Source organism: Lepeophtheirus salmonis, chromosome 8 (assembly GCF_016086655.4).
Source record: "Lepeophtheirus salmonis chromosome 8, UVic_Lsal_1.4, whole genome shotgun sequence".
Classification (NCBI taxonomy): Eukaryota; Metazoa; Arthropoda; class Copepoda; order Siphonostomatoida; family Caligidae; genus Lepeophtheirus; species Lepeophtheirus salmonis.
In genome coordinates, this window is record NC_052138.2 from 12,468,014 (window position 1) to 12,612,192 (window position 144,179).

Consider the following 144,179-nt stretch of genomic DNA (forward strand, 5'->3'; position numbering starts at 1 on the left):
TATGTAAATGAAAAGCATCGTTACATTTATTATATAATGCAACCTTTCCTCCAAAAAGAAACGAAATTGGCCCGAAGTCATCTGGTAGTTATGCAAATAAATCAAATATACCAACGACTATTTTTTACTTAAGTACTACGAGACTATTATTTTCATATTATTTCTTCACATTTTCTTAACATTCATTCAAGATGACACGTATATATATATATACATAATATTAAAATCACCCCCCCCCCTTCAATGCCCCACTTTGAATACCATTGTCTTAAGCAACCTTTGTTTCCGGAGACCATTCTAGAACTAGGGCACTATGCACTCTGCGTCAAAGGTAGTTTGTATCTAATATTATTTATTGGTGCCAAATTTTCTAGCGAGACACTTTATTTAAGTGCATGTTTCCAAACTGAGGCTGTATAAAAAGAAACGAGATCAAAGACCGGAACCAAGACCGAGACAGAAAACCTTTGAAATGAAAGACCTGGACCGATAGAACCGCTGAACTTGAAGGGGTACAACTTTGATTAATATCGTCGAAGAACGCAAATGTCATTTACACTCAACTTTGAGAAAAATCATTCTAGATTGTTTTTTTGTTGACAGGCTAAATATATACTATGTACTTACTTTTTGTTTTAGATCCGATCAAATACCTCCTCCTCTTCCAGATGAATGAATTAACAATTACACACACTCTGAGTTCTCATCAGTTTATCGATCTATCAAACATGTGTATTCGGGTAATAAGTATACATATACTCTAAGGCAGTGTTGGGTAGTAACTCGTAGTTAGTAATATTTATATTATATGCATTACTGTAATAACTAGATGTAAGAAAAATATGTTAAATTTTATGGAAAAATGTGTTAAATTTTATGGAAAAATATGTTAAATTTTATAGAAAAATATGTTAAATTTTATGGAAAAATATGTTTTTAAAAATGCAGAAATATGAAATAGTTGTTTTTTTTTACTGTATTTCACAAATCAAATTTTAAATGTATATATTATGTTGTACAAGTTGCAATGTCTGTACAAGTTACAGCTTGAATAATAAAATTGTACAAGTTGTACGTACAGGATGGCAATAGTGGTTGTTCTAATTACTAACTATTAATTCATACTATGATTAATATAACTGTGGATATTTGAACTGTCACTAGGTACTTTTGCCTTAGGACATTTGGCCTTATAGTCATTTTGCTTCGAGGATATTTGCCTAAATATAACAAATAAATTATATTTATAGACTGTTATTGTTTATCTTAGATTAAAATTTATGTTTCCTTTGAACTTTTTATCAAAATATGTAATGTGTATGAATATAAAACGCATTACCGGGTGTAGGATAAGTAATGAGACCTTCTGAAAATACAGTTTCGAATTGGTGTTGTTGATTAAATCTTAAAGTACCGATTATTTTTGTATAGCTTAGATTCTACGCCATTCATTGATGTACATGTTGTAAACAACAGTTCTGTATATATCGCGATGGAGGCAAGAAGAACCATCATAGGCAATTTAATCCGCGCTGGGAGGACCACCTTAGATATCAGGAAGGTCTTAACCGTCAGCAAGGCAACAGTCTGTCGGGTCAAAATTGTTTGGCTGATGGGGAAAACCTTATGGACAAACTTTACAGTAGAAGACCCACCAATGTTAGCCTGAAGACATTATGGAGGCCTTTAAAGTCAACCAAACGATGAATATGTCAGAGTACGCCGAAAAGAAGAAGTTGCAATGTTCTACTATAGGCAAGGCCTTCCCAAAGGCTGGAGGTAGGTGGCTTAGAAAAATTGAGAGGCCACTCCAGCACCAACATCAACTTGAACTTGGTCTTCAGCGATGTCAATAACTCTTCAATGATCTGAAGCACAACAGCAATCAGGTAATTTTTTTCCCTGATAAAAATACCTTTACCGTTCACCCCGTCTAGAACAAGCAAAATGATGCTTTGGCAGGACTGACAACAGCATCAGGACAGTCACTAAGGCCAAACATCAGCCCTATGTGTCGGATGTTTGGGGGATGTGACTACTTGATGGAGTTGAATGAAAATGTGGTCCCATAGATCACCAAAATCATGAAGAAGTTCAAAAAGGCCACGTACGTATTTCAGAAGGTATATATTGTACAATAGTGGATGGGGTTCAACATGAACTTCTGGTCCAAGAACCTTTGACCCCCTCAGAGCCCAGATCTGAATCCACTGGATTACTCCCTCTGTTGGCAAATTGTGATGAATGCCTGCAAAGTTCGTCACTCGAATGTTGATGCCCTGAAGACCTCTGTTGACCAGCAGTGGAGGATTATAAAAAAAGACTACGTTGCCAATGTGTGCAAGGAGTTCCAGAGGCAGGTTGGAGGCTTTCATTAAGGCTGATGTGGCCAGATTCATAATTAATACGTATTTTTATAGTAATAAAATAAAATATTCTATGTATAACATCATCTTGATCAATTATGAGTATTTTAATGACTACTTAGAGGCAGGTTACAGTACTTCATCTACGCCAGTTAAATGGTTGTTTTCTCTATGAAAAATAATGGAATTATGCCCCAAAATTTCAATGCATATACCAACCAAATCTAACTATGTAATGAATTCGAACCAGAAACAAAATTAGAATAATAAGAATAAACACGGCAATGATTCGAATAGAAAAAGTGATAATCAATTCTTTATCCGTTATCAATTACCACTAGACATGATGGATCATTTATACTAGAATGTGTTAATGCATATTTTAGGAATAAACATCAGATGTTTTGATCTAAAAATTCAAAGGGAACATCCATTTCAACCAAAAAATAAAATTTACAATAACGCGTATAAACCTCATTTATTTATAAATTTGGGAAAATATCCTTGAGGCAATATGTCCTAAGGCAAAAGTACCATTGGAACTATATCATGTGAAACAGAATAATTATATTTTAGAAATCTGTATCCAAATAGCCAAAATTACTACATTAATATATCGATCATCCATGGAATATTTAATTATTGGATGGTCCTCATCTCAAGTTTTGTAAATCCTTCATTTAAAGCTATTAATCTCATAAAAAAAATGTTATTTTCCTAAAAGAATTGACAAAAATAAAAAAATATGCAAATGGCAGAAGTGGTTACTTATTTTTGCACCCTTAGACTTTTATAATTACTTTCCTAATAACTAATAAATATGACGATTATTACTTTGCTGAAGAAGTGATAAGTCTTACTTACGAAGTTCAACAACATAACTTCCCTTCTCCAAAAAGCTATAAACAAGTTTCATAAATATACTTTTAAATTTTTGTTTCATAATGATAAAACACATTTAAAGTTTTGTTTTACATAGTTTTGAAACTCAAATCAGATAGGTAATGTTCGAACTTTAACGTTTTAATAAACGAGGATTTTATTGCTTCTCATTAAATGAATTTTCATTGAAAGGTTTTACAGTGATAGTTATTTTTATAAAAGGTAAAAATCAATTGTACATTTATCTTATATCCAAGTTGAAGATTATTAGTTGATTAAATTATAAATTTTTGGCAAGGTTGCAAATATATTAAAAAGTTTAGTTTTCCGGAATAAATCAAATTTTAATTACTGGATTTGAACAAACCGATTCGCTATGGAATTTTTACATAACAGTGGATTTAAAAGCATCCATTTTATTTCTCTAAAATCATTGTGTGTTGAGTTACTTGCGTTCAAATCATTTTACAAATTTGAAATTATGAAAAAAACAACGTTTTTTGTGTATTAGAAATAGAAGCAATTAACTGATTAAATTCAGCAACAAATTTAATTTTAAAAAGTATTCTGTCAAGCGTTTCTTTGGCATTATTTATTTTCAACTGACTGTTTTGGTGCTCTGAAACTCAACGTGAAGAAAGCAGAATTAATCAATAAAAGCTAGTCAATTCTATCTAGCATCTCTTGACAGTTAATTACTTAAGTTTCAGCCATTTTGAACGCGTATTTGTTATGTAACAGTCGTTTAAGTTAGTGTTTTTATTAAAATCAATCTGTCATTATTTAATTTACTTTTGGTAGTATAACCTTTAAATAGACTTTCTGTGCTATAATTTGATTCGTTTAAGTCAATTCAAGTCGGAGTAATTTACCCAAAACAAAAAGTGTCTCGTGAACACTTCTTTTGCAGATAAACACCAAGTACTATTTGGAGGAGTTACATAGATGAAAGCATGGCTGAGAGAAGTGTGGAGAGTTACGAGGAGACTGTCCACAAAAATAAATATCAGAAAAAATATCTTGTATCTTTGTTAGGTCGGAAACTTTTCAGACCAACCTCGTATTATTCCCTTGGTCAAAAATAAATCGTTATTTTCTCATTTCTAATTCAATTCTCAAATATATTTTTTTATTGTGTTGTTACACTTGTTTACAACGTATGCTGACAATATCAGTCATTTTTACTATGAGCTCTTTTTTGACATATAGAAATGTTAAACGTCTTTTAGTATTCTATACAATTTTATACAATTAAAAAAATTGGAAGAACAAATCAATTTATGGGGAAACCTACAAAAGATTGTTTATTCATCAAAAAGAAATAAAAAATGCTCAATTTTGAAGAATAAAAGCCAGTTTTTGATTGAAATACAATCTCACTTTCTTCATCTCTCTCCTCCTCTTTTTAATACTCCCAATTCACTTATTCCTCTGTATCTTTCTACATCCCTCTCTCTGTTTCTTTTCTTCTACCTTCATTTTTTGTTTCCATTCCCTTCTAATTAGCCCTGCAACGCAGGCACCCTCTGCTAGTACATTTATAAAATAAATCTATTTTTATACTTAATCAAATAAAGGTGTTGATAATTTTTGGGCCTAATCCCCCTTACATTATGAAACAGAGGAGTTTGCAGGGGATGGGATGGAAGGGCTGTAACTTTCCCCAAATTAAGGATTTTTTCTTTTTACTTGAAAATTTAATTTTTGATTTTTTTCCATTTTTTTATGAATAGCTGTAGAGTTTTTTTCGAAAATATTTCATATTTGAATTTTAATATATCAAATTAAAAAAAAAAATAATTTTGTGTGAATATTTGAAATTTTTTTGCGGAAATTTAATATTTGAATTTTTTTAAAAACAATTTAGTATTTGAAATTTTTTTAAAAACAATTTAATATTTGAAATTTATTTTTTCTAATTGTTTTTTCTTTAAATTTATTTTTAGGGAATTTCTGTAGATTTTAAATTTGTCTTTCCAAAAATTTAATACAAGAAATTTAAATTTTGAAATTTTTCAAAAACAATTTTAATTTTTCAAATTTTTTAATCTACAGATATTTTGGTGATTATTTGATTATGTATTAATTACTTCCAAACCGGCATAAATTTAAAAGACTGAATGAATCCTCCTGTAAATAAAATTAAGCTCAGATGATCATTCAAGCAAACAGAAATGTGATCATTCAGAAAAAGTCAAATCAAGTTTAATTTTTTCCCCTTTTTGGATTATAACATATCCACAATTAAAAATCCTTGTCACTTATATATATTTATTTCTCAATGGTGACTAAAACTAATGGTTTCGTCATCTTTTTGCAATGGGATTACATTTAATCTTTATAAAAGATTAAATGTAATACATAGGTCTAAACAATCACTCAAAGTATCTATTTTTAATGAAAAATGTTTTCATATTAAATTTAAAAAGTATGATAATTTGGTGGAGATACATCACGGTGTTCCCAGACTTGCACAAATATATACAGTAGAGTGTTAGCTATTTTTTAGATTTGACCAAATTCGAAATTATCATGGATCGTGAGATGTGTTTAAGTGTTGGTAATTACCTCCTATTATTTTTTTCTGTGCCATTAAAAACCGTCACCCTCCATCCGGTCAAAGTTCCAGCGTTGAGGAAGTACTTCAAATGAGGTTAAAAAAATCATATTATAATTAAGGCATAAGAAAGAAAAACTTATTTTATAACTTTTTTGAACATGTAAATAACTTTTTGACTTTATTATGTAGTCTGTTTTGTCAGTAAAAACTCATGGAGTAACTATTGACGGCATACAAATATAAATAAATAATTATGGATTTGATATTTAGGTATATTATTAAATTTTTTCATGAACACGATACAATTGTCTATAAACTTATATAGTTTTTAAATCTTTAAATAATCCGTAAATTAATTCATGAAATCAGACTTTTGAAAGTTTTTATTCAATTTTGATCTTGAGTGATGTGTAAAAATTAAATTTTTGTCTCTTTTCTCTTTATCATATGTTTTTTGGGATTTGTTTGTTTTTGATGTTGTTTATTTGTTTACTTCACATGAATCAACTGACTTTCAAAAACTATTTGAATACTATGAAACGAAAACAAAAGGGAAATTTTATATATCATATAAGAATCTATCATTTTTTTCATTCTTTAAAAAATGCTGTGTATCTCACCATTCTGATCAGGCAGTTATAGCTCATGCCACAACAGATATAAATCTATAAAACTTATTGGCATTTGATGAAATCTCAACATCCAATAATATACAATCGGAACGGATGTTGTATAAACATTCAAAAAGAGTATTATTATTATTTCACCTTAATTTATATCATAATAAATTTGGTTAAGTTAAGAAAACTACAAAGTGTGTAATTTATTATTGAATATATATATAGAGTTAATCCATGGATGACTTAACATAAAAGGAAATATATTATGTAATCCATGGTTAGATGGACATTGTATGTAGGTTTTGTAATCTTTATACATCAAAAGCCTGAAAATACACATAATAAATAACGGAACTTTTATGAAATATATTTCACGCAACTTATTTTTGCTAGTGCGTACCTTGTAATAAAAAGACACAGCATAGTAGTCATAAGATTATGTATTAATATTATTACTAGTACTAGTAGTATCTTCGCACTTTGAAAAAGAAATGGAAAAAAAAAGCGTGCGCGTATCATCACAATTCTCTCTTATTATTGTATTAATAAAAATTCTATAATAATAAGGTAGTTCATCTAGTAGTTCTTGATATTCCATGCAGCGCTCGTGCTTAGATATTTACATATTAAGTTTTATTTTTATACTGATAATTTTGACAAATTCCATACAAAAATATTCGGTTTGAATGCTTCGATTGGAGTATACATCAATTTCAACATATCAGTAATACTATTAGTATTGTAGAAGAATAATTTACTCAGACCGTCATATCCGCTACTTATCATCTCACTCTGAGACATGTTTTCTTCCTTCGACTGGCTCATGGTATTAAACTTAAATCATCAAAGTAAGATTTTTCCTCATTATTATATAGTATTAAGTAAAATGATTGTTAATCTATTTGTCGTCTTGCTTCGTCACCTTCGTCTAGCGCTGTGTGCGTCGACTACTATTATTTATAATATAAATGTATGTCATGATTCTAATGTATTTTGCTGTACTAAATCAAAATTCTTTAATTAAATATAAATCATGTCATTATTCCTTCTGTTCCCTAGCTGTCAACATTCAAAGTAGTGAATTTTTTTAAAATTTATTAGAGTGTTCTTACTTTATATTCTTCTTTAAGACTCCCTACATACTTTTAGCCGGTAAATACATAGGTTAATGTAGATCAGGGGTATGCAAACTACGGCCCGCAGGCCTCATGTTCCCTGCAAAAAAGCTTAACTAATAAACGTTATTCATATTAAGTGTCTATATTTAAATAGTTTTACATACAGTTCAATAAAACACGCTGTTATATCACTAACACATAAATATAGTCGTGTTTTTTGTTGTGAGCTGTGGATTTGTCTGCTTCTTTTCTGCTTATTAGCATAGTTGAAAATAATGTAATCTGCTGCTATGCTAAAATATAGAATCCGAAAATTAATTTGGTCACCCTTACAATTTTGAGAATGTTTGAGAAAAGAGGACCTTAGCTGTCATGACGTTTCTTTAAAATAGTTGCAAGATGCTATGAGAAGACAGAAATAAACACACAACACCATTCCGTATCTACCAAAGATATAAAAGGAATTACTCCGAGGTCTATCCTCGATTTTACTCTGAGTAGAATTTATACTTATATCTCTGCAACAAATCATCAATTTTTATCTTCGTCTTTCATGCACTAGTCATCTCTATATATTTATTGTCATTGTTGAAAATCATATGATCAGTATAAAAATAACGTCCCGGTAAATAAATGTGGTCAACTTTGTTATCATGCTGTTACATTAAATTAAATGAAAGCTGTTATGATATGAAAGATATAAACGTAAACCCACACTCTATATCTAGCAATGATGTCGATTCGCAATTCTACTCCGAGTTCAACAAGGACTTACACTAATAAATCCGCTATAAATCTTCAGTATTACTCGTCTTCGTATGGAGTAGTGATTGCTTTATGCTTATATGGTTTCTCTACAAGAGTAAAATAATAATGATAATCGCTTTAGCAAATAAAAAAACACATTTTCTGTTAGGAACTAAAAAAATACTAATATTAACATAAAATTATCAATATAAAAATAACAAAAATATTTGAATAGATCGATTTTTGATGGAGCGACGGGCAAAGTAGAACTATGTCCTATGGACCCTTCCCTATTTGCCCGACACCACTAAAAAAGACTCAACAGACAACGATACAAGCAATACTAAAGGGTCCATGGGACAATGAGGCATAGTTTTACTTTGCCCGTTACTCTACCGAAATTCGACCAATTAAGAATTTGTTATTTATAATCTATCCAAATTTTATAGGAATACATTCACGTTGAAATATATATATTTGTTGTGTACAAGTTGGGATGTCTGTAATAGTTCCAACTTGTATAAGTACATTGTACAAGTTGCAATTTATTTGTCTTAAAATGTATTATTTAATTACGCCATTGGTCATTCAAATAATCAACTATTAATTAATATTATCATTTCAATTTGATGTATTAAAATAATATTGTCATTATGCATATATAAGTAATTTAATTGTGGGCTATATAGATAAGCAATATAATCCATTATCATATTTTTTTCATCACTGCTTAATATCAGTGTTCTGAATAACGTTGATTGTTTGAATTTGAAATAGCTATTGGGAACAATTTCCAGTTATGATCGAATAGTAATATTATATAAATGAATTAGCTAGCTACTAGTAGCTGATCTTGGGCCTTTGTTTCTGTTGATTTTTGGGGGAAAAGTAAAGTTTGGACATACATTAAATGTGTCCAATAAATGTTATATCCTTTCACCTTTCCTCCAATAGGAAGACCTTCAGTCTCCCTACATATTAGTAGCGCACAAATCAATAAGTTCATGCAGATTCACACCTATTCTCTTCATCCTCCCATTTCTGAAAAAAAAAAAAAAAAAGGTGACAACGTACTCAATTTTCATTTAAATTTACTTGGACGAAAAATACTTTATCTATCAAGACGTATCCGTTTTGAGATACAATTACTGCTAATGATGGATCTTAATAATTTGACGTACGCAGTTTATTATTAGCTTTGGACGTTGCGTAGTTAATTATAGAGTAATTCACTACATAAAAAAAGTATTCCAGAAACCGTCAAAGTTCGAAAATAAATCGATCACAAGGTAAATTTTTTTTACAAGAATAAAAAATAGGTAAAAAATAAAGGGCTTTAAAACACCGTTTCAAGATTTTTTCGAAAATCTTTAAAAAAATTCTCTTCCGGTATTCAATAATGAACTGAAAGCATTAACAAGGTTTATTTTCCTTTCACTAATCAACGTTGGAAGGTTTAATATGTTTTAGGCCTTCTTGTTAAGCTATGAACGGTTACCAAAAATCATTGAACATACATTCTATAGTTGGGAAGAAGTACTAACTGATTTCGGGTCATTTGCTCCCTGTACCTTTTTGATGTGAGGTTGTGATAGACAATGTCATGTTATTATTATACTGGGTCTAACGAAATAATTGCAACACTTTTGTTAGCGCTTAAAGGGGTAGATTTCGTGATCGTCAAATTTAAAATTGAGACATCAGCAGAAAGCTTAAACATTATTTACAACCAAAACAAAGATTGTCTCATTAAAATTGATATTGATAGAGTCAATTGTGTAAAAGAAATCCCTTTAACCGACTTAAGATTGAAATGATCAGCAATTGCCATGTATATTTGGATTGCAAGGTCGACGGACTACAAGATCAAACAGTGTGTTGATTCTGGTGACAGCCTTGATGGAAAAGCTGGAGGCGGTTGCAAGCCGTAGGTAGACTCCAAGGACATCAAAAAGGAGAGTGAGGGGGATCTAAAGTAATTCATGCAATGACATTCTGAAGACTTTGGCATCTAACACATGGCGGCTTCCAAAGGCCTTCAAGAAGGAGGGAAGGATGAGCCTAGGGATGAAGGAGAAGCCATTGTTCACCTTTTGAATAAAGCAGGAACATCTCCATCGTTGCAAGGCCCTCTTTAACAGCTTGAAGTTGGCGTCTACTGCTTGCGTCATCATCTTCAGCGATGAAAAAACTTGGAATATGGATCCAGTCTTTTATTACAAGGATGATCGCTAAATTTCGTTTTGAAACCACTAATAAGGGGCTCACATCATAACAACGACCAAAAACTCAGTTATGTATCTTGGCTTTTGGCCCTCTCTAGAATTACTATCTCGTCTGGTTCCCGGTTGGGTACTGTCTCACGGCAGCCGACTACTTGACTAAGATCAAGTCTTCATTCCTTGGATCGATGGGAACTTAGCTGTGGGGAATGTATTGCTCCAGCAGAATGGAGCATTTTCTCATACTGCCAATATAATGCAAAACTTCCTTCAGGAAACTCTCCCTTTTGTCCCCCTCCCCATACAGCCCTGATCTTAACCCCATAGACTTCACTTTGTGACTGTACGTCGACTCTAAGGCCTGTTGTATTTGCCACAAAATTATCGCTTCCTTGAAGGTCTCTGTCGAGGAGCAATGTGCCGCAATGACTGAAGAAATGATCATCAACGGCTGTAGGGCCTTTAGGAAACGCATGGAGACCGACATTGAGGTTGAAGGAGGCCACACCAATGATTAAGATAGATTTGTGTGAATGAAGTTACACAAATGAGCCGAAATATAGTTGAATCAAATTAAATATCCTTGCAATTATTTTGTTAGAAGCTGGTATATTAGTTATCTAATTCATCCCTACAGTTGGGTTAATATTCATTTAACATTTGGAACCTGTTCACTTCAGCTAATTCAATTTAAAAAAATCAATGTTATAGAAGTTTATATTAGGAAGGGGTACGGGCAATATTCGTATCTGGAATACAATGCATAAAATACCCGTATACTACCCGCAAAAACGGGTTACCCTGATATTTTTAACCGAATATTCGTCATATTATATATATCACTATAACTTTGAGTATTTCCCTTTCTGCCTGACTAATTATATACAAGTATTACTGATGGCTAAGTAGACGACAAAGTAGTATTCATAATTTTTGTGACGTCATCAATTTTCTTGTTTATTCAGCAAGAAGGGGAATTCTTTGTTGCCTAAGCTTTCACTCATTACCAAGAATGCCGGAACCCATTCATAAGTGGAGTGAGGATTTTCATAAAAATGAGATCCTTTCTTAATGATAACATTATCACGCAACTTTTCACCATTATTGTCTCTGAAAGATAGAGGGGTAATGGCTCTTTGACTTTCTTGTTTCAGTGTCTATGCTCATCACTTATCAGTAAACTACAAATTACTCTGGAGTATTAAAAGTTCATTTATGTTTTTTGATTAGAAAATACAAATATCCGAAATCATCCATTACTTCTATGGGCTATTATAAATGGAATTCATGTATAGTTTTTTCCGAGTAGTAGACTAAAATATACATATATTTATAAAATTATGGATTATTAGTCACGTCGCTAGGCCCTTTTTTTTGTGGGGGGAGCTTAAGTCCCCCTAAAAGTTTTTAAAGCCCTTCATTTTTTTTATCATACGTTTTATATATTAATAAGTATGCTTTTGGTTTTTGCCAACACCCCTGTGGATTACGTAGGAGATAATATTTTTCTACGTGCTATACATTAGTAGGAAAAATATTCCCTTTTTTTTTCAGTAACTAAATACTTACTACTAGTGTAAGACTGCACGTGAAGTCCAGTTCAGCCTCTATCCAGTTTAGTCCTGTATATCAAGCTTATAAAGTACGGTACTTGATGACGTCACTGTAATTTTTTTTCTTTTTTTTAATAATCAATTCTAGTATTGAAAGTCCGAAGGACCGAAAGTCTTATCGCCCGGTCCTAAGGACTGATAGATGCAAACGAAATAAATAAAGACTGAGCTAACACTACTTTCTACCTTTGATATCAACTGAATAAGTATGTTAATAGTTTATTTTTAAGAGCTGTTTCACTCTTATCATTTAGTCAACTTTATAATCTAATTTATGTCAGCAATCCAGATCGTTGTAGAATGTTTATTTACCAAAATAGAGTGTGGATTACATTTTTATTCTTCCACGAAAGATCATCAATTCCCATCAACAAGTTATTATTATTAACTTTTTAAATGTAATACTGTTAAAGTAGCCAAAATTGATAGTCACAAAAAAAAGAAAAAAAAGAAGAGAAACTCAGAGATTTTATTTGAAGATTTTCAAGTTTCAGTATGAGTCTCTTAAATCAAATAAAGGCTTTAAACAATAGCTAAAATTAATGGGCAATAATATTATTAACTAATCCCACAAATTTGAACTATAATTGACTCAAAATATGTCAATGAACTATTGAAGTAAAAAAAATAATTGGAAATTTCTCATTTTCTTGATTTTTGTTCAAGATTGTTTTTATCTTAGCGCACAACATTTATATCAAATTTTGATATTTTACAAAAATTAAATCATTCAAAAATTATATTGTAACATTATATTTTAACAACTCTGTTTGGTATTTATCAAGTAGACGTAGAAAATAATTATGCATGTTCCATAGATTTGATTTTTTTTTTGGCCTCCGAGGTCATTATGAACCTGTTTTGACATAAATAAAACTTCATTTCCTTCTTCTCTTCTCCCGCTGTATCTTTCTTCATCCCTCTCTCTGTTTATTTTCTACTGGTTCTGGTTTTTCACTTGTAATTTACATTCCTTGGATAGATGGAGTAGACTCATGCAACAATTACACCTTCCACCAACACAATGCACCGGCCCATATGGCTAAAAAGTGCAGGATGTCTTGACCACAAAATTTTCTCACTTTTGGATTCTTGATTTTTGGCCTTTAAACAGACCGTGCCATACGATTTTTATCTGTGAGAAAGGGTCAACCATCTGTGCCATGTATCATTCGTCTGTGAAGACCCTGAAGAAGTCCATTACCTCTACCATGGCAAACATGGATCTGCACAAGGTTGCCCAGGCATGCCAAAGCTTCTGGCGCCGCGTGGCCGAGGTTATTAAGAGAGTTGGATCTCGTTAAAAATGATTGAATGTAGTTTTCAAAAAGAAAAATATATATTTGTTTTACCCCATCTAGTTCGTTCATTATAGCCTTTAAAGATATTCCCAATTTACCTAGACCACCCTGTACATACATCCCTATATTTCATTGTCATATTTTGAGTCAATTATAGTCTTTATATTCAAATTCATTGGATGAGTTAAAATACCTAATACTTTATTAAAAGTTCCATTTAAATAAATATAAACTTCATCTCAGTCTAGTCAACCCAAAAAAAATATCCTAGTTGTGGCTCTGATCCCTCCTTGGATAAGGGTCTGGTTTAAAATTAGTTGTTGATTATTATTTAATTGGTACCATTGTGATCACTCAATGGAGCATGAGAGTTGTTTACATAATAGTATTTGGAAACAAAATATGTAGGATAATTTTTTTAAAACTTATTTTACAGTAGAGTTACGTCATCTTTTGGACAAAGTTTTTAAAAAGTTTTATCATATTCCATTGTGTTTATATATATACACACATATTCTATTTTGTCTTTTTTACTATTTAAATCTTTATTAATAAAAAAAATTGCACTCCTGGGTATTTAAAATAACATCAACTCTTACTTCCTTCAATCTAAAAGCTTACAATAATGTTCCATTGAGGGAACCAGTGTATTTCATTATGTGACTATGATATACAATTTGAGTATTCAGTGAGTGCATATGTACAATTTTACGGAATTGAGTGAAACATCTGGTTATTTTGTTTTTTTTTACAAAAAATCTTGGAAGTTCTAATGAAAACCTCTTTTAAAAGTAACATTGATTAAACTTAAGAGCAATCTAGCGAGTAAAAAATAATTTATGGAAGCGGGTAAATAGTGCTCCTTGATGTATGCCATAAACATATTTTGATCTATGAAACAACAATTTAGTCGTATTAATGAAATATTATAGGCGTGTGCATGTATGTAGCATCGTACGTGCTGCTGAATGAAACTAATAAAGTAACTTGTAGTCCAACTTAGTTACGAAAACTCTAAATTCTTTCATTCTTGAAGAAATAACACATGAATTGATATAAGTATTTAGTATTGACGTAGGCTCATGAAAAACGAGAGTAAAACTGAGGACTTCGATATTATTAAAGCGAAAATTGTCTGTTAGTCGATGCCTAATTACTCAGGGCAATACGAGGTACAATCTCTAGTATTTTAATCAATATATGTTTTGAAAAAGGTTTGCCCTTCCCACATCCTGATGTATGTCTATCAGAATACTAAAAAGAGTCGTGGCGGACTGTTTACAAAGCAATAAACCAAGTGGCGAAAGGAACCCTTTGTGATCAATATTTGTTAATATAGTTGGCTACTTATTAAATTTTTTGTCGCCTATGGGTAGTACTGTATAAAATATGACCTTGAAAGTGCGAGATACAATTGTAGTTGCAGCCTGAACATGATTTTTATTTTCTAAAGCTGTTATCATTATTATTTAACTGTTGCAAAAGGAATATCTAAGTATATAGTAGGAACTATAGATACTTAAAAGGAAAGAGGAGAAAAGATGGTTGAAATAAAAAGTTAAGAAATCTGTGTTTATGAATTATGTTCAGGATCCACGTAACCTCGATACAAAATATTGAATATAAATAACCTTCGTAGATGGTTAGGGCTATGTATTTTTGTTACAATTTTTTAGAGCATAATTATGATTACATAAACATAACCCTAACCCTTTCCGAAACGTTGACTTCTATTAAATTACAATAGATGAATCTTTGTTAAAAGACGTGAAAACAATGAACTTTACAATAGAAGTTCATTGTGCATATACAAAATGTTAGATGTATCGGAATTAGAGATGTGAAAAAACATTCTGGATTGATATACAAGATATTTTTTTCCCCTTATATACTCTTTTGTAGTTACTAGTGCGTTTGCTTATGAAAGAAGGAAAGTAACAATTAGGCTTTGATCGGGAGTTATAAGTGTAAGTTCTTGTTGTACTCGAATTATATTGAAGATTGATATTGGAGTAATTCCAGTCTATATGTCGTTCCTATATAAGGGATGGGATTTTCATATATTTCCTTCATATCAAAGCTGCTCCTTGCTAATCAAATGAAACGTCTTGACAGCTAAGCTGCTCTCCTCTCAAACATTTTTCAAATTGACAGGATTACACCGTTAATTTTCGGTACATAGCGTCAGGGCGTCGAGTATATTGTAATATTATTCTATAACTAATCATATAAGCTCCATGAATTCACCATTTTAGTTGAATTATAAAAGAATTAAACGGGAAGGGATGAAAAAGTTGCAAACGTCATTTGGGAAAATGATGTCACCTGTGGTGCTATAAAAAACGATATATTTGGTAGGAAAAAGATACTAATACAAAAATAATCTACTCAAGCTAAGAGACACGTACCACCTCTTTATTTTATAGATTTACCTTTCCAGACTCAGATACTTGACTCTTCCTGCATGGATCATCGAATGCAAACATTTGTGCTTCACAAGTGTTTAGCATATTATATCTCTATTATTATTAGGTATATCAATTAATAATCATCCTTTAAAAAGGATATTAATTATGATGTAAATTATATGTTGAACATAGACGTAAAACTTCTCTTTTAATATTATTTTAATATATTTGTTGCCTTTTTTTTATGCATTCAATTTCCAAATTAAATACATACATCATACACTTCAAATGATTTCTTCCAAAGTAGGAAAAAGTTTTTTTTTTATTTATGTTATTTAAACTAATAGATTGATTTACATTGTTCATTCTTCATGTGTGATTTTTCATCCATTCATATCTCCCCATTTAGATGAGAAATGGAAGGAAAAAATCAAACATCTATGTAAAAGAACAGTAGTGAACTTCTAGACCCCATAATTATGTGTTGAAAAGCTTGTTTAGCACTATTGAGTATTCAGTTTTCTATTTGAACTTTTTTTCCTCGGAAGGTCTGATCTATTTCTCAATACCATTTCCAATCTTCTATGAGGGTCGTTCTTCATAATGTTGGCTTATTCTCCATTTCTTTCATCTTCCAGAAACTGATTGTTCATATTAAGCTTAGTTGTAGATTTGTGGTGCTCCAGTAGGATGGTGCGCCTGCACACACATCCCAAAAGGCCGATAAGTATTTGGAGGACAACTTGCATTTCTCGCCAAATAAAATGTGCCCCCCTCCCTTCATCACAAGGTGCCAACCCATTGTACTTCACTTTTTGGGTGCATGTTGAGTCCATGGCATGCACCGTCCTCCATCCAAATATCAACAATCTCAAGGACACCGTCAACCAACACTAGGATGTCATGCTGAAGGACTACATCTACAATGGGTGCAAAGCCATCCGTGGCCGCCTGGAAGCCATCATTGTTGCCAAGGGGCTACATCATATTAGTTATTTTTATTTTATTGACATTGATTTAGTTCTAGATTGAAAGTGTTAAGATTTTTTCACTGCACTCGGATTCTTAACTAAGTGTATCTCTTCGTCCACGGCTAATAAGTCCGGGCAATGCTGGGTAATCCCCTAATTAAAATAAAAATAATTTCAAGGGGTACTTTGTGTGTTGCTTACTTACTTTGATATTTAAAATTGCAACAATTTTTATTAGTATTTGATAATGAGCTAATACGTGTTAGTCATTATGAGATCGTGCAATTCATTTCAAGGCTGTAGTATACATATGTCTTGTCTGTGTCCTTAGACATGAAAAGAACTTCATCACTTATTTACATTTGATAAGGTAAAGTACCACTCTTAAATAATTTAATCTTATGTTGAAATAAATTATATTCTTGAAGGGAACTAATTCCTTATTTACGTAGGGATTTTTTATATTTAATCTTTTTCTAATAGGAAAATTATTTTCTCTAAAATTATCTAAACAAATAGGAATATAAATCGCAACGAAACCAACAAGACTAAAAATACTCAAAAAGCCTCAATTTTTCAGAATTTAATACAATTTATTACATCCAAAAGCTGAAAAAATTAGTTATTGATAATTTAGGGATCCTTTACAAATTGGTCAGAGAAAGGTGATCAAAAATGTATGTATAATCCTGAATATTTCATGGTGTTATAAAGATATATATTTCCCGTACTTCATACTATTATTATAATCCATGTACACATTTATCATTTTCTTAATTGTTAAAATTAAACTATCTAACAATAGAGTAGTTTTTGTTCTTCTAAAATTAAATTAAATACTTTGGAATGGGGTTATGATAAACTTAGTTATCTTTATAAATGTAACAGAACCTCTTCAATCTAAAAAATAAATAAATATGTTTCATATATATGACTTGGTTCAAATGATCCGATATTTTGCCTATCTCGTTACAATAATATAAAATATGATTTGTGGTCTCTAGTTCTAGAAAAAGCAGATCTTCTCCTAATAAGTCTTGCCATATATACTTCCAAAAGAAAGAACGCTGGTAATGACCCTATACATGAACGAGTATTAAGATAAATCCATCCAACCAAACCCAAATATCCTTAATGATGGTGAAACAGTGATCTTTATCTTATAATCTTTCCGTCTATCTGGCCCAAAAACTAGACTTTTCCACCAAAAACCGTCTCAAGCATCTATTTTCCATTCCTCTGATAAAACCAAAGTAATAGTTTCTAGGACCATATTCTCTTTATCTTTTATATTTTCCTCTGCCAAAACTCTCTCCTTTTCTAGTCTTTCGCTTAGATTAAAATTTGATATGTCATTAAAGACTTCTCCCAGAAAATCTATTTTGTTCTTGATCGATGTTTTAGCTTAGCACGTGAGCCTTCCATGATCTTCTACCGGTTCTTGCCATTGCATTATTGTTACGTCTTCATAGCCAACTCCCAGTTTACCTCAGACTTATTCGTCCTAAAGTGACTTATTTCTCTCGATATGTCAATTCTTTGGGTTCGGACATTTACCTTCCATCCCTTGAATTGCACGGCGTATTATGTTGTTCAATTTTTCTTCAAAAATCCTATACCACACAGAGTCGTTTTCTATTAATCTCTTGAACCAATTAATATGCAGTTAGTATGGATCCTGTTGTAAAACCGATAGCTCATCGTCGTTGAGATTCATTTTATTTCTTACCGATAGTTTGCTATATTTTGAAACATCTGGGACGTTTGTTGCACCCTTTCTACCTACAGATGTTTTTTTTCAGACGATGCACTTTTAAATTAGCCGTTAAAAATGATGTAACATTATAATTGGCTCTTGTGAGCCAATCAGTGAATCTAGACAATATTTATAGCACAAAGTGATTAAGCATTTCATACTGATTATCATCATGGCTAAGATAAATCTGACTACTCTGATGGAGCGCATGGAAGCTATTTTAGCCTTTCTCACCGAGGCAATACATCGACAGAAATCAATATTAAATAACAATTCCTTTTTCAAATTATTACCTTTTATCCAGCCTAAAACGGAGTGTCTCTTCTTACACGAACACACTTGTTATACACCAAATAGAATTTGTTCCTCCATAGTCTCATATATTTAAATACTAGGAATAAAAAAAATATTTTTTTGTATCTGTTTATTTGATATTATGACATGTAATAGGACAAAGAACCAAAAGTGTTACTCATATATATATATTTTTTTTTTGTCGCTGTCATCAACATTTCATTGACTCTGTGTTCTAGGTAAATATCAATATACATTTAAATGAAATTAGGTACACATGGGCAGATCTCAAAATATTCTTGTTCCGATCCAATATAATTAAAAAAATATTTTCGATCCAATTTTCCAATGCGATATTTAACAAGTGAAAAAATGTATTCATATCCTTTGAAAGCAATTGTTTTGTTTTGTCATAGTTGGTACATTTAGTTTACCAACAGATGTATATCCTAAGACTAGGATATAATAAACAGGGATTACACACTCTCAAAAAAGAGAGAAAAAAATTATACTACTCGCGTTTTTATAAAATGAAAGAATTTAACTATAATACTGACAATGTTAAGTAAAGCGTTAAAGGTATGTTAACTACTTCTACTGCGACTTATGAGTTGTGATATAAATTATGTAGGATTGAGGCCAATGATATTTATCCATTTCAGTAGATCAATCATGTTTTAACTTTTTTTTTAAATACCTAATTGTTTGTTAGTAATTATTAAAAAAAAATATACTGATATATTTGTAAATGTTTTGGAAATGAAGCCATAAAGTATTCTTTTGAATAAATAATATTATTACCAATATTGTATTTTGTAATATAATTTGATATCATCAGCATCTTCCAGAATGATCATTTTATCCGAAAGTTTGCGACAGAGTACACATGAATTAGATTTATTAATCGAGTCACATACATATCTAGCAACATAAAATAATCTATTTGCTTTGAAAACATCTATAGTAAACTCCTTCTGTAAGGTAGATATATTAATGAAATTGCAGAAGTTCACTACATCTTCTTCAATAGAGGAAGACTCTTAATGCTTGAAAATTTCTTGGATTTTGCTAATGGCAATGCCACTATTTTTCAATAGTGCTTTGTTCCGTTTTTATTGACGGGTTTTCTTTCCGCCCTACGTTCTCTGAACCCATAATTTGCGCACTCAACAGGCACAATACTCCAAAATTTATTTATGATTTCCATAAATTCAGATATTTCTAGCCATACTGGAGAATCTTGCTTCTTGTAGTGTTGCAATCCATTTATGGTTGTTAGACTGAAGAATTTTTCAGAAAAATTCACTTTTACGCGTTCAATGGAGTGAGGTACGATGATTTTATTAAGTTCAAAAGGATTTTTGAAAGGCAAACCTTGTTCTCTTGAAAAAAGTTCTTGATCATGAAAAGTACCATCACTATAAATCCTAGAAACCTCAGGACGAAACGCAGGGTAAAAAAAATCTTCTTATTCAAAAAATAATTATAAAAGTTTTGAAATAAATGGACACTATTCAAAAAGATAAGTATTTTGTGCCCGATTGCACCTGGATTTTCTATGCAAGGTTTCAAAGAACTGTCACATAGATCATCGATATAACCGCGACGATTTGCGGAGTGGGCATCACATATCAATGTAACTACATCAAAGCCACTGTTCGATACAAGCTCAAGTGCCTTCATTGTAAATTTTCAATAATCTCCGAGTTGTTTTTTGACAAAGGGATCATTGCAATAATATCTTTGTATTTGGAAGATATACTTCTTATCATAAAACAAAGCACGGTATTACTTATTTCACCATGTGATTGTAATCTCAAAAATTTGCCTCCACTAAATTCCACCCTTTTGGAGGAGTACACCTCATCAAATATCAAGGAAAATTTTGGTTCTTCATGGAACAAACACTCAATTCTAGACTATAAATATTTAATTGTAGCTGGAGGAAATCCAGACTCTAAATTGAGAACCCTTGTCAAACGGTTAAGATGGATGACCCATGGAAGATAGAGAAGACGTTCTGTATAGTGTTCGACTTGTATTTTTTTCTTGTATTGTATTATTATTAAATTTTCCTGCTCTTCTGAAACATCGAATGTATCAAGAATTTCTATGTAGTGTTCAATTTTTGATGGTCCCTTTTTAATTTGCTAGTAAGACTTAGGGAAAGCAAGTAAGTTGAGTCACATCCTCTCTACTGGAACATAAATGGACAACTTCCTTTTGCTTCAATTCTTTATCTTAAACATAAATTTGGTATGCCAATGAATCATTGATATTGAAATAGATTGTTTACTGGGAAGAAGAAGATTCCATTTGGAGAAAGAATATTCTATTTTCTATTGATACTTGAAGAATCCTATGTGGAAGTTGATGTAACTTCATTTTAAATGACAAATCGTCGAGAGATCCAACACGTTCATCTTCAAAAAGATGGAAATCCTTTTTTCTTGGTGTTTAGATTGATTCAAAAGACTGACAAATTGAAATGATGATATTAAGGTTTTGTGGATTAAAGAAATAATATGTGATTATATGAATACTCAGAACTCCCCCATTGAAATAAACTTACCTTGACGAAGAAGTTGTTGTTTCTGTTGGCTTAGGTGCAAGAGCGTTTGATAATAGGCTTCTAGGTACATCTGGGAATAATAAGGGAACATCATTTGGATTTGAATGACGTCAAGAAGAGTGGAGTCTTTTTTTCGGTACGAATTGCTGTTGTTTTTGAAGTCTCGTAATCCTCATGAAGTAAATTCTTGCTACAAATTCTTGAATGCTCTGTTGGCTTCTAGCTCTTTCTGTAATGGTGTGTATATGGAGAGAGTCTAAAGAATTTGAATTAATTCTTAAATACATAGGAATGACCGTTTTCCATTTTTTCATGAGTTTTCCATTTTTAAGAGGAAACCTATGAAACCCTATTCTTTCGTCTTTGTCCTTTTTTGCTGTTTGAATAAAGTCCCACTAGAGCACTTTGGTACGGAGCACTGAGTAACCATCTCTAAGTTTAGCGCGCCACCAACTATTGACGCCACTTGACTATAAATTAATAATAATGATTATGAGTTGCTGAGAAGGACTTAACTAAGAAACTGAAACTCTCGCTCTCTTTTTTTCTAAAATACCAGCTGTAGAACAAAAAAATAGAGCTGCATTATCCGTTTGTATTATATCCCAACCTAAGGATACGATATTTGTAAAAAAATCATAACTAAATATTTATTTGTTGTTTTTCAGTAATAAGACTATTAGTAGTCTCTAGAATATGTTAGATCATTTAGAAGTTGTAATAAATAAGGACATGTTAGTCATCCTTCTTGTTTAGCCCTTATTGTTTAATGCTTTATAATGCGAAAAGTTTGAATCGTATGATATTTATTTATTTATACAAGACATCTTTTATTTATAAATTTCATAATTAGATACGGGTATAGTTATGTTAGCAAGATCACCGTTTCAATATAAGAACGATTTTAATGGAGGATAAACTTGACAAGCCTTGGTAATGAATAAATCTTATCTTGGATGTTTTTATCTAAAGTCAAATTTTGTGTCTCACTCTTTTTAAGAAGTACATAACTCATAACATATGTATTTATTCATCTAAGTGTTAGTACACTGTTTCTTAAGCATTCCCTGGCTAAATAAATTGAGCTGCAATTATTTTCCATTCCTTCCTTTTAGATTGCATCATACCCAGAGGTCCATTAAAATCTGAATACTTTGAATTTTAAACTTCAACAAGATATAATTTATTAATTAACAATATAATTTCAAGAAAATTAATAATATAAATAGATGTATGTTTGAGTTATCGTAATCATTAATGTAGCCATCCTTGGGGCAACAAGGGCTTCCAGGCTGCGGCGAAAGGCCTGGCACCCACTGCAGATATAGTCCTCTGGCATTGCGTTCCAGTGCTGGCTGACAGTGGCTTTTTAGGGCCCCGATGTTTGGATAACGGACACTGCAGGACCAAAAGGTGTAGTGATGCTGTGTCAAAAAGGGTTCAAAAGACCTGAAAAGAGTCGTGCAACGAAGGAAATGGGTTTCTTGTTGTGTTTTGACTGGGTGTATTAGACACAAAATATTTAATAACAGGAATTCCGGACGACCGTGAGAAAGAGGAGTAACGTGAAAGAATAAGACGAAGGTAGATTTAAAAGGAATATATGTATATTATATTCAGGTACATAATATAGACTACTCTGACATCTACAATACTGACAGGGTATTGATACTAAGAATTATAAAGTATGTACCTGACATAAATACGTATAACACATATCAAATAATTACAAGAAAAGAAGAAGAAGAAGAGGGGAAGAAGGAAGGAAAGAAGATCGTTTTCATTGTGGAGTCAAAAGTGGCCTTTTCTCCCTCAGAATGCTCTTTCCACCCACCTTTTTGATAGCTCTCTGGACAGTCTGGTGTAAAATACAGAGATATCTCGCATGGGCTATATATCGGTCCAAAATATCAGCCTCTGCCTAATCCATATCCAGTATCAAATAAAAGTTTAGACGTTTTGGACAAAGTTGGGGTATCAGCTTCACCCTAAGTTATATACTATAAAATAAATATGTGAATTATATAACTATAATTTCCTTCTTTTTTCTTTATTTACTAGCCAATATATTTTGGAATGTTTCCAAAAAGGGAAAAGATTCATACCTACAATATACAAATGTCTGAAAAAAACAAAACAACTTAAATTGTTTCCTTCCGTGAAAAGTAAGATTTTTCTCACTTTCTCTTCTCATACTTCCAGGATAATGGGTTACATTTGGTATGAACATCTCATATTTGATGATTTGCATCATTAAATATTGATATAGGGCATTATAATGCCGCATGAACCTTATTTACTTAGGCTAGTTTGTTTACATAACAATCGAGAGTGGATCTGTCTTCTGACAAAATAATACAAATCCCTGAGTGATAATATTGTTTAATACCGTCTTGGATTGTCCGAACTTATTAAGTGTCGACGAACATACAAACTTTGTTTCATCCCTAAAAATCCTCAATTACTCATGGGCACACTCTCACGTACGTGCTCAACAGTTACAGCCATGGGCATAAGTATTGGCACTCCACATTTATACTTAGATTCTCTAAAAATATAAAAACTACATATAAAAAAACCCACGATATGATAAAATGTTAATAATAGGAAGTGTTCATTTATAATAATTAATGATCTAAACTTTGCTTACTTTGATAAGCAGAAAAATATATTTAATTTTAGAGGCGATAATTTAAAAAAATACGCGGCAAAAGTATTGGCACCCATTAATAGTCAATTGTGTAACCTTTATTTATAATAATTTCAACTAATCTTTTATTATAATTTACAATTAAGTTCAGACAAGTTGCAGAAGGAACAATATTTTGACACTCTTTAATACTAAATTACTTTTCTGGAGTGAACCCGTTTTTTTTAACTCGCCCCAAAGATTTCAATAGGATTGAGGTATGGATTGAACGAAAGCCAGTACAAAACCTTAATTTTACTCCTTTGAAGCCACTAATATGAAAATGTGCTGGAATGGTTAGGGTCCTTGTCCTGTTGGATTAACATCCTATGACCAATGTCTAATTTTTTTGTGGATGATTTCAAATTTTCGTCTAAAATGTTGACATAATCCTTTTTTTTCATTCACTTTCATAAGCCTTCCAGTAACTTTGGAGAAAAGCAGCCCCCAAGCCTGATTGATCCGCCACCATGCTTTATTGTAGGAATCGTGTTACAAGGAGAGAAGGCCTCTCCAGATTTCCATGAACTGGGTAGAGTTGTGACCAAAAAGCTCAATTTTTGTTTCCTCTGAACACAATATTGTTGACCAGATGGTAATATCCTTCTCCAATTGTTATTTGGCAAACTTTAATCTTAATCTTAGGTGGCGAGGTTTGAGTAATGGTGTCTTTATTGGGCATCTCCCATGATATCCTTCTTTGTAAAAGATTCTAGATATCGTTCTTCGTGAAACAACAATCCCATTCTACACTAAATCATCTAAAAATACCTTGGTATTTGTTTTGAGATTAATTTTGACTTCCCTGACCACTTTTCTTTGCAAGTGAGGAGATAGTTTTGATGTCAGACCAGTTATTTAATTACTACAAACTTCTCCGTATCTTTTGATAATTGACAATTGATTAAGGAACATCCAATTTCTTGGAAATCGATCTCTATCCACTGCTTTGCATAAAAAATTTAATAATAATCTCTCTGACTTGAACACAATGTGGTTTGGTCTTGGCCATACTAGACAATACTGAGGTAGTTCATTTCTAGTGTTCGGTCGGTCAGGACTGAATGAACCGGACCAACTATCCATCGGTCTAAACTGAGCTAGTCGATGGACCGCGGTCTGCACCAATAAGAATTAGAAAAACAAAACATGTGACGTTACACACCTTTTTAAAAATAATATCTATGATTTATGATAATTGATTTCGTTGATATTTCCAAATATGGCATTCGTATGTATCCACAGGCTGTTTATATAATTTTTAAAGCTTTTTTTGTGGTCTATGTCTACAGTCCTCAGACCGATGCATGACCGAGTCATGTGACTAGGCTTTTATTTTTGTTTCATTTGTTTTTTGGACCGACCCACCACTATTCATCCCATCTAAAAAGATTCTCTAACGAGGATTAAAAGTGATATTCTAGACTCGGATGAACAAAATACAGCAAATATCAAGAACTGGCCATAAAATTAGCCCAAACTTTTGAGAGTGCCAATACTTATGCACATACTAGTATCTCCATAACCTAATCAATCTTGATGAAAAACTATGTAAAAAGACATCATTTTTAATAAGCATTTATATTGAGTAATAAATATTTCGCTCCAATATATAACTTGAAACATTAAAATATCAAAGGAAAAACAAAGGAATATATGGGGTGCCAATATATATGGGCTTGATTGTATATGTTCTCTCCTCATATACAAAGGACTAATGATAACCATTTCATAAAATAAAAACATTGTTCACGTTGATCAGAATAACGAAACTCGAACACTAAAAAATGCTAAAGTGTTACAATCCTAAATATATTTAATCATTTTTTTCTTTTATAATATGACGTACTAGCCTTAGCTACACACCCTCATCTAAAGTCACATACATTTTTATATAATTATCTCCTCCAGCTTTGTTTTGGCCCCTTTTTGTTAGTTGTTTTTTTTTGGTTAGTCACCAGTATTAAGCAAATGCTACAGATCCGTTTTGATTAAGATTGGTACATGCATAAATGACATATGGTCACAGTCAAAGTTCATTAAATTTTGAGAAGTAAAATATGTACAGATTAGTGTACGATAAATGACGCTGTTTAGAAACGAAATTATTAGCAGTTATATTTCTAGGTATTGTAAGATTCAATAAATACACTTGATACTTGAATAGCGGTAGATTTTATGCATTATCACGATGAACTTCAAATAAAAGTATTTTTTTAGATAAGTAATACGAAAAAAAATTATTTGTTTGCAAAAAATACGAATCTATTCTGATCCAACTTGGGTGAGAAGATTATATATAATCACAGTATGAATCCAATAAATTTTGAGAGGTCAAGGTTGCACATAAAGAACAATAACTTTAAAAAAATATATTTTAACAAATTTTTTTTATTATGCGGAAGTTTTGCGCGATTGCCAATTCTAGTTCATAAATGTACTCCTTTTTTTTAATATCCCGAGATGACTAACACTCGTTCTTGGATTGTTATTTTTTAGATGAAGTATTAACACCCATCAATGATACGCTTTTGAAACATCCAAACAGAAAAATAAACTTTGCTTTATTTATATAGAACTAAAAGATATTATTAATGTATTTTTATATGTAAATTTAAATTCTAAATTGTATTGGGCGACGAAGAAAAATAAATTATAAAGGAGTTCTTTTTATATTTTTATAGTTCTTTGATACTATTTTTTTTTTTTTTTGCTTGCTCTTGTACAAAGGACTGTGTACAAAATAAATGTATTAAATAGTATTGGATCCAAGTCTACTATCTGTTATTTCCCTGGGGTTTTATCCCCCCATAGCCTCCACTTTTTTTTATTTTATTTTTTTTTGTATATTAAATTTTTGTCCTATTGGGACATTCACATACCTCATGGCCACTTAGGAAGTAGGCCCTCAAAACACATGGACTCCAATAATATTCCGCAGAGTATAAGGACAAAAATTAAAAGAAAAAGAATAAAGCTCAACTTTTTTCCATCTAGAAAATGTCCTTTTTTTTTTTAAATAGAAAGAAATATTTGTTCCTTCAAAAAATATCATTAGATGAATGAAGTTCTTTCAAAAGGACTTTATAAAATACTATTGCGAAAATACTTTTTATGCCATCCATAAAAAAATGCATTTAGATTATGAATTCACTGGTATAAGATATGTTGGTAAAGAAAGTATTTAATTTGTGCTCCGATCCTTATAGTTAATGTTGTAGAAGAGTGTTCTGAAAAGTTTCTGACTTAAACGTGAAGATGGCAACACTCGTAAATAAAAGCTGGCCACATCTATTTAGCCTCTTTGGGCAGTTACTCAGCCCTTTTAGACGTGTAGTTGTTGCAATACAGTCATTTGAGTGAGTTGATGGGAGTGTTTTTGTGGAAATGGACAAAATTGAGTATCGAGCTATCGTGAAAGATATATATATATTTTTAAAGTTTAACCTTTTAATAGATTCAAACAATAGCAAACATATAAAGGATTGTTGTGTTAAAATTTGCCGTGTCTCAGTCATCCAACTCGAATTAATTGAGGCAAAAATAAAAGGTGTCTCGTGAACAATTATTTTGCAGAGAAAGACGCCGAGTTCTATTGGGACAGGCTACAAAGATGGGATTCTCCCTTGGAGAAGTGTGTAGAAATAGAAGGTGACTATGTTGAGAATTATAAATTTGGAGAAATGTCTTGTATCTTATTATTGGATGGGAAATTTTTCAGACCAACATTGTAAATCGTCCGGATTTTCTACATGTAAATTCCCTCCCCCACCACCATAAAAAATAAATTATAATTATTATTTAAAAAAAGTGCATAAAATGAATGTGGGTGACAGAGGCGTTGAAAATCTTTGTGTTAAAGTTGAACAAATAACTCTGAGCTCTGCCAAGTACTCCTTTTAGTATATGATATTGCATGAAATTAACATATTTTTGAAAGGTGTCTGTCTGGTGCACATTTTAATAACAGTAAAATTTCTTTTTTCTTTTAAGTAATAAACAAAAAAAACAAAAAAATGGTTTATAATTTCATGATGATAGGTTGTGGATGTTAAAATGCTTAATTGTTTCTTTTTTCTTTGTCTTTTGTGCAATATATATATATAATAATAATTATACTAAAAGTAGTTATTCAAGCCATTACAAAGCAGATAATCAAAAAAGAGTTGTTTGCCAATACTTGAAAAGGATCTATAATTATAATAAATTATTTATACTAGAATAAGCGCAACAAGATGCAAGGACCAACTATTTTTGGCCCTGCGGGGAAATCTGGCAAAAGGGAATTTGGTCCATATTAAAGAACCGGTTCGTACCCCTATCCGTCGTTGCAACACGAACCGACTTCGAAACGCCGATTAGAGCTCTAGGAAGAGTTATCTTTTTGGAATGAGTCACTGAGCCCCTGGAATCCTCTGGTTGAGAGAATGGAGTTTGCCTTTTATAAATTGGCGTCTATTGGAATCTTTAACCTAGCCAAAAATACGTTATTACAATTTCTTGCTACATATGTGGGCCGTCAACATAAAATGAAACTAGAATGATTTGATCAAATTAAAGTTAGATTATATTTGTAGTCTTCTACAAATTAAACTCAATTTCTACAACTGTATTATTCTAATTGACCCCTTGGATGTACCATAAATTGCATGAAAAGTTGTCCAAATTGATTGTCACAATAAAAGAATGAAAAGTTGACGGATTTTATTCTGAAGGGTCATATCGGGCCCAATATAAGTCTTTTAAATCAATCAAAGGCTCTAACTATATTTAAATTAATTGAGTATCTTAACCCATACCACAAATTAGAATACATAGTCTAAAATTGACTCAAATCTATATTGAAAATGCAAGGTTTATCTGTATGTATGAATATATTAATCTTTTAACTGAAGGATGGTATTTTTGATGTAAGTTATAAAAATATAATCAAAGTAAATATAGCAGTTGTAGAATATGTTGCATCCAACTGGTATACAGGGTGCATTGGGTATTGTGCTCCCTGATGTATATTATATACTAATACAGTATAATGAAAAAAAGGGTAAATATAAAATGAATGAAATCTTGCAAGGGTTTAATTCAATTCATTTGAAAAAAAGATAAATGGAAGTACTTTATATATATATATAAAATGAATGTGATATTAGATAAGGTTTAAAACGAGCTGAAGTACTCCCTGGAACATCAAATCATAGGACTTTTTTTAAATTCTTTTGGAGAGAACATTTAACTAATGATTAAATCGCTACGTGTGAGTGAGCTCATGATAAACGGATACAAAGGATTTTTAGGGTAGTTATTTTCTTTATTATTTAAGCAAAATTTGTATGTTCGTCCACCCCTAATAACTCTGTGAAATGCCAGGTTCTACCCCTAGTACGTCTATTAAATATTGGGCTTTTTCTATATATGAAGTAAAAATTATTTAATTGTGATTTTCTCCTTTACTTAATTTTTATCCAAAATTGTTTTTATGTTGACACACCACTTATACTTATCGAACACATATTAGTTTAATGTATTTCATTAAAATTTAGAACTTCATGTACAACATTACCCATAAACTTTTTCATCCATAAATAAATTACCTTCTACGAGTAAATGCTTTTTTTTTTAGTGTGATGCAACATTTTTAATCCCTAGCATTATTTACATAACACAATGTTACATAAATGGCAGAACCCGCCATCCTCAATCGTTACGTTCAATATTAGTTTAAAAAAAAGTTTATCACATTAGAGTAACCTTTCTTAGAAGCGACGAAAAGGATGGATTTGGTTTATTTTCTAGTATATTGTGTTAGACTTGAGGTCCCTGAAATAAAGATACTTGCTTCTTTTGTAAGAAATAAGCATAAAAAATCTGTGTTGGTGTTGGGTTTCTGTCGGAGAATGTTAGGATTTTGATTCCCGTTGTATTGCTTTGGTTCAAACTCTTGGGAGAACACATAAGTGTTGTTATTCCTGTTTCTATGTTTATAAATGATCATAGGTCTTGGCAATTGTCACATTAAAAAAATATATAAATTTCAAATTGTTATTTACAGGTACACAAAAAGTTCTGTTAAACGTTTATTAAAGTACTAATGATATAACTAATTACAAAAGTAAGATATTATTATAGACATAGGTCGATACAAGTTTCAAAAACATGTGGGATAACTTTCATTTGAAATGACCGCCCTTAGCCTTGACTACAGCCATAGTCTCTCTGAAAAGGACTTGCATACTACATGCACCATGCCCACGGGGATGGAGTCCCAGGCAGCCACCAGTTTGGCCTTCAGGTAGTCCAAATTCTTGCAGAGGGTCACACAGGCTCTGCTATCAAGAATGGACCCCATGGAGTAATCCATGACGCATAGGTCGGGGCTGGAGGGGGCCAGACTGTCTTGTCTATGAAGCCACTCAAATTGGCATCACACCACCGCTGTCTCTCTCTGAATGTGTGGGAGAGGGCAACATACTGTGCTGTTGTTGTGCTGTGATGTGATGTTGGGCCCAGGGAACAAATCCTTCCCCCAGGATGGTACTGATGTACTAATTGGCTTTGATCTTCACCCCAGCCGGTACAAACGGTACAAACACGAAGGTAGAATTCCCTGTCTCAGCCACAAGCCCCCAAACCATCACATACTCTGACTTCTGCACTCTGTTGACTCCATGGTCACCCAGCTCACCTTTTTTCCCCAGAATCCGATCGTTTTGGGGATTAAAAGTTTGTTACACAGCGAAAATTTTCTCATTACTGAACCCAATGCTGGGAGCCGTGCCAATCCTCAGCTTCTGAAGAATGGCATTTCTTTTCTTAAGTTTTTTAGCCTTGACCTTTCTCGACAGGAGCTGTTGCCTTTTCAATTTGTAGGGATACATCCCAAAGTAATCTCAGATAATGTCTTTCATTGTTGTTGTACACATATTGAGGTTCCTCCCGGGAATTCTTGCAGTTCTTGTCTTCACGACTCGGGGCATCCTGGGCGTCCTTTTTGGACATTGGTCTCCCTAATTTGGGGCTGTCCTTGATAGATTGAGTCACCTCATTCTTCTCAACATTTTCCATGATGAGTATGTGGTTGCCCTCCAGGCTCTTCAGGTTCCTCAATATGGCTGGTCGAGATTTGTCCTTCAGGTAATCCTAGATTATTACTTCTTTCTTGGCTTCCATTGTGTTTAAAAAAACACAATATTTTATTCAAAACTATGTGTTTTGATCTAGTTTCGATGCAACTATAGTTTAGACATAATATATTGCAACTTTACATAAAATTATATAATATATAGTTAATTTAACTGTACTTTTTGTGGACCCTGTATATTAATTTTATGGTCATAATTTCAGATCGTAATAAATGGATGGATAGATTTTGAATTGATCTGAATGTTATACATACATATATGTATAGTATTTGTCCTATCATATGGTGTATTATTTAGATTTTCCAGATTATCTATTTATTCATAATAATTAAAGATTTTCAATCTTTTCTACTCAAGATTGTTTTTATGTTGACGCAACACACATGCATACCTCTTAGAAAATAAATAGTCAATTGCTCAGTTCCCGACTTATGCTAGTCAAAAAGAATACACGTTGGATAGGTTTGGTTAGCTTGGATAGCTTTAGGCGTTGATCAATTTGATATTGAAAATAATAATATTATATAATTATGTGTCTACTAGAACACAAACATTTTTTTTTGTAGCAAAGAGCCTCAAGGAGAATAAATATTTAGTGTGCGAATTAGAGAATTACGTTTTCATAGGTACATTTTTTTTACAGCTCATACATTCATTATGTAATAATTATAATTAAAAGTTTATTTGGATTTGTTCTTTGTTGATTAATTAGCCAGGATCTTTTATGTTCATTCGAATCTATAAAAAACTTCATCAAATATCTTTTATATACATTTTTTTTTTACATACTACCTTGTTCCTCTGCCTTAGCTATATTCTATCTCCCAACCTTTCATTTAAAAAAAAATCATTTGTTGACTATGGAATTACTATTCAACTACTTTTTCTAATTGTATTCAGCTTAACAAGAGCTTATTTAATTAATAAACGTTCAGAACATATTTCAGGGAAGAAGAAGTAGAAATTGACAGTTGAGAAATAAAAAAAGTCAATATTTTTGTGTTAGGATTCTGCGCTCAAAGATAAATTCCTTTTTTGGCTTGAATTCATTTCTACAAAACGAGTCTTCCCCTGTGTAATTATAGACGTACTGAAAGTCCCTGTGGAATATTTATATTTGTACAATTAGTTTTACTGTGGATTATAAAAGTAAGATAATTGGAGGAAAATATATGATCCTTGATAATGCCATAGTTCATTTATTGGCTCTACTAATGTAAATAAGAATGTATAGTTATCTAATAACATATCCGTTGATATGATACGGAGAAATACTAGGCTACTCCATGATGTTAATGTGATCTTGGGGCACTGTTTTGCTTCCTATGTCGTGTGTTGTGGGTAATTGTACCGGGTGGTCCATTAAAATCTAAACATTAACTAATTCAATAATTAATGAAGGTTGAGTGATTCAAATTCATTCATATTCCGATAGATTAAAGCATAATTAATTAGTTACAAAACAAAAAACAAAAAAAAAAAACTTGAGCTCTCTAGCTTACGTACAAGTCGAGAAAATGAGACTTGAACGGGATTGAAAATTTTCCATTGGCGAACTCCAAGCAGTTAAATGTCTTCGGGAACACTGTCTACGCTGTCAAGTCCGAAACATTGGAGAGGAAGAATGCTCTGTCATATGGCCCAAGCGGATCCAGAGGACTTAAAGACAACAGCCCACGCCCATCTCCTCAAGTCCATGATGGCTCTTGCATGAGATCTCTGGGTTTCACAGCAGACCGTTCAGAATGGTACCAAAAATGTAGGTGCCTTGTGAGGGTAGAGAGGCCACTTGTGACACTAGCAATAAACAAGCCCTATCTACTCCGTTCCAAGACTCTTTTGAGTTCTTTTAAACTCTTTTTTTACACTTTTGGACCCCATACAGCCTTGATGCCGATCCTTTTGGGTGTATGTCGAGGTGAAGGCCTTCAGTGTCTGTCATCTAAATACCAAGGCCCTCAAAGCCACTGTCAGCCAGCACTGCTACGCCATGACAAAGGACCATATCTACAGCAGGTGTCAGGCCTTTCACTGCCGCCTGGAAGTATCATTTTCGCTTATGGCGGCTACTTTAATGATTCAGAGAGCTCAGACAGACATTTATTTATAGTATTAATATTGTAAATTAATAAATTAAATTTTTTTGAAGTTTAATATTCAAAGTGTTCAGATTTTAATGGGCCACTCAGTATTTCTGAAAACACCATTACATTACCCATTTTTAGTGCCTTGTCCTTAGTTAAGGAGGTTGTGTCCCAAGATTTTCTGAAGGATGGACCTCTTGGGGCCCTTTGATGCAATGATGTCGCTCTTTACTTTTAGTTCATAATCACCCCCAAAACATAATGTTTCCATCCCCATGCTAGATTGGGTTTTTTGGGTTATAATCAGCATTTTTCTTCCTTCAAACACTTTTTTGGTTGTTCATTTAATAAACCTAACATTAAAAATATAGACCTTTCTTATTTACCTGCTTACAACAACTTTATTGTATCAATAATATAATTATTGAAATCCGAATGTGTTTCATATTTAGAGCCGATTATTGGGCGAAATTTATTAAAAATATCTTCTAGATAGTAGAAACTAATTTGTCTTGGAACGGAGTAAATAGGGCTTGTTTATTGCTAGTGTCACAAGTGGCCTCTCTACCCTCACAAGGCACCTACATTTTTGGTACCATTCTGAACGGTCTGCTGTGAAGCCCAGAGATCTCATGCAAGAGCCATCATGGACTTGAGGAGATGGGCGTGGGCTGTTGTCTTTAAGTCCTCTGGATCCGCTTGGGCCATATGACAGAGCATTCTTCCTCTCCAACGTTTCGGACTTGACAGCGTGGACAGTGTTCCCGAAGACATTTAACTGCTTGGAGTTTGCCAATGGAAAATTTTCGATCCCGTTCAAGTCTCATTTTCTCGACTTGTACGTAATAATAGTAGAAACTCTATTGATATTTCCTTTAAAAGAGTATTTTTTTAGCTGTTTAGCAATATTTAGTTTTTCACAATGGCATGCCTATATGATGAATATTTAGAAGTTCTATTCAATCCTCATTAATCTAAATCTGCCTTTATCAGGATTTTAGTAACTTTATGATCTGACCAAGATGCAAGGAGCTCACATATGTACCCCTGAGAGTTATACATATCTGAGAAAGGCCCTGAATGTCACAAAGGATCCTCAAAGAGTGATCAATAGAACTCTAATGATATGGTTGGGAAAGAGATATGTCTGCCTAATAGTCCAGATCTTAATTCGAGGGGCTATTTTTTGTGTGAGGCTTTTATGAATCCTATATCAACTAATACTTCATACCACTAAGATCTTTATGGTCAACTCCACCATAAAAGAAGATATTGCCTAAATGGACAGGAGTCTCTTGAATAATGTCCGTGCTTTCTATCTCGAGTAAGTTTGTGGAAAATACTAAGGTTTAAGGAAATTATTTTGTTTGAATGGATGTAAGGCATCCTCAGGTCGTCCATCGTTGCTATTTAAGAGTAAAAATCTTAAATAACAACGATATTATTTCATTTTTTGTGAGAAGGTTTTTTCGCATCAATTTTGTCGTCAGACTCATTATAAGGCTTTTTGAAGAATCCTTCTCATACACAAAAAATCAATAAACATATGGATAATATTATAAGTGCTGTATGTAAATACATATAGAGCTATGTGTAGATAAAGAGAAGAAATTATCGGATTATCTTTCTCCTAGTTGTTGGTTCTATATGAAAGAGGAAGAAAAGCAGGAATTACTTGAAAAGGATGTGAGATTTAGAAATTCTTGGGTATGATTTATAGTGATTATTCTAGTGCGTACTTTTCAAAAAGAAAAAGGGAAGGGTAAAAAGATATACATCCAGGCGAGAGTAAATTTCAACCAAAAATATTTTTGTAACTTGCAATATATCTCTCATTGATTATTCCTCCCTCCCAGTCAGCAAATATGTAGTCTATGATTCACAATAAATTATGTCACTTTGGGTATATTAAAAAACAAACAAAAATCAGTATGTTAGTCCCCTAAAAATTGGAAGAATCTTTTTGAAGAAGAATAGCTTAGTTGTCATGACGTTGTATTAGAAAAGCTGTAAGGGATGGGAGAGGAAGGAAATAAACACAAATCCTAATATGTATCTAGCATGGACATACCGGGGTGTACATTAAAATCTGAACACATACTTACTCAATAGTTAATGAAGGTTGCGTGATTGAAATCAATTCATATTCTGGTATATTACAAAACAAACCAAACTTTAGATCTCTAAGTTACGTACAAGTCGAGAAAATGTCACTGTAATGTGCTTGATGAATTTCGATTCAAGCACTACAATCAGTTGGGCGTCTCCAGGACAACTGTCTACGCCCTCAGCAAGTCTCAAATGTTGGAGAGGAAGAACGCTCTGTCAAATAGGGCAAACTGGATCCGTAGGAGGTCAATAAAACATCCCAGGCCAATTCCTCAATTCCATGAGGGGTCATGCGAGAAACCTTGGGGTTTCAAACCAGATAGTCCAGAGAACATCAAAGAGGGGGTAATAGAACGGAGATGTCACTTTAAATAGCAGCAACGAAAGAAACCCATATCTAAAGAGTTGTAAGACTATTTTGAATGAGTCTTTTGAACTCTTTTTAGACACTTTTGCCCCCTGCAGCCCTGATGCCGACACCCTCGACGAAACCTATTGGGTGCATGTCGAGGGGAAGACCTACAGTGTCCGTCATCCAAACACCAATGCCCTAAAGCAACTTTCAACCAGCACTTGGACGCTATCAAAGAGGGTGCCCAGGCCTTCAACCACCCCCTGGAAGCCGTAATTGCCTCCAAGGACACTAATGATTAAGAGAACTGAGACATGCATCTATTTATAGTATTAATTTTGTTAAAAATTCTATTGTTAATTAATAAATTATATCTTGTTGAAGTTTAAAATTAAAGGTGTTCAGATTTAAAGGACGACTCGGTAGGGTACAATGACTCCGATCTCATTCTTTAATTATACATTGACTCTCAAGAGGACTTACACTTATAACTAGAGTTGTATAAAATATGATCTACGAAAATTAATGTGGTAACTCTAAGAATATTTTAGAGGAGATCAGCTTAGCTGTCACGACATTTTATTAGATTAGCTACAAGTAGTAGCCATGAAAGGAACGTATATACCACTCTGTATCTAAATAGCTATGGCATATAAAGAAACACTCTCATGTACTAACTTAATACTTAAATGTTCTCTTTCCAATAATTAAAAAAAAATGATAACAGCTTTAGAAAATGATATACACTACTTAGATTACCAACTACAAATGAAATCAAATCCATATTTTCATATTTCTACTCACTTACCTTTATGTGTGGATGGTTTTTACTTTCAACTCCATTTCTTTTTTTATCCATATATCTAAATATTACATAGTTTCAAGGACTATTGATCCATTTATATTGATGGAACGCATATTTGACGTTGTTAGACATATTTCCATCAATGTTCAATGTATCAGAGGGATCATCAATGCATCTTGCAACATTTCCTTCGAAAAAAAATAAAAAACGAAATGCCTCAAAATCAATTGATAGTTTGCCAATTTCATTATTTTAGTGAATCATTTTACTTTTAAAAGAAATTAAATGGGAGGAGTTTCAACAGAATATAAAAATTATTTAGTCAAATTATACGAAAGGAAAAATGTCCGATTTATCATATAAAGGTACGTACTGTCCAATATTTCAGAGGCAATTTTCGTCAATTATAGGCTGCGTATAAAAATTTATGGGGCGATTTGAGATGCCCAAGAATGTAAACTAAAATTTAAAATCTTCACTTAATTTGCCTGCTATATAGTCTTCTAAAAACATCTGTCAATTTTTATTAGTCACCATGATACCGGCAAAAGTTATCGATCTATTTTGATCAACTTGGTACAAAGATTATATATGGTCACAGTAAGAGGCAATTACATTTTGAGACCTTAATTTTGGAACAAATTGAGAGACATAAATGAATTTGATTTTAGGCGAAGGTTTTTCCTTCTACCGAGTACCCATTTTAGTTGCTAATTTAAATGCAATTTGAGACGACTCCAAGAGATTAATCAGAATAATTTTTGAAAGAAATTGACGATAACCCATGTAAGAATATAAAAGTAATCCATACTCAATTTTGAGAAAAAAATACTTGTTTGACAATTCAAGAAATACAAAGATGTATTTTGTGACGTAGTTATGTATATTAGTGTATCTAAGACCGTTCAAATTTTTGTTAGACGACATAATTAATTTAATTCTTAAAAGAAGCTTATAAAGGATCAGTCCATAGATAAGTTCGGTTATCATCTGTCCCACAAAAAAAACCAATTGGTCAATACATTTTTTTAAATCTTACGTCCGACAAAAAAAAAAAAATCTTTTCTGGACGAAATAACGACGAGAATAAATGTGACAAAATTAACTCTGTGAACAATATAGGGGAGAAAATCGGTTCATAGTATGTGCCTAATAAATATCAAGTAATCATTTTGAAAACTAATAGATTGCAGCCTACGGTCTAAGACCGCTGTTTCCATCGAAATATCCATAGTTGAAAATAATATTATTTGTGATGCGAGTCAATTGCATTTTTATAGCTCGCCCGTTTTTTTTTTTTTTTTTTGTTGAGAACATGAAGAGTGAATTTTCTTTTTCGAAGCTGCTATCATTATTATTGAATTCCTGATGAGTGAAGTTCCTTTTCTACTACATACAAGCTGTCATTGACATATACGAAACTGGATTGAATATTTGTCTGTTTTCGTACAAGACGGAGAATAACCCTCTGGATTTGTTGTGGAGTTATATTCTTATGTCTTTGTTGGAGCAGAGTAGAATTGAAGAATGACATCGTAGTAATCCTTGTCTATGTCCTTGTGCAATATCCATCTCCCCCATCCTTCCTTATACAGATGATTGTAGCTGATCTAATGAACCGTCATAAGAGATAAGATCCTCACAAACAGTCTTCCAACTGTCAGGGTTATTATGTTGATTTTCTATTGCATATTTTAACATTCCCAAAATACTACCGATTAGCATCACTGTCGGTATGCTAAAAAACCGAAAATTAATAATGTCGTCATAGAAATTTAAAAAATGTTTGAGAGAAGACAGCTTATGTGTAATAACGTTGGGAGTGACAACATATCATTATTTAGAACTCCCTGAGATGTTCGTTTGTAAGATAATGATGGACTTTGAGGCCTCTAAAGGTGTTCCTATCCTGCGTCATGGTGTTTGGGGTGGTTATCTTTGAAGGCCACGTCATGCCTACTCATGCATTCCTCTAAGGCCTCAGAGTCAACTCTGAGGCCTACTTGGAGTACTAGTGATCAAGGCGAATCTTTGGTTGCCAATAGGAGGCCTTACATGTGGCAGTAGGACTTGGCTCCCTGCCACACCTAAAAAAAGTCTCAAATGGCTCCAAAATAATTTTGACAGCTTCATCTACCCGGATTTAAATCCAATGAGTTTTTCTTGTGTAGTATCAGATCGAACAAAAAATCCAACCAAAATCCCCCGTAAAAACTAAAAACAAACTTATCAGTCGGATCAAGAAGGAATTCCAGGATTTACCAAGGGACCAAGTGGTGAAGGGCTGCTCGCGCTTTCAGCCTCATACTGAGACTGTAATTGAGGCTGGAGGTGATTTTATTGAATAAAATAAATCAGAGTCCATAAAGTTTTCATAATCTTGTTTCTTTTTTTATTATTTGATAATTGATTGGGAGGAAATAGCATTCGAAAAACAATCCTTTTCGTGGCACAGATAACTTGCACACCCTGTATATATCTATATACGTCAAAAATATCATTCTATGGTTATAACATAAATAAAGTTGTAGAAATAGTTCAACTAATATATATTTGAATAGATTAAAAGCAGAAAAAGGAGAGGAAAATAATGAAAGAAAGTAAAAGCCCTTATGACGTCAAAGAAAAAACTCATGAAAGAATATAAGTACGTAAATCCATTTATTTTCTTAGATTATTTTATTTTGTTCTGTTTTATGTGCACCAGTGTGGTTTTCTTCCTTATGACGTAAAGAAAGGGGCTTATGCTATGATGCAAAAAAGTAAAGAAAAAGGGATGGGGAAATGGTTTGTACATGTTTAGTTCTATTTTTAGACTTATTTATATATTTACATATATTTGCGCCCCCTCCCAGTCCATATCTAAGAGCCTCTCCTCTGCTTTTTTAGGCTTTCTTTTAAGATATAAATATTTAAGTACGTACATAAATGAAGGCAAGAAAAAAAAGAATCTTGGGCTGTTGTATGTCTATCTTTACAAATGTAGTTGTTACTTATTAAGAGCATGGCTAAAAATGGCATGATCATGGAAAAGGTAGCCTGTTTTTAGTCGTTTCTACCTGTGTAAATGTTTTTCATTTTCATAATTTTTGAAGAGAGAACCCACCTGGGTGGTCTGAAAAGTTTCCAACCTTAACATGAAGTTAGGAGCACTTCTAAATAATAGCTAGTTCCTTCTATCTAGCATCTGTTGACAGTGACTCACCAAGGTTTCAGCCATTTTGGAAGCACTGTTGTCATGTAACAGTCGGTTGAGTGAGTTGATGTGAGTGATTTTGTGAGAATGGACAAGTTCGAGTTAAGTCAAGGCTCTCATTAAATATTTGTTTTTGAAAGTGTAATCTTTCAATAGATTCAAATAATATCAGACATATAAAGGCTTATTGTTTTAAAATTTGACGCGTCTAAGTCAGTCCAACTCGGAGTAATTGAACCAAAAACAAAAAGTAACTCGTGAACAATTATTTTTGGCGAGAAAAACGGTGAGTGCTATTTGGACAGATTACAGGCATCGGTGGGGGAAGTGTGTGGAGTTACAGCATACAAGGAGACTTTTTTGAAGAATGAAAATTCAGAAAAAAATTATATTATCTTTGTTAGATTGGAAACTTTTCAGACTACCCTTCCATATCTTTAGAGTAATCAAGCGTGAAAGACGACGAGTCACGCTGATAATTTACTGATAAATTATAAGAGTAAGTCCTTGTTGGACTTGGAGTAGAATTGAGGATTGGAGTAATTCCTATCTATGCCCTTTCTAGATACGGAGTAGGGGCAGTGTTTAATTCTTTCATCTTATACATAGAAATGTGATTTGTATAAGAGTGCAAGGAGAAGAATGGGGAATATCAGCTGCCTGTTATATGGTGGGGTAAAATGAATTAACGTTATCCAGAAGATAACCTTTCTCATTTAAAATAGGATTAGTGTAGGGACAATATTAAAATTATATTTTGAGCAAAGATAGGCCAGAATTCTTCTTTGAGGGAGATGTTAACAACCCCACGATTGATTAAATAATGAGAAGAAAATGCAGACACATCCGATGGAGTAAGACAGTGGATTCAGATCTGGGCTCTGAGAGAGCCCAAGTTTCTTGGTCTAGAAGATCATGTTGCTACCAATCCACTCTTATGTCATATAAGCAGTATGGGCCGGAGCACCGTCCTGCTGAAATACGTACGTGGCTGTGTTGGACTCCTTTACGGTCTTACTGATAAATGGGACCACATTTTCCTTCAACACCATCAAGGAGTCGGTAACGGGTAACCATTATCCTACAGGAAGCCAAATTAGAGGCATTTTTTCTCCAGTTGATGCTACAATCTCAACTCATCCAAGAAATTTAAATACAATGTCTATAATTGACCCAAAAATATCGATGAAATATTAGGCTGTATACATTGTTTATTCTAAAAAAAATTAATTTGACATTTCTCCTTTTCTTGATAAGAGCTCAAAATTGTTTTTGTGTTTACTCACAAAATATGCCAGTTTGTTTTAATAACTTTTACTGGATTACTTAAAAATGACATATTTTTTATTATATTTTCTAATATAAATAAATAAATTGTGCAATCAAACTCTATGAATCGGTCAGGAAAGGAAACCACAAAAGTGACCAATTATTATGAGACAATTATCTTAAGAGAACCATCGAAAATAATCATTATTTTTGCTATACTCGATGATTCCATTACAACTTCATGATGTGGTAAATGACATGCATGTCTAACACTAAAACGATGGTAGTATAGCATTTCCCTTTGCGGACTGTTGTTATCAATAATGAATATTATAACCTATTATAAAGTAATGCAAATTATTTAACTTCCGTACCAAATTATTTCCAAATTTAAAAAAAAGAAAGATTAAATCCTAATTTTAAATTTATTGTCTTCAAATAATAGTAAACACATACTAGAACAATAGTTGTATATCACCTTCCTTTGCAGACTCCTGACATTAAAAATGATCCCCCTAAAGTTTCAAAACAATGCCGGCTTACAAAAAAAGGATGTTAGCTGCTTTCACTAATATAGTAACTATACTAGTATTAACTTGCTTCTAAACATCAAAAGAATGAATTCTTACATAGTGTTGAGTCGTTCCAGTTCAATTCAGTAATAGATTAAACAAAGAATAAATAACATAGAGTTTAGTCATCAAGGACGGAACTTTAATTGTTTTTAGGATTGATATGCAGGACTGAACTGCACCGGTCTGAGACTGAACTGGGAGGGACTGCAGTCTTCTGTTTTACTTAAGGAGGAACACAATACTGTTCTTACATTTCAAATTACATGTACGAAAAAGTAAAAATGGATGGGTACAAAAATTATTTCAGCTTCATACATATGTAATTAAAAGTACATATATTGCTCCATAACTTCATTTTGACGTAGTGTTCACAAACTTTCAAAATATATATTTTTTTTACGCCTAGGGTTTGAATAATAAATAATATTTGGGTACATTGTATAAGTTTGCTCGCATGTCATACTTTCTCTGTCTATCTTGAAATTGGAGACAGCGACAGTGAATATTTAAAATTTAATTATCGCTCAAATAAGTTTCCAATTGGTATAAGATAGTCATTGGAATGTGTACTGTAGATCTGTATTTATCTATGTTTATAGTAATTTTCTGTTTCAGGAGTTTGGATTTTACAATATATCAGTTATCTCCATGATATCTATTAGGTGCATCCTATAATTATATTATATTGTAATGCTTAATAATAGAAGATACTAGAAGAAGTCGTAGATATGTGCTTAATGAGATGTGATCTCCGGTTTCATCCTCAGTCCACGGATCTACTTCGAGTCCCCCCCCACACCAGTACTACTACTTTATAAGAGACAAACTCACTCACCTCGGTAAAAAATACCATTTGGACAATTTTTATATTCTTGATGTATGTTCCAGATTGCTTATTTGCTGACACATCACATATATAATTTTTTTTTTACTTACTTTTATTACTGAAAAAGCAATAATGTTTTATGAGATTTCAAAGATGACATTATTTTTAACTAACTTTTTCTATTGGATTCTCTAATAGATACATTTATAGGTACATATGTATATTGTATACCCCAATATTAGTTTCTTGTTAAAGTTACGGAGAATGGATCTGATAATTTTTTTCAAGGTTTGTTTTTGGCTTCTATTATTTATCATACATAGCTTTGCAAGTAAGATAAGTCAGTGGTGATATCTTTCATACTTAGTTATACTCATTGAGTCATCAAGGAATCAACAAAAGTGTATATATCTATATTTTTATATAAATACATATACAGTTTTATCTAGAAATTATATACTTCAACACGACTTTATTTATCAAAGTAAGTCCTTTAATCTTTTTCCCAAGAAGTTTATTAAATGTTTTTGCTGCTTTTATCTTGAATGAGTACGTGTGGAGTACGTATCGATATAGTATACAACTTTATATGACGACGTATGACTGTATAATAGAGTGTTCGCTATTTTTTAAAGTTGACCAAATTCAAAATTGTCATTAATCATTAGATATATTTATGTGTTGGTAATTACCTCCTATTTTTTTTTTTTTTTTTTTGTGCAATCAAAAACTGTTAACATCTATCTGATCAAAGTTCTAGCGGTCCTGAAGTACTTCAAAATGAGATCAAATTACAAAAAGAAAAAAAATCTTATTACTATTAAGGCATAAGAAATGGAAAACTTATTTTATAATTTTTGAATTTGTTAGTAATTTTTTTGATTTTATTATGTAGTCGGTTTTGTAGGTTAATACTCATCAAGTCACTTTTGACGGCATACAAATAAATAAATATAGATTTTCTTTTTATTCAGCTATTTATGTAATTAAATTTTTTCAAGAACAAGATACAAAGAGGCAGAAACATACATAGTTTTTAAATCTTTGAATAATCCATAAATTAATTCATGAAATCAGACTTTTGAAAGTTTTTATTCCATTTTGATCTTGAGTGATGGGTAACAATTAATTTTTTGTGTCTTTTCTCTAGATCATTTATTTTCTAATATTCCTTTGTTGTTGATGCTAAATATGTTTCTACGTTTTGAGAATCACAAGGAATATCTGGTAGAGGTAAATCTTCACCTTGTGCACATTTTATCAATTAATTTTTTGTTGTATCAAATATTAGAGGAGGTTAAGTTTAGTAATTTTTAGGATTTCTATTCAAATTAATTAAGTCTAGGTAACTAGTTTGACGTAAATTTAGAAATTCTTTCGTAGGAAAATATGACTTGGCTCATTCGTCTTCTTTTACTACCTTCTAAGATGATGTCAACTGGTTTGAATCGAACAAGGCACTATAATGACATTTCCTCGATATGCAAAGCAGGTTTTTGTCTTTAAAAAACCGATTTTTTCATTTCTTTCTTCAGAGTTGAGATGCGAGTTTGCTTGATTTATGGAAAATAAAATCGATCCGTGCTTGCTTGATGTGAGAGAATCTTTTATATGCAGGGAAGTAGGACCATAAACATTTAAAATCATTTTAAAAAGTATTTTAAGCTCCACTGATTGATTTTTTGAATGTATAATCTTAAAAGAGTAGAAGCAGTAATAACCCATCTTGCACTTAATAGAAAATCCATATTTATTTATATACATATAGTTGTATGCCGTCAATAGTTACTTCATGAGTTTGAACTTAAAAACCTACTACATAATAAAGTCAAAAAAATTACTAACAAATTCAAAAAAATAATTAAAATTTTTTTAATTGTAATAAGATTTTTTTTTATTTGACCTCATTTTGAATTATTTGGTCAACGCTGGAACTTTGACCAGATGGAGCGTAAGAGTTTTTGATGGCACAAAAAAAAAATTAGAATGTCATTACCAAACACCTAAAAACATTTTGTGATTCATGATAATTTTGAATTTCGTCAACTTTAAAAAATAGCGAACACTCTACTTTATAAACATATTAAATATTGGAATACCGGGTGTACCTAGAAAAAGTACTGAGAATTGATCAGGATGATGATGTACATGGAAAATTTTATTTTCTAATATTTTTTTTATTATAATAATGCACATTAACTATGAATCTGGCAGTATCAGTCATTGTGCAGATGTCATTTAACGTCCAAATCTGTTACTTAATCATACATTGATTCAAATACACATCCGTCCCTCTATATCTTGTATGGAATCGTTGTATACTTCTATAATACCTGAGGATATGTTTAATCAAGAGGAGTAATACTGGAATGAAATGTACAATGAGGAAAAATACACTTATCATCCTTCACTGCATTTCTTCCATTGAAACTCCTTCCAAAATCTACTCTATTTCGTCTCCTAATATTCTTAGAAAACTCTTTCATTGATTTAAATCCTTAGATTTCATTGATGTACATGATAACAAACAAACAACTCATATCTTTGATACTGAGTCCATCTATAAGGCTGTATTATTTATGTAATTCTAGATACTTAATCTTCGGTTCGTATTCCATCTTGTTGTTGGAAAAAGTAGAAAACGATCCTGAAGCATGAATTTTATGTGGTCCTCTTTTCTAGATATCTTTATTAGTAAATCTGCAAAACATATTTAACTCTCATTTTACCTACATACATACATAAATAGTTCATTGGAGCTCTTACGTCATAAATTATTGGTGATCTTATAACTTTAGTAGAGTTATGTTGAAATATATGTATTTCATTTAGCATATTTTATGTGTTAGTGAGTCGGAAGTATTTTTCTGAATTATTAAATCAATTGTTATTATATTTAAATATCACACAATCGTCAGGATTTAGCATCTCCACATCAATATTCAATAAATAAATTACGGATTACACTAAATGCTAATGATGTAACAAAACTGTATGTAACAACGATTATTTTGGTATTCATTAACACTAAATAATAAATTATGTTCCTTGACAATTGTAAAGCATATTAATTTGACATTAACAATTAAATTGATTTTCTTATTTATCCATAGTAAATAATGGTGAAATGTAAATATGTATTTATTGATTTAAGTTTAGATTTTTATTTTGTTTAAATTGTTTAGTATTATAGTAAAATATTTGATAAATTTATTAATTTACTATGATCTATACTGATAACAACTATATACTTCTAAATATCTGGGTAGGTAATAAAAACGTAAGATTTTTTTGACTATTCTCATTGGTCTAAGTTTATTAATAAGTGCATTTACTTCGTTCTAGAATGCCGTAGTACTTACAAGGCATCGAAGTCTAAAAAAGTTCAAAATAGTGCTTACTTTTCTTAGTGTCTACTTTTTTTTATTCAATATTTTCATAAATTCTATTTTCAACAAAAAAATTCCGAAAGAATATTTTCACTGATTATAATATTTTAAAACTAATAAGGGAAAATCTATATATGCTAGAAAATTTTGACGTTGAATGTGATGAAGAGCATTATTTTGATCGTTTGATATTTAGGTCAAATTTTCAAGTGCATGACAAAACAACTAGTTTTTGAAGTAAATGATAATATTCAAAAATATATAAAAATAAAAACTAAGGATTAAAAGTTGAATAGGGAGGAATATAATGATGATGTATTCTATTAGGAATATTGATAATGTTCTTCAGTCTTTATAAAAAATTTGCTTGTCTAATTCTATCGTAAAATATTATTATTAATAAATTCACAACAATCTACTCTTATTTACAATAATATACCTATCAATGAAATATAGAAATGAGGTTATCCCATACCATATCTCCTCTGGCACGCTTTTTCTTCCTTTCAGATAAGTATTCATTGATGTATATATTTCATTTTATTTTTTAATATGATATGATGAGCCAGGGAGTACTTTAGTCTCTAGAGCACTCACTTACTATGCTTTATATACACACACTCGTAGCTAAAGCTTATTAAAAGTCACATTCATTATTTTTTATTTACATCTTTTTTAAATGAGCTTGTTGTTAAAAATGAATCCACATCCGAAACACACATATAAAAAAACATCATATACATACTTTTTAAAATGACCCGTACGCTCAATTGGATTGTTATTTCTTATATCAAGTGTTTAGACATACACATATTTACAAATAGACCTTTACTATTAATATATATGTACCTATACTTGCATCATGGTGTTACCTTTATTTTATCGCACAACCTTTCCTTAAAAAAAAAAAAAAAGTTTTACAATCTGTTTGAACCTATGCTTTTTAACGTTATATTAACTGTATTTCTATGGTTCGATATCTTTGATTATATGGATTTGCACTAATTTTGTTGCTGGAACCAGCAGTGTAAATACAATTATTATTTTGTCGACGCAAACTATTATTGACTGGGTTCGACTATACTCAAATTTTGCATTGATTTTCATATACGAAAAAAACTTGAGTCGATTTCATATTTTTATTGATTCTCATTACTAAACCTGATGACATGGTTTGAGATTCTCGGCGCTGTTCATCAATGATTTTATTATTCATCTCAGTTTAACCCATTTATAGGCCCAAATTAGATTTCTATGATTTTTCTCAAGGAGTTATTGTAAGATATTTTCTAGCAATAAATGCAGTGGTAGCTATTCGAAGATGTTGGTAAAATTTTTAAGTCAATATTGTTCCCTCTCTCGTCTAGTATACCCCATGCATCATATTTTAGTTTACTCTGAAGATTGTTTTTCAATCTGTATTAATAAAGTCTAGTCCGTGAAGACAGTGTGAACAAAATTAAATTTATTTCCAGTCAACTATAATAGAAATCAACATTTGTTTTATTCAATATAACCCCCTACACCACAATGACTACATCCACCCTCTTCCCGTAGGCCGCACAAACCTTACAGATGTCGTTTTTTGGCTGGTCAGCCCGTGAAGCCTTGATCGCTGACTCTAAAGATTTCACAGACCCGTGAGGCTTGTTGCAGGCAGCTCACCCAACCTTTGCCGAGATGAAATAATCGAAATAATTAAGGTTGGAGAAGCAGGGAGGCCACATGTTCTTGTACATACTCAAAAGATGGCTCTAGACTGCCTCTTCTCTTTTGTAGCCGTCGTAATGAAATGTTTATTTCTCCTTGTTCCTGATTTTTCTCTCAAGTCATTTGAAAACTTTGGATAAATATTTTTTTTTTTTTTGGGGGGGGAAGGGAAGATTACGCCCCTACGGACGCCCCTGAACTAATTTTATTCATTTTATGATCCCTTCCCTTCTATAGCCTTTAGAAATCAATTTCTGGAAAGTTCTTTCTAAAGTAAGGTCTTTTCATTCTGAAAAACTAAAACCATATTGAATGACAAAAATATTCAATAAAAAGGGTCGTGCACTACAATTGAAACAAACTTTGACCTTATTCAGATCCTTTTATGAGTGAATTACGTCCAAATCTTTCCTGCTCATACAAAAGTTTGGGTGACTAATAAAATAAATTTCTGTTTGTTTTAATTTTGAGTCAGTTGTCGAGATAGAGAAACATGATCACTCATCTAGTAGTGTTTTACCACTTATGAAAATTTCCAAAAATTTTTGAACGCAAATAACTCAAGAATTATTATGCTTGAGTACTAATATTGGTGTTATCTCATTTTCTGTTATTAAAGAATACCAAATTGGTATCGTTTGTCCCAATCGGGTATTTTGAACCAACTCCGGGACCGTTTATGAAAGATTTTAAAAAAATCACGATGTTTAATGGTTACGATCGTCTTTACTTCATAAATTCATATACACAATTATGGACATGTTCAAGTGGAAATAGGATAAAATATCCGTAGTATCAACGGTTTTAAATGGTACCACACGGCCAGATTTGAAATTTTTTAACTAAGGCAGTATTCCTTCAAAAAGTTTTACACATAGAAAAATGAAAGGCTAGTCCAGATAATGATTATTTTTTATACATTCAACAAGCGCATATTGCAAAGATCTACGAATCTTAAAACCATAATTTGACTGTTAAATCAATATTACTAACGATAGGAACGGTTATGCATTTGTTCTTTATGAAGTAAAATTGTTACTCCGTGTTAGAATTGAGGAAATGATTCAGGCCTATTCAGATTAAAACTGGTACGTTATGCTAAACCCTCGGTTTGGTACGCGGTTCGGTACGGTATTTTGTAAATTTTTTTATATAACTAATGAAGCTTTTTGACAAATTTTTTTCTGTACAAATAAACATAACTTCTCTATAAATGAAGACTTGATATAAAATATACACAGGTTATATAAAACTATTGTTCATGAATTTAATTTTTAAAAGGTATGAGCTTGTCTAAATATTCTGGTAACAAAAAATACTGATTAGTAGTCACAACATCGCCAGCTAACAAAAAAATATTTAGCTTGATACTGGCTAACTGTTGTTGCGAGGTATTAACGGACTAACTTTTACACATTGGAAAATTTATCGAAACTATCCCTCCACCAAACCACTGGAATTTTGTTAGCTGGGATGGGAATTTCTAAGTAGTTATCTCTTTTTGTATAAACAAATTAATTAATTGTTTATCATAGGATGACTATGGATTAAAATGTTACCTTGCTATCTCAATCTAACAATTTAAAAAAAATAACCAAAATTTTATTACATCAAAATATTTAATTTATGACTATATACAGTACGTACCGTCGTATAGCACCGAATTGTTAAGGTTCTACTGAACCGAACCGAACCACGATACAGTCCCGTAACGTACCAGCTCCAATGGAGATCATATTGAAAAATAATATAACATATAAATTATCTTGCTTATGCATAAAGTATAATATCAATTTATAGGTTTATATATCTTTCCATTTTATGGCAATATTAATCATTTATCATATATATGTAAATACTCATATATATAGAAATGAGTGCTTCTTTCATCTAGTTAAATTAGATCACTTATTCATTCCCATGGAACAATTTTGCTATTTTGTGGAAGGAAGATTGAAGAATAACTCTTCAACTCTGACAAAGAATTACAAATAATTTCTTTAACTGCTAAGGGGAAAAAAATCATTCGTCAGATTACCAATTCTAAAAAAATGGACCAGTTAAAAAAACACACGATTTACATTTCTATTTATAGGCCTAAATGTCTGGTTGTGTGATCAACAGAGAGCAACATTTTTTAACCTATCAATAAGCCTTGATTTTGAATAAACAAAAATATCTGTTTAAGCAACAAATTTTAAATAATTTTTTAAAGATTTGCTTGTTTTATTATGAAGTTGCATGTTTTCAATTTATGAAAAACTATTATTTTTAGCATTGTGATCTAAAATGAGGAACTTATTAGAATTTGAGAGAAGAGTTAATTTTTCGTAATTTTACTAAACCTACAACGTATTTTTTGCAATTCAAAAAAAGATACAGAAACAATTATATTATTTGTGGAATTTGAAAAACCTACCTACAAAATATATCTAATATTTTTTTAATTTATTTAGATTTTTCAAGGCAAAAAAGAACAATAAATCATGTGAATGTTAGAAAAAATATTCTTAAAAACATTGACATTTTTAGTTATAAAGGTCACTTTCACATCTATCATGGTAAAAGCAATGAGGAACCGACCATTACAATCAAATAGCAAAAAAGTTAAACAAAAATTGGAAACAAGTGTAATCTCGAAAAGGATCATCAGTTAAACTAAGAACGCCTTATTTGTAGATAAGAGTGGGGCTAGTTTTGGCATATTACTCAGCTGGTAGAAGTGTTATTAAGATTTGAGTATTTTAGTTGTTAAGTTAGAAACAATCTGCAACTTTTCGGACAAATTTCATAACATAGAAAAGAGTGCTTTAATATCGATTCTAATTTTGGCAATATTTTAGTCAATCGATGAGGCAAGTTGGCTTAATCGAACACTTGAGTTTCAAAAAAGAAGAATCAGAAAATATGTCAGAGCTTAGCATTGGGTGCACTCAACAGTAGAGTTGTATAAAATATAACCTTCCACAATGTAAAAATAAAAGACCCCCCCAAAAAAAAAAAAAAAAAAAAACAGACATGGTAACCATGATAATTTGAAGAATTTTGGGGAGAAGTGCACGCTTTGCACGACGTTTCATGAAATTAGCTGCAATCAGCTAGGAGGAGAAGGAAATAAACACAAATCCCACTCAGTTTCTAGTAAGGAAATAGGCAAAAATACTCTGTTGTCTATCTATAAATCCCTAACCAATCAGTGTTACTCCCTCTCATTTATATGCGCACGCACTATTGATTACTTTATATTTGAATGTTCCCCTCTCACAGTGAACGAATAACAATAACAGCTATGGAAAAAAAAAACACATCAGATTTCCAACTAGAAAAAAGGAATATCACACGCGTTAAAGTAATATTTTTTACAACTCTTCTTATCATTCTCAAATAAAGGATCTAATGTAACACTAAAGGTGATTATTCCAAAGTAATGATGTCAGTGTAACTCATAGAAACTTGCAATACATCGAAGAAATCCAACTTTTTCCCACTCTCCCCACCCTAATTCTTTCTAACTTCCAAGGTATTGAAGTATAAAATTATTTTATTTGCCGTCATTGTTTTTCCATGGTTTATGTAAATGTACTTATACTTACGTCTTACATATCTTTGGCTTCTTTTTTCTCGTTTGTTCTTGCTTGAAGGCAGTTTTATCTACGCATATACTTAATTTTAGCATAGTATATATTTACATATATATACTATGTAAGTGTCACGTTTTCAGCCACTTGAACAATAAATTACATACCTGGTCAACCGTTATTATTTACTCATCTCTATTCTGCAAGGTTAAGAGTCATTTAAAAAAAAATATCCCATAATAATCAATGTTGTAGAACACATATTTAGCTGTCGATTGCTAAGAAAAACATTGTGCTAGTTGCCTCCATGATCACACATAAGAGAAGAGGATTGAGATAACAATACTCTTCCGCGCAGGATTGTCCCAGAAGGGCATCGGGGATCAGACAGGACCTCAAGAAAGATGATTTACAATATATCTGCATGGATAATGTGCTTGGAGTAAAATAATCTACTGTACACAGTGAGTTCGAATCCCGGTCGCTCCTTTAGAAAGAAATATACATTTGTTGTATTTATGGACTTCCATATATTTTTATATCGAATGGCTTAATTGTGGTACTATAATGTCAGAATATACCTAATTGGTGCAATAAGGGAGAAAAAAGAACATGGAGGACTGCCGTCAAAGGTTTTGGATACATTGGATTGAGAGAAAAAAAACCATGAAAATTCCTTTTAGGCATACACGATATGGGAATAAAGCAAAGACCAGGAAGAACTTGCTCTGCATTTAAAAAAAAGCTTATAGTCGTAAGTAAGAACAATGTGCAAATGAACGGTATAGGAAAGGTGGTGTAATACAGTATATCCATGTATCCCATACCCAATAAATTGAGGAAAAGAAAGTAATGAAGATTACTTGATAATAAGTTCCTGAGAGAGTCCTTGGAATGTGGATTAGGAATAAGACATTTTTTTGAATAAGTCTCAGATCGTCCCTCTGAGGAAGAGAAATATTTCAAATCCATTTGTTTGATTTTTTTATAATGTTATGATCTATATTTTATAAATTGAAGACTACGTGAATTAAATTTGTAACAAAGGAGAAAAAAATAAGCTTGGAAAAAAGTTCGAATTACGTAAACTTAAATATTCATCATGACCACCGCTGCTTCAATGAACATATTTTATTTCGCCTTCACTAATAGATTTTTCAAGATGTATTTAGTTTGTTTATCTAATATATTCTACAATGTACATTTACAGACAATTTTTGCAAAATATTCTTCTAGTTCTTTTTTAAAATTACTTGACCTTATTTTAACTGCGCATGTACTTATTTAAAGATGTAAAAATTATTTGAATCCCTGGGAGCGTATATTCAAAAAGAGTGTATGAAGAAAACTAGGATTAGGCAAATAATACTAGAAACCTGTAATCAAATCCCTGCTACAAATGGGGTAAAAAAATGATCAATTATTACAATGACATAACATAATTCATAAGGCCATTTGTCAACTTTTTATCATACTTTTATGAAAAAAAAACCCCTATATTAGACTTAAATAGTCAAATGCATGCCTAAACCTAAAAAAAGAGGCCTGTGATAAGCTTAATATTGGAATTAAATCATTTTATGCAAACTGTGAGCTGTCCTAATTTCACTGGTCTGATTTTTTTTTTAAATATAGCCATATGTTTGACTATTCCAGTCTAATAAATCCTTTTTCCCATAGAAATATGACAAATGACCTTTTAAACTTATGTTATGTCATTGTAGTAATTTCTTAGTTTTCTACCCCATTTGTCTCCCATTAATAATTCTTCCATGTTAAAAGATTCAAATTTCTTCAGTAGATGAGGAGAACTATAGTCATTTTCACATACTGGTATAATAATAAAAAAGATTGACACCGAAAATTAACGTGTTCACCCTGACAATTTGAAGAATGTTTTGGAGGAGAGAAGCTTAGCTGTCATGTTGTTTCATTAAATTAGCTACAAGCAGCAATGAAATGAAGTAAATAAACACAAACCCTCACTCCGTATCTAGCAATGATTCAATCCTCAATTTTACTCCGTCAAACAAAGACTTACACATATATTTCATCAACGTTTCTATTCGTCATTTATGAGCAAACACAATTGTGGTTGCACAATGTAGTTTATATGTATGTTATATACTCAAGAATAAAATAATAATTTTAAAAACTTGAGAAAAGAAGAAAAAAAAACACAACATATATTCACTAGCAACCCAAAAAAATTGGGCCCTCTTACATTATAATATTATTTTCATCCATGGTAATTACACTACGCAGAAAAGTCGACTCTCAGAGTTACCAAATTAATTTTTTATGTCAGTCCGATATTCTGGTAATTTTTTCATCTCTATTGACATCCCTTAGAAGTTTATAATTCATTTTGTTGTCTGACTTTATCCTTCTTATTCTTAAACGAGAGCTTCTAGTCCTAATGCTATGTATTTTTGTTTGTTATGTAACGTTGTGTCCATTGTAATGTGCATTTTTTGGACGTAGTGCAATTGTACTTTAGTACAATGAGTGTAGCCTAGTGCAAAATTACATGGACCATTCTAAATGTAATATAATCAATAAACATTAAATAAATATAAAACCATGAGCCAAATTGGATCATCAATAAATTTAAAATCATTATTATCCCCCCCCAAAAAAAAACCAATAATAATAATAATGGTGAATTGCCACTATTATAAGTAGGAGCTCGTTCCGTTTGGGTCGAAGTTCTATCTTGGCTTGGCTCGAATAACTGAATGCTATAAAATAAATCTAGCATTCAAATTAAAGGCTGTCATCCATTGTATATATTTATTTACGAAAATTTCCATAATTAATTATTCTATTTTTATTTACAGATGGTGTGAGAGGCATATGATTGTTTCATAATTGAATGGTTGCTTCTAAACTTCGTTCAAATGCATTGATGATTGCTCTGGAATGGATGAATTCGTCTTGGTCAAGACGAAGCAGCAGGGGATGGATCATTCAAATAAACTTCTTGATTTCTGCTTCGCTCTAAATGAAAATCCTACCTGTAACTCATTTGACATTCAGAAGTTAATTAATAAATTCGTGAGTATCTATCTATGATTATTTATATAATTGAAATAAGGAGGGAAATTAATATTTGCTTCGGTTTATTATTATTTGATTGGTAAATAGCTTTGAGCTTTGTTTAGATAGTTGTAGTTACTTACCAATAAATACTCATAAACATACCGGGTGACGCTTTGAAACTAAACTCTTTTCCATTTTTTAAAGCAAAAGTTAATAAAATGTGTGTATTTAATAGTGTAAACGCAGAACAAACTGGGAATGTTGAAATAAATAAAAACCCTCTCAACATGAAAAGAGTATCCTGAAGCCCATCATTATCAATATCTACAGATAATATCCTTCCTACAAGAGTAAGATTAGGATCAAATCCAAAGAGGCCGTTATCAAATGTTCTCTCATCACCAAAATCCACACCCCAAAACCGCTAACAAATAGCTATGACTGTGTCTATTTTTTCATTAAATGTCAATTCTCTACAAAACATTAACCGAAAGTATGATTTTTTTAGACTTTAATGTACCTAGCCTTACCTGATATAGTAATAGTAAGTCACAGAAGATGTTGCCTTGATGGTCATTTCTCGATTCCCAAGTGTTACGAATCATACACGTTATATAATTCGTCTAATTTATACCCAAAGAGAGGCGTTTCTTTATTTATTAACTCTAGCCTGAATCCAATAGTTATTTCTTGATGTAAGGACGGAAACATCATCAAAGCGAGTTGCAGATTATACTGTCCTAATAAAGACGACCCCGATTTTTATGGGGTCAAGCAAATGTCAATAATTTCAAAGAGATTGGAGGTGATTTTAATATTAAGCTGCAGATAAGTAGAGATTTTCAACCCTCCTCTCTAAATGATCATCTTCGTGGTACTAAGGTACTGAAGTAAATGTTGTATTCTTATGGTTTTTACAATGACGGGAGCTTGAAGAACGATTATAGATATACTTTCTTTTACAAAGGACTTATTTTTAATCAAGGGATTCTTGGGGGAATCAATAGTCTATGCTATCTGACCAAATTCAAATTAACCCATGTGCAAAGGAACTGAGGATTAAAGGTATTTGGAAACTTAACTCAACACTTTTAAATGTCCTTGAGATAAACGACGAAATAATTGATATTATTGAAAGAACAAGATATTCCCTAACTCCAAATGTACAAATATTCTCCTTAGACGAAATCATGTTTTTAAAAATAAAATGTCTATTACGAAGAAAGGGAGCTCTGAAGGCTGAAAAATCCAACACGATCTAGCTAAGCTTGAGAACATCGCAACGAATGAATAAAGTCCAATGGAAAAAAGGTATAAGACCCACCAACTGTTTAGGGATGCAGATTTTCTTTATAGGATCAAACTGAAGATTAATTCCATTCAAGACTTATCCAATGTTCGTCTTCGATGTATAGAGGTGGGAAAAAAGAAGAACAACAGAAAAAAACTTTTCACTCCAAGCGGCGAAATTTCTGATGATCCATAATATATTTGCCAAGCAATCGAGAAATATTAATCTCAACTTTATAGCTGTTTTGACTGCACTGACACAAAAACGTGTGCAAAATACAGTAAAAGTAAAAATTAATTCTGTGACGAATGGAGATGCACAGCAGAGGGTTCTCCGGCACTATCAGAAAAAGAAAGCATCTTGTGTGAACAACTTCTTACAGAAGATGAGATAAACACAGCTATAATCAAAAATGATAAAGGCAATCAGGCCCAATGCCCCTCTGGTTTCACCTTTTAATTTTATTATAAGGTATGCTAATCTTTAGTTCCTATTTTACTCCAATTTTATTAAAGAGTTCTCTCCCTTGGTTACTTTCCGGAATTTGCATCGAACAGTCGTCTTGTTCTTATCCCGAAGCAAAATAAGGATCCAAGATACTCAGATAATTTACGACCCCGGACAATGCAAAACTGTATATACAAAAATAAAAAAAAACTCATACGTTTTAGCCAACCGACTCAACAAAGTTTTAAAGTCAATAATACATCTGAAGCAATACGGTGTTATGAAGGAAAAATTAATAGACAACATTCATTTTACTTTAGAAACATTTTTAGAATCTACGAAAAATGTTTCCTTAATGACAGTAGATTTTACCAAGGCTTTCGAAATACTGTACCATAAATTTATAGTTCAAACTCTATATCAGAAGGATTTTGTTGACTATATCATCAAAATGGTTGGCACTCTCGTAGCCAAATCACAAACCATAGTTCATTATGGAAATGAAAGGGCAAGTATTCATAACAAAAAATGAGCAAGACAAGGAGATCCCTCCTCTGCTTGATTTTTTATTCAATGCTTAGACCCCTTAATCCATGAGATTCATAAGGAGTGTGACATTGTTGATTTTTCCTCAATTGCATTTGGTCCGAAGTGGCTTTTATATGCAGACGACCGGACAATGATTTTTTGTGGCAGTCCCTTGCAAACAAATAAATCAATAAGAAAGACTCTGAGTCTTCTAGATAACTTTTCAAAATATTCTGGACTACAAATGAATGTCGAAGAAACAGAAGTTATCAGTGAATACAGCAACCTAATCGAAATATTTTGGCCAACCTTCCACACTACAATGAGCACAAAATTGCTAGATTCCTGGGTTGGAGATGATTGCATGGAAAAAACCTACACGAAGTTAGTTATGACATTGGGTGGACTTGTGCTTTTTTTTTCATCTTTGAAGCTCAATACATGGGACAGAGTTCGAGCTTGGAACACCTATATAGTCTTCAAGGTAATACATTTATTACGGGTACCACAATAGGAGAAAAATGTAGCAGCGCAGGTTTCCATGTTTGAAAAGTCTTCTCTTGGGTTAAACAAGAAAAAATATATATCGTCGAGGAGGATCCATAACTCTCTAAAATATGGGGACATATCTGTCATATTTTTTGATGACTTGTGGAAATCCCTTAACACCTACTGGATTGGCCAACTCTGGAGAGAAGATCAATTTTGGAACAGTCATTTATCTAACTTTTTTGAGAGAAGTTACTCGGATGAGCCCCACTCTGGACTTAAAAAAGTCTTCCAAAGAATGTCAGAGTACTTTGAAAGGATGGAAAGGCTATCTTAAGGTGCTGTAGATATCGTTTAATCTTTCGAGAGATCTCTTAGATGGGAATCCCCCACCAGGAGCTCCATCTTTGACATGGGGGTTAGAACCAGGGGGTCGACCACACAGAGAAAACAACTTGTTCGCACGAGCTAATAAATTAAAGTGTGTTTGAACGGTACAAATCTGCTTTTGGAAACTTTTTATCAGTTCCAAGACCGGTAGTACCAGTACGCCTTCGGTTATCTTTTTTACCCTATCTACTCTTAGAAAATTAAATTTACACTCCTTATAGTAAATATTTAGCAAGAAGAAAAATAGACTACCCCATCAGGAAGTGCTTTGGTGTTATTGATAATTATTTGCTTATGTTATGGGGAGAAGTGGCTAAATTATCGTATACTCTCCGGTAATCTCGAAGTGAGAGCAAAGTATTTCACTGGCAATCACCGTATATGTCATTTTTGCCAGATCGAGTATGAAACAAGCGAACATTTTTCCTTTGACTGCGCAACACTTAGCCATTGTATATAAAGATTGGAAGCCTTTTAACGAAAATTTATACTTTTATCTCCCAAAGCGAGACGATTACATAGGATTTTACACAGGAATTCAATTCTACGTAGAGTCCAAGTCCAACAAGGACTTAACCGGGGCGTCCACAGGGGTGGGATGGAGGGGATTTAGCCCCCGCCCCCCGAAAAAAATGAAGGAACTTTTGCTGCTTACTATTAAATTTATTATTTGAAATTTAATTCAATACCTATGGATTTTTGAAATTTTTTTCCAAGAAAAGTAATATTTTTGTTTTATTTTTAGTTAATAAGAGTTTTTAAATTTTTTTCGAAAAAATTTATACTTGAAATTTTTTTATTAAAAAAATTAATGTTTTGTAAACAGCTGTTGATTTTTGAAATTTAACTTTGTCAGAACAGCTATGAATTTTGGAAAAAATTTCCAAAAAATTTAATATTTTTAACGAATAGCTGAATTTCGAAAAAATTCAATAAAACACTGTTTAGGTTCCAATTACAAAAAGTCTACCGCTCTTCCCACGTCATATTTTTTATAACTAGGTTCATAATTATTATAGAGGATTTAAAAATAATACATCACAAAGGTGAAATTTAATACTGTCAGCCTGTACAAATATCATTTTGTAATAAAATAGGATATTTTTAATCTATTAAATGTAATAGAGTGTTTTCTTTCTAGCTTGAAGAAGAAACGGCCTCAAGTCTTTCTTTCCTTCTTCCTGTCCCCCAATCTACGGAAAGTAAAAATGACGTCAACTTAGTAGGCACTAAAAAAAATGAAGAATTCTATTCGCTCAACGTTGTGGGTCAATCAGAGCCTAATCCCAGTATTCAATTTGAAGTAAGCTGTACTTGAATCATAAATATAAATTTCAAGATTTAATCCTTCATTTCAGGCCTCATCAGCGTTTACAAGTCTGAGACATCCTTTGACTCTAAAAGACTTAACCTCTTCACAAATCCATTGCCTTAAGTCACATTTGGGATTAGGGACTATTTTATCTTTTATTGCCATTCCAATATATTCGGAAAAAGAAAATAAGAGGAGTTTAGTTAATGGACCCTCATTCGAAGAGAACACGAATAAGCCACTTTGGATTGCTTGCTTAATTAATAAGAGTGGCAAGTATAATGAGCGGGACAGGGAAATCGTTCATGATTGTTTCAAGTAAGTTGAAGTTCAATTTCATTACATTGTAGATAATATCTTGCGAAATGATCTTTTAAATTTTTCTATGAAGTAGAAAATTTATAAAATTGACATTCAAAAACCACTTAGGTCTAACTTTTTTCACCATAATAGTATGTAAAAGAGCTTATTTGTCATGTTTTTGGACAATTATATCCCTGAATTTTTCTCCTGATCATTTTTAAATTGTGGATTCACTGTTGCATGGAGTGTTTGTTTAATTTATTAATGGCTGTTGTGGCTAAACCTGGGGTTTTTATAAACGCAAGTACTAACTAATTTATTGGCTACACTATATATTTTTGGTGATACAAGGTAAATACAATTTTACAAGTTTTAACAAGAATTTCCTCAAAATGGACTTTTTCTTCATTTTTTCAATAGTTGAGCTACACAAAAACTACTAACTAGCTTAGAAACATAAGCTGTACGACATCACTACATATCCCTTTTCAAAAGGGAAATGAAATGTCTGGAGATGAATTTTTTAGCATATGAATTTACTAAGAATGTATTTGTCACACCAAAAGACCCTTTTTATCTGTCAAAAACAGACTAAAAATGCAAACGTTGTGAATATTTGTACTAATATAATAAAAAAATATATTTGAAAATATAATAAGAATTCAAATAGGAATTAAAAAAATGATTTTTCTTTTGATCAACGTACTATAATAAGGGTCTATTATTCCTGTTATGACATCCAAATACACGAGAACTAGAGGTGGATCGGTCTAAATAGACTGCATTTACCCATTAATGCATATTTTGATAATATGAACACGTCTATTCCCTATTAGTTTCTTTATAAGTTGTTGTTTTTAGTGCCATAAAACTAATTTAAAAATATTAAGGACTACCATATTCCATATTCTTCAAAGTGTATCAGTGACAAATTTCAATGGCTTATTATAATATGTTCCGTAGCTATTATAAATGGTTTCCTTGTCAATCTTCTTCTTCTTTTTTTTTTCAAGGTTCTAAAAAAATTAACTTGAATGCATTTTAAAAACTCTTCTATTGTGAGACTTTATTTTTTATTATTATTATTTTTTTTTTTTTGTCTGGACGGTTTATGATTTCATATTTAGAAATTTAAGATAATATAGGGACGATATGTTGAAAAAATTTTCAGTTCTGCCTAGTGAGATCATATTACCAAAACCTTTTTTCTGCCAAAACAAGTTTATTTTTGCACCAAACCTCTTTCTTGTTTACATCGATTAAAAAATTTAATTCAAAAATCTTTAAAAAATATTTCACGCTGACACATTCATCTAGATTCTATATGAAAGCTTCTTTTACATACATTATGTACAGTGTCATTCCTATAGGCTGGTCTTGGGGGTATGGTCCTATGCCCTGTACCTTAAAGTAAAAAAATAGGAACTCCGCTCAAAATATTTTTTATTCATCTTATACTGTAAAAGAAAAAAAAAGGGAAGTACTCTTTTTAAAAGCTAAAAAAATGACTGACTATAGATGATTTTAAGCAACACGCTTATGTACTTCCTGGCTCATCAAATCATATTAAAAGAAATTATAAAACTGTTTTTTTAGTCATTCATGAGAAAAAAATGTTTAAGTGTTGAGTAACAACGTGTGAGTGTGCTCATAAATAACAGAGAGTAACACAGATGATTTATAGGGAAGTTATCTTCAATATTATTATTAAAGCAAAATCTGTTTGTTATTTGATGCCAAAAACACAGATTAATGCCGGTTGTTACAGATAGTTGAATAATAATTCCATAGTTGAGTTGAATTGTGTAAATACGAACTGATTTTGTGCTTTTTTTCTTATTCTTTTTGGAGGACAGGTTGCGAGATACAATGAAGATAAGGACGTGTTGTATAACCATGTAAACGATAGATGGAAAATAATTTATCTGTCCTTATTGATTCATAAATAAATTATTCGGTTGGTTGGTTGGTACAATATGTAAAGGTATTAGTAGCATATTGCTTGATCTTCTACTTTCAGTTGAGTAAGCGGATTACTTCAAAATATGTATCTCTATCTCTTCTTCATTATATTTAATTGATTAGTCATCCTTTTATGATGTGATCCATATAAAGTGCTTTCACTCAAGTCACAGATTACATCATCCACCTAAAGCGTCGACTGATATATTTACTAAGCAAAATAGACAAATTCCCAAAGAAGTATCTATGAAAATTCATCCAATGGCTAGAAGAATATATATATATTACTTAATATCTGCATTGAATGCTATTTGATACCAATGGTAAAGTGTGATGTTTTAATTATGTCATGCATCTAGGTGGGCAGGGATGGGAACCCGTTTTGGCTGAGAGAGCCATGAACATCACACATTTTAAAATATACTTCTGTGAGAGCCATACACTATTTTTAACAGTAAATGTGCTCATTTTATGTTAGGCCAACAGTTTTTAAGTACAATAAGTCTCGGAATTCTTATTAATAAAGTGCATAACATGCATGCCGCATTCACTGTTAAATCCCAAATAGGAAATCAGAGCTATGACCTGGAACGTCCGCAGATTTATATGATATATATATATTAATTCTTTTGCTCTGCTACATAATTTGTCCGAATGAGCTTTTTTTTAGAACAATATAGTTCTTAAAAAAATTATTCCTGTTTTTGCGTAAATTTCTTTTCTTTCTATCAATTTTTAAAAAATATAATCTAGCCCCTTGATAACCATGTGCCACATTGAACATAGCAGCCATCAGCGGTCTTGTTACACTATTTTTTTCGTTAACATTTTTTATTATTAAAGATTTGTTTGCAAGCTAGATTCAGTGATCAAAAGAGCCACATTTTGCTCGCAAGCAATGGATTTCCGACCCCTGATCTAGGTACTAAAAATTCCTATGAAATGGTTAAATGATTGCAATTAGCGAAAAGATAGAATAATTTCAGAAAAATATAATTTTCTTTCTAATATAATAGTTAATTTATTGTTTACATACATTATGAAAAAAACGATTGTATAACAATATAATTATTTACATTAATATCTATTAGGGTCTTATATATAAAAAAGATAGGCTGTAAAAGATAGACTTGTGATAGACGGCAATGTCTTTTTATTTGTTTGCTCCATTTTGACATCCGAATACATGCAAGTAGATCATAATTATCTTAATAGAAAAAAAAGTTTTTATTGTTATAATACTTGATTGTTTAGGCCCCCGAAATGGCCAAAATCAACTAAGTTTGCGTCATGTAAAAATGCTCCGCAGAGTTTTCAAATCACCTTTCGATTTAGAGTAACTCAAAATATTCTATGACTTTCTCTTTTTAATTTGATTTCTTTTAATTTTTATTAAATAAATATAATTTTTTTTAGGAAAATAAAATGCCTTTTTGAGGGAAGATGTAAATTATATTTTCTACAGCATTTTTTTTATAATAATGATATGCACAGTGATGAATAAAATATATACTACTATTAGACATTAATGACGTCACGAGGGATCGATTTACCTTTTTGAAGGACCAAAAGTTGGGATTGTACTGGGCATCTGTCGATTCCACTGATACCTTATCATGATTCCATCATTTTTGCAATAGAAAACAATGATTGATGATGTTTTATAGTCATACACATTACATATTTTGATTAAAAAATTCCAATTAAACATCAATTTTAACCTAAAATGACCAATAAATATCATTTATTTATATATTAAAGGTTTAAGGCTAAATTACCTCGAGCCCTGTGTGACATCACAGAATTATGCACGTTAGCATCCTGACAATGTCAGCCAATGACAAGTATTGGCTCTAATAAATAAAAAAGTTAATAAGTGCTATTATTATGGATTGATCAATCTTAGGGCTTATCTAAGCTCCTGCTGTTCATGTGAACGGTTTTGCACAAGCTTTACAGTTCTTACTGAGATTAATATGGCCTACAGCCGTCCACCGTCTTCATTCCGAATTGAAAGAAGGTCGGAATTTCAAAGTGTTGAAGTTCTTGGAGCTATGATAAATATATATTTCAATAAAAAACTAATGTATGTATTGAGGAGGTTTTGAGATTTTCTATAAATGTTCGCGAAATTTAAATCGTACTCCTAGAAGCAAATTTAAATTTTGACACTCAAACATTTTGCGACCCCCATACAATGTATGTTTCTTTGTGGCCTTGAAGTTGTCACTTTCTTTCATGGGGGTACCCCTCTCTCTACATATGACAACGATGATATAATATTTTGATGTTGATCTGACAACCTTCTACCCTTCAGAAAGATAAACAAACGGTGTTTTTAGAGCAGTTGACTGACTTCGTTGTCCTTTTAAGCATATAGAGGTATATTATTCATTAATTAAGAGGGGTATTTCTTCTAAGATTTGTTGAATTGAATTCGATACAAGTTGATAGCAATCATTTTAAATAGCTAAAGAGTAATTATTGATTTTTCTTTACCTTTTCTATTCAAGTAACTGAACAAAGTTATGATAACTGAACGGAATGTTAATCACATACACAAATAAATTATTTTAATACTATGTTGGATTCTTAATTATAATAAAATCACGGATTACTCCAAGGTTCGAAGGATGCCACATGTTTAACTGATGTTAAAACGAAATTGTTTCAAAATTTATCAGCTTTCATACTCTGTATTATTGGTTGCACTACGTCAACAAACTTCGAGAATGGAGAGAAGAAGGGGAAAAAATTTAGATCTTCGATGTTCTCCGTTACAATCACTCTCTAAAGGAGGTAAGGGGCATTTGAAATGCTCTGTTAAGGTCATGATACGTATTAATAGCAGCAAAAGCCTCTCCAGAAAGACTCCTTGACTTCAAGGAGCTCAGAGTTGGACCAAGGAGTACCAGGAGGGGATGAGAGAGGTTGTTAAGCCCTGGTTGGATCCTAACTACCTCAAAGGGGATTACTGTTGGCAACAGTGTTAAGGTCATAACAAGTCAACTTTGGTGTGAGGAAAAACTCAAGGATTTGTGGCCTCCAAACTTGTTGGTCCCCTGGATAACCGGACTGTTTGCTAATGACTATGGAATATCGGGATTCGTGGAGAACAAGGATTTCAAAGTCCCCCACCACAATGTTGATTACTTGAAGGCCTCCATTAAGGGGGAGTGAGCTCATATGTCCAAGGACTACGTCATCAGGTTTTTAAGGCCCTCAGCCCCAGATTTGAGGCCATGGTGATTGCAGAGAAGGAGGACATTTTGATAAATGAATGCTGATAGTAATATTATAAAACAAAAATACTACATATACTATTTACAATGTACTTGATGAAGTTGATTTAAATCTTACTAAATAAAACGGTACGATTTACTTATGCATACTATACTATTATCAGGCAAGAATCTGTTCACACTTTTTCAGTTCATTTGTAAAAAATACGTTTAGACGCTTATTTCTTTGAGTTCATCCGTTCATTTTTTATAAAAACAAAACGATGAACACGTAATCAATTTTTGTCCCCTTTTAGTTGCCTAAGATCAGAAAAATTATCATACAAAATGTTCATTTGAAGCTACCACAGATGACAACTTCACTAAATCATTTGCGTGTGACATTTTTTCTTCCCTTTACATTTATGGAGGTCACATAAGTTAGGTATTGAGTAACTCATTATACCCTTAGTATCTATACAAAAATAAGTATCTCGCGGGCAAATAAATTATACTTGGGTTGTTTGTCATAGGGATACTATAATGGTAGCTGGGTACTAATGATTTCAAATTAATATTGGAACCGATACTTGCAATAACGTAACGCAGATACAAAATTGTCTAACTTATGATGTAATCTCTCAAAATTTCCGAACTAGAATTTTTTTCTTTATAAAATAAAGGAAGAATGGAAATGACCTTTTACCGGTCCGTGCAAATGAATTGAGACTCAAATGTAATGACTTATAACTCGGAGTTGGTTGATTGTAGAAAAATAATTCTGACGGGTTCCAGAAAGCTAACACTGTCAAGATTAATTTTTGATAAAAATATGTTTTGAATCAAGAACTGATTAAAAAAAGAAAAAATATGCTGACTAACGTCATCAAGGACCGAATTTTATAATTTTTAGTACTGATATGCAAGACTGAATTACCTATATTCAATTTTGTTCCAGTCCAGTGAAAAAAATATTGTTATCATGATGCTAATAATTTGTACCATAAATAGTCACGTGGTTGTCGTTTCACTTCTTGGTTCGAGCTTTAGTTCTTGTTTAAAATATGTCTTTGGAGAACAATAAACAAGAATCAAAAAATTCAGCATGCGGCCGTTATTTTTTTAAATTTTTTTGGTGCCTAGACATAAATTTTGCCGTCAGTTAAAATTAATGTCATCCTTGAACAAATTATTTATTCCACAATCGTAGAACCAAACGAGACAATTTTAAGATTGCAAACTTGTTAAACTGGAAAAAGGTCCTTATCTGGAGAGTAAGGACGGAACTGAAAGAGTCTTGGATGCGACAGCAAGACTGATCTATGAACTGCAAAGAAAACGTTGACTTGATTTTTTTGTTGATCTTTGCCATTTTTATTAACTGACACCAAACGCTTCTGGCAGGCCCCAAAACAGCCAAAATGCCCTACCTACAGATGTGCAGGTGTTGCAAGCGCTCAAAGTTTGTTATTAAAGAACGGCGGCACGCTGTATGAAAGGAAGTGAGAACTATATATTCTATTCAAACACAAAAACATTAGTTTTTAGAACTAAAAATGTTGTATTTTCGATATTTTAATTATTTTCTTTAAAAATATGACTGGAAAGGATGAATAGAAGTTTCTTTAATTAACAATTAATTAAAAAATAAATCAATATATCATTTTAATCAATAATCGTGTTGCCTACAGACTGTAAAACTATTATATAAACACCTTAGCACTCACTAACACATACACCGTTAACGGGAAAACATATTCTTGATATGTATTTTTTATTTATGTACATTATGTCCAAAAATTATCATGAAATAACCTAAACAAGGGATTTTTTTGGCGAAAAACTTTATTTACTTCCAAATATGACGACTATCTTTAAGTTTAATATATTTTTTTATGCGTTTTGGTATTCCATCATACAGATGATTCAAAGTATCTGGATAAATTTTTTCCCAAGCTTTTGCCAGTTTTTTTAATTCATCCTTTGAAGTTGCTGGCGCATTTTCATTGAGTTTCCTCTCGACCAAGGCTCCCAAATTTTCAATGAGAAACAAATCAGGATTGTTGGCAGGAATCCAAGTTGTCTGAACCCCACCTTTGTGCCTTTTTAAAGTGATGAGTAGGGGCACCATCCTGTGAAAAATGGCACAACCTTTTCCTCTTCAAAAGAGGTGTAGTTTCTTCAGTACAAGACAAAGCTGATATCCGAGACTTGCTGAGGATCTCCGCTACGTAGTACTCGGCCGTCACAGTTCGTGGAATCTGGTGAAGATCTGACACTGCCTGGTGGCGGATAACGGACTAAACCTGAATTTTCAGAGGAAATTTTACAGTGGGAGTGGGTTCCACATCTCCCTTATCTCTTGCCCAATTCCGATCTGTTTGGGGATTTGGGGTATGAAATAGCTCAAATGGACTTTCATCTCTGAAGACGATAAATTTCCAGTCATCTGCATTCCTGTGTTTCGCTCATGACAGAATTGAAGCAGGGCCTTCCTTCGGTTTTCTGAAAGTTTAGGGTGCAGACGAGGTTTGTATGGCAAAGCATTCAAATAATGTCTCAGGTAGTTTGTGGACAGATTACTTGGATATTGGATATCCCTTTGAAGTCAATCTTGCTGTAAGTTTCCTTGTGGATTGCCTCTTTTTGGTAAAAGATTTTGAAATCACCAGTTTGGGAACAGGGCTAATTTTTTTCTTCCTTCCTCCACCCTTCTGATTTGCAATGGTTTTTCCATCCTTCCTTTTCTTACACCAATTCTCAATGGTCCTGAAAGGAATCTGTAACCTTTGAACAACGTCTTTCTGGCTTGATCACCCCTCTATCTTGCCAACAGCCTTGGCCCTTGTCTCCAAAGACTGCTCTCTCACCATTTCAGATATTGAATTTCAACTAACATCCTGTGATTTTTCTGAGCTCTTTTATACTGATGTATGATGCAATCATCGAAAATTATTGCATCAGAAAAATTAAATATTGCCTAATGATTGTATCAGACAAATTTCATTTTATTCCGACCAAAAAAAAAAAAAAAAATTTTAACTATGAAACGGATATTTTTAATACAACCATCAACTTTTGGACATACTGTACATATCATAAGCCACTAAATGCGTATCTTTTAAAAGATGACCGTAATCCCCCCCCCCTGTTGTAACTAGAATGTATATGAATTGCTACAAAAACAAATTTATACATGAGTTCACATGAACAATTTGTTATATATTCATTTTACTTTAATGAATGAATGAATTATTTTGTGTAATAAGTATAATAGGGTGGCCCTTGAAAAACATTTTTTTACTTGACCCGTCTAACCCTTATATGTCGTTCCCTTCATAGAAAACTTTACTGTGTAAAATATTTTTCACATTAATTCATATTTATTGGTTACCTTTGTTTCTAAATGTTTTGAAACCCTATATTGAAAAATTATGCAGCAAAAAAATTGATATCTCGTTTTTTCCTGTTAGCATGAATAAATTTAATGCCATTTTTTGTACCTTTACTGATTTAGTAGTTTGTTTGTTCAATATTAATTTTTTGTTAGCATCAATTGGGGTATTTAATATTGATTGAATTACAAAGCACTTTATCAACAAAACAAACCGACATTCCAGTGCTGTTGTACTTTTCTTGGTAGCGAATAAATTTTAATTTAATCTACAGTGAGCGAGGTGAAATTGTGGAATTGATTTTAAATCAATCTGGATTACCTTAGGGTCAATATTTTAAAATACTAGGCCTAGGCTGTGTTATTAAAGTAGGGACTATTCCAGTTAATGAACAATAAATTTCTAGAATTAACAGTTGTCAGTATGAAGGCAAAAAGCAAAGGGTATCTGATTTGCTCCACGTCCAAGTGAGTGCTGAGGAGATCATGAAAGTCGTAGAGTTCTCTCGGAGCCTTGTTTACAAGATTAAAAACATGGTAGCTTCAGATATGCGCCTCGAGAGGTCTCCTGCCAGCAATAGACGCCCTAATATTGGGATAATGGAGGACGTCGACACTGCTATCACCAAAAGTCCGACCAAGTCGATGAGGCAGCATGCCAAGGCTCTCATTGCCATTGATTAGACTGTGAGGATGGATTTGAATGATTTGGAAAAGGCCTCTTATGTACGACGACATCAACAACTGAGTTCAAATGCCACTGAGGTCAAATGGGTCAAGTAAGTAATGAAACTGTTGACTTAATTAATGCATTAACATCGGTTTGGCCATCCTCTTCCCCCTCCTCCCAACTATGGCATTTGGGGTGTAGTCGTTAAAAGAACCTTCTCTACCACTCACCTAAATTGGAATGATCTTCAGGCCTCCGTTAAGCAGCAGCGGTCATGTTCGAGGCCTTCTTATAAAAGTGCTGCGGTGCCTTTGGGTCCAGGTTGGAGGCCATGGCTGCAGCCAAAGTTCAACATAAATATCAATAAAGAAGTTTGTGAAAAAGCATCAATCTTAGCCTATTTGTTCATTATGAAAATGTATACGATTTTACCTCACACACTGTAGATACGTCTAACTTAATGTTTATTATTTCTTCTTTAAGTATCAAAGAAATTATAAAAAATCACAGTATTTATTATTTACTAACAAGATCCCCTTAATTAAAAAAATTTGTACCCGTGAAATGAGAAATTTTGGAACCAACGCATATCAATAAAAGTATGCAAAAAAAAAATATTAGAATTTGTTGACTTATGTAAATAGAAATCCACATTCACTCTTGATTATGAATTCTAGACTAATGAGCCATCTCAATAATGGATTAGCATATATACTCGTATGTACATTATGTAATGATAACAAGGTAATTAATTACAATCATCTAATTGATGTGTATCTATGTACATTAGGGTGTGTCATTTTGAGAGGGTATAAGAAACTTTTTTAGTTGTGTCAACTGTTGGTTTTGAAATTTTATTTTTGATTAACGGGAATAGTCCTTACTTTTAATAATGCAGCCTAGTATTTTAAAATACTAAACCTAAAGTAATCAATATTCAAGTCCACGTTTCTACCTCGCACACTTTATATATTCTCAATTCTCATGTTCTTCAATATATCATTATGACTAATGGTGCGCAGTTTCATTTAAGAACCCACAGGTCTTGCTATTTTAATTCCATTAGCCAGACCACAGGGTGGACGGCTGAGTAGGTAGATGGGTAAATAGAGAGTCTTGTTGATTAAAACCACAGGGATTTGACAAGGATATCATGCCCATTTCGTCCTTTTTACAAGCAATACTGTTCAATCCTTCGAAGACAGTGTAAGATTCTGCATGTCGACGAAAAGGGCTACCCGCATGCAGTAGGGCTAGCTTCACCGACGATATCACAGCAGGGAGGTCACGTTGTCCTGATCATATCCTCATCATCATTGTTAAAGAAGTAGAGTGATAATGCATATTAAATGGGAAACAAAACCATATTGAGAGAGAGAGAAATGTGAGTAAGAAACTTGGTACGAGTATAGGTATAACTAGTGATGAAAATTGTGTGTATTATGGGCATGTTAAAAAAATTTAAAATAATCATGGTAAGCCTGACGATTTGAAGAGTGTTTTGGAAGAGAGAAAGAATAACGCTCATGACGTTACATTAGATCAGGCTACAATCAGCTGTAACAAGGGAGGAAGGAGAGAAGGAAATAAACAAGGATGTTGGCAAGAATTACTCGGATATTGATCCTCATTTCTACTCTGAGTCCAACAAGGACTTACAATTATAATTCCACAAAAAAATCCTCAAGTTCACTCTCTGTCTTTTATGAGCACACACAAGGGTTCAAATAGGCTTTGAATATAATTCAATTAATAGAAAAAGATATTCACTACGCAGGAATTAAAGAATAATGACAACTACTAAGTAATAGAAAATTCATTCTTCAGATTACCAATTCCACAAAAAAAATTGCTGGCTACAAAATTTACAAGATTTACTTAACTATATATAACGCTTCATTCAGATAGTCATTCTACATTCTTAATATCGGGTAGTCCATTGAAATCTGAACACATACTAATTCAATAATAAATGAAGATTGAGGGATTGAAATTAATTTACAATTGGATTTATTAAATCATAAACAATTAGTTACAAAACAAATCAAACCAGAGCTCTCAAACTTACGTATCAGTCGAGAAAATGACACTTCAACGTGCTCGGCGAATTTCCATTCGCGCACCCTGAGTTGTTGGGCGTCTTCAGGACCACTTTCTACGCCGTCAGTAAGTCCAAACGTTGGAAAAGAAGAAAGGTTCTGTCAAAAAAAGTCAAACCGGACCCGGATGGGTTAAAGAAAACATTCAAAGACAATCCACTCAAGTCCATGAGGGCCCTAGCAAGAAATTTCGGAGTTTCAAACCAGACTATGGAGAGAACTATAAATAAAGTGTGTGAAAAGAACCTTGTTAGACTAGAGAGGCCACTTTTGACACCAGCAATGAAAAAAAGACATCTCCTTCGTTACAAAACCCTTTGAATGAATAATTTGATTCTTTTTTGAACAGCCTTGATGAAAATTCCCTCGACTACACCTTTTGGTTGCATATCAAAGGAATGTCTGAAGGTTCTGTCATCCAAACACCGAGGCCCTCAAAGCCACTGTCAGCCAGCACAGGGGAATGCATTTGCGGCAGGGTCCAGGCCTTCTGTCACCGCCTGGTAGCCATTATTGCCACTAAGGGTGGATATTTAATGATTAAGAGAGCTCATACACACATCTATTTAAAACATTATCTTTTCGAAAGTCTATTTTTAGTTAATAAACTATATCTTGCTGAAGTATAAAATTCAAAGTGTTAAGATTTTAATAGACGACTCGGTATGTACATCTTAAACGGCTTAAGATACTAAAGGCATTGAGAGGGAGGGACACGACTTAATCGTAATACACGACAATGGCAACTCTAATTCGCTTTGAAATCTCAGTTGGAGAAAAACCGCACCAATTAAATCAATCGGACACCTTGAGTCTTGTGTCCCACTCTGATTTCATTCTAAACTCGAAGTAAAATAATAAATTTTTTACAAAGAGCTGATATTTTATATATACTATATACATTAACTACTTTTCTATTTTGAATTTTATGCCTGTGTAAATTTTTAATTTCCACACAGTGCAAATGTATGTATAACTTTTATGGTAACATAAATTGAGAATGATGGGATTCACTTAAGGCATTTTGTTCATGAAGTATTCTCATGTAAATAAATAAAGTTTGTAAAAGTGTGGTGGACTTCGGTAGGTACAAGAATTGTTAATATAAAAATTCAATACGACAGCTTTTATTTTTTTTTTCTAACAAACTAACAATAATAATAATATAAAATAATTATCTTATAATATACAGGGTTGCCAAAATAAATACAGACAAAATTCAATTGATAATAAGACTGGTATCCTTGCACTGAGTTCACATTTGAGGGTCTCAATTAAGAGGTTGCAGTCTTGTAGTTAATATCATCTGTTGAATGAGAAACAGATGGTGGTCAGGTTGGCCCACTGGAAGACTTTGCTCTATAGGCTCAAGACGTCCAATGCAGGTCACACCATCCTTTTCTCTGATGAGAAAATATATACTATTGAACGCAAAAGGAATTCTCAAAATGACAGATGACTCTCCAGGTCCAAGAACAATGTCCCTTATGTGTATAAGTCCAAGAACTCCAGGTCCATCATGGTCTTGGGCGTCATCACCAGCACAGGGAAGGTCATTCTTCTTCAAGAAGGGAGAAAAGGTCAATTCTACTATGTATGTGGAGTCCTTGAGCCCCACTGTGCTTCCGTGAGAGAAAGGAAACGTCCCTGAGAACAGGACTCTTCCACCCGCCACACGTCCAAGATCAGCCAAGAGTTCATCAGGACCAACTTTTACGATTTTTGCACCCCCCCCAAAAAAAAAAATATATATATAACTATTTGTGGTGGAATAAAGAGTTTAATGAAGTTTGTCAATTAAGTTTTGGGTGAGATATTATTTTTTGAATTCAAAAAGTAGCTGAGAAGTATTTGATATTTCTTGATTCATTACTTCAAATTGTTGTTTTAAAATAAAATAATAGGTAATATTTAGTTTTAGTTTTTTTTATAAGAATTCACTTACAATGTTAATTTTTTTAAATAAATTCAAAGTTCTAAAAGAATAGACTTTATTCTTTAAATATTTAAGTTAATGGAAGTCTTTAAAATGACAGTTTTAAACAATATTATTAGGAAATAAGAATTATAATTAAATGAGATAATTAATCAGTTTGGTTTGAGTCTAATGTACACGTTTGATGACATAGATCCACAACTTATTTTTGTTTATGTATTTTATAAAGATAAACATGTTTAGGAATGAGAAGTGTGAAGAATTTTTATCTCTACCTGATTGATTTTTACAATACACAGCAGTAGTACATATGGCTTTTATAAAAAAAATATGGTGCCCAGTACTTTTGCCTTAAATTATTTTGCTTCAGAACATTTTGTATTAAATTATTTCGCCTTAAATCAATTTTTCCTCAAGGATATTTAACCCTAAAATATATATAAATGAGGTTTTTACGTCGTTATTGTTTATTTTCCGTGGAAAAAGATGTTCCCTTTGTATTTTTTTAATCAAAATATATAATGTGTATTACTATAAAATGCATTAAATACTTGTTTTATGTTGAATTAATGATGGAATTATGCTCTTTCCTCGTACAGGCTTTTTGTCAATCCATAAATCTTTCCTTCAATGAATAATCCATCCTGTTTAATGGTAATTAATAACAGGATTGTGATTAGCACTTCTTCCTTCGAATCGTTTTTATTTTATTTATTATACTAATTTTAATATTGATTTTCTCTCTGGTTCGAACTCATTTCAAAGTTAAATTTTGATAGTATGTATGTATTGAAATTTTAGGCATACTTCCATCAATATTTATTTATATTTGAAGGTGAAATATCCTTGAGGCAAAATGGCTTTAAGGCGATATTGTTTAAGGTAAAAGTACCTAATACCGAAAAATATAGCAAATATTGACTAACGATACTTAATAACTTCATTAGGTATTGTGACCACTAAGTAGAGCTTTTAACTTTCAAAAAAGAATATATTGCAATTTACAATTTTAAGCCAATCAGGAAAGAGAAGGAAAAAATATGTTCTTCTTTTGCCGAATGTCCACTTTTTTCCCCTCAGTTCTTTTGTAGGTACTATAATAGTCTATTCATTAAATACCTGCATACTTATTGTAATTAAATTAAATTGGCTTTAAAAAGAGAAGTTAACATGAAGGGCTACCAAAGTTTGAAAGGAAATAAAAGGTGTACATTTTGTATTTAAATACAATGTATATTACAAAGGTATAGTAGATATGTGGTGCGTCAACATAAAAACGATCTTGAATAAAGATTTTAATTTAAGGAGAAAATCCTAATGTATTGTTTACTTCGTATATATGTACATAAACTACATCCCAATATTTCATGGGCATATTTAAGTCAGTTATAGGCTTTGTATTCAAAGTTGTGGGATGAGTTAAGAATTTCAAGAAGTTTAGCTTAAGTTTAGAACATTTATTTGATTTAAGAGACTTATATTGGCCCTGATATGGCCCTCTTGAAATAAAACCGATCAGTTTCTTATTATTTTACTGTAACGATTAATTTTGGTGATTCTAAGTGCCCTTTGGGGCGCCTCCAAAGTAAATTGATGGTAATTCTTCGAAGAATAAAATTGTAGAAAATTCATTCTAGCTTGCTTTTGTGTAGATGGGCTACATATTATATAAAAAAATATCTACATTAGGAGGGATTCTTATTTTTTTTAATTGTTTTTAAGATGTGAGCCATGGAATTTTGGTAGAAATTAGATAAAAGATTCTTAAAATATTTTTTTCCCCGTAAAATTCGCAAAAGACTTTGCACAATTGACTAGTTTGCAAAATTTACATATTTGCACCACCCAAACAATGTTGATACTGTCTGGACACTAATAAGATTTACGTGTACTGAGCTTGTTAGTAATGATATCCCGTGGCGAGTGCATAAGATTAATCACGATAAAAGTGAAAAGAAAATTAAACGACTTGTCTCTTTAAAACGACGTTCTTGAGATCATTTCAGACGGTTTCCATGTCGAGAAAATCTACTTTGCTACAAAAAATATGAGAAGAATGTTGTCCAACTTATTCGACAAAATACGATCAAAAATGAATTTGGGCTACTTTCAAAACTTTCTCACTCTAATATGAAACCTCTTCACTCATATATATATAAAAAAAGAGAGAGATTCTGGTAACAACGGAAATGGTTCGATACGAAATAATGAAGTATAGGAAATGAAATTCAAAGTCTGCTCATCTTAGATGATGTTGGCATAGCTTCTTGTTTTAACACGTACTATGCATGAGTCTATCAACCCAAATTGAATCGAGTACATGCGGGTTCTATTGACAGAATTAACTCCTTCTTCTTAAAAAGAGTTGTTAACGTTGTTGCCTTCCCTCTATCTATACTCTTTAATCTTTCTTTTCAATGTGGATATGTACCAAATGACTGGAAAATAGCCAATGTAGTTCCCATCTTTAAGAAGGGATATTCTCTTGATCCTTCTAATTACAGAACTTGCAAGCCATGTTGGTAAAATAATGGAGCGGATCGTTCACTGGAAGCTACAATAATTCCTTGAGAGTAATATACTTATTTCTAGTCGGCAACACGGATTCTGTCCTAATATGTCGTGTTTCTCGAATCTAATTTCTTTCTGGGATGTGATCGTCAGTCGTCATAACTATGTTGTTATATACTTTGATTTCAGCAAAGCATTCGACAAAGTTCCTCATGGGGAACTTATTTTTAAATTGTCTAACATTGGTATAAAGGGTCGGTTGTTACAGTGGCTTAGTTCCTGACTGACTAATAGGATACAGAGTGCAGTGATCAATTCCACTGTTTCTGAGCCTAGGGACGTTACTTTATCTGTTCCACAAGATAGTGTACTTGGACCCACGCTCTTTGACATTTACATTAACGACTTAGTAGATAATTTTTCAGAAGATACATTCTTATACGCGAGTTATTCGAAAATTATACGTTCTGTTTTAAAGTTTGTCAACGATGTCTATACCAGATTTATTAACTGGAATGTAAATATAAATTTTAATAAATTCCTTTCTCCAGAAAAGAGTTTATACACCCAAATCTTAAGATATTAGATTATTAGTTGGACTTACGAATCTATATATTTCGTAATTTGAAATTTAAGAGGCATATTCAATACATAAAGAAGGCCAATCGTAACATGGGAATTATTAAAAGAAACTTCAAAACTCGTGACCCTTTGTTTATGGTAAAACTATATAAACATTATGGCCTCCCGATTTTAATGTACGGATCTGAGATTTGGAATCCTTCAAGAAACTAATTTATTGATTCGTTGGAAAAGGTGTACTCCAGGTTTGTGTCGTTTTTTCCTTCATTGGGAGATAACGAGAACTATAAATGCAAAATCAAAAGACTTGTCCTCATAACCTTGTCTCATAGACGTGCAATTATAGATACAATCACACTATACCGAATTTTAAGCAATAAGATTAACCTATCTCCCCCAATATGGAAACTAAATAAAAACTATCTGTTCCACAAAACGAGACTCTCCACTCAAAAACCTACTATAAAACCAAAGATTTACATTTTTAAACTTAGTTTATATTACAAATCTATTATTCTTTGGAAAGAAATACCTTTTGGGTTTCACCAGGGAAGTGAGGGTGACCTCAAGCGTTGTTTTTTTTGTGTGGCACTTTTTTCTTCTTTTTTTTCCTCTGCACTCCCACGTTTTTATGTTTGTGTCGACTATATTTTAGTATTTGTATCATAAATGCGTCACTATTATTAAGAACGATAGTTTTTATATTTTATAGAATAAGTTGACCTTTATAGACTTCATTTATCACTGCTGGACGAAATAAATAAAAAATACGAGGTGTGTTCAAAAAGTAAGATTACTTTTCAAATTTTGCGGGCAAAGTTCATTTGGTGTACTCGATTTTTTTATTTTTTTTTATGTTAGTACACTCGCCACGAACATATATTTACTGTTTCAGCTATATAATATATGTTTTGTTTGTTCCTGAGAGGCATAAAAGTTAGAAGTATTCTAATTGTTCGTCGATTTTTTGCTATTGAAAAAATTAATCAAAGAATTTACATCAAATTTTGTGTAAAAATGAAAGTAAGTGCTCCAAAACACTTGAAATTTAGACAATGGTATACAACAAAACTATTCTTAGTAAAAAAATGTTACAAGTTGTACAAACTCTTCCAAGATGGCCGGGAAGATGCCAAAAGTAAGCTTCGCTCTGGACGCCCAAGCACGTCAACAATAGATGAAAATAACAGGGAAGAAAATTGTTTTTGAAAACTGTCGAATCTATATTTATATAATCATTTTAAAATAATCTACATTTGATGCCTTACAGCGATCCATGTATGTAAAGCTATTGAGAAAGATCTCTGTTCTTTCGTCGAATGTGAATGTTTTGCTTTAAATCTAATACTATTAAATTCTACCTTCATTTATAAGATGAAGTTGATTGATTTATCATTTCATTCAGACGAATATATTAGATATTTTCGGCGTTCGGTTTGTAACTAGTATAAATATATTGTACAATTGCAACTAATAATTAAGAACAGAGCCGATGTTAGGATTTTTTATTGAGAATATTAAAATCATATTTTCCGTCTTAAATTTAATTCTTCTGACTGTCATCCCATTCCCACTGACGTTTGATTTTTGTTCATGCGCCTCATATGAAATAATTATTTTAGGAAAAGAATGAAGAAAAGAAAAACTTTTTACTTATCTAATTATTGAATGTTATTTTATTTTATTTTAAATGTTATATTTGTTTTTAAAAGGTTAAGTGCTTTTTTGTGAACAGCTATGAATTTTTAAAAAATTCCATAAAATTTACTTTTTTGAGAATATCTATGAATTTATGATTTATTGTGATTTTATTTTTTTTCAAAAAACTCCAAAAACCAAGACTAAACTGTTGATATATGTGTTGCGATAACATAAAAGCAAGCTGGGATACTTTTTTTTTCAATATTGCGACAGTATGATAAACATATCTGTTTATATGAGAACTATAATTTATATTAATTCAAAAAAGTGATAAAGTCCTTAAGAGACACGGTTTTTAAGGTTAACTGAACCTGATAAAAATCGAATATTTCATAACACTGATCATAAAAGATACTGATTCGTCACGACATGACAATTATTATTAAAGAAGAGTGAATAAGTATTCACATTCTGAGAATTACAAAAATAAGAAAGGGATTAGCTTGGTAAGATAATGCCTCACCAACTGATATTGATGATATTAAATTTTGATTTAAAGTTCAAATACCGCACGATTAAATTGACTGAATTTGTATATAATATGTTAATGTAAAATTTTTAAGAAATATCAATCATATTAATAAGTTGTTGGATAGTTTTTCAGTAGTTTAATATTATATTTGACTTTTGAAAAAATCTTCTTGGGTTTTTTATTAATGTAAAAAACTTATAATACCTTTTTCTCTGTTTCATCAAAAAATCCCAGCTTGCTTTTATGTTATCCCCACACATTTGTAAACATGATCAACGAACAAAAAGGATATAATATGATAAACAACAAGGGTAAGGTAGTTGAAATTTGATCCATTCTAGATCCAAATGTCAACAATTGGACATTGATCATTAATTTAATGGCTTAGATACACATATGTATAGTGTATATATTAGGGTTTCTTTCATAGTATCTCATTTTCCCGGGATGTATCGGTGTTTAAACCCTTTACAGGGAAATCCTACATTTATTGAATTCATTAAAATGATTCATTTAATCATTATTATCATATATGCATATATGGTTGACTTTAAGCCAACGGGCCGGGTTGTGTATTTCACAACTACCTATACAACAACCCTAAGCATAGACGTGCCGGAGCTCTGGCATTAGGCACGTCACAGTCTATTTTAAGCCCGACAATATATATATCAGTTTGGTTAAAAATAAACTTTCTATCAACCGACAGTCATTGTGATGTTATTTCTTAAGAAAATTCATGTCATGTGATCTCTACTTTTAATGTCTACCTTGATGCCAATGCAAATTTCTATCATTATCGCTTTTCCTATCTTTTTTATTCCTTCCCTTTTTAAAATGGTGCCGACATCATTTCAAGACCGACGCCAGGGACTTCACGTCAGGTTTCTGATGTCCCTTACGGCACGTCTATGACTCTAAGCTCCACCAAAAAATAGCTCTTTCATCACTGACATTTTTTTTTATTACAGGTCGGATCGGGTTTCGAAATTTAAATATAGTTGTGCCTCGTGGAATCTAAAAAAGAAACGTGCACATGTGTGTGTTGGTGATAATTAGACATAGGATTTTTGAGCAATTTTTTGATCTGAAATAAGCAAAAACCGAAAATTTTGAAAAATGAGTCCCAAAATTACCCTTTCCTCAAACTGGATGTTGTCAGAATCTGGGTCCCTTGCACATCCGATCATGTATTCATAGCCCTAATTGTATCATATATAAAGTTTTACGTCTAAAAGAGAGCTTAATGAAGGAAGATTTTTGGAGGTGGATTTTCTCTCTATAAATGCAATAAAAAAATCTTCAACAGCTGTGATGTAATCTAACTAGAATCCAAATTTTCTATATTATTTTATATTAGTTAATAAAAATGAAATGTTCTATACACAAAAAAAAAAGAAAAATGAGCAAATTTTTGAGAAATTGAGCAATCGCTCACAAATCCAAGTTTAGTGAAAATGAAGAAAAGGAGAATTGGGAATAAATCGACAGGACTAGTCAAAAATTTATTCATTTTTCAAAAAAAGTATAAATAAATGCCTAATTATCACTGTATTTATTATTTACAAACGGCTTCCCCATATTTCCCGGGTTCATGGAATTTTTAAAAAAATGTTTCCTTCTCAATGAGAAACTTTAGTGTATATTAAATAAACTAGTAACCTTCTCCACTACAAGTCGTATGAATAAATGTATTTTTAGATCCATGTTTGTTTTTTAATTACTTCATGAGAGTGGTCTTTTAATAAATTGAGGAGGGGGAGGAGTAGGGCTTGTTGACACTCAAGTAAGTGGGAGTTTTTGTAACAAAGCTCTTCGTACTGTATTGCTACGGCTCTTTGAGGGTAGTGAGTCAGGAGGACGTCCGTAGGAGTTTGACAGTCTCAGTCTTCAGTCCTCCCCTTGCAGATAGACCAAGGGGTACACACAATCCTGATTTGTGACATATTTTAATGGCTGAGAGTAGTTTTTTCCATATTCATTAATTTCCCTACTGTTTCTGAAACAAATAAATTAATGTTTTGTTAATCATTATTTATAAATTTTTAGAGTTGACTGTAATTATTTGATTAAGTATTCAGTGAGTTATTTTTATTTTGAATTTAATGAATAGCTTAGGAATAAGTTGAAACGGACTAGTTCCTGCAAATCGCAACATATTTAAGAAAGAAAAAGTATACCTATGGTAAAAATATACGGATAAACACTATTTATTTCTAAGATTATTTATTGAGAATTCGTAGTGTCTCAATCTGTCATGTTTTAACTAAATTTCGTGTCATCTTGATCCATTCTTCTTTATCCTAAGGTTGGAGTCACTGATATGCTTATACATGCGTATTTTCACCTTGTTTTGCACTTCATTTCATAGAACATTTTGGAAAATTTTAAAATTACTACATATGGATAATAATAATAATAATTAAAGAAGGGATTTGTGAAAAGAAAAAACTAGGTTTAGTGATTTGAAAAGAAATAAATATTGTTGTTACCTGTACTTTTTCTTCTTTTCTGTATATTATTTAATAAAATTTGTCGGTTAACTTCTCCTTTGAAGTAAGAATTTTGCCCATCCTTGGGATTTTTTTTGTTAAAATGAATAATAAAATTAATTGTGTTTCAATATAATTATGATAGTTTTCCTGACCTAAAGATGATATTTTAATATAGAAAGCTCTTCTCTTTAAATATATAATTCATTTTCTCCCCCCTGCACCAACATCATACAACAGGCAGGTGTATGATGAAGAAAAGAGTTTAATCAATATTATCATATGCCTTGCTCCCCCTTCTCCTTTGATCTTTTTTTTCCTTACAAAAATGTCAACTGTATGTCTTACTATCCGCTGTTACAAAAGTTGCATCTCTAGGTAATCGTAAGACAGCCAACTTCAAGCATTTCTTACCCCGAGCAAATAAGCAGTCTTCTCAAACTACTTATTTGTTAACAAATTAAAAACATATTATTATAAATATAATTGACAAAGTGTTAGCCGGCGTTTGTAGGGCGAGCGTAAGGGTATTCTTATTAATGTGTTATAATAATAAAAACTGTATACTATATGAAATGTATAATTATGAATTTTTTTTTAAATTGTTATAAACTTCAAATAATATATCAACATATTTGGATGAACAAGTTTATCTAGATGATAAGTCCATCTTTTATTTTCGTCAAAAAATTGCAAAATCGAAATTGCTGGAGAAATTCGCGAAAAACTGTTTTCCACTACTTTTGCATAAAAAGTAGTTAATAACATTTATTAGCATACTAAAGGACCAAGTTTTCTTCTTCTTACTTGCAAAACCAAAAAAGTTATTAAGAATACTGTAATCGAAAAAATAAACCTCTATAACTATTTATTTTTTGCAAATATTGCAATAATTAAAATGTCTGGAAATTGAAAATACTTTATTTTTAGTTTTAATATTTATACCCAAAATACCTTGTTGTGTGTCATTTCTTCCTTTGAATTGAAAAACTTGACAAAATTTACGTTTGATGGAAAAATAGTGAAAAACAAATTAAAATTATTCAGAAAATAATAGATATTTCAGGTAAACATGCATTTTTATTTATAAAATTTAAATGCAAACGGATCTCCCGACAAATTTTGACAGATTTCTTTTTTTGCCCATTACTTTTTTGATTTTCAATAAATATAGAAAACGTGCTTATTCATATAGTTTGTTTTTGAGATACCAGTCACTTTTTTAACAAGAGTAGGTTTGCCTGGTATTATGAAATTGAACTTAATTCTGAACTCTTCTGCTTCGTATATAAATAAAAAGACGGTCAAATTCTAAGATGATTCTCCTTGGATGTTGGTTTGCATCTTAACACACTTTTTTTAAAGGAAAAAATATTCAAGGGAAACTATCGTTTCCTCATCTTTCATATTAGTTTCTAGAATCCTTTGTCTGATTCACTCTTCCTTTTTTCTTCTCTAAACCTTATAATCTCCTTTTAAAAAAGTGCGGAAAGATACAGACCATCACGCAGCGATAATATTTCTTAAAGTTTTATTTTCTTTATTTTTTGTTTTATATGAAATAGTGGGTTGTATGTATAAGAGTTCGTCATTAGAAAAACACTATATATAGACCACCATAGCCTTGAAGGGGAAAAAAAAATTCCAGAACCATCTCTTGAGCTTTAAAAACCTATATGATTTTTTTTTTTTTTTAAATCCATACATTAGTTTGGATGTGATTCACACACAGATTGATATCGATAAAAAAGAAAGAAAAAATGTTTGTTCGGACGTTCAACAGTGAACTCACCTATAGTCTAAATTGAAACTTGCATGTTTGACATGACCTTCAAATAAAAAGAGAAACTAAAGGATCAATTTGCTTTAATTCATTTTTGTTTGCCTTAAAAAAATTATTTTATCAGTGGGTTTGAGTATAAAATATAAATATTTATTCTGTGGGAAGTTCTAAAAAATATATATTATTTATGTACACATATTTAGTATTTGTGTATGCTCCAAATGAGATCATATTTAAATTAATAAAATAACTTTGAAACAGTTTGTTTTGTTGGTGGAGTTGTAGAAAATATGACCTAAATAGCGTCTGGGATTGTTTCTAGTTGGCAATCTGAGACATGTTTGTATTTTCCAAAGGTATCATTATTCTGTGTATTGAATTTTTCCAGAGAGAAAACTTAAGTATAAAGTAATCACTAGTGCATGTGCTCATGAAAGATGGATAGTAACAATGAGGATTTGTTTGGAAGCTATTAATATAAGTCCCTGTTGGACTCAAAGTAGAAGATAAGATTGATATTGGATGTACTCCTTCATACTTCCTTACTAGATACGTGGTTGGATAGGAGTTTACTTCAATTATATGATAATGGTTGCCTGTAGGTAATCTATTAACATGTTTTCTAAAAAATATTCTTCAAAATGTTATAATTACCATGTGACATTGATGGTTTTAACTTTTTTGAATATCAGGAGCTCATATTTTCTACAATTATATTGCTATTGTTTATCAATAGGGAGAACGGTACTAGGTGACGTTCTTCCACTCAATCTCGATCAAAAATGACTTTGAATGGGACTTTTTGTAGAGTGCAGGGAGAATATAACTCTAATGTTTTTCTACAAAATTTGATCCCTAAAAATGACGTGGATCAGAATATGAACTTAGTGTAAGTAGACAATTTCAACCGTATCAGAAATCAAGGTGAACATCATCTTTTAAAAGTATTTGCAGTTTATGTAAATTAAATTGCCTCACATACACTCTTGGACCTCAAATGCAAATGTCTTGCTCAATACTGAACTTATTAACTCTATTTAATTCATAAAATTTACCACAAATAGTTTTCTTTTTATAAAATATTAAGGCTTTATGAAAGTAAGATAATACTTGAATTTCATAAGAAAATTAATGATCCTTTCAAAAAAAATTGAAAATGAATGTGGTAACCCAGACAATTTGAAGGTTATTTGGAAAAAGAGCAGATTTTCTAGCATGATGAGTCGTTAGATAGGCTCTGAGTTGCTGTAAGATAAAAGAAATAAAAACTAGTACCACTCTGATCAAGCAGTAGATTACGATCCTCAAATCTACTCTGAGTCCGACAGGGACCCACAATTATAACTCCATAATAGATCCTCAGCATTACTCTTCGACTTTCCATGAGCTCACATATTAGCGATAACTTTATACATGCATGTCCTCTTCTTTAAAATAAAAAAATACTGTAAACAGCAACAACCAAACTCGAAATTTAAAAAATAGGATTGACAACCCTAGTTATTGTCACTCCCTTCTTTTTTACAATATATTTCATATGATTCTTTTGGCAAGGAATTGAGAGGATGAGGAAAATAAAGGTTTATTTTTCTAGAACTTTTCTGTAGAGTTTATTTTAGTCTCCATGAATGGGGGAACTGTTATAAAAAAGAATATTAACATTGACTAATAAAAAGAGCAGAACATTGCTAATGAAAACTTTCACAAGAATAGGGTGTGAGTGTTGTTTACTTATTACTAATTTGTTTAGATACCCTGAGGATAATTCTTGTTTATTACGACAACTTTGTACGTCTGCGCCATCTAGCGGTCATTGATGTTTTTATCTTGCTTATGCTCTATTACTTAGATGAAATAAATATTAAATACGAATGTGTGTGTGCCCAGGAATCACAGGCCAAACCAATGAATGGATATTGCTGAAATTTTTCATTTAGCTTCTTAAAGCTCCAGAGACGGTTCTGGGCATGGCAGCCTTAAAATAGGATTTTTGTAGAAACAAATTTTTTGACTAACAAACAAAAAAAAACGAAAAATAAAGACCGTTGAATTCGAAGAATTATTCTTGCTGCATGTTGGTTTAGAGGGGAAAAAAAGAGAGGATAAGAGAAAGGATTTTTGACCATTTCTAGAAAGTTGAGCAAACAACAGTTCAACAGACTGAACTTGGATATTTTATTCCCTAAACCCTGAAAAAAAGGTGCTGCGACAATAATTCTAATATTTTACAGTCTTCATTTTTTTTTTATATGAAGCTGAAGAGTTCAGAGTTGATTTTAATTTATTAATGCCCCAGGCAACGCTGGGCAAATCTACTCAAATTCACATAAAATGAGGAAAATGGTAGAATGTTTAATATAAATCTCTCTTTTTTATCTTATTTTCAGAGTTGCTTTATCTATTTTAGAAACAAAAACCATTTATGAGGAAGAAAAAAGACTTAGAAATCAATGTCAATCTCTTTTACATGTCGCTCGAAAGCTCTTTACACATCTTGGTAAGTATTTTAATAAAGACTGGTCTTTTTGCCGTGAACATTTTCGCTGTAGTCTTACTGTTGTACCTCAGCAATCGATCAGACGAAGAAAAAAAATTAAAAATATTGAGGAAGTAAAGACGGAATAGTTTTTAATTGGACAAAGGAGTCAGGGATCCGGGATCTTGAGTTTATTTTGAAATGACTCATTGAATAATAGCACATTAGTCATAGTCATAAACTTAATTGAGGCTTGAAGAAATGAACGAAGTTCAATTGATAAAAAGGAATGTTTCAACTTAATGTAAAATTCGAACATATAATAAAAGAACATAGAAAGGCGAGGAGCATGTCTTGCGGCAAACTTTCCTAAAGGCGAAAATGTTCGAGGGAAAATTATCAAGAACTATCTATTTTTATTGTGTTTCTTTCAAATTAAAAGGGCCCATTTATAATGTTTTTTCTCCAGAAATCACGATTGTTCTTTCGTATGAAGTTTCCATTTTTTTTCTTTTTTTCTTGTGTTAGATGATGTATCCGTGCTTCTACGACAAATAATGGATGAGGCTCGTAATTTGACTCGCGCAGAAAAATGTTCCCTCTTCTTAGTAGACAATACGAACCAGGAGTTGGTCGCCAAAGTCTTTGATGGAGACATCCCTGGGTGCCAAAGTAGACATGAAGAAGTATGATTATTACGAGTGCATAATATGTAATTGTGCTGCATATCAATATGTGAGAGCCTACGAATGATAAAGGGAATATAGACAACAATTAAATAGTTTCGAAAAATGGAAGTTAAAGTTTTTGTAAGTTTTAACGAAAATATATTTTCTTTGAGATGCTTGTGTATTGTCACTTAAGTTCTGGCTCGGGCATCTTGAAGGTTTACTCTTAGACGTTTTTATCAAAAATTTGATAATATCTTATGTTGTCATGCCCCAAAAATGCGATTGAATAATTTATACATATAAGAATTTTGTTTAAATCCTATGCTTCCCAGTAAATACTTTGTTGGTATATAGCGAGTTATGCGCAATTAGAGAACAGAGCTATGTTGACTCATAGCTTTATGCTATATAGTGATACAATTATCAATTCTTTCCAAATTAAGTGACTATGAGTGTTCTTTCTTAATTGATAGAGACACTGAGGATACTGCGAATGTTACTCTGTAACTAACTATGAAACCTCCGTGAATTCAAGGGTACCGAGGGAAAATTGTGTTACCTTATGAGGAATATTTTTTCGTAGGCAAAATAATATTTTCAAGCTAACAAGTGCATTTTGCAACTATGTGTTATATAGCCTAGTGTCGATTAATCAATGGTATTTTAAAACACCCACTAGGTGTATCTTTTTCTTTGACTATTACACTTTTATAGTTCTGGAGTTAGTAGTTTTTTACTCCGTCTTTTAGCACTTGCAAATAGATATCAATGAACTACCTTTCAAAAGCTTGACATACTTTAGAAGCTTATATGGTAGTGTTGAGGATTTAAATGTTTGTTGGTTTATGTATAGCAAATATAAGTCTCACCATCTCATTTTTGTAAGCTTTTGAATTAAAAAAAGGTTGATCATGTAATTGAATGTTTCACGAATACGGGTGAATATGGGGGAGAGAATCCTGAAAATCGATTAATATTTTGGTTGCATCCCTTATCATTCGCAGGCCCTCTTGTACATAGTATGAGTGTGGTCAAAAAAAGTTTCTGACCTCAAGATGAAGATGGCAGCACCCGTAAAATAAAGCTAGTCACCATCTGTTAATAGTTACTCATCAAAAAATTTTTAGAACTTTGGAAGAATAGTTGTTATATGCAGTTGCTCAAGGGGTTTGATGTGAGTTTTTTTATGAAAAAAAAAAATCTTCATTTTTTTTTTAATGTTGAAATGCTATCTTTGCGTTGATGTCAGAAACTTTTCATACTACCCTCGTATAGGCAGGTAGTGTTAAAATGATTTGTCCTCTTTTTTTTGTTTATATCAGGTTGGAAGAGAGGTTCGGATCCCATTAAATGAAGGGATTGCTGGTTATGTTGCCCAGAGTGGGGAAACTCTGAACATCCGTGATGCTCAAAATCATCCCCTATTCTATAATGGCATTGACAAAAACACGGGTTTTAAAACAAAGTGAGTGGGTAGTTATTTATTGATTTTTATGTACCTATGTAGAAAATATGGAGTTGTAAATTCTAAGCACTTTTCGGAGCTCGACGGTCATTAAAATTAGCTACTAGCCAACATTGCTAGTCAATTTTTTTTTTTTTTAGTACTTACATTGTAAAAAATTAATTAGCCCAGAATACATACAAAATATATATTATATTATGTATTTGACTGTCTTAGATTCAAACGAAAATCCAATACAATACTGTTTATCCCATTAGAAACAAGGTCACAAAGCGCTTTTTATATATATGTTAAATAGATTGATTGGTTCTGGAATTGAAATTGTGTTCCACTCTTTGAAATGACAGTTTTGTTAAAAAGAACATTTCTGAACTTTACAGGAACTGAAATATTGCGAAATTTATATTTTAAAAATATATTTTACTTCAAAATCACCCGTAATATTTGTGTTCCATGTCTATTAGACGTATGAGACGTTTACAAATATCGTGTATATAATGGGCATGTTAAAAAAGAAACTGAAAATTAACCTTTACCATTAGAAGACTTTTTTCAGGAGTTCAGCTACAATCAACTGTCATAAAGTAAGAGCGAAGGAAATAAACAAGAACATTAGTTAGAATTAATCGGATTTCGATCCCAATTTTACTCTGAGACCATTATAATTATAACTCTGCTTATTATATGAGCACACATGAATGTTCAATCAGGTTTTGAATATGAATTGAATCTATATAGGAAATAAATTTCACTATTCGGGAATTAAATAATAATGACAACTGCTAAGGAAAAGAAAATTCATTCTTCCGAAGACCAATTCCAATAAAACGGCACACCTAAAAAATACACACGATTGACATCACTAGGTATTCTCCTACTGTGAACCCAAAATTACTTGTGTACATAGAGTATTTAAGATACGGCATTACATAGCCAAACGGGCTGGATGCAGGCCACCCTGCACAGGCCCAACTGTTTTTTTTACTACCTTGGCTGTCATTACATTTAATTAAATAGGTTTATAGTAGTTGTGAGATGGAGGAAATAAACAAAAATCTAAGGCAGTATTTAGTAATTGTTGTCGATTTTGAAATATAATCTTAGTACAAGAAAGGGTTACACTTAGAACTAGTGTGGTTTCGGTTCTTATTTAGGACTGAAGACTGGAGTACCGTCCATTTCAGGTTCGGTCCGGTACAGTTCAGTCCCAAAACTTATAAAGTTCGGTCCTTGATGACTTCACTCAACTGTACTTCTTTATTTAAATCTGTTATAGTAATGACAGTTCGAAAGACCGATGGTTTAACGACCGGTCCCAATGACTGATACTGACACAACACTACTTATAACTCCCCAAAAAATCCTCAGTTTTACTCTTTGACTTTTCTGAGTGGTTAATAAAGAATAATATGTTACAATATATAAAAAAACACCAAATACTAAAAAAAAAAAAAATGCTTAGAATTTACAACTTTAATACTATATATTCATTGTGGTGAATTGACCAAGTTTTTTGATAGGAACATTCTCTGCTTCCCCATCAAAGATGAGTCTCAAGTCATAGGAGTGGCTGAGCTCTGTAATAAGAGTCCAGGAGCTTATTTCACTCGTTTTGACGAGGAAATTGCAAATGCTTTCTCAGCCTATTGTGGTCTATCTATCATGCATAGCCTCATGTACAAAAAAGTTGCAGATGCACAACATCGGAGTAAGCTTTCCAACGAACTCATGATGTATCATATGAAAGTAAGTTCAATCAACTTCACTATAGGTTTTAATCTTGATGAGACGGGGTCATACATATTTAAAAATATGTTGTTCATAACCTTCTACGGCACATTAGACCAGGGGTTCTCAGCCGCTTGCAACTGAAGGCATACTTGTGGTTTTCAAAATCTTTTTGGGCTCGAGATTTATTTTTTTCTGAATCAGTGTAACTCTATCTGATCAATTAAACGAACAAATTAATTAATTTTATTATAGAAATAATATAACTTTAAATTAGGTTTTACCAAGTTAGATTTTTTAGACGCTTTTACATTGACGGGATAGCCGCCACCTCTCCTACAGTTACAGAATCCTCAATTTAATCGAACATTTTAGACACCTTAAATGATTAAACAAGTTGCACAATTTTGTTTTGTAAACCAAATACTAAAAAGTATATCAATTACAATTTTGAACTCATAAGAGTGGCTGAGCTGTGTACTAAGAGTCTAAGGGCTTATTTCAAACGATTGAACAAGTTACTAGCAAAAGGTGCTCCGCCTGCGTAGCCAAATTTGGCCGTTTTAGTAAAACTAATATAATTTGACCCCATCAATAAGAAAAAATTATATTTTTGTCACGGCTCAAACCGCTTAAAAATAACCATTTTCAACTCAAAAATCACTTTTTTTACAAATTTAAAAGGATCCAGGAGGCTTCAAACTTTGTCCAGATAACTCAAGTCTTTCAGGTGTCTCAGTTTTACTGTACACGTGCACCCTAAACTCGCTGACAGTTTTGGAAAAAAATTTATTGCCATAGCTGATGGACAGCACGCTCCAGAGTTATTCTCTTGAACTTGATGTGTGTACGTTAGCGCCCCAGTGATTGCTAGAGAAAGAAATGTACTATATGTATATGGATTTCACCAAAAGATTCCTAGGCTAAATGGAGTAATTGTAATACTATAATGTTTACCTATACTTAATCAGTGCAACTTCATCTAACCAATTAAAGGAACATTAAAAAAAATTAACTTCTAAATGGAAGTGCGACTGTATTCGGTATTCTAATTACCTTCTACTGTATTCGAACACATTCTAAGATGAAAGACTTATTGAAATACTACCACGATCAAATAAAATACTATAACTGAACATAATTCCTTTTTACTACTGCAGGAGTGACCGGGAAACAGGTGAAAGACAATTTTTTCAATTACTTGGAGATAGTATTGGATTGGTCAGAAAAACTAATAAGACCTATCAAGTCTGATCCTGACTAATTTTATCAGTCCTAAGACAGGCCCTTAACAGTCGTTTATGGTAACTATAACAGATGAAATGACGTAGTCACTAACTACGTCATTACAGCTGATGAAGTTTTATTCTTAACCTCTTCTAAAGAGACGAGATACCAGAAGTTTAAAGTAGGAAGTGTGTGGCTAGATATTATACGTTCAACCCATAATTCATTCTTTTCTTAACAGTCTTTTAGGGTAATTACAATAGCTGAAATGACGTAGTGAATAAATACGTCATTACAGCTGTTGAAGTTTTAGTCTTAACCTCTACTAAACATACGGGATACATAAAGTTTAAAGTATCAGGTGTGTGGCTAGAATGTATGTATATTACTCAAGTATGATACTTTCATCCATTTCTTCGTTTTTATTTTCTTCAATCCTAGCCGAGAGTAAAGAAAATAAAAAATATGTAGGACTGAAGAACCGAATAATCGGTCCTAAGGACTGATGAATGGTGAAAAAGATTTAGGTAGGTTCGCGCATCGGTCTTTCCCAGAGAAGGGTATATACTCTATGTATATGGACTTCAAAGACAATTCTTACGTCAGACGGAGTAAATGTAATAATATAATGTAGGTATGTTAACAAAAAAACATATTTGTGCATTTTTTTTTTATATAATAACTATTATTTAATTTTAGCTGAGAAATGTAATAATGCTAAAATTACCTTTCTTGGTTGGATATAGACGGAGTAATTGCAATTTTTCTTGGCAAAATTTAGAATTTTTTATCGTCCGCAATCAACATACCTTGCATGATTATTTGTTTAGTTAGTTTAAAGACCACTAGATGGTGCATCAAATTTGAAAACATCGTCATAACAACACATACTTATTCAGACTTAATAATTTATCTTTCACTTGAAATTAAGACTATTGCCATTAAGTTTATAATAGTAAAATTTGGACACATAATAGATAAAATACTATAATTCACCTCAGATATATTCAAATATTCCTCAGATTAACCAGAGAGTCTTGGAAGTTAAAAAAATATCCAACATATCGAGAACAACAATTTGAAAACAGAATACTAATGACACAATAATGATAAATTACAAAGTTTATTAATTTGCTGTACAGCAATGTAGCTGGGATTTTTAATCATAAGTTAAATATATCATCCTCTAACTTTAAATCCATGAAAATTTATGAAAATTGAATAAACTAATAGTATTCAAATCAATAAAAATTCATTGAATAACTAGTTTGAAAACGAACCATATGGTAAAACTACTTAATTCGATCGTAAAAATCATTGTAGCGGCGCCTTTATGTTTTCAACGTAGCTGTAATGTTTACTTATACTAATCAAGTCAACTCCATCTGACCAATTAAGGGAAAATTAAAATAAAATAAAATAATAGAACGACGTAGCTCAATGGACAATGTGCTCGGTAGAATTTATTATCTTGAACAAAGTGTGCCTAGGTTAGCGTCGCGCTCGTTCCTTGAGAAGGAAATCAAATTAATGTATATGAAATTCAAGAATAATTCCTAGGTCATATGAAGCAATACTATAATTATAATGTTTACTTTTATACTTTAATCAGTTGCAACGCACTAAAGGAACATATTTATAAAAAAAAGAGCTTGAGATTACTATTCCAATAAGACATATCATCCTTTAAATCAACAAACTTATATTATTCCACTCAAAGTAAAAGTAATTAAAAAACACTGTTGGATAAATATTAGTATGACGCGCCATCTCTTGGATTATTTTGAATTACCTTGTTGACACCCCCATTGTTTAGACTTAACCATTCTGAGAGTACGCTCAAGTAATGGAATATAATTTAAGCTCAAATCGGCACCTGATATCCTTCCCCAAAAGAGAAAAAAAAATTATATGCAGGGGGTTGGCTGGAGAGGCTGTAGCCCCCTACCTAAATTAAGAAATTTTTGCTTTTTACTATAAATTTGTTTTGTTATTCGAGCCAATTATGCAGTAGACAAAATATTTATTATTTGAATTTATTTTTCAAAAAAATTTAATTTTTTTGTGAATAACAATGGATTTTTGAATTTTTATTCCAAAATATTTAATTTTTTGTGATTAGCTGTGATTTGATTTTTTTTCCACAAAATTAATATCTAGAATTACATTTTTGAAATTTGTTTCTAAAAAAATATTTTTTTGTGAGTATCTATGGATTTTGAAAAATTTTTAAAAAAGTTAAAATTTGAATATTCTTTCCAAAAAAATTAATTTTTTGTGAATAACTGTAGATTTAAATGAAAAAAAAATTCCAAAATATTAAATGTTTTGTGAAAAGCTCTAGATTTTTTTTTTTTTTTTTTCGAAGAAAATTAATTTTCTCTGAGTGTCTATGGATTTTGAGAAAAATTCCAAAAAAAATTAATATTGTAATTTTGTTTCCATAAAAGTTATTATTTGATTTTTCTTTCTAAATAATTTAATTTTTTGTAAATGAAAACATATTTGGATTTTTTTTTTTCAAAAAATTTCCAAAAACCAAAAAATATATATATATAATCCTGTGGACACCCCTGATATGTGTGTAGCTGAGATCAAAAAATTATATATGTTTCTTTTTATTATCCCTTGTAACACTGTAAGCATATGTTTATGAATACTTTAATTTTATATACCTTGATAGCTGCTTTTATTATGCATGAACTCCGTAATCTATCTTCATAAAATGTAATTCTACAAATAGGATAATAATATTTTTATTATGATGATACCTATAATATTTTTTCACTAATATTACTTTTTTAAAGCTTACAGAAATAGATCAAAAGGTGTGGGAAAACCTATTTACTTTTGTTCATGTTATTTCTAGAGTTGGGATTTCTGTAGAGCACGATCAGAAGGCGGGAGCGTGATTTTTGGTTAAGGTTGTGTTGGTCATTATTTAGGACTACGGTCCAGTTCAGTCCGTCAAGTTGGTCCTTAAAGAAGGTAAAATCCATCCCTCGTGACGAAAATTCTGGGTGTTTTTCTTTTTTTTTTAAATTACAATATATATAATGGAGTTACTGATATATTTAAGTGAAAATATATGTTTGTATTATTTTGCATGATAATGAAACAGGAATATTTTTTGAAATATGTCAGGGGCGTTTGAAGGCTTATATATTTTTTGGGGAGGGAGGCTTGGTTTTTGATTTGATTTGATTTTTTTAAATTTGAATAGTTAAATTTTTTTGGAAAAAAATTCAAAATTAACAGTTATTCTCTTTTAAGTTCAAAAATCCAAAGTAATTCTCAATTTTTTTTTTTTTTTAAAATCCACTGCAGATTACAAAAATATTTATAAATATTTAAAAATATGTACAATGCTCTTAATACATATCTTATTTGGCTTAATGTACCATGAACATTTCAAGAAAAATTCAATGGACATACAGTCCTCAGGGCAGGTCCTTTGACTGAACTGGACCGAAAAAACCGAAACAACACAACTTATATTACTACTGAATTAAGACTTTTGTGAACATAAATTAAATTTTAAAAAGTTTGAAAAAAGTTTCAAAAACCCACAGCTGTTAACAAAAAAATCCAAAATTAAATTTCAAATATAACATTTTTCGAAAAAAAAATTGAATTTTTACATTTTCTGGTAAAAAGATAATTCTTTAATTTAGTGTTGGTGGGGGGGGGGCTACAGCCCCTCCAGTCTACTCCTGTAGACGCCCCTGGGGAAAATCATTGTTGAACTCGGAGTAGAAATGAAGATCGATAGTAACTCTGTATTTTGCCCATGTCCTAGCTAGATGCAGAGTGGAATTTATGTTAATTTTTTTCCTCGCCATAGTATAACTGCTTGTATCTAATCCAATAAAATGTGATGACACCCAAATTCCTTTTTCCCAAAATTGTTATTTAACTCCCAGATTTTTGGTTATTATTTTTCTTTTTTTTATCAACTGGTAGGCCATACTTTTTCAAAACTCTTCCCATATTCTAAATAAATAATAACAACAGCTTGAAGAAGGAGTACTTTGTATTAATTATGCAGGTTGTCAATCTACATGTGCACATTTCGAAAACTTCCAACATTCTTCATAATGTATTCAAATATACATTTCTAGACTTATTGCATTACCAGAGATAATAATATTCATCCATAATTTAATTTGCACAAAAAAAAGCTATTTTATGTCATATTGTTTGTCATAAAGTTTCAAGACATATTGTGCAAACTTTTGTTATTAAAAGTTGACGAACAGACAAAAACAAGAAAAGTTGTACAACTCATTTTGGATTACTACTTCTTATACCTATGTATAAAAGATTAAATATTAAATATTTAGAATCAAACATCATTTTATGTGCATATATATAAATGCATAAAAGACGTGGATATCAACCAAAGACTAATTTATATATTTCATTTGATAATATATTAATTGCTTTTACTCATAATAAAGAATAGTGAAATGCTATCATCTTTTAGGATGTTGTTCATGGTATATATTTGGAGTTGTTGGAAATATGAGCTAAAACGCGTGTTATATTTTTCTTATATGCTCTTGTTTTCATAGCTACTTGTATCTAATTGAATTTAAGTTACAATGGTGAATTATTGTCGGAGTTTGGAACTTGGACTCCATAGTTTAATATCAAATATAAATGTTTACATTAATTATATATGAAAAAATAACACAATAAATAAACATCATAATTTTTGAACGACAATGAACAAGTTATTGGGGTAAAAAAACTCCATATTATAAAAATCTTCTCTAGGTAAGCTAATTCCGTCTTTCAGACTTTGAATGAGCATCTTCTAAAAACTAAATTATACTAGATAACATCATAACTTCTAATTATATCTCCAAATAATAATTAAACAGTACCTCCAGCGAAGAAAAAAAAGTTTCTGTGCATCAATACATTTTTCAGCTATTGATCACGTGGGTCCTCGTTTTGCTACTTGATTTCAAGCTTTAATGTACAAGTGTTCAAAGCATTAGTGAGCAGCGTTCACTTGAGTACCACTCCAAATTTTTGGGTGAAAGACCAGTCATAGTTCTGAATAACGAGAGTGAGCGGGAGTGCGCTCGCTATTTTAGAAGAGCGAAAGAATCGCACAAATTTTCGCTTATTAATATAAATTTGTATTACTTTTTCTATTTCTACTTTTTATGAGATAACATCAAAAATTAGGGAGTTAAATAATAATCTCAAAGATTGCAAGAAAAGACGGTTGAAGTTATGCCTCAATATAAGGTAGAATCTTTTTTCTATACTGTATCTGTGGATCTCTGCTGTTATCGGTTGATGAGTTTCCCTCTCATGTAGCTAGCCACTCTAAAAAGACTTATATGTCAGTTTCTTCAGATACAGCTCTTTCGTGTGTGGAGATGACGTTGCAAGATAAATCTTTCTTTTTTGTAAAATAATTTTTCTAAGTGAAGTAGGATTTAAATATATTTTTATATAGTAAATTGACATAAGATATCAATATCTCATGAAACCATAAGTTCAAAAACTACGGGTGGCTGCATTAAATTGGAGTCTCCCTGACCTTGGCCGGATTTGTCAGGGGTAAGAATAGGAAGAAAAAGTTCCAAAACTTGAGAACTCTGTTTTCAAGCTCCAACTAGTTATCAGGCTTAACTGGATGATAGTGCACGAAACATCGTAAGTACATGTCCTCTCAGAAAGTGTCTTCTAAACTTTTTCTGCCCAAGGCAAACCAAAAGACAAATATTTCTTGACAAATCTATTTAAATTTTGATTATTTATTAAAAACGATTGCAAATAATGTATGGTTGTCACAAATCGTACGGCACTCTTGAACTTAACTCAAGACGCGCTGCGCATTAAATATTATCTGATTTGCATGTGGTAATGTAAATTATATAAATTCAATAATTTGAATATTTGGTAAAATTGCCGTTCGATTTAATCAAACAAAAATGTTACATTGTGATTTATACATTGCTGTCCTCGGCTACCGTTGAGAGAGTATTTTAAATCGGTTAACTATTTAAAGATAGATACTAGAGTTGAAAAAATGAAAACTTAGAAAAAAAAAATTACTTTTGTCAATGAATCAAATATTCAATAGTAAAATATTGGATTTTTTGAATTTTTTTGTTTTAAATATAGTTTTAGATCTTAAAGTTTTCTTTATTCTTGTAACTTATTTATGTTTATTTTATGGAGAAATAAAATGTATAAATTAAATTCCAATCATAAAGAGTTGTCAAATTCAAATACTTTTATACAAGCGAAAAAATGAGTGCTGCATATTTTTATTGAGCGGGAGTACGCTCCCATAGCTATTCCGAAAATATTAAATTAAAAAAAAAATTTAAACAATAAAATTGTAATTATTTGGAAAAAAAATTCAAAAAAAAAAAAAAAATATATATATATATATTAAATTTTTTGCTCTGCTGCATCATTTGCAAGCATTCTCTTAAAAAGCAAAAATTCTTTTATTTGAGGGGATTTACTGCCTTCCAGCCCACCCCCTACGGACCCTCTAGAAAAGTAGTGTTCCTTACGCCTTAATTTATTCGGACTATTCCAATCCAATCTCAGATCTGTGAGTCTTTAAGACTGTCAGTACTAGAACTGATTAAAAAGTAAAAAAATAAAGTCAAGTGACGTCATTAAGGACTGTACTTTATAATTTTATGTGTTGATACGCAGAACAGAACTGGACTAAACTCAACGGTACTGAATTGTTCAGTTTTAAATAAGGGACAACACAACACTATTTAAAAGTAATGTTAGTAACTGTTCACAACTTTTTATAAGTGAACGCGAAATTCAACCAATCCAGGCTCAGAACTTTGATAATAAATAAGTGACAAAAAATACATACTAAATGTATTTTTTTAGTCGAGTAATATTTTTTTAGATCTGTAATCCGAACCATGTTTTTTTTTCTGCTATATGTTGTATGGTTTTTTTATAAATTCATGCTCGTTTTTTATGGGTTAAGTCGATTTTCAGGATGTAAAGAAAGAACATGTGCTTGTAAAAGATAACAGTTGGTCTTTCATAAGTTAATATATGTATAATAGGTAATTTCTCTAATAATATAAGATAAAAGTCAATTGAAAAATAAAGAAAGATCAAAATCAATTTTCTTTTTGTTAAAAAAATCGAAGATTAAAATTTTATTCCTTTTCTTAATGTTCCTTTAATTGGTCAGATGGAGTTGTACTGATTAAGTATAATTAAACATTATAGTATTACAATTACTTCATCTGACCTAGGAACCTATTTGTGCCGGGAAAAGGTTTTTGTTTTTTTTGTTCAAACGCAATTTTCTCTCCAACTAGTTATCAGATGAAAAAAAAAAAGAAAAAAAAACAAGATTATGAATTATCTTATTTTATAAACATTACATCCAGCTGCAATGATAGTCTCTATACGAGGCCAAAAGTGTGAACAGCCCTACACCTGTTTTGTCCCTTGGCAAATCCTGAAATGCCTTGTTGATCTGATTGAAAGTTTGTCTTTGGTGTTGCAGGGGGTTAGGTTGGTGTTTGTCTTTCGATCACGTCCTAAACAAAACATAATCCATCGGATTATGATCTGGAGAGTTTGGAGGCCAAAAACCCTGCAAGATGAAGTTATGAAAATATCTTGGAGCCATTTGTGACTTTTTTTATGCGTGTTAGGTAGCCGAGTACTGCTGCCACATGTAAGACCTCCCATTAGCAACTATACCAATCAAGGGCGTGACTTTGATTTTGAGCAATTGTTTTTTGTTGCTCCCTGCCTTGATTCCAAAGGGGGTCTTGTGCCATTTCCAAATATTTGAGGCAAGAAATTCGTCAATTGATTCTATTTTATACCAACTGGTGCAAGTTTGAACAAGCTATCTAAAAAACAAAATAATAACTTCCTATGTACCCCATTTCCCAAGAGAACACGCTAAAGTGGCGGCATAGTTTACTTATGTACCCTGTACATGATGAGCGCGTTGTATATTAGGAATGGCCGTTTTGTTGGGGTAAAACCACTTTTTTGGAAATTGATAAATAAATAGCTATTGATAAAAAGTTGACACGTACTGTTAAAAATCAGTATGCAAAATTTATGTGAGGAAAAATAATTTTTTTCCCTACCGACACTCAATTGAATTTTTTTTTTTTTAATTATACTTAAATGTTGATTTTTATTATATCAAAAAGGAAAGCAAATAAAAATATAAGTTATATTGGGTTGTTGTGTATCATATTCATAAGTAGATTCCTATAAAATATTATTTATTTAAGTAAATAAAAGAATTGAGAGCGACAAAAATTTTAAGCCCAAATTAATCTGGCGAAAAATATTTTCTAATTTCATTAGTCCTGTCAATAATTTGATACTATTCACTACAATTAAAATCTAATTTAGGTATTTTAAACAATCTGCTACACAATTGTGAAGCTCGTAAATTCTCATGCGGTTTTCCAACTCTCAGATCAAAACATCATACATCACAAATCATACTAAGAGGAACATTTTCAGCATGAGAAAAAAAATATTTTCATGTTTAACTGTTCTTTCTTCTTCCTATTTAAACAATTATATAGATTAAAATATAGGTGTGCCTTACTATATCTTTTACATATGAATTCTTCTTTATAGTGAGCCACTAGAGGTATAGATATTATTTTGTCAGTCCTTATTCGATCCAGTCTAGACCAGTCTTAGAAACGGTCTTTCGGACTGTCAATTCTTGAACTGGTAAGAAAGAAGAAGTAAAGTTGAGTGACGTCATGATGTACCGAACTTAGTCAGTTTTAGGGATGGTATGCAGTACTGAACTGGACGGGACTACAGACTGAGGCCCACAACACTAGGTACAGAGATTCATAGGGATGTGAAGAATGTGTAAGTCCTCGTGAGTATAAATCAAAAGGAAAAGTATACTTTGACGACATATCTCCTCACAAAGATCACTAAAAAAGCCATAGTTCCCCTTCCTCGCTAACATATTTTTGAGTTTTACAAAATAGTTATAAAAAATTACTAAGAACACTTATATCTTGCTGTTTATCGACTTATGCTTTTTTTTTTTTTTAATGTATGCTCACGAGGATTTCGACAATTTTTACACCATACATTGCAAACTTTACCAGAAAAATAAAGTTATTGGAAGGATTTTCTTCAAAAAACATACAAACGTATAATCCTATTAGCAGTAGTAAGCCCTGATTTTTGTTTTCTGGATTTTTAAAAACAATATCATCTAAAACAGGGCCTTTCAATATAACATGATGAATTTGATACACTAATTTTTGATCTGTACACAATTTTTTATTTAACGTAGATTCCTCTGATACTTTGAGTTACAAAATGAGGTAAAATATAAGAATACGAGACATTAATATTTTAAACCCGTGCCGGCAGCTAAAAACGTTCACCCATCTATCTGAAATTTGGCATGTATAGTTATTTTCATGCATAACATTTAAATATCTATATTCGATATGATAACTTTTTGGTTTTCGGCCCACCAAATTGTACATTTAACCTTAAATTTGACTAACTTTAAAATATTTACAGGTTTCCCCCGAAAAACTGACAATAATTGGGCCACAAGTATTTATTTCGTAATTCAAAATAGTTATAATTGTATATTCGCAAAAAGTTAAATGTTATTAACAAATCCAATCAGAGCTTTGAATTGATTTAGAAAGGAATGAGTTAAAAAGTATGTGAGATGTTGATTCGATCTAATACATACATAAGAGCTGTATATTATATAAATAAAAGGCACTTATTCAATGATTGAGTTATAATTGACTTTTCTTTCATTGACTTTGATCGAAGGGCTTATTTATTCCACTGTTATAATTTTGAAAAGGTATGAGGATTTATCCAATTATTTATGTTAGAAAGGAGATATTTGGTTTTTGCAATTTTTATTCATATGGTATACAGAGTGAGAATTGATAATCCAAAACAGGGTTAGACCTCAATATCTTTGCAACCCTGAGATCTTATTTATGAAACTAAGCTCATCCGATTTAACTGACAAAATTGTATAAGAAAAAATATAAAATCCTTGAGATGTCCTCCGAATACGAAAGCTGCGCGGCCATTATTATTTGCACGCTGAAGGAAGCAAATAACTACATAGATAAAAATGCTAGAGAGCTTCAATTGATGTTAACAGATCTAGTGTCATGCTGGGAAATTGGTGTGGTTTGTCCCAATTGGGTAATTGGAACTGGATTTATTCCAAAAAGTTCAACATTTTTAAGACTTCTATGTTTTGACAAAGGGAATGTAAATTCCTGGATTAATTTTTTGGAAATAAATTCTTACATATATTATCCTTAAATTTTCCGGATTTAAAATCCTACCCTGTATTAGTTGTTCTAATTACCAACTATGCATTGTGATGAATTTCTTTATGAATGTACCATCAATGATAGCCCTTTTCCTTAGAATTTCTTTAATACTACCTATATAGCAGTGATGCAGAAAATATGTCATGCCAGTATGTAAGAATAAAAGAAACCAAAAATGAACGTGTTAAATCGGACAATTTGAAGAATGTTTGAGAGAAGAGCAAAACAGCTAAATAGACCAGCTGCAAGCAGCCATGAATCCCACTCCGTATATAGGAAGGAAATACAGGTAGAAATTATCCGATGTTGATTCTCAATTCATCCTTAAGTCCATCAATTCCTAGGCAACCTCTCATTGTCATAGATGAAAATAATATTATCCGCAGATATTCTTTAAACAAATAAAACTGATAATTGACAAAAGGAATCGCCGTAGCTCATGGACAATGCACTCGGGAGAAATTGTTCTCTTGAATTCAATGTGCGTATGTTCGCGCCCAGGTGATTTCTAGAGAAATAAATATACTTTGTACAAATGAACTTCACACAAGATTCATAGGTTAGTTGGAGTAATTGTAATACTAAAATGTTTACTTATAATTAATCAGTGTAACTCCATCAAACCAATTAAAGGAACATTAAAAAACAAAAAGAAAAACATAGTAATCTTGACAATTTTAAGAATGTTTGGGAGAACAGCAGTATATATGTCATGGCGATCCATTAGATTAGCTGCGAACATCGATAAAATTAAAGAAAGAAACACCAACCCCACTGTGTATCTGTGAATTTATTACTACAATTTTGATTTATAGTTCTAATCTGAGTGATACAAAGGCTTACACTTATAAATCTTAGTGTTCTCTTGGTCTTTCACGCACTGGTGGTTACTTTATACATATATATTCTCTCTTAAAGGATATAAGAATAACGATAAAAGCTTCAAAAAAAGTAAAACGTATCTTCATGTACCAAAAAAGTTGGGCTCTAGGGAAGGACTTACACTTATAACTCCTGAGGAAATCCTCATTGTTAATATTTGTCTTTCATGAGCACATGTGCTAAATATTACTTGATATTTAGATGTTCTCTCTTCACTAATGAAATAGGAATGATTGCAGTTTTGGGAAAGAAAAAAGTCTTTTCAGATTACCAACTAGAAAAAGCCGCTCCCGCTTTCTAGAACATGTTTTATATACCTCTGACAATATGTCATTGTACACTTAATTTTGTCTCTTGTAATATTTATTATCTACGTAGAATTTGTACAATGACATTTGTATATGGAATTTGTTATCTTTTATCTTTATCATTTTTAATTAGTAATTAATAAACTCTTGATAAAGTCTTCTTTTTAAAAATTAATGTTTTGCTAAATACATAGTAAACATGGGCTTATATCAAAATATATTCTGATCCAATATTTCTACGTTCTACACTTAGTCGAATGCCATTTTCCCGAAAAGGACTCTTTGCTCAAAAAATAAAATATGTATATGATGGCAGTTTATGCTCCAATACTACGTAACTTTTATTTTCAATCATGTTACTCCAATTTTAAAAGAAGTTACTTATTTCCCACAAATTGCAATGATTAATTTGTCTGATTACAGGTTCTCCCTAACACAAAAAGGTACAGTGTATCTGTTGTTAGCAATCATGTTTGATTTATGGTGTGAATGTTTTTTGTATTGATTTTTGCCCTGCACTTTTATTTCTTGTGTAGTATAAGATGCTCGTCCTATGACGGAGAGATCTTGAGAATTATAGAGTCACAGACGATAATTCATTAATGAATACTTAGTTATTGCTATTCGTGGGATAAATAATCAAACGTTTTATTTTGTGGGGACCCAAAACTTACAGTAGCATTTAATTGCAATTTTATCTCCATTATTTCTAATTACGAGGTGTTATTGCTCAACCCAGCGACAGCTGAACAAAAATAAATAAGTTTTGTTTTCATCCTATGTTGCAACAACAAAATAGTACGAGAGATCTCCTCCGCGCCGCTGTCAGTGCCTTAAATAGTCCACATAGACCGTTTTATCTCCATCCACACTGCCTATAATATTAATAAGTCCATTACAGTCCAGAAGACCCATCGTACTGGAGCAACAATATGGCTGATTTCTGGGCTGCCTCCATGTAACCCTCCTCTATCTCTGACCTCAAACCCCTGGACTTTTCAGTTTAGAGTGTCTTGGAGAAGAATGTCTGCACCACCTCTCATTCACAATTGGATTTGCTCCGTGCAGCCATCATGACAGCAGAGTACGCCATGGACATGGCCTTTATCGTCCAGGGCACCCAATTTGTTTGTTGGCGTATCAAGGCTGTTACGTCATATGAAGGAGAATATATTGAATCCAAATATAGCTGAATATATTATTTAGCCTTATTACAAATGGTTTTTAATTGTCTTTCCTAGATTTAATAAAAAACACGTATTTCGTAATTTAGTCATGCTCCTTCAAGTTTTGTGTCTTCATTCTGTATTTATTATACTTTTCGACTATGTATTCTCCGCCACGATTAACAACTCTAACAATATAATTCTACTAAGGACACAATGAAAATACTACAACTTCAATCTTCCTTGGATCGAGTAATTAATTAAATTTGTTCTTTTAAGATTTTGATTATATTTTTATAAATGAGCATTTTTTTTTTTTTTTTGCTTTGTTGCTTGGCTAATGTTGTTTCAATATTGACAATACATCTCGGCATCCATCAATCACCTGAATACAAATGATGTAATAAACAAAGATGTTTTATACTTTTACACCATCACGTGTCTCGAAACAGACAATCGCTTATTGTTGTTGTTTGTGAACTAAAATAAGTAGGCTGTGAGATTTATATATATGTGGTGTGTCAACATTCGAATACCCTTGAACAAAAATTAAGAAAAGGAAAAAATCTGATTTTTTTACTTCATATACTCATACTACAAACAGTTAAATATGTCATAGACATATTTGAATCAATCCTAGGCTTTGTATTCAAGTTTGTGGAATGTTTTAGGTTGCTCAATCATTTTAGCTATAGTGTAAAACCTTTATTTAATTCAAGAGATTAATGTTGGCCCCGATATTGGTCATTTTAATTAAAATGTATCAATTTTATATTCTTGGCGATCAACTTTGATTACTAAAAATGCAATTTGCAGGACATCCAAAGTGTTAATAATTGCTATTTGCTGACATAAATTGACGAAAATCTGTCGAAGAATACAAATATAAGCCATATTAAATTTTAAGAAGAATCATTTTACCTTGCTTCTTTATTGACAGGCTACACATGTATTATATGGTCGGTCATATAAGTATTTACTTGGTTTTTCCCTCATCAGTATACTGAATGTTGATTGACATCTAACTGTTAACATATATAATCAGCCTACAAAGTTTTACTTTATTTTCCCTCCATTAATGTTATTTTAAATAATGAAAGTTCTCTTTTTTATAACAGTAAACATTTCCTCCCTCCAAAATCAACAAACAGGCAGCTAAGGTTAACATTAACAAGAGTCTTAATTCAGTAGTACCATAAATATTGCTGTGTCAGTTATTTATTTGATCCAGTCCAGTCTTAGGAGCGCTCCTAGAAGTCCTTAGGGTCCTTCGGACTGTCTGTACTAGAACTGATACATATATTATATGTTTAAAAAAAAAGTTGAGTGACGTCATCAAGTAACTAACTTTATTAGCTTTAGGACTGATATACAGCACTGAACTAGACCGGGCGATACTGAACTGAACGGAACTGCAGTCTTCTGTTCTAAATAAGGATAGGCACAAAACTGACATACCCCCTTCTCCTCGTGTTCTACGAAATGATAATCCTTAGGTATGAGTAAAGAGGGTAAGTATGTAAAGAAAAAACCAAGTATAGTGATTAGAAAAGGAAAACCAGTTGATCCCTTTGATCTTTCTTCTTTTTGTTCATGGGTTAATATATCGTGTGTGTGTTAACATCCTCTTTAAAAGAAGAATTATCGCCTGTCTTTGGTGCAAATTGATTTAAAAATGTATAATTAAATAAAAGTATATAAATTTAAAGATAATTACAGTATTTCCCTGGACTAATGCGATTTTAAACGTAGAAGGTTCTCCTTTTTATAGCACAATAATTCATTTTCTCCCACAAAAAATATAAAACAGGCTGCTGATATTAACAAAGGCCTTAATTCAAGTGTACTATATGTCTTACTCAGGCCTATTCTTACAAAAAAAAATACCATCTTTAAGCATGACATGTCCTTCTAATATCTTTTGTGTACCATATTTTTGCTTCGCCTTCTTCCATTTAAATTCTTAATTTGGCATTTACTTCCTGTATCCCTTTTTATTAATGGTACTTTATTAATTTCTGAGTTTTAACTCATTCTAAAATTTATTATCGAGGTTTCAAAGAATGTTTTTTATGCCTTCTTATTATCAATCTACAAAACCCAACGATGAATAGAAAAAAAAGAGATGTTCTATTCTGTATAGATCATATCTTTTTTGATGATAATGTATTAATTTAGAAATAATACATCCTCTATCGACTACAAAATTCAATATTTCTTTCCCCGACTACAATTTTTTTTATCATGAATTTACAATTATAATATATACTGGACAAAAAAAAGTTTTCACTTCATTCACTGATGTAACAATTACTAAGGGCAAAAAAAGTTTTATATTGCTAAAATATCAATTTAAAACTTAGGATAGCTCAACACCCCCAGAGCTGTACTCACGTTAGTGGTTGAAGGGGAGTAGCAGAAAGTTAAACAATGTTTTCAATTTGACTGTTTCTATGTTTTCAAATTAATATTAATACTTTTTTTAGGTAGCAGACGATGAAGTTTTTCGATTGGCTCAAGAAGACAGCATTGCTCCTCTGCAAATTCATTGTGATTTTCAAAATTTTAGCTTTTGTCCAAGAGTGATTGAAAATCAAAGAACTGCATCAGTCATGTTGGAAATGTTTCAAGGATGCGGCATGATTCGAAGGTACTCATTTTATACATGTAATACCTAATATACTACAACTCCTTTTTCAGATGGCGGATACCACGAGACACACTTGCTCGTTTCATTTTAATGGTGAAAAGGGGTTACAGAGATCCTCCCTATCATAATTGGATGCATGCTTTCTCTGTTGCTCATTTTTGCTATCTTCTCTTCGTGAATGTCGGACTCATTGAAAATAAAATTATAAGTGAGTTGGAAGGTCTTGCACTCCTAGTTGCCTGTCTTTGTCATGACCTTGATCATCGTGGGACCAATAATTCATTCCAAGTGGCTTCAAACTCAGTCCTTGCTGCTCTATATTCTTCTGAGGGCAGTGTTATGGAGAGACATCATTTTGCTCAGGCGATGTGCATTCTGAATACAGAGGGATGCAATATCCTTGAGAATTTGGATGATAAAGACTACACTCTCTGTTTGGACCTCTTAAGAGAATTCATTTTGGGTAGGTATTTAAAGGGAATCGTTTATTATAAAAAATATGATTTTTTTCCCCATTAGCCACGGATTTGGCACACCATTTACGAATAGAAGAGGATATTCGTCAAATGTCCTTAGATGGTTATGATTCAGGGAATCGGCAGCATCACACTCTTCTTACTTCTCTCCTAATGTCCTCCTGTGACATTGCTGATCAAACAAAGAACTGGGACAACTCCAAACTCATCGCTGAGTTGGTTTACTCTGAATTCTTTTCACAAGGAGACCTTGAAAAGGCGATGGGGAATAAACCGGTTCCCATGATGGATAGGGAAAGAGCCTGTATTCCAAAGCTTCAAATCGAATTCATTGATGGGATTGCGTGCCCCATTTATGAGTAATTTTTAATATGTCATTTTCAAAAGGTTTAACTAACTAACGCACACTCTATTTTTTTTCCTTCCTTTTTATTTGACCAAGTAAGGGTTTTTTTTTATTATTTTTTTTCTCTATCAGAATAGTTAAGAACTGAAAGAAATAATTAAATTAAAAAAATCTTTTGATGAATGACTTAGGGAGTTAAACATTTATTTTTGAACTATTTTTAAGCTAACATAAATATATATATATATTCTTTAAAGGGATCCCGCATGCTCCGACATGTTGGCCTTTATCAATAGAAATTGTTCTCTTGAGTGTATATATATATTATGTAAAACTAAGACAATACTTAGAAAATCAGGTCTTTTCAAATTAAATTTTGTTACTTTACGACGTTGTGTTTCCAACTTGAATATTTTTAATTTAAAATGATGGCAAGCGCTCATTTTAAGGTAAAACGTGCGATATTTGTTTGCTTAATCCCAGCGTTTATGAGGTATCCAACCCAAGCTCTAGTATTTGAGTCCGGACTGGAGTCATTTATTCATGGATCCGGACTTGACTTTATCTCAGAACCAGGAGAACTTTGACTTGGACTCAGTGAAGTTAGATTCAAATACAGCTCTGGGTCTAATTACATCCATTATCTATACCGTTATCTCCTACATGAGATCTTGCCTACAACAAGACAATCAAGAAATGCCTTGGGGAAGATAATCCATTAAAATATGGAGGTTTACTATAGATTCAAAAGTAGAAAACGATCGTTATGGGGATAGTTTGTTTAAATTTATAAGCCCTTGAATTAATTATACAAAAATTGCATGTTTTAAAATGAGTGCATGATGTCATTTTATATTGAGAATAATCAAGGTGGAAATATGATCTTACAAAGTATCACCATTGAATATGAAAAGGCCTGATTTTTTTAACGATGGCTAAGTTTTACATAAAGCATATTCACTTTTCAAGCAATGGGTTTCTATGGGTTTAGGCCAAATTGTCTGAAGATGGTAGGATACCTTTAAGTAATTCATTGATTGTTTTAATTTAATTTTCTCTTTCATTTCAAAACTATTATACCCTTAAAAAATCAGTCAAAAATATCTAGAAATTCAGTAAAAAAACTTTTGGGAAAATTATGTGACTGAAAGTCAATTCTACTCAACGAAATCTAATAATCGTTACCCTAATTCCTAAATGTTGACAAAGTAATAATCTCTTTTGTATCCCGCTTAAAAAAAATAACTGTAATAGCTAATATCCTATCTGAAACACCTTTTAGTGACCTAAATCTTAATACAATAATTAACCTATCATAACAACGGATTAAATTGTAAACTCATACAGTTCTTAAGTCGAAAAAGAGTTTGCATTTCATGTTTAGAGTATTCTTTGGTATAACTTATCATAACTTATACATTCATAGGTTACTTTATGCAATTTTTCCGGAAACAAAGTATGTTTATGACTCCGTCCAACTAAACCGTCAATGTTGGGTCCGCGCCAACGAAGCACTCACTAAACGTGGTCGTAATGGAACAGGTAATGTAAAAGACATTTTTCAAGACTCAGAAATTGAAGAAGAAGTTCTTGAAGCTATTCGAAACGTGGGAATCGATTAGTTCCTCCATAGTAATAATCATACGAATGATAGCCCTACCAATAAATATCATTTTGGACAACTAATTTGAAGAGTTCAAGCTTTAATATTCGTACAAAGTAAAAATGGAATCCCTCATCAGATACAAATATATACCTACATATAGACTATTAATATCTACATTATAAATGTTTTGTTATATTATCCTTCATAACTTAAATATGAATGTTAATAATTAATTATTTTTCCTTATTCACAAATGTCAATCTATTTTTATAAAAAGAAATATCCAAATGAGAAATTATTTAACAAATTGTTATTTTATATTTGTAATGTTACAAAATTGTCTTACAATTGGATTGAATTATTTTTTTATATAAAGACATTCCTTTTAGAAATGATTTCTCTCTCACAGTTGAAACATATTCAACATTTGTGTTGTTTTTTGCCCTATTTTTTATTTTTTTGACCATACTTTATTATTGTCATCTATTTTTATCAAAGATGCATTTTCTCTTAGTTTTTATGTCCTCAATATTTGTGCCAATTATATATACATAGGGACCACCCGTGAATGATTTCTTAGTAATTTACTAGTAACAAAAGAAAATGATAACCAATAAATAAATATATCTGTTCCTTTCTTCCCATTTCATGTTCTGTAAAGGCAGTCAAATAATGCCTTTTCAGTTTTTGAGACGTACATGCTATATATAGTTATTATGTTTTTTTTTTTTTTGCGGAAATGAATATAAATATATCTCTAAATAATAACACTTTAGAGCGTTTTTATGTAACATCAGGATTGTTGAAGTGGTTTATTTTGAAAAAGTACGCACTTCGCTTTTCGAATAAGTTATAAGAGTTCGACAAATGTTCGGTGGAACTTTCATTTGAATTATGTATTTTAATCAATTTAGAGATGTAAATATGTTAATAAAGTATATAAATACTTAGTTAAGTGCATTCAAATTGGAGTCGGGGGAAAAAAACCTTACAGAAAGATCAACATTTAACTTTTCAATTGGTTGAGGAGCAATTACTTTATGATTAAGCATGTGAGCTAATTTCAACCCATAACCTAGCTCCATGTAGTAGATTTAGCTCACATGCCCGAATTAGGCTTCAAGAATGGCATCCTCATTTTCAAAAGATGGACATTATAATTTTTGTTTACTAGTAAAGTTTTTATAATTTTTTTTGAAGATATGTACAGAATCGAATAACATTAATATTTTTCTTTCGGAAGTGGAAAAAGGATTTAGAATATATCCACATAGATTTTTTTATTTGAGACATGCGCATCCGTATCTGTAATGGTTGCAACAGGTTCTAGGCTAACTACTTCACGAACTTTCATATAATATTATTTTATAATGGAGGATTTAATATTTGTGAATGTTACCATAGCTACCATATCACTTGCATTTCTCAAGTACACTCTTCACAAAGTATGTTTTTAGAATAATTTCCATTCCTATCACATCCAAAAAAATATTACCATCACTAAATTATCTCTGTGAGGAAATGACTTCTTCAATTGTCATAGAAACATACTAGTCTTTTTCATTCAATAATTTAAATCTAGATTTTAAATGATCAATTGTTGAGGTCGGCAATCCTTCTGGAACTGAGAGCACACTTGTTATTCTTCTTATATGCGATTCAGATGGCAAGTAAATAATTCCAGATTCTCTAATTTGGTTATGTGAAGCTGGGATTGTATTGTGCCAAAGTATTGACATTCCTACAAATTCAGGAGATTATTGCACTTACAGCGTGAAGGTGAAGTTTTTCTGATTTTTCGAATTAAATTCTTGATGATGTACTACTTCTTCAAATATGTTATAGCATAATTTATGCTTGAAGCTAGTTTGGGTTCATTCTGTTTATTTTTTAAATATGCTAAAATGTTATTTATTGACGGCTTAGACTCTTTGAACATATATGATTCACTTCGACATTAGGTATAGGAAGTCCTTTTGAAAAAACTGATAAAGAGAGGTCATTATGCACTTTTAAACCAAACCAAATGTAAGGAACAAGATCATGTGATGATAAGGCAAGGTCTTCATTATATACTACATTAATGCCTCTGGGTAAACACGATTTATCCAGGTTTTTTTTAATTCAATATCTGTGAAATTTTTTATCTCATATTTTTGAAATAAACATTCAATTTGAGAATTAAGACGAAGTCTATCTTGCTCAAATATGAAAAAATAACAATGCACTTTAAACTACTTTGAAATGTTAATATGACTTTTCTAAAGTATAAACTTTTAGTAGAAGTAGATAATGTTGTTGTCTTTTCAGGAAAAGTTTGTTTTCTCAAGTTTTTGGAATATCCAGAAATAATATTGGAACAGCATCAGATTTTAATTCATATCGTTTAAGTGGAGTATATGTATTTTTTGCCGAGTTGAATTTGTACCCGTTCTTTCATGAATAAAAGCTGATATAAGACAATGCTTGCTACCGATTCCTGAATATTGATTTGCCTCCTAGTTTTTTCTTCTGATGGAATTGACCCATACTTTGATAAGTTCAGGATCTTTTGGAAACTTATGAAGATAATGCTTTTCTTCAATAATTTCTTCCTCACTATGATTTTGATGAGTTTCTTTCTTAGAATAACCAGTCTTACAACCTAGACAACAGCAAATCATTCAGCCATATATCAATTTATTAGATGAAATTGTAAATAAATTCATTACAAAAAAAAATCCTATGAAAATGTAATACATAAATGTGATAGATATATCATATATTTTATATATAATTAAGGTCCCTAGAATGACACACTGTATATATATTATTGTAAATATTTATAATTACCAAATAAAAGTAGATGCATTATCATTTGTTGAAAGCTTAAATACGTTAATAACTTTAACCAAAAAGTCACGAAGTACACAAAAAACTAGAATAATCATTTGGAATAAATATACAAAAAATGCATGTTTCATTTCTTCTTTGCAATCTTATAAAACAAAACAAATAAGAGCATGTTCTATATTCATTACAGTGTTCCCTGATTGATGTATTTTATCTCTAAGTGTCAATCATATTTACAACCACGACTAGCTTTTTTATCCACTCTCCACCTTCACAGTCAAAAGGAAAAGAAAAAAAATGAAAAAAACATATGGCCTTCTGTCTTTTTCTTGTTCCCAACTATTCATTATTATTAAGATAATAGTTATTATATATATCAAATTTATAATCTTATCAATGATTGAGTATGAAATAACATGAATTCTAAGCGAAGGACCTTGGTTTATATTAATTAATATATAAAAGTTCAAATTCTATGTAATACCCTTTTTAGAGTCAGCTGTTTTAAATCATGAAAATTAATGAAAACAGATGAAAATTAATTAAACCATATCCTTTTTGATTTCAAAAATCTATTCGTGAACGACAACAAAGTGTACCAAACCTAAAATGTCTATTAGGAAGTCCCAAAAAGGTTCAAAAACATGAAAAACAGCTAGAAAGAGTACATTGATCAATAGCTAATTTTTCAGCTCAATAATTTTTTAATTTTTTTTGCAATTAAAAAAAAAAAAAATGGGACTGCTAAATGGATTGTTACTTTTCCTCGTAATTTATCTATTTTAATTTTTAGCATTGCAGGAACGCTGGACTTGACTCGAGTTGTCTACGCCCCTTTAAAGACGTTTGGAGGTCAGATATTGCGAGAAATTGTCGGTTAAACTTTTCAAGACTTTTCCGAAAATGTGGTTTGGCCAATTGCCGTTTTTGAAAATATAGTGGGTGGTGTTGTTTTTTGGAATTATATATCCTTAAAAAAATGGGATTTTTTGAACATATTACTTCGATTACACTTTGCAATAAAATTCAGTTTCTAGAACACCCGCAGGTAAAAACCTACATTCATTATTGTTATTAAAGCCATTGAACCCGAAAATGACCGATAAAATTTCTTACAGAAGGTTTGGTCTCGAAAGCCTTTTTTTTATAACACTATCTTAGAGTATAATTTCGATTCAGATTCTTTTTCCAAGATGAAAAAGTTATAAAGTTGAAAATGAAAGTAAATAACAAACATTCCTGCTTTCGAAAAATTAAATATTTATTAAGTGATCTTAAATACATATCCTATAAAATGGATCTAATCAAACAAGAATGAAGTAAAATGAAGGGCTTTATTTGGAAGCTAATATATATATTTAATGTTCCTGTTCCAATATCTTTATTTTATAACTAGTTTTGTGTCGGTACTTATTTAGGACGTTGGACCAGAATTCAGTCTAGTCCCATTTGTTGGTAATTGCAGTAGGTAAAATCGACCCCTTGTGACGTCAATGAGGGGGTTTTTCATTTTTTTATTATTCTGTTATATAACGGAATAAGTTATATGATTAATTAACTATATAATAAGTTTGCATTATAATGAAGAAAAAAATATTTATATTTTGCATGATATCTGCAATAATCTTAATACATATTTCATATATCTTATTTGTCTTAATAAACCATCTATATTAGTATGAAAAATTCCAAGGGCCAACAGTTAATGGCCGGTCCTAAGACTGTACTGTACTGGACCGAATAAATAACACAACAATAATTATAACTGAAGCTAAAGAATATACCTAATGTCACAACTTAAAAATATTTTCTGTCAACAAATGTTTGATTTTTTCAGTTTAACTTTTCATTTTCTTTATACTTAATCAATATGTAATTTAAGGCTGCATGAAAATGTTTCGAAATAAAATATGACTAAGTAAATTATTTGACTAATTGTAAGATGTAATGAATATTTTTAGAAACAGGAGAAGTTCAGAAATTAAATATGTAGATAAGAATATTTAAATCCCAATCAATAAATACTAATCAAATAACATAAGATTTAAAAAATGTTTAAATTTTAAATCTTCCTGCCTCTTACATATGAATAATTTGTTACAATTAGACAAATGACAGATATAATTCATTCATTTGATAGGGATATTCATTGGGTTATTAAATATAACTTTTTTTCTTCGTGATCAAGTTGTGGTGTTTTATTTTTAAAATGAAGTTATTCCAAGATTTTTTTTTTTTAATTTATCCATTATATTTAATAAATATATCAAAAATAGGCAGCAAACATGGCGTCACTTTGACATGTAATAAAATATATGAAATCAGGAAAAATAATCTATCCAAAAAAAAAAAAAAAAAAAATAGCCCTTTCGTATTCCTTGAAATCCGTTAATCTGAATTGAGTAGAATTTGAATTTCTGATTCAAATTATTTTTTTATCACTTGATATTGATTCTAAAACGATTTCTATAATGTTTTTGTCATGTTCAGAACTCTTTGTTCGAAAAAGAAAGTTGATATCTTTGTTTCAGAGGAGGTTCATAGCTCCAAAAATAATGACTGATTTTTTCTTTGAATATTATCAATTGAAAGTGTAAAGTTTGTAATTTTATTTAAACCTACTAAGTTTAACTTAACGGATTTTATTGCAAAGTAATATGTTCAAAAAATCCCATTTTTTTGAGGATATATAATTCCAAAAAAAAAACGCCACCCACTATATTTTCAAAAAACGGCAATTGGCCATACCACATTTCTGGAAAAATATTGAAAAGTTTAACTGACAATTTCTCGCAATATCTGACCTCAAAACGTCTTTAAAGAGGCTTAGACAACTTGAGTCAAGTCCAGCGTTCCTGCAATGCTAAAAATTAAAATAGATAAATTACGAGGAAAAGTAACAATCCATTAGCAGTCCCATTTTTTTTTTTAATTGCAAAAAAATTAAAAACATTATCTAACTGAAAAATTAGCTATTGATCAATGTACTCATTCTGGCTGTTTTCCATGTTTTTGAACCTTTTTGGGGTTTCCTAACAGACCTTTTAGTTTTGTTTAATTTTCAGCTTTTTCCATTAATTTTCATGAGTTGGCCTTTGAACTATACTAATGTATGGTATATGATATATATGAAGTTATAGAGTTAAATTCAATTAAGATCTGTTTGATTTGATATGAGATCATTTTTGCTGCTGAACAATGTAATTAGTTTGTAGTAGAATTTCTTTTTTTGTCTTTCTTTTTCTCTAATTTCTTACTTACTATGAGGCATCAATGATTGTTTTTTATATGAAGAAACAGAGAGAGTTTTCTCTTATCCTTAGATAAATGGGTTTACATAAATTAAAAGGAAATTGAAATTTGATGAGTTTATATAAAGATTTTATGTCAAATTAAATGCATTTATTTATTCAAACAGTATCCTTATTACTGATAATGTCAAAGAAAACGAATTAACTTATATGTATAATAGCTTAAGTATAAATTTAGCATTTTTATTGAATTTAAATAAATACCATTTAGGGACCTGGAGTAAATAAAATAGACAAATTACAACAAATATTGAAGAAGCTTTATCTCGAAATGGGAAACAGCGACAGAATAAAGTTGACATTCAAGCTTTGCAACCTTTTAATAATAAAGAAATAACTAAAGAAGATAGTCTGTTATGGTTAATTTGGGTGGAGGAAGGGACTTGAAGTCGATCCATGGACTAATGGATAAGGCCAAGATACAATAAAAAGTCGTAGTGGATTATACATTGAGATGTGATCTCCTCCAGCCTCATCTCTCAGTCCACGGATTGACTCCAAGTCATTCTCCTCCATCCAATAATATATGGTTTCAGCAAAGTTGCTTAGGCTATTTGTAAATTTCACATATTATCTTATAATGATGTGCTTTACATAATAAAAACAGATATCTCCCCCCTCCTCTTATACAAAAAGTCAACAGGAAAATCATTAGAAAAACATCAATAAATGATCATTACTCTTTTAGTACTAAATCGAGAAAATATAATCAAAATTAATGACTTTGTCTTTCATTAATGTTTGTTTGGTATACAGGAGACGTATTTATAAATATATAGTTCAATAGCTATCCAATGATGTATTATATGCAATCATCAGTGAAGTACTATACGAACTAGGTCAGCAACAAAGATGGAGGGCTTCTTCTTCTCACACACTGGCTTGTGGACTTTCCTAATATCATTATTACAGTTGTAATCAATATGACCCCTATGCTTAAAAAAGAAATGGAAAATCAACGTTGTAATTCTAACAATTTGAAGAATGTTTTAGAGGAGAACAGCCTAGCTGTCGTCATGTAGATGCTTTTGGGTTTTCAGTTTCGTAATAACATATGTACTGAAAAGTACCGGGTTTAACTCAGAAAACACTGGGGTTTTTTTTCGTTCACAATTGCTTTTATTTAAATTCCTAATATTATTTATTAAATTATATTATTTTGTAATCCACTTTTATGAAGCAGTGTCTCTCTAAGACTTTTAAAACCCTTGCATAGCTTAAATGTATTTTTTCACATTAAGAAGTAGTGTAAATTTGAAAAACGAAATTGTTTTTTGATCCATTGTTTTGGAAATAACAAAAGTAGTGTCAAAATTTGACCAATAACTTACAAATTAAAGAACAGATTGTCATAAAATTTTGACAGCTGTCTTTTGAAGGTTGGTACTAACGGAAAATGAGGTTAATAAGCCACTTCTTTATCCAAAGCACGGGACTTTTCAGCCAATGTATTAGATATAATTTTAAAAATCTATTACTTTTAATGACTTTTTTATTTTTATTTTTTTTGTCAATGTGTTTATTTCCTTGGTAAACAAAAAAGTGCTGACATGACTACTAAAGCCATCTATTGGAAAAAATAAATGATCACTTTAGTATATCCATTATATTGCATTTCAATAGTCTTAACCAAGTCGAAAGCTCTTTATTTATTTCCTATTTTCGCCTTACTCTAACTTTAAAATATATTTTTATCAAAGAGTCTGAATAAAGTTCAAAGCCTCTGATGCAGTCTTTTGCATTTTATATTTTAAAAACTATTTTTTGTCAATGATTTTGATTTGTGTTAGCTTTATCATGTATGTTGTATTAAGTTTGCATATTTTTTTATGTAACATCTTATTATACCTTTGGCCTCCATCATGACTTCTTCCGACATGTCAGTATACTTCTTCTCCATTACACCCATTAGAGCATCCATGTTCACATGGGATGTGACACAGGCTTTCCACTTTGATGATGCATCAGATAACATTGTCAAGAGGCTTGAAGACTGTGGAGTAGGGAAGCCAAATTTCCAAAGTTACATTCACAATTCGCTGGGACATGCTGTAAGTTACAAAAATATTATTTTATACGAAGCTATCTCTAATACTATCAGCTATTTATCTATCGAGTGGTTAATTGAAATCTGAACACTTACTAATTTAATAATTAAGGAGAAAGAGAAAACATACCGAGCCAATCCCCTCAATTCCATGAGGGCCCATTCAAGATATCTCGGTTTGTGACACGAAACTGTCCAGAGAACTGTCAAAAAAAATGGATGGAAAGAGCCTTGTGAGGATGGAGAGGCCACTTTGGATACCAGCAATGAAAAAAAAAACTCCTTCGTTGAAAGAATCTATTGACCTCTTTTTTTTGACACTTTTGGGGCTCTACAACCCTGATATCAGCCCTCGACTACAACTTTTGGGTGCATGTCTAGCAGACCGCCTGTAGTGTCCGTTATCAAAACAAAATTAATACTATAATTAGATGCGTCTCTGAGCTCTTTTAACCATTAATTTAGCCGCCCTAAGCGCTAATGATGGCTTCCAGGTGGAGGTGGAAATTTTATTGTTCATTAATAAATTATATTTTGTTGAAGTTTGAAATTCAAGGTGTTCAGATTTTAAATTACCATTCTGTATTTAATGCTGTCGTTATCGGCTGTTAGTATGACAGTATCCTCTTAAAAAAAGAGACAAGCACTTAATGATGAAGTTGAGTTCCATTTCAATATCCTTGATTGACTCCACCCTTTCAAGACGTTCTCAATATGTCTTTATGTTGACATGCAACTAGAAAGAAAAACAATTTGATTAGCAAGTTGGCCATATTGGTTTATTCCTGTGATTGATATTTATATCCAAAATGGATTGGTAGAGTTCCTGCTACTCTCTTCCTCAATGTCCCTACCTTCATCCAGCTTATTTATTACACTATAAACAATCTTTTTGTTCACTCCGATCTACAGAGTAGGCTACAAAACGTAGACTGATAATTAATGTTTATTTTCTCATGAAACGAAAAGGTTTATTGATAATTTTTTGAAATTCTGCTTCCACAGTCCTTTTACATAAACAAACTATACTAATCATTCAGGGATTTTATCATCATGAGCGAGCAACAAGCAAAAAGGCAGCCCATCTGAGATCTCATAGATGCTAGAGTTGATGTGATAAAGATTACGGACATTATTAAGTGTTCTAGGAGCCTGGTTTTTATTTAAGTTGACCAAGATGAAAAAAATTGAGAAGACCTCTCCAGGATGTGGCAGGCATAGTTTAAAGAGGGATAAGAAGTCCTTGTTAAGTTTGGAGAAGAATATAAAGGAGGATCCCACTAAGTCGATGTATTACCTCGCCAACGACTTATCTGAGGCTCCTATGACCATCAGGAGGACTATAAAGTACAAATTGGGATTTTTTTCTTTTACAAAGAGCCCACATGACCTTCTGATAGAGGCCATGAATGCCAGGAGGCACAAGAGGTACAAGAAAATCCTCACATTGATCCAGACAAATGGGTCAATTGTGAAAATTTTCTTGGACAAGAAGATTTTCACAGTTCATCAATTCCAAAACCCCTGGAACAACCGCTGGCTTCTGGAAACAAAAGCAGAGGTTCTAGGAGCTTACAACACCAAATATCCAACCCATTGTGGCATCTGATGGAAATAAGATGCCTTTTTTTGTGCAGTTCTTTTTCAAGGCTGGACAGAAATTCTGACAGGAGGCCTACAATAGGTGCTTAGATTTTTGCCATTTTGGTATGTCTGAAGACCAACTATCCGGAGAGTAACTACATGTAGACTCAGAAGACTGCAGTCCCTCCCTTCACACGTCCGCCAAGTGCCAAACGTTCTGTGCAGATAACATGGGTCAATTCTGGCCCAAAGAGATATGGCGTCCTTCCTCCCCATATTTGAACCCACTGGACTTTTCTATATAGGGCACATTGGAGAGGGAAACCAACAGGACCTCACACTCAAATGTGGACTCACTGAAGTCCTCCATAGGGCAGCATGGAACAACTTGTCATAGGAGTTTGTCATGAACTTCTGCATAGCCTTCAGGTAACGTGTAAAGACTGTGATTTATAATGAAGGTGACCATATCGAGTTAAAAAAGTTTTGGAAAAAAACCTTGTCTACATATTTTGTAAATTAATGAAATATTGCAGGATGTGCAAACAGCATTGAACATGTATACAGGGTGCACTGTATATAGTGATCCCTCATGTAAATCTGATATAAGAAATAATAATGTAGTCGTATTAATTAAATATTGCAGGCGTGTCCATGTATAACAAGAACATTATTTCTGTTCGTTGTTATTGGTCTCTTATCATTATGACATGGTCATAATTCATGTGCATTTTCAGTATATTTGAATTAAATACAAACGCTGGTACGTTTTAATAATTTTTGTTTGGTTTTGATAAGTGAACGCTCTAGAGACTAAAGCACTCATCAGTCATTCTAACATTTTTTTTTTTTTTCTCAAACACTTTTTATTATTCTGTCTTTCTTGATATGCAATTGCTCGTAGTGAAGAGAATTTTAACTTGCATATAACCAATATCTAAAAAACAATACATAAAGCTATACATATCTAATTCATACAGATTGAGCAGAGTCTTTCAGCTTCATTTTCTTTTGTTAGTGAATATTGTTGAAGTTGCAAGACGATATCTAAACCATTTTTCATTGGAGTTGATGAACGGATTCCCATCCCATTTTGCCAATTGGTCATCTTTTGGGGGAATATTTGCTTTTTACTAGAAAATTTCATATAATTTTGTTCCAAGATAGTTAATTTTGTATTTTTTTCCAAAAAATTTAATTTTCTTTTTATCGCTATAGATCTTTGAAATTTTTCATGCAAAAATGTAATATTTGAATTTTTTTTTAAATGTAATATTTTAAATTTGTGAACTTTAAAAAAAAATTCAAAAAAGTTTGATATTTCAAGTTAAAAAAATTAAATAATAATTTTTTGATTTTTTGTTTTTCCTAAAAATAATCCTGTGGATTCCCCTCAGTTACGTGTGAGTTTGCTCATGAAAAAGGGAGAATAACACTGTTTTTTTTTGTTGGGGGGGAAGTTATTATCTATATGATGCAACCAAATTTGTGTATTAGCCGAAACCTGATTACTCCAGGCTATGCCTGATAGTACCGCTAGTTAGCTTATAAATCTCAGTTGAAGTATAAGCCCGAAGAATTAATCTTGTGAGCTTGGATATTGTATTATATTCTGTTGAATTTCTTAGCTCAATTTAAAAAAAATAAAAATCAGTCACTTACAACCTCAGAATTTTGAACTGTACGAGTGTGTAAGCTTTTAGTATCCAATAAGTATTGACGTTTTTATAAGAACAATAATATGTCTAGGGGCGTCTGAAGGATTATATATTTTGTTTGGAGATGGGGGAGGGGCTAGGGTTTTTGGAATATTTTCTAATTTTTTTTTAAAAGCCATTAGCCAATCAGAAAAAAAATGATTTTTTTGGCAAAATTTGAAATATTAAATTACAACTATTCATTTTTTTCAAAAAAAAACAACTTTAAAAATCCACAGCCGCTCACGAAAAGTTAAAGTTTTTGAAAAAAAATTAAAAATCCATAGCTATTTTCAGAAAATTAAATTTTTCGGGAAAAAATTTCAAATATTACAATTTTATCCCTATTTTCTTGGGGTTTTTTTTCATCTTCACCATTTATTGTAGTAAATAGCAAAAGTTACTAATTTTTTGCAAGGGGGGTGGGCTGCAATTTTGTATTTGGGAGTAGTTTAGAAAGTCTTCTTGAAGCAGAAAAAGGAAAAAAATAATTAGGCATGGAATTTGATGCACTAAACAAAAAATTATTTCAAAATTAAATAGTGTTTTAATTTACTCTGTAGAATTTGACAATAAACCCTCAAATCTGTGATATAGGTTTAGAATATCTCCAATTGTTCCAATGGAAACTAAAAACACTAGATCTGCAGTTGCTATGTTTGGCATAGGAAATGGTTCTACGATAGAAGATAGTGCATTAATCGGAGTCTGCTGATATTTATTTTGTGGAACATACAAATGTAAAGGATTGGATATTAAAATAATAAAAGTTGTTATAAATAAGGCACAATATGAAAGTACTAGAAAAAAGAAAAGTCATCCAAAATTTACTTACGCCAGCATTAATTCCTCACTATATATTAGAACATGAGCAGTATCCGTTGCAACTAAGCTAAACATTTGTACTACTCAGCAAGCTGCACTCACCAATGCAGTGATTTTAGAGTCAAGAGATGAAGAATCTTGCATCGCAATGCACGACTCAACTTTTGATAAGGCTAGAAGATTGACAACGACTGCTATTGCTCAAAATATTTTAGAAAATTGGATCCAATTACCGATACTTATTTTGATATAGTAACCATTAAAAAATGTGGTATCGTGTTAACTCTACATTTATTTTATGCTACAGTTTCCTGTATAAACAAACTTAAAACAATCAATCAAGTTCATTTGAATAAAGGTTCAACAAAAGTTTATTAAAAAAATGAAAGATTGCATGTTATAAAAATGTAGTTTCGAGGAAAAGTATTAAAAAAACTAATGGCGGAAATTGCATTGATAGGTTGATTCGATTGTCTACATTAAACAGGTTCTTTTATATTAGTTTAGAAACTTAATTGTTATTTAGATTTGTTTATTAGAGCATGGCTAACAAAGGCTGTTATTTTATCCTTGTTTATGCCAAAGTATAATTCTAACATGGATTAGCCTACTTAAGCCTTAATAGAGCTACATTTTTGGTTTGATGCATCCATATCCGGCGGCCTTCCGGCTTGGATACTACAAATAAAGTTTACGAAGGATTTTAATTCGGTGGCGAATCTCCTTATAGCATGTTTGCACCTCTGTATGGGAAATGAAGATACATTCTATTCTTGAATCAGTATGCCATGGACCGATGGGACACAGTTCTTCCTTACATTGTTGTGTACTTCCCGCAAGAGGGGATATCTCCTGATGTAGTTTGTATTTTACTTTATTCAATCTCATTAGACTTATCACCACTTGAACTGGCTTTCAGCTTTTTCTCATGCAGAAGCCCTTACTTCCAAAACATTGTTCAAATTCTGAAGTTTATCATGTTAATTTTAGCTTCTTTTTTTTTTTTTTTTACCCACCAGAAATACTTAGGATTTATAACATATATAATTAATCTATATATTTAAAATCTATATAATATATTTAAAAATGGTAAAAATAAAGATTTCCTCTCTTTTTGTCTGTTCGTGGATGCCTCCATTAACTTTGAGCAATGCTGGTTACTCCCGCTGGTACAGAAAATAATTATAAAAATTAAACAATAAAGTTTTTTTTTTGGCTATATTTATCTTTAAAAACTTTATAATGATTAAAAAAAAACTTTTATCTAAATACGAGTAAACAATAATTATAACATCTTTAGAAAATAGAAAAACACTGTTCATTTTATCAACTCGAAAAAATATTACAAGCGATTTAGGTAATATGTTATACAATTATAGATATTACTAAAGTGCTTCATGGCTACTAATAGCGTTTAAATTTTCAAAATGGAGAGTAATAATTAGTAAGAACACCAATATATTGCAAGCTACAAATATATATACAGGGTAGGGTACCAAAAAGTGGACTTGATCGATGGATTTAGAAATACATAAATAATTTTATATAGAATGCAAAAATTCATGTTAACAAAACATGTAGACAAGGTTTTTCTAAAACTTTTTTCATACAATATGGCCACCTTCATTGTTAATAATTTACACGTCGCCTGAAGGTCATGTAGGAGTTGATGACAAATTTATCTAACAAATTGTCCCATGCAGTCACTATTGAGTACTTCAGTGAGTCCACATTTGAAAGTGAGGTCCTTTTGGTTTCCCTCTCCAAAGTGATTTTTTTAACAAAACTACTCTCTTTTAAAAAAAAAAAATATATTACAAATTTGTTAACAAGTCCAGATAATCCACATAATGGAGAATGAACCTTATTTACTTATATTAGTTTGTAAGTAATGTGACAGAGAGTGGTACTGTCTTCCGGCAGAATAATACAACTATTATAATGATGATATTAATAAAAAAATAAAACATAAACCCCATAGAGTTTGAAAGCTATTCTTGACAATTTAAAAAAAAGATTAGTTAACAACAAACGTAGATAGTATATATTTTTGTTTTCTCATACCCTATTGGATATGGATATCAAAATATGCATTAAGTCCCTCTTAATATCCTACTTAGAATGTCAAAAAGTTATATAAACAAATGTAGATTATATAACGATTGCACAATTCATTTTAAAAAAATGATAAGTGATAACTTAGACTCAAGAAATGCCACTTCACTTGGACTTGAGTCCATATTATGAACACCTGCAACTAAACTTAATCTCCCAATTAAAGAATCGTGATTTGAGTTAACAACTATGACTTGCAAACCAGACATGGACTTAAAAGTTAGTTTATACTGACCTCAAAAGCAGTCTGAGGACACGATAGAAAAAATTAAAAATCTTGTTCAGGGCTGGATAAAAAAAATTCAAGGACTTGTTATTCCCCACTTCCATATAGATTTTGGGCCTTTTGGCTTTCTCTTTTAGAAAAAAAGATCGAGATATGCAATAAATTTAGAAAGTGTTGTATGCTCTTATATTAAGAGCAAAAATATTTATAATCACATAAGATGTTTTATTTGATTGAACGGATGTTAATATCAATTTGGATTTTAAAGAAATAAGAAATTCATACCTCATTCAATTATATATTTAATCGTTGAACTCCTAAGGAGTGAACATTTGTGTGTCTCATAAAAGAGCTTGTACATTTAAATTCGTTGAAGAGTTATAATTATAAGTCTTTGTTGGGCTGGGAGTAGAATCGAGGATCGACATAAAAAATGGATCGACAAACGTGGAAAAATTTGAACTAACTAGTAATGCACAGAAATGTTATCGCATTCTAAAATAAAATAAGGTTCAATTACTTTATTTATTGATCAAAATTTGAATATGAAGACTTTTTGTATCAATTAAAGGTCAGAAAAAGTCAAATGCTTTACAATGAGTATTTATTAGTACCTCAATTACGATTTATTAAATGAATTTAGTTTATAAATTACCTTTATTCCAAAAAAGGTCAGTAAAAAAGTCGAAAAAAGGTCAAATTTATCCTAACATAACCTGTTCTATCTACTTCAAGTAATAAATTCACAAGTTCTAATAATTTCGGACACATAAATTGTAAATATAAATATCCTTTCTTTAACGATCAGACAGATGGACATATAGCAAAAAAATGTAATTTATGGCAGCCTTTGCTCTTTTTGACCAATTAGCATCAGCCCCTAGTAAAAAAATAATGAAATATATTTTAGATTGTAAATTGATTAAACTAAATTTCTTGTTTTTCAAGATTAGTTGTAATACCAAGGGTTTTTTTTTTATATTAAGGTCAAAACACTTTTTTTTTTACAAAATCGTACAATTTAAAAACTTTTAAAGCCGTTGAGCTACCTCTAAATATTTTTCAAAACCGTTCAAAATTTATATGCGATGTTTTTAAACTAAAAGGAAAAATTTACGACCCTCAGAGCTCAACATTTCTCAAATTTAAAAATAAAGTCACCTTATTGCTTATTAATTTTTTTATTTCCTTCTTCCCCTCCCCTCATCACAGGTGTTTGTAGTTACTTTACTAAAACGTCATGACAGATGAGCTGTACTCTCCAAAGTATTTTTCAAATTGTCAAGGTTATCATGCTGATTTTTGGGGTTTTTTTAGTATAAGAAAATGCTACTGATAAATAAAATTGCCTATAATCATTGGAATAAGTCCATTACAACTGTCCATGTTTGAACTTTTCATATAAATGTATTACTCCAAAGAAGAAATTACGTATATTAGGTTTTTGCAACAAAGATTCCTATTTTCATTCTTATATATTAAATTATTAATTAGTTATATCATTTATACAATTAAATATTTAGAAAACTGAATAATTAAAAAGGAAAAAACATAATCAATGACGCACGAGGGATATATTTAACTTTTATTAAGGACATAAATATGATACTGAACTAAAAAACTCAGGGGAATGAGTGAACAGATATTTTAGTTGATATCATTTATTCATTAAATATTTATAATACTGAATAATTAAAAAGGTAAAAACATTTATAGTGACGTCACGAGGGATCGAGTATACTTTGATTAAGAACTGACGTATGAGATTGGACTAGACTAAAGGATGAGGGGAGGGGTTATTTATGAAAATGAGCGAGTTCAATTTTAAACTAATTTTTTTAATGACTGCATATCTTAGTAGTATTTTATTGTTAAAAAAATTTAAATTTACCGCCAAACCTCTCTTACTCCCAAAATTACTTTTTAAAACCTGAATGCATATTTTTTTATTGTCTATGTTGAAAATGATCTGAAAAAACTCGCAAATGTCGTTACCATGAAAGCCTTGTATACTTCAAACAGTAGCTCAATAAATAATGGTCAACTTCATCAAAAAAAAATTACTGTAGCGTGTATACCAGGGTGTCCCATTGTAAGAGTGATTTGTTAATTTTATCTTCAGTAATAGATTTGATGAAAAAGTTATGTTTAAAAGTTTCAGTCTTCAAAAGCTGTTTGTGACCTCTATAGCTATTTTAAAATGACTTTTTAATAAACAATCTCTATTTATAACATAATTCAGAGGTTTCAATTTTAAACCTAGTTTGCTAAATTTAAAAAGTTTGATTAAAGTTCCATTTCTCAAGTGAGACAGAAGAAGAATATAATTCGTTTTTTCTTTTCATTTTAAAGGGATACAAATTGTAGGTCAATAAACTACTTCTGATACTCAAAGGATCAGAAACACTGTACTTACCCCCAAATGGAATGAAATAATTGTCAGAGCTAAAGTTGATAACAAGTTGCTGGATTAATGGAAATTACTTTTATATGGAGTGTCAAAATCAAATGTACAAATAGATGGACAACAGATAATCACTTTCTAAGATGCAAAAGAAGAAATCAAATCAATCATGAAAAATATTGCTCAATATGGCCGCCCTCAGCAGCAATAACAGGCTCCACACGGCGGCGCAAAGCCTTGCAGGAGTTAATGATGAACTTCTTGGACAAATTGTTCCATTCCTTCACAATGGAGGTCTTCAAGGAGTCCACGTTCGGGTGAGATGTCTGGTTAGTCTCCCTGTCCAAAGAGCCTTACACAGCACAGTCCGACGGGTTCAAATCCAGCGAAGATGATGACCACATATCCTTGGGTCAAAATCAGCCATGTTGTCAGTGCAGAACTTCATGCATTTGGCCGATGTGTGTGAGGGTGTACCATCTTGGGTCCACACATAGTTGTCCTCTGGGTAGGTGGCCTTAAGCCATGGTTGTATGGTGAACCTCAGCACTTTTTAGTATGCCTCCTGTTCGATTTTCTCCCCAGCCTTTAAAAAAGGGAGGCATCTTCTTGCCGTCGGGGATCTTGTGTAAGAAAAATTCCCCAAGTCCTCCTTCCCAAGCCTCCTAATTGTCCCATTGTCCACGTCAAACTCGTTAGAGAGACGATTCATGAATTTTGTGGGGTCCTCCATGATCTTCTTCTTCAGGTCCCCCAGAAACTCAGAATCCGTTTACTAGTTATGTTCCACACTTCCTTCTTTCCTTTAGAGGTATTTTCCATCCTTTTTCATCTTGACCACCCTAAAAAAGGAGGATCCTGGAGCACTCCACAATGTCCATAGTCTCTGCCACCCCTATTTTGGCATCCAGAATGTCTGACCTCCTCTGCTTTTTTTCGTCTTGCTCACTCATGATGAAAGATTTGAGAAATGTTTGCAATTGTTTACTTATGCAAAAAGGACAGGCAATTTGGAATATGCAGGAAAAATTCACAAAACCTCGATAATTGAATTACGTAATTAGCATTTGTTAACAGTCCACGTTTAGCTTCCAAATAATGTTAAATTCTACATTATACATAATAAAAAATATTGATTATTCCTGAAAAGTGATGATCTAATCCTGAATAAAATGCATAAATTAAATATTGTATATTATTTATCGACATAGATACTTATGTGAAAATACGAAGTTAATGTGCTTGCAAAAAGAGAGGGTAACAGATGTGAAGTAAACAAAATTAGAATTTTAATTTAAATATCGGAATTGATATTAATTTTATACATTTTTTAATAGTAATTGCTTGCAAATGGAGCATGAGCGTTGCTTACTTATATTAGTTTGTAAACAAGGCAACAGAGTGTGGCACCTTGTTGGTGTAAAATAATCCAGCTCCTTGAGTGATAATATGTATTATTTAATATTAGGAGTAGTAGCTGGCATTACCTGGAGTAATTATACGCCGGCTATAAGACAAATTTTCCTTTAATAATATAGATGATAACTTCCCTACAAATCCTCAGTGTTACTTTCAGGTTTTCATAAGCACACTCACACGTATCTACTCAATTCAATAATACTTATACCAATCCATATGACGTGTTATCTCTTTAACAATTAAAGAATAGTTTTAAACCTTTGGAGGGCATCGACATAGCTCAGTGACAACGCGCTCGGGAATATTATTCTCTTAAAATGAATGTGCGTTCGATCCCAGGTGATTCCTATAGAAAGAACTATATAATGTATGTAAATGGATTTCGCAATAAGATTCCCAAGTTCGATGGAGTAATTTTAATACTATAATGTGTACTTATACTTAATCACTTCAACTCCATTTAACCAATGAAAGGAACATTAAAAAAAAAACTTTAGGAAAGGAACGTAATACTGGGTACAGGGGAAAAATCTTTTACACTTCCTTTTTGCTAAATAAACTGTTATGTCAAATACTAAAAATAAATAAAAAATGAAATTTCAGTCCGTGTACTTATTGACGCCATGGTAACATGGCAATATTCGTTGTTTTTTTACAACGGATATTGCCATGTTACCATGGGTACAAACCAACTACCAGAACATAAACGTGGTGTTCCAGCAGGATGGTGCGCCTACACACACGTCCGAAAAGCCCAGAAGTGCTGTTATGAAAATTTGTCTTTCTGGCCAAATAAAATTTTGTCTCCCTACTCACCAGATGCCTACCCATTTGGACTTCATTTTTTGGTGCATGTTGATTCCAAGGTCTGCACCATCCGTCACCCTAATATCAACAGCCTCAAACACATCGTCAACCAGCACAGGGATGTCATGTCTGAGGACTACATCTGCAATGGGTGTAAGGCCTTCTGTGGCCACCTGGAAGCCATCATGGCTGCCAAGGGGGCTACATTGATGATTAGGGAAGCCAAGACATATTTTTATTTTATTGACATACCCTATTACAACTGGTTCCTGAAAAACATCTTGATAAAGTTCTAGATTGAAAATATAAACATTTTTTCGCCGCACCCAGTATGTTGAGATGCTGATGAGTACTCAAGTGTCTAAAGGAGCCCTCACTAATACATTCAAACAAAATTCATTTTAACATACCAGTGTTTATAGTTATTAAAATCTTAATGTATATGAATTATGATGTACATATGAGACCAATAACAAAAAAAAACCAGAAACAGTACTCTTACTATACATGCACACGCCTGCAATATTAAATTAATACTTCTACATGATTATTTCTTAAATCAAAAATACTTATACGATTTACATCAGGGAGTACTATAAACAGTGCACCCGATATACATGTTCGATGCAATATCCACACTCCTTCAATATTTCATTAATACGACTACATAATTATTTCTTACATGAAAATATGTTTATGATATGCATCATGGATCACTATATGTAGTGCACCCGGTGACTTGTGGGCATATATACTGACAGAAGGAAAAAACTTTTCTTTATCAATATAGATGGAATATAGATGTTTGTTACTCAAATAGAGATTGATAAGAAAATTGTTCAAAGAACTTGCCATTTTTTAAATCTACTAGTTTAAAGAAAAAGCTACAGAATGCCATACCACTTTGCTGATAGTATATATCTTTAGTTTGTTCATACCCTATTGGACATAGATTTCAAGCTAAATGTAATATCCTATATAGACTATAGAAAAGTTTTTCATCATGATACAAATTTTACAAATATATAAGAAAATCTGATTATAAAAATCTGATATTTCTGTAGATTTGATTTATATTGTACATTTTTGATTGTTTCCAGCAGAAAATGTCGTTGAACAGGTAAAAAAGTCTGTGTATTAATCCGGAAAACGGGAAAGTATAATGCATACATTCTTCAAAAACATTATTAAAAATCCAATACATTTATAAGATTCTACATAACTTTGCTGCAAACATGTTCGCTGCCAGTAATTTTGCGGAATACATTTTTTAGAGGGACTCAGAGTCGATCCGTAGACTGAGAAATGGGAGAAAGATGAATAAAAAGTCGTAGTGACTTTCATAATGAGATGTTATTTCCTCCAGCTTCATCCCTCATAGTAAAAATCTAGCCATTCATAAACTTTTCAGAACATATTACTTTGATTTAATTTTAGTGTTTTTCATTTGCATCAAGTATTATTCAATGCAGTTGTCATTTTTTAAAGACATTAATGTTATGTACTAAAAATACTCATTATGGCCCAAAACATTGCGTCATTTACGGTATGATGCAATATAGGACGTATGCATCTATGAGGACTTTACCTAAATGTAGCCTTACTCAAATGTCCTCTCAAGCAATATCGAATTGGTTCCTTGACAACACTAAAACTTTGATATCTCCTCAACATTAATTGCATCTCTAGGGGAAAGTTAATGAAGAGAATGAAAAAGACCAATCACTGTTTAAGGCATTGTTTTGTACTTAATCTCCATTTCTCAAAATAAGACTCGTGTCATCACTAATATTATTAGAGAAAAAAATGGGATCCTCTTACTTTACATGATTATGCAAAAATGTTGTATATGTATAAATCCTTACTGCTGTCCAATTAATGATAAATGATTGAGTATTAATTAGTTTGCATTCCTATGGTCGTTTTAAACTTGAATATGCAACCTCTACAACTATTTTTAATATAATGATTACATTCTCCACTTTGTTTTCAAGACATACAAAATATAATAAGTTGTGTTGGGTTTCGATCCGGATGTCATAAACCGGTCTGAGACCGTTAAATCGATCCCACACACACACACAAAAAAGGTTCTTCATAGGTTTCAATTAAAATTTGGTCTAGACCGGTTTGATAGAGGAAATGTAGATGACGTCATGTTCGTTTCAAAATTATTAATATTGGTACAATGACGTCGTATGAAGTTTAAAGTGTTTCATATACAGTGAAGGGAATAAGTAATTGATCCCTTTAACCATTGATAAAGATTTTATGTGGGATTGAGGTCCGGAGACTAACTCGACCACTTTATGACCCTAATATGATTCTTCTACAGCTACTCCTTTGTTGCCACGTTTGTATATTTTGGAACCTTGTCATGATGAAGGAACCATTATGATTCATTTTCACTGACATCTTCTGAGGAAAGGAGATTGTCTCCCAAGATATCCCTAGATAAGGACAGGCACAACACTAATGTTGATCAAAACAACAACAATCAACTAGGTTACTATCTTCATTATGGAGTTTTCCAATTTAAGGGTGCGTTTATAATACGATGTAAATAAAGGCGTTACGTTGTGAAGCTTCATTAGGAGTCATGAGACTCACTTACGTGAGCAAAAATAATATTTATACCATGGCGATACCTCACTAACGCAAAACCATACTGTGCATTTTGTTTTCAGCTGTCGATCCTTCTGCTTTTGCCTCCTTATCAGTGTTCTGAACGTTGATAGATTGAGTCAGATTTAGCTCTTGTTAAGTTAAACATTTTCCAACATAATAATTCTAGAGCTGAAACTAATTAGTTAATTGATTAGGTACTTTTTGTAATTCTTTTTGGAGGAAAGGTTGTGTGATACAATCAAGGTTACGGTTTGATTTCCACGTGACTCTTGCAACTAGATTCATGCGTATATACTCTTTACTTTTTTCTTCGATTGACATAATATGAAATACCTTCCGATTTATGTAATGCAAAGGTATATTCGATGATCTATACAAATGGGACAAATTTCTTTACCACATTATTCAAGGGTATCCATTGTAAACATGACGACGTGTTTAGAAGCTTCTAATTACATTATAATGTAAGCCCGAAATTCATCAAATTTTTTAGAATTTCGAGCGATTAACTTTTCTCTTAGGGTTGTCTGGATATGTCGTCTTTTTACATCTTGTCTGGGACGTCTGAATTACTTTTTTTAGCAAATTACTGGAAAAATGATTTAATGGGTGACAAATAGTGCATGTTTTCTAAAAATGAAAGAAAAAATCAAAAACAGGATTCCAAAAATGAGTGTCCTTTTTTTTTTAAATGTAAATATTGTCACCGTATGATAGAAGTACAAAAAAAATCGTTCTAATGCATTTTATTACTATAAATTAATTAAAAATACATCAGGTTTTGACATTGTTCAGTCGTATTAATTAATCAAGGTCATGGATGAACTAACAAAGTGTGTTATCTAACTGACATGTTAAATTAATGTTCTTATTTATGTCATAATATTTAAGTAATATGATTCAAATTTTGATCTTAATAATCAAAAGATAATGATATTTTGCATAAATAATTACATTAGTATCTTGGATTATTAGCAATAAATGTATAAGATTCTCAACTTATCCTCGTTGCTACACCAATTGTATATCAAAAAATTTAACTCAACATTTTTAAATAGGTTCAAGATCGATTTTAGAGGGTGGCCTTGAGAGTACTTGTCGCAGGGTAGTGCTTGATTATAATTATAGAACAATTAAAAAGGGTAGATATTTCTTAAATAAAAGAAGAAATCTTCGCTTTCAAATTGTATTTGGATTTTTTATTAAATTCATCAAAAATATTCAGTTTCCTAAAAAAATAAAGATCCTATAAAGACATCATAAAATTAAATTGTCACTTTGACAATTTAAAAAAATAAATATAAATGTTACTTCAATAATATACAAAAAATATATATAAATGTCACTTTGACAAGTAAACTAAAGGGCACTTCAATTTTCTAAACATCAAATATTTGAAATTATGCAAGCGTTACTTCTCATTTATTGAAACATTACCTGAATTTATAAATAAAATTATTGTATTTTGTTGTGAGCTAAAGTTATTTATTTAAACAGTAATTAGGGTTTTATAATTTTGATATATGTCTTTATAGACATTTTTTTTACATGCTTCATTTATAAAATCCTCAATAAAATAGACATTTTATGAATTCGTATAAAAATTTGTATCATAATTTAATAGAGGAAATTTGCAAGGAAAAGAAGATGATTGATCACTTTAGCTACTCTATTTAAAAAAGAAAAATAAAGTATCATTTGTGAAAAAAAATTTACATTTTTTAATTTGAAAATCAAAGTAGAATTGGGAACAAAAAAAATATAGAAACAATTTTTTAGCAAAATATGTGGTAAATATCTGAATAAATAAAAAATCTATATTTTTAACTTTTAAAGCCAACAATACCGCTGAACATATTTATTAAAAATGGTACAAAGAAAATTACCAGTGGAAGATTGTCCTTGAGAAAATTGTCATTTACGAAAATTGCCGGGACAAAATTGCCAGAATTTTCTTCAAACTTCATGATAAATATTAAAGCATTATAAATTCGCTTAATATTATTTATGACAAATACCTAAATATATTTGTTTGTAATGGGTACACTCAATTTTAAATTACTTTTTTTTTTCTTGAAAGGTTAGAGTATCTAACTGATTTATGTTGAAAATAAATTACCTAATCCTGTGAGCAAATGGTAAAAAAATACAATTTTCATGATTATAATTTTGTTTAAACAAATATTTATATTTCATAAATTCTTACATAAAATAATTTTTAAAGACCTGAAATAAATGCAAATTATAGGAGAAATCTTTTAAGTATAAAATTTTTCTAACAATATTTATTGTTATAAATAATATATATTTTTATTTTGTTGAAAAATATAACCTCTGTCCTGTTGAATAAGCTTCGATCAAGAGAAAAATTCTTCTTTTTTAAATGCTTCAATTAGATGCCAAAGATTAGGATGCGAAGATGTAACACACTTATTTCTTACATTATGGAATCCCTACACCCCATTGTTCTTCCTGAGCTCACCATTTTTTGTTCAATCAAACACATTCCATAAATTAATGGGGTATCTCTTCTCATGTTGTTTCTTCTTCCTCTTAATTTTCCAACGAATGTCAATTCGAAATATGCAATAAATTCAATGGGGATTGTTTCATCTTCATTTAGTTTTTCAAATGTATCGATCACATTATTTGGTGGTAGAAATGTGACCGAGGAAATTGTTTCATTCTTAAACTGAAGTCCTTTCTCTGTAATAACGTTGTTTAAAGCCAAAATCTACAATTGCTTGTATTATTTTTGAGAGAAATGAAAAAAAAAAATAAAAACAATTCAATTCACAATTAGGGAAAATAGTCTGAAGTGTATTGATAGGGCCCATTTCAAAATCAGCAAAAACAGAGTCAGGAGATTCTGAAATTATTTCCTTTAATTTTTGATAAAATATCAAGTTCTTCTGTTTTACTTGGTAGGAATGCAAATATTCTTGGGATAGATGTGTTTTGATCGATTGTGTGAATTGTAACGACTTGATAGTATATGTCTGGTGCGATTTTAAAAGTCCCGTCTATTGCCCATTTTTTATGCTTTGCAGTGTCTTCCACTCCTGGATTTGTACCAAATATAAGAATCCAATTTTGGTCATTTTACCAAAATCGTATAATAGAACATTTTATATATTCTCTTACAATGCTGCAAACTGGGGTGGAATGGAATATCCTGTCCGAGAGAGAGAAGCAGATGGGAAATCTTGAGTCTCTTGTTTCCAGCTTCTAACACATTTGGATATATTTCTTAATGCAGGTAGCTCAGCAATGGTTCCTTGACTAAGATTTAGCATGCTATTGGAGACAAGGTACCGTGTTGATTGATGAAGGTTGGCTTTAGAATTTTCTTTCAGATCCCTTTTAAATTCAATAGTCATCAATTCATTCTTGGTCTTCTCATGAAAGTGTTCATTCATAAATTTATGAATTGAGACATTTTCTAAGTCTGAATTAGTATTTACTCTTGCCTTGTGATGATGTAACTTTCTTCGAGAGTATTCCCCCCAAAAAAAGTCCTCTATTCGAATTTTCGCAATTCCTGTGAAAAATGTACTGAAATTTATCGACAAACAACAAACTGTTTGTTTCACTTTGGATAAACTTTGCCTTTTTTTTTAGAAATAAGTGATATGAAACCAAAAGAAAACGGAATATCAACTTGCATGATGTGTGTCATATATAAAGAAAATTAATATCAGAGTACATAATAAATGAATGCGTCACACGTAAAACAAAGAAAAAATTAAGTGTTCAGATTGTATTCAAAAGTACTTCGATGTATTTACTTTTATAGTATAAAGATAAATGTGCAGATCGAAAAACAAAGAAAAAATTCAGAGCTGAGATTGCTCGGAAAAGTACATTGAAGATATTATTTAAGACTATGTATATGTAAAAGCAATTCTGATTATAAATTTATTATCACGAACTAAACACAAGTTCTTAGATTTTTATGGGGATACCATGAGAGTCACAGAGGTTTTAAAAGGACAGGGTACTGAGTTAATGCCAGAGACATCTAGTGGATGGTACACAATATAGAATACCTCCTCGCTCCAAGAAAGGGCTTCACGCTTTTAATCTTTAAAAAATTTGCCTAATGATTCTATTACATATGCCATGAAAGAGGGTTTTAAAAAATGTCAACAATATATGTTTGTCGCAGTAATATTACAGATACTAAATATAAATTGAACTAACATAGCCTATAAGATTTTTTTTTTTTTTTTTTTTTTTTTAAATTAGCGAATTTGAGACAAACACCTTGTTGATTCGGTTCTGGACACTTGGTTTTTGACATTACCAAGACTTCCACGCCCAACCCCAGGGCTTGAAACTATTTTTTGGTATTTGAGGGGTTCCTTGGATCTGTGTGATACTTTGGCGCTGATTTTTAAGGATCCAGGGTAGCCTCAAGTTCCACGCGCCACCTGAATGCTTGGAAATATTTCTTGATATTAGAGAGGTTCCTTGGATATATGTGATGCTTTGGCGGTGGTTTTTAAGGATCCAGGATTACCATCAAGTCCCCCGTTCAATCCGATGTCTTGGAACTATTTTTTTATATTAGATGCATTGGCGGTTATTTTCAACTATCCCACACATCTCCAGGGACTCCGGCCAATCCGAGGGCTTTGAACTAGTCTGTGGTGTTACAGGGGTTGCTTGGATGTATTGGATGAATTGGTTGTGGTTTTTAAAAATCCCACATTGCCCCTGAAACACTTGCCAATCCGAGGGCAGAGAGTATGCAACTATATTTTAAGGGGTCCTAAGCTATTTATTCCCTCCCTCCTCCTCCTATATTGCAATCATATTTCTCACACTTTAAGATATTTCCTAGGGGGATAGAACAAACAAATATTTGTCATAAATATAAGAAATACGGGCAATTTTCCTAACTGGCAATTTTCTCCAGGGCAATCTTCCATGTGCAATTTTCTCCAAGGCAGTTTTCCACGCACGATATAAAATACATACAGGGCAAAAATGGCACTCAAATTTGTGGGATGAGTTGAAATATTTTTATTGAGACGATGAATTTTAGTTAATTTAATTACAATTTGCAGTGCTACTAATGGGTTGATAAAAATAATTTGACGATATTTTGTCGCAAATACGTACAACGTAATTAACACACCATTTTTAAAAAAATCATTTCAGCTTACTTTAGTCTAACAGGCTAAAAATTACAAATGTGCCTCTTGACAATTTATCGATATCTTTCAGGGGTCGGATTGGACATAGCTTATTAAGTCGATTAGCCCGTATGGTTCCTGTTGTCTCATATCCTCTGCGTTGAAGTTCATTCATTAATGGCAGAGATGTAAACAAATTGTCAAAGAAAAAATTATAGATTATTTGGCTCTTTTCATCGCTGTATAATGATAGGAGATAAAGGACTGTGGAAAAATATTTACCGAATTTTCTCTCCATTTCACTATTACCTCTGTATGTTTTCCCTTGATATACATCGAATGCACACAAATAACCTCTAGATGTATTTTGACACCACACTTTATAAGCAAAACGAATTGGTTTATTTAATAATGCTTGCACTCATGTTTCCCAAAATATTTGACCCTTCAATGTTTCCCAAAACTTTTTTGCAAATATTTGACCATGGCTGCATCATAGGATATACATTTTAGAACAGCAGTGTATTTTTCTTGACCATTACATGTATTTTCTGGGTAGACTATTACATCCAGTCAAAAGTAATATGGCTAGAAACACCTTCAGCTCCTTAATTTCTACTTTTACATCAGGCCAATTCTTTTTTAAGGAGTATTTACTCATTTAAATTTGAATATATATTAGGATATCATCTCCGTAAAATATTTCAAATAATTCTACCAGAGTTAATGAGGAGTACTTGGAAAAATTGCCTACAGGAAACAAACCAGATCCTCCAATGTTGTTCCCCTTTGTCCATAAAACTTATTTTACAACTTTTTGTCGCTTCCTTCTAATATTTGTAGATGAAGGAGATTGGATATCCCTATGTCCTTGAGGATCATATAAAGTATTTCTATTACAAGGAATCCATTCAGCAGGTGCATGTAGTTGCTGAGCCGACAAATCGTTGTTCTTAAAGGATCCCATCAAGGTTCTCATCTCCCGAATCCTCATCTGTTAAATCCCGAACATCAGGTGGTTCAATGAATACGTCATTTTCCCCCTCATCCTCAAATAATAGATCCAGAACTTCGTACATACATTGCTTCCTTTTCAAAAAATATAAATTAGCATTTTGTTCATGTATTCTACTGATGATCCCAAACGGGACTACTAGATTGAAACTCAATTTGAACTTTGAAAAAACTATTGCAAAGGCTTACAAAATACATCAATCGAATAATAGTTACCTAACAAGAGAATATTATAGCCAATATGCAATATTGGCTATAATACAAATGAAATATAGCTTACTTTCTACAATTCGCCATCTTCGAAATAATTTTGACAAATATGATTTTCCTTAACACCTTGTAACTCTCAAATGTTATTATGAAATGACACTAGAAAAAAGTTTAAGTAAAGGAAACGTATTAATCAAGGTATTTCACGAGTTAATAATCCATATATATATATATAAGAGTTTGATTAATTTATTTAGGAATTGAATAAATCAAGGATAAAAAGAATTATAGCACCAACCGATTTTCTACCTATAATCACATAACTGTTTCCATGTTTTTTAACAAAATCCTATCTTTAACTCAAATCTTTTTTTTTTTTTTTTTTTTTTTGACGTGCGCATATTTGGACTGAAGTAAAAAATTATTTTCTCAAGTTAATAAAGTAAATACTGCAATTTGAAAATTAAACAGCTCATATCTTATAAGTTATAATATTTACTCTTAAAGCTTTAAGTTGTGTAAGTCCATTTCAAACCTCGACATTCCACCAGAAATTGCTAATTTTATTTTTGTTCTTCTGTATTGCACATCACTCTCACTGAAAAAATGAACTCAGAAAGAGACGTTCAATTCAAGATCTTTGTACTTCTTTGGGAAGGAATAACTCCTACAGATATATGTGACCAGATCAAGGTGTCCAGAAAAACAGTCAACCTCGTCAATCAGTGTGGCGTGTGCACAATGAGGCTCAAGAGAAAGCTCTCAGACGCGAAACTGGGAGTGGGGGTCCGAAAAAAGATACAGCCCAATTTGAAGTGGTACTTCAAGTGGTGAGTTGAACTTGTATGATTTTATGTTCTGGTTCTGGATCTGAAAAGTCCGTTTCTGCTGAAGAGAAAGTTACTGCAGACACAGAAAATAATGGCGACTCATCAGTTTACCCATGCGGACGGATTTCTCATGGAATAAGACTTCCTAATCTTTATATCGGACCAATCTTCTCTCCCGAGCAGCTCTCTGTAGTCAACAACAACAATATTCCCTCTGCAGAGGACTCTGAAACTAGCAACAATGTCCAGGGACGTGAGAAGAGCCAGACTGAGGAGATGGAGTTTGTGGACGGAGGCCCAGAGTACCCTGTCGTCTTCACAAGCCAGCTGGGTGACCCGATACTTACCGGGCGGGAGCCAAAGTGGAAGGACATCTAGACCAGAACCAGAGTGGAGACTGAGCGGGAAACTGTGCCTAAAGTCGAGAGAGATCATCCTCTACAGCCCAAGTTACAAACATACAGTCCTCAGATAGATGACAAATACTCCAGAGACTTTCAATATGATTGGTTCCGTAAGTTCCCGTGGCTAGAATATGACGAGGTTGAAAAGTCAGCCAAGTGTTTCGCCTGTTCCAAATTTTCCATTTCCAACCTTGGGAAATTTGAGTTCAAAACATGGAAAAACAGTTCCTCGTTGAAAGTTCCTTCTAACAACAAAAAACACAAACTGTCGATGGAAAAGTGGATCCATTTCCTTACATCAAAGAGAAAGAATACCTCGGTTCTCGGCCATGTTCAGTCTCAACATGCTGAGGAAGTCGTGAAGTGGCGAGCTTATTTGAGGCACCTTTTCCAAACTGTTGGGTTCCTCGCAAAGCAAGGATTGGCTTTTAGGGGCGATTCCGAAACAAGAGAAAAGTTGACGGAATCTAATAAAAACAATCGAGGAAACTTCTTGGAGCTTTTGTCCCTGCGTTCACACGACAATCATATTCTCAAAGATAAACTGGAGGCCAAATTCAAAAAATTTGGTTCAGCTGGGGCAGGTTTTGTCTAACGGACTTCACCTGACATCCAAAATAAGCTGATAGAGATTATAGCATCCAAAGTGACGGAAAATATAATTGAAGATGTCAAGACTTGTGCCGGCGATGATGACTACTGGTTCTCTGTGATTGTTGATGAGACATCAGATATGTCAAACACGAAGCAGTTCAGTCTGTCACTGGGATATCTGACGAGTGAAGGCATCAAGAAAGAGGGCTTCCTCAAGTTTGTAAAAGTTACCCAGACTGACGGCAAATATTTGTTTGAGAAGCTTCACGAGGCTGTCAAGGATCTCGGCCTTAACCCCGCCCGCACTGTCTCCTGGCCGCGGACGATGCCTCCAACATATCCGGCATCAAGAAGGGTCTTGCCGCCAGGTGGAAAGAAGCAGCCCCACTGTGTGTCTACATCCACTGCTACGCCCATGTCCTCAATCTTGTAGTCAAGGATCTTCTCTCAGATATAACCCTGTTGAGAAATACAATGGGGACAGTACAAATTTTATAAAACTTCATTGAAGGGTCACCAAAGAGGTCAGCAATCTACAAGTCGGTGAAGATAACAAGTATAGATGAGGAGCATGCCAAGGTGATGACCCTGAAGAACCAGTCTGCTACCCGCTGGAGTCTCCGCTACGATGCTGTACACGCTGTATCTCTAGGGATGGTCAGAATCATGAAGACCCTCATAATAATGAGAAAAGATAAAGATACATTGTCGAGTTCAACAGCAACTTCTCTGCTCAACAGCATCTTTAGTCATGAATTTGTTTTCGGCATTGAACTGTTGAAGACACTCCTCAGACACACATCTAGCTTGTCAGATGAACTTCAAGGCAGAAAGGTTGACCTAACAAAGGCCCGGAAACACGTCAACCTAGTGATTAGGACTCTTGAAGATCTTAAGAATGATAAAATCTTTGAATCAATCTGGAAACTTGCTGAGTTGAAGTCGTCTGAGATGAAATCAGTATTTGACCAGGAGGACTCAATTGATTTGGAATTCAAGGAGGCGAAGATTCCAAGGAGAATAAAGTGGAAAGGAACAACTGAATCCTACTTCCGTGAAACACATTTCGATGTTGCAATCAATAAGATTGTAATAGAGCTTGAGAGCAGATTTGCCACCGGCGATACAAACATCACAATGGATCTCATTGCAATCGTCAATGGCAGTGAAGTGGAGACCTGTGTCATTGAGCGTGTCGCCAAGCACTACAGACTTGAACTCGAGCAGCTCCAGTCAGCCAATGCAATCTTCCAGCAATTCAAGGTTAATTATATAATTTTTCATTTTGCATTATATGTTTAAAATTTATGTTTCTCTAGGCAGATATTGACACAGAAGACATGGTTTCGTCACAAATTGCTGCGGAGTTAATAAGCTCGGGAGTGTTCCGCCTGATGCCGGAGCTATACAAGGTGATCGTTATCCTGGCCTCAATGCCCATCAGCAGCTGTGAGGTGGAGCGGTCATTCTCCTGTCTCAGAAGGCTCAAGAACCACATGAGGACCACCATGGACCAGGAGAGGCTCTCCTCCATCACCCTCTTGAACATGGACAGGGTGATGGTGGACAAGGTGCTCCATGAAGACATGGACAGTTTGATTGACACCTTTGCGTCAAGGAAAGAGAGGAAAAACTTCTTCTTCTAATCATGATAAAGAACACATGCATTTTTTTCTTCATTTTTTTCAAACACATCACCCCGTATACATGCGAGTTACGAACATCAAGACTTGTGAACATGATTTATTTTCTGTCGATGTAACCGTTTCATGGTATATTATAATCTCGTTCATTATCTTCATCCGTTATTATTTTAAAAATATTTAAAGAGGTTTAAATTGTTTGACTTAATTGTATAGTTCAAAAATTTTCTCTCATTCTTGCACCGTGCATTTTATACTCCATTATACTCCTTCCTTTATGAATAGGTCGGCATTGACTTTCCGTCTAGAGTTTTTCATTTTATTTTTCCCAATGTTTGCCTGAAGAAAATAATGGTCAGACAGTCCATTGGATGATATTCTTGCAAGATTTAATCTATGCTGTAGCATTTGCCCTGCTTAAATATCCCACGTTCACCACTGAATATCAACCGTTCACCCTTGTAAAGCAGACCGAAAAATCTTACTGACATATGGCACTGGGAACATTAATGGGGGATATTTAATGTTATTTGAATAACTCTTATTCTAATTCCAAATCCATTCAACTCCGCGAGTAAATACATGAGACTTTACTACCTCCTGTCTCAATTCAATGTAATAACTTAAAATAACATTAATAACCCACAACATGTTGCAAGATTGGAGCTTCTGCTCTTCCAGATATTATAACTCATTGACGATGCTCTCATCTCAAATTTTCTTCAAATTATCATGGTTACCATGCAAATTTTGTTGATATTATATATACCGAAAAAGTTTGTGATTTACAACCTTAACTGTATGCAAATATTTACAAATAAGAGTACAATCAGTGAAAACAAGTATAGTACTGGATAATTATGACCTTTTATAAATACATATTTATAGACAAATAATCGTTATATTGATCGTTATATTGACTCCAATTAAAAACTATTAAATATTCAAACAATAATTAACAATTTTTTTAAGTATATATTGTTGTGGAGCAATATAAATCATAATGAGGTACTTCTTACTATTAGCTATATTTACGGCGTTATCTTGCTATCACAAAAATACCCTATATATTTGGTTGTCAGCTGTTGATTTCCTCTTCTCCCTTGATACATCGTCATGGGCATTTCATAAATACACAAGCTAATAAATTATTTTATACTTATCCTCTGTCTCAAGAAGAACAGGAATACAATTTCTTGTTGATCGCTCGTTGTATATATGATACATATATCGACCATTTTATTATTTCTATAAAGAAATTTTGGCTATTTCTTCAAAAGAATAATACAATAACTAATCATAACTACTCTTTTAATCAAATACCACAAAGCAATATTATTATACAGTATGTAATAAAACACTATGTAGATTTTAATAATATGTAATTGTTTGCAAAAATGGTGAGGAAATAATATAACAGTGATAGTCTGTGAGTATATAACTTATAAGATATAAATAGCGTTTGGACTGATTGACTTATTTGGCTAACTACCAGATGATTTCGGGCCTTTTTCCATGTTTCTTTTTTAGGAAAGGGTGTGTGATATAATAAAGATGAGGAAGTCAGATATAAAAAGAGAGAGAAAAATTCTTTTATTCTGGTTAAAAACAGATTCTTAATTACCTCATAGGTCCAAAGAAATATCATAGGGGCAGACTTGATTATTTTATACGTCTACATGCTAAATTTTGGACTGATTTGTTGGTCCATTTTTGATTCCTCATGTGTGATAACTTCAGAAGCAGATAAGATATAAGATTTGATAAAAAATAAGTGGGTGGATTTTTAGAAGCTTCTAGGGGAGTTCTACTCCCCCCCCCCTTCAAGGGTCCATCGACGCCACTGGGCCTCAGACCAGTCTATGATTTTCAGACCAAAACCCAACACTATTAAAGAGTAATATTGAACCCCCCCAACGGACAAAAAGTGTCACTACAACCACTATTTGGTATAAATATTGATCATGTGGGCTTCTTTTTGCCACTTGATGTATAGTTTTACTTAGAGTAAAAACTAAGTAAGTATATTTGTTAATTATATTAATAATGAAAAGTTTATATTTATTTATGTTAGTATGTTATTTATTCGTCCGAAGAGGACTCTTTTTCAATAACGAGTGTTAATAGCTAAAACTCAGAGTCTAATATTAAAAAAACAAAAGGATATCACTTTTATTTAAAGTTGTAAATCCCAAGCATATTTTAGCGGGCGATTTCTTCTGTTATTAGCAACCTGATCGATATTTTTTTTAATTTTCTCAAGCTGTTAAAATCATTTTTTCATTCTTGAGGAGAGTAATTCTCAGTGCTAAGAAATAGCCATTACTCGTATTACTGAAGTTTTGCAGGTATTTTGTATGTAGCATTGAGCGTATACACAGGGTGCACTGTATTAGGGCTCCCTGATGTGCCTCATATAATATTTTTGATCCAAGAAATAACGGTGTGCCCATATTAATGAAATATTGCAATTGTTTTGTATATAGTACCGAACGCGGATAGAGGGAAAAACTGTTTTGATTAGTAACTACTCTAGATACGAAAGTATTTCCTGGCTCTTAAGTCATCAAATCATTTGAACATTTATTTATTATTCTTTAATTGTTGAGGAGAGAACATTGATATAAGTATTAAATAGCGTGTTCTGAGGATTTTTTCGGAAGTTATCTTCTATAACAACGTTTGTCTGTTCGTTGACGCCTAGTAACTCCGAGCAGTGCGTGGTACTATTACTAGTGAGATGATAAAACTAAGTAATTGTTTAGAAAATCAGGGTTTTTTAAATTTAATTTTGATTCTTTGTGACGTCATGTTTCCTCCCTCAACTATAGGTATTATTTTCAACAAAAAAATAAAATGTGTAGTATTTATAATTACATTGCAAATGCTCTTCAAACTACTTTTCGGCAATATAGCAAAAACCGTTACCGTCTAGAAAACTATGTAATCAATTGTGATGATAAATTATTGATCTTTTTGGGATTCCCGGGATTCGATAATATCGATAATGCTCAAAAATTATAGGGAATTATCGAGAAAATACAAATCAGTTTTATATTTCAGTTTTTAGATCCTTTAAACTTACATTTGTGCGTAATAATAGCAAAGCATGTAGAGTGGTATCTTGAAAGACTTGAAAAACTGTGTACTGGTTCGCTAAAAGTTGATTAAATATTTAAGAGTGCCTCTTTTAAATGTACAAGGACTTTAGTTTCATTCAAGCCCCCAGTTTGGTCATACAAAGGCAAGGCTTTTATAACTACTTTCTCAGTCCAAAATAAAGAATAAATTACTTTATCAGCGGTTTTCTTATTTAAGAACTCCTTACATTTTACTCAATGCATTGGACATTTGAAGTAGAGGTTTGTTCTTGAACAACTACAGTTTCCATTACTTCTTGATTAGGAAACTAGTTTCCCCTTGTAAAAAGTATTCTCAATTGCAATTGTTTTATTACTGACAACTTCAAAATCATCCTTCTTTTTTTTAGTCAAATATTCACAATCATAAAAATACAGAATGAAATGTATTAGTTCAGACTGACGTCTCTCGAGGAATTTTTATTAAAAATGTATCTCAAATTTTGGAAGGCATGCGTACACAGTCTAGAAAATTCATATGTAGTATAAATAATCACCTGCTCACATGTAAAGATATTAGAATTTCTTTCAGAAAAATTCAAAATAGCTTGAATTTAGCATTGAAATAATTGAACCAAAGTTCTTCAAGTAGTTTGATTTCTTCTGGAGCAAAATCAAACATTTTTTCTATTTCAATCATTGCAATAATGAAGGATTGTCTTACCTCCAGGAAACCCATGATCATTCCCACAGATGAATTCTAACGAGTTTTTTTTATTAAAAAAAAGTGGAGATCCTTTACATTACTCAAAACTATTTGCTTTTGTAAATTATCGATATTTTTTCAGGGATCTAATTTTATACAAAACGGCCTTAATATCTGTTCGAAATTAAGGCATCTCGTTGTTTTTGGATTTTGTTTTTGAAATTAATATTTAACAGTTCATTGTCATAGACTTCTTCTTCATCCTCTTTGGTGTTATTTTCATCACCCTCTAAGAATAATTTGGAAAAGGTTTTCATATTTTGGTGTATTATGCAAAAAGGACTCTGGTAACCGCCAAATGAGTTCTTATATATTTTTTGCTAATGACGTGCTAAATAACATTTTTAGAGTGGTACATGTGTAGAATATAACCAGCTTTCTTGAAGACAAACTATAAAGTTTCACAAGAAGCAATACAATTGAATAACAAGTTATCATGGGGACCTAACCCATCAACTTTATCATGAAGATTTTTTAGTTGAAATACTTTTCAATAACTTTTCTTTACTTCTGATTTATTTTATCTTCATCTATCTTTATTCCAGGTTATCTCTTTACACGTTCACGAAGTCCAATTGCATTTGAGCATTTATTCATTAAAATTTTCCAACAATAATTGCATTTACCAAGCTGTGTTTTTCTATTTTGGGTAAAAAGATCCCAAACATTGCTACAACGAATACTGTGCACAACCACAAGTTCTGAAATTTTGTATAGAACTGATAGTCTGGGAGCCTGCCACGGAAGATTTCACCCCATAAGTTACAGATGGTTTGGCCCTGTGAAATTACTTATGTTACATAGAACATTGTTTTTTTGTTTTTTTTTTAGTGAGCCTAACCACACCTGCTGGGTCTGGCTTCCAGATATAAATTGGTTATCCGTTTTGATTTTTTTTTGTAATGCCTTGAGATAGTACTGTACTTTGATGCCATTTTTGTCCATGTACTTTATGGAGTGAAATAGATCGTAAATTCAACGGGTTTTTTTTTTTGGGGGGGGCAGTCTTTTTTTTTATGATGTCATAACATAGTATTATACATTGATGGAAGTTTTGTCCATGTACCTTTTAAAAATGTAAATTTTTCATTTTATTGGTGTATGTTGTGGGGGTTTTCCACCAAATTTTTTGTCAGTCCATATTTTTATGATGTCCTGATATATTACGATACATTGGTGCAAGTTTTGCCCATTTATCCTATGGTTCAAAAACCTAGCCAGAGGCTATTTTCAGGGGTGGGGGTTCTGGAAGCAAGACCCAGCAGAGAGTGTGTGTGGGGGGGGGGGAGGAACGTAGGAAATTCAACGTTCTAGGTGACACAAGTAATTTCACGGAGTCAAACCTTCTGTACCTTATGGGGTGAAATCTTCCGTAGTGGGCCCTCGGACTATGAGTGCCAATAGGATGAAAAATAATTAAAACAAGACTAAACTGGTCGAGGTTGCATCTTACTACTATGCACATTAGATTTTAATCAA

General features: G+C 31.8%; 1 protein-coding gene across 1 annotated transcript; it reads left to right on the top strand.

Annotated features, from left to right (window-relative positions):
• Positions 1-6,868: 6,868 nt before the first annotated feature.
• Positions 6,869-108,073, top strand: LOC121122608 (cGMP-dependent 3',5'-cyclic phosphodiesterase). The gene is made up of 12 exons (XM_040717638.2): positions 6,869-7,276; positions 53,992-54,208; positions 58,480-58,641; positions 58,697-58,968; positions 84,164-84,273; positions 84,781-84,938; positions 86,246-86,388; positions 87,909-88,134; positions 104,532-104,695; positions 104,746-105,158; positions 105,215-105,530; positions 106,944-108,073. Exons 2-12 carry the CDS (start codon positions 54,074-54,076, stop codon positions 107,137-107,139), a joined length of 2,295 nt encoding a protein of 764 aa, XP_040573572.1. The 5' UTR covers positions 6,869-7,276; positions 53,992-54,073; the 3' UTR covers positions 107,140-108,073.
• The last annotated feature ends 36,106 nt before the right edge of the window (positions 108,074-144,179 follow it).

Bases quoted from the DNA above. Each gene is read 5' to 3' on its own strand.
- LOC121122608 (XM_040717638.2), top strand. From the start codon at position 54,074: ATGGATGAATTCGTCTTGGTCAAGACGAAGCAGCAGGGGATGGATCAT. The intron at 84,939-86,245 runs GTATGATTATTA...TGTTTATATCAG, and splicing joins GCCAAAGTAGACATGAAGAA to GTTGGAAGAGAGGTTCGGAT. The intron at 104,696-104,745 runs GTACTCATTTTA...CTCCTTTTTCAG, and splicing joins GGATGCGGCATGATTCGAAG to ATGGCGGATACCACGAGACA.